This window comes from Pinus tabuliformis, chromosome 7 (genome assembly GCF_031772625.1).
Source record: "Pinus tabuliformis cultivar Carrire ecotype Pingquan chromosome 7, CPIR1, whole genome shotgun sequence".
NCBI lineage: Eukaryota > Viridiplantae > Streptophyta > Pinopsida > Pinales > Pinaceae > Pinus > Pinus tabuliformis.
Window position 1 is genome coordinate 1046205814 of NC_142293.1, and position 144179 is coordinate 1046349992.

At 38.2% G+C, this 144179-nt stretch overlaps 1 pseudogene; it reads left to right on the forward strand.

The window, feature by feature from the left end:
* Positions 1–7536: 7536 nt before the first annotated feature.
* On the forward strand, positions 7537–105249 carry LOC149251261 (BTB/POZ domain-containing protein At1g21780-like; annotated as a pseudogene).
* Positions 105250–144179: the final 38930 nt, after the last annotated feature.

Below are 144179 nucleotides of genomic sequence, written 5' to 3' on the forward strand. Positions count from 1 at the left end.
TTTCATCTTATACAATGCAGAAAGTGATAAAAAGGAAATCACAACCAAAGACCTCAAGTACAGAACAACTGACAGTGAGAACATATTCCATGAGTCACTTTGGCATTTAGACTTTGATGGGCCTGTCAATAGGTTAGGGGTTGGTGTAGGAGTGTGGATCCATAATATGGAGAATAATCATGCTGAGGGAAATGCTTTCAGATTGAACTTCAAATGTACCAATAACATGGCTGAACATGAAGCCTTGATTCTAGGGTTACAATTGGTTAGGAAATTGGGAGCCAAAAGAGTTTCCATCATGGGAGACTCAGAGCTGATTATCAAACAGATTAGTGGTGAATACTCTGTCAACAACCCTAGGCTTGGTAGGTATAGGGATACCGTTTTAGACTTGATCAAAGACCTCTTGGAATCAAACTTTTTTGCCATTCCTAGAAAATAAAACATGCAGGCCCAAAATCTGGCTACCTTTGCTAGTACTTGTAAATTTCCATTTCAACCAAACCACCAGTACACTACAGAAGTTAGACATAGGCCTGTTATACTAGACAACCTCAAGTATTGGCAGATTTTCTCCCAAGACTCTCAGATCTACGATTTCATGAACAATGAAGGTGAATTTTAGAATTGTAAGATAGATACTGACTGTACAATAGGCAGTAATGTAGAAAGCAGTTTAGATGTAAATGTTTTTGATATAACTAAACCAACTAAATTTACTAGAGTAGAAATAGATAGTTTAGAAAATGTAGAGATAGATGAAATAATGGATGATGATCATGAGATTCTTCATTTGAAAAATAATTTTTTGCCTAAAGGATTAGTACCTTTAGAGGATTTGTTTGACTCTAATTATGTAGCTAGGAAAGCCAAGATGGAACCTCTGAGAGCTGACATAGAAGAGGTTAATATAGGAACTTAAGATAATCCAAAACTCATTAAGATATATAAAGACTTACCCCTAGAGGAAACTGTTAAATATATCAATCTGTTTAAGGAGTTCCAGGATGTATTTTCCTGGAGTTATGAAGACTTAAAATCTTATGACACCAGCATAATCCAACACAAAATACCTCTAAAAGAAGATCATAAACCTTTCAAATAGAAACTTAGGAGGATAAATATAGTTCTTATGTCATCCATAGAGAAAGAGGTTAAAATAATGTTTCATGCGCAAATAATAGCCCCCATTAGATACTCATACTGGATTTCAAACTTAGTTACAACTAGGAAAAAGACAGGTGAAATTAGACTTTGTGTAGATTTTAGAAACTTAAACAAGGTCTCTTTAAAAGACAACTACCCCTTACCAAAAATAGACCATATATTGCAAAGGGTAGTGATCTCATCTAGGATTTCACTGTTAGATGGATTCTCTGGGTATAACTAGATCTTAGTCTAACCTGAGGACCAAGACAAAACTGCGTTTACTACTCCTTGGGGTACCTTCATGTATTTGAAGATGCCCTTTGGATCAATGAATGCAGGTGCCACATTTCAAAGAGCTATGGATGTAGATTTTGCCAAGGAAATCCATGATCTCTTAGTAGTATACCAGGATGGCATCACAGTCTTCTCTAAATCTGACAATGAACACTTAGACTACCTCAAAAGAGTATTTATCAGATACAAGAAATTTGGGATTTCTTTAAATCCTAAAAAGACAGTTTTTAGTCTAGAAGAAGGAAAGCTGTTAGGACACATCATATATAAATATGGGATTAGGATAGACCCTACTAGAGTAGAATCCATTTTGACCATTTCCCATCCCTGAAACATTAAAGAGCTACAATCATTTCTAGGCAAGATTAATTTTCTTAGGAGATTTATCTCAAATCTAGCATAATTAATTAGGGAATTAAATAACATGCTAAGAAAGGACTCAAAAGTTAAATGGACATTGGAGGCCAAACAATCCTTTGAAGCTATCAACGAAGCTTTAATCAAGACTCCAATCCTAATTAGCCTGAATTTAGCAAAGATTTTATTATTTTTTCTTTTGCTTCAGAACACACCATTGCAACAGTCTTGCTGCAAAAGAACAATCAAGGATATGAAAAACCAATATCATTCTTTGGTAAATCCTTAAGAGATGCCACACTCAAATACAATATCATGGAAAAATAGGCATTAGCTTTAGTTAAGGCTATCAAAGACTTCAGAGTATACATTTTTTACTCTCACATTATTGCTTATGTTCCAAACTCTGTAGTTAAGGACATTTTGACTCAAAATGGGCCTGAAGGAAAAAGAGGCAAATGGATTGCCACAATATTGGAATATGATATAGAGATAAAGCCCACCAAGCTCATCAAAGGCCAAGGTTTAACCAAACTCATGGCTAAATCGAAATGTCAGGCCCTTGATATCAACTTCATTAGTGCCCTTGATGATCAGGAGGAGATGGCGACTCCACAAATCAGTGAACCTTTTATTGACTCACCATGGTATGAAAATATTACATTTGTATTACTAAACTTACAAGTTCCTCTTGGATTGACAAGAACTAAAACTAGATTCTTAAAAATGAAGTCATTAAGATATTGTGTTATAGATAATTGTTTTGGAAGGAAAATAATGGTATTATTCTAACCTGTTTATTGAAAGATGAAGCTGACAAGATTTTACGAGAGTTTCATGCAGGGGATTATGGAGGAAACTTGTACTGGGAGAGTAGGGCTAACAAGATTCTGAGGGCTAGTTTCTATTGGCCTACTTTGTTTGCAGATGTTAAAAAACATGTGACCTCCTGTCATAAATGCCATATTTTTTAGGGAAAGAGAAAACTTTTACCCTTGCCTCTTAAACCAATTTCCACTGAGATGCCATTTCAACAATGGGGGTTAGAATTCATTGGAGAAATACACCTAGCCTCCTCAGCTCAGCACAAGTGGATTCTCACAGCCACAGACTATTTTACCAAATGGATAGAGGCCATACCTTCTAGGCAAGCCACAGACACTGTCATAATCACCTTCCTAGAGAGTAATATCCTTTCAAGATTTGGATGTCCCCAGAAGCTCATTACTGATAATGTAGCAACCTTTAAATCAAAAAGAATGGTAGATATATGTAACAAATACCACATCACCCTTAGTCATTCCACAACCTATTACCCTCAAGGAAATGGAATAGCAGAGTCGTCCAACAAAAGTATGGTCAATATTATCAAAAAATTAGTGGAAGATAACAAGAAAACTTGGAACAAGAAGTTAGTAAATGCCTTATGGGTAGATAGATTGACTACTAAGAAGTCTATTGGAACATCACCTTATCAGCTGGTTTATGGGATGGATGCAGTTTTCCCGTCATCCTTGGGAGTGCCAATCATGAAGATCCTCTAAGAATTACAGGTGGAACCAAATGACATTCAGAGAAGAATAAATCAGACCATACACCTAAAATAGACTAGAGAAGAAGTATATGTAAAATCACAGGTAATCCAGGAAAAGATAAAAAATTTCTATGATAAAAAGACTAAAGCAGATGATTTTAAAATAGGAGACAAAATATTGAAGTGGGATTCAAGGAGAGAAGACAAAGGCAAGCATGGAAAATTTGATTTTCTGTGGCAGGGGCCTTATGTCATTTATGGCTACAGAGGCAACAATGCCTTTTTCTTGACAAACATAGATGGATCAGATCTACCAGGAGGACCTGTTAATGGTAGGACGTTGAAGCAATATTTTTCCATTGATTCACAATAGTACTTTACTTTGCATCATTGTATATAACATTGCAAAGTGTAGATTGGATTGGATGGTAATCCTTTGAAGTTGAAGCCCGGAGAGAAGGCCCTGAGCTTTGGAGGATTTATTGTCATAAGTATCAATAAAGCAAGAATCACAGAAGCACAGTTCACAAGGTAACTACAATCACAATTCAAAGGCTACTGATCTTCATAGTTCTTGACATTTCACCCAAAAATTCCATCCCCATGTGGAGCCACTATTAGAGTCCTATAGTGATAGGATTCATAATTTTGAATTGGCTGTGGTTAACTCTTGTAATATTGTACATACCTTTTCTTTCTACAAATGTTTCAAAAATTAAAATTAAAAAAATGTAAAGAGGGTATGTCCTAATAGAAATATCAAAGGACAAGAAAAATAAGAAAAGGTCAAAAAATAAACAAAAATTGAAAAAATATATATATGAACCCCAAAATAAAAACATACCATGGAAGTGTACAAATCCACGTGCCACTACTCTTTGCTTTACTGTCTTAAATAATGGTTGTGTGCAGCTTGTCATACATGCCACAACCCATGGTAGTCAAACTGCTTAATCTTGACTATTTCATGCTTTAAATTTTATGTTTATAGTTAGAGAATAAAATCTGACCAAACATCTTAATCTTGGCAGATCATTAGATAGGTAGAGAAAATAAAAGGAGCTCATCAGTGTAATCTGAGCCCTTGGAAGATATAAGGTTAGAAGTAAATAGTTTGTTTTATAAAAGAAAAGGAAAGAAAAGGGTTTGCTAGCTTAAGTGCACCCAACTAAGTGAAGAAAAAATGTTAGGGTATGTAAAAGGGTAGGTGAAGAAAGGTTGTAGAAATACAAGTCACTTGGAGCATAAGCACTACTATCATGCTTAACTATTTGTTTCAAGTGTGCAGGAGTGGTTCTCAATGGAAAAAGCATGCTCATAAGATGAGTTTAACTAACTCCCCCTACTTTCACAAACTTCTCGTTCTCATGCTTATTAATTTCCCCATCGTCTTTTAAAATACCCCTTTTTCCCTCCATTTTTACCCTTATTTCATTATCCCATGTTTCCCCTAGAAATTTCCTTTAAAATCCCTTCCCCTTTGCTAAACCATCATTATGTTCCATAAATCCTTTTTCTTAGGGTAAAAACCCTTTTCCCCCCTTTGTGAAAAGTTATTTTTCCCTTTCTCTAATCTAAAAACCCATAAATCAACTTATCCTAAGTTGAAAAACCCTTTCGCCTTGAAAAAACTCGCCCGATGGATCATTTGAGTTAATCCGCGAATTAAAGTTAATTAAACATGCTTAAGTATGTTTGATTAGGCAGGACCCTCCCTAACCTTTCCCCTAATCCCCTCCACGCATCTTTTCAGCGTGATCACCGTCCGATCAACACCCATCTAATCTAATAGTTATCGCTCCATTTCACACACATTCAACTTCTGAGATTTAACAGCCTGATAGCGCCCAAAATGGGTGGTTTTTCTCGGACCCAGTTTGGTGACATGTCACCATCACAACATTTCACATCCCCTCTGAGTTTTACCACTCTTCCCCCAAAAGAGGTGCGATGAGGGGAAAACCACCCTCTTGATACCAGTCACTATTCATAACCATTTTTTCCTGCTTTTCTCATTTTTCGCCCAATAAAGCCCTGTAAACGACATTTTCACAATTTTTTCAATCATCTGTACATTAAAAGCCTGATATTTCTTGCATGCCTGAAGTCTACAAACTGCCAAACAACTACCAGACGCCATATTGCCTTCTACACTCGTCCAGAGCCACTATCTGTCGCCTGCAACCTAAGACCCTTAACTAAATTCATAACACCAACCTCTGGTTTCAGGTATTCTTCAAAAATACACCACATTTACCCTTGTTAATATAAAAAAGTTCAATTAATTTAACATTGAATGAACTCAACTTAGCTATCCTACCCATGAATTAGGCAATTTGCATCAAGATCCTTAAAAAACCTGCAAAACCTAGACCACTGGTCGAATGCTGCCAATTCAATTTCTGAATTTTACCCCCGTTTTCCACACAATGACTACCCACATTTCCTTGAATGTTAAGCCTATTTCAACCCCGCACCTTGACCTAGATCACCTACCCTTGGCTGATAGGGATTTCCAAATTAAAGATACATCTTCAGCCTCTAAAAGAATGAAGCTCCACTTCTAGAGCAAAGACAAATTTTTAAACCATGTTGATGACATTCACCGTTGGGAGTCAAATCTCCCCCTCTACTCATTCCCAGAAGTCCATGCTCTCCCAGAAATTATCCATTATTGTCAAACCTGCTACATCCCCAGCCACAGAGCTGTAGTATCCCCCAATCAACAACTGCTCTTCACTATCACTCTAGAATCCATCAATCAGATGTTACAGCTCCAGCCCAACCCAAATTTAACTCCTTTGTCCATTGGAGGACTACTAGAACTGTATAATTCTATTGATGATGGAAAATCTAAGCAAGTTTTCAAACATTTCATAGTTGCAGAAAGGCTTATACCAAAATTTACCCCTCCATACTGCACCCTTATGTTTTCACAAACTCCCAGGCATATTATTACCATGATATCTTCCATTCTTGGATACAGGACAGATGAACATGTTGATGAAGTCACTTTTGCATTCTTGTCCCTCTTTACCCCTGGTAAACCCCCTGCCATCAAGTTTGACTATGCTTAGCTCATTATAAACAAAATGCATGAACAACTCATTAGATTTCCCACTGAAAGGGTGTTTAAGTTCTCTGCAGTATTGTATTATTTGTTTCTGTACTACCAAACTGATAAATTCCCCATGAAGATCATAAAAGGTGACAGTAGAGGAAAAGAGAGGTATGTACTCTATTGGACACCTATTGTCCAAAAATATTCCATTGTTTCTGATTATAAGGACTTCACAGATTCCTTTGTCCACCCAGTGATGAATATGATGACAGGAACTTTGCAACCTAGGATTAGTCCTCAGATCAAAAGGGTACTTCAACTGGCCAAAAATAGTAAGATAGGAGACTAGTACTTGTACCAGAATCACACAGAGATCAGAGTCTATGGCTGCCAACTAGCTCCATATAAATTGCCAAAGTATCTTCCCTTAAGAATTTTTGCCTTGGAGTATTTTAGGAAAATCATCAATTCATATGATGTCCACTTCGTGGCTGCAAAGAAGAAGGCCCAATTCAAAGTCAAAAGTGAATTGGGCCCCTTTATTTGCAATAATAGACAAGCTGGACCAGAGGTAGAGAGTATGTTACAGGAGATGATATTTGCCAAGAGTTTTATGTGGCAGTATGACCCTCATGGAGTAATAACAAAAATGAGAACCAGGGTTAAACTAGCTCCTTATGCACATTATTCATTGCTTGAAATTGAAAGAAATGCCAACCAAACTAAATGGTTGGAAAACACTTTGGTAGATAAAGATAGCATAATTTTTGATGTTGAAAATGCTCTGTATGATATTGAGCAACAAATTGACTTGAGTGAGTTCCTGCAGGTCCCAGGTCAGGGCCAAAGGATGGATGCTCCCTCTACATTGCAAACACCTTTGAATCAAGAAAAGAACCCCAAAAACAGAGAAGAGACCTCCAGTTCCAAAATGGAAACAGTGGATGAGCAAGAAAAACAAAGGAAAAGGAGAAAATTGAATCCTGTATCTGAACAAGAAGAATAGAGTGAGGTGGAAGGAACAGAGTCAAAACCACAATCAGAACCACAGTCAGAATCTTGGCTCGACATAACAGGTCAGAAAGGGAAAGAGGTAGAGGAAACAAATGAACCCACAACCTCTAACACTCAGTTGATAGAAATGCAGAAGTCAGTAGAGGTTTCTTCCTTTGTTAGACCAGTTGACAAAGAAAAAACCATTAAGGATAGATATAAGGAGATTAAAATGAGGAATGAAAAATTGAAAGCTAAGACATATGCTCAGTATTTCAAACATTTAGCTCCTAACCAGATCAGACTAATGTCTACATTTGATATTGAGGAGGGAAAGATGAAAATGTCATATATGCATCCAACAGTGCCACAACCCAAGTCTGCAATAGATTATAAGAAGGTCACATTTGAAGTATTGGCAAAGGAAATCCATCCTGTGGACCAAATAGAGTTTCATAAACAAGCTGGAGAGATGATATACTCCACCTTTACTGGTAAGGCCATGGATGCATACAGATTACAGGAATCTTTGAATAATACCATTGCACAGTTTAAGCTCGAGAAGGCCTCCTCCAGTGATAAAGACACAAGGATTAAATTCTTGGAAGACCTAATCATTGAGCTAGGCCATGACCAAAAGGACATAAAGGCTACTAAGAAATTGATAAAAAATAATAATGAAGACATTGCAGCACTGAAAAACAACTCAAACTGCCTTAGTCTCAACACCCTCAAGCAAAACAAGTCCCAGAGAGCCAAAATTCCCAGTAGGAAATGCTTGACTTAATGTTTTAGTTGAACACCTAGTTGAAAGAAATGGAAAAGGAAATGGACAAGTTGACCAAGTAGGCCATCCTCCAAGAAAATGTAGCCACAATCACCCCAACTGTCACAACAACAGTACCATCAACATTGGCTGAGAAATTGTCTCCTATAGCTCCATTTGCCACTGCATAGCCTGCAACAACACCATCTACTTCAGCAACAAAGTCGATTGTAGTAGATTCTATAGGTGAAGAAGCCAATAAGTTAGCTAAAGCCATGGAAGAGATGTCCCTCAAAGCTAATGAAATCAGGAAACTAGAATAGAAAGTAAACAGTCTAGAGACAGACTGTAAACTTGGTCAAATTATGAATGAGGAAGAACAACACAAGGTAGCAAGATTAACTGAGAGGATAAAGAATCTAGAGAAAGAAATGACTCTAGGTGAGCCATTGGCACAGGCAAAAGAAAAACTGTGGGCCAATATCATTGACTCTGTCAATGATATTTGGCCATCAATTTAGGTAATTTTTGAGCAGATTGATCTAGTTAAAAAGGCTATAGAGGCAATCCAAAAGGTCAAAACAAAGCTAGAAGGGATGCTAGAAGAGGCAACCAGGCTCATCGAATTTTTGAATTCCATGAACAAATATGAACTGGAAGAATTGGATATTAGTGGCAAGACAGGGACAATCCTTGAAGTAAGAAGAGTTCTTACTAAAAGGAATTTGATGCATAACTTGGAAGGCAAGTGTCAGACTATGCAAATTTCTATTGATAGATTTAAATTCATATTTGACACTTTGATGCAGAAAGGTTTACCAAGTCCTTTGGTAATTAATGATAAATTTATGACACAAGGGGAGTATAAAAAAAATCTTAGGAAGTCGCTAGAACTCAAGTCAACAATGCAACCATCCATAACACAACAAAATAAGGAATGCCCTCTGGTAAAGTCCTTTACCAAGCTTTGGAAAACTTGTTTTACCTCTAGCATGAGGTAAAACACTTGTTTGTAAATATGCCTACATTTGCTAAGTACACAGAGGTTGACAACGTCTTCAGGAAGTTGAAGAACATTCAGTTACCAACTGAAGAAAGATGCGAGCAGCTAACTGACTTACTTTAATTCAAAGTAAGCTAAAAAATTAACACAGTTTGGTAAAGACATAATGTAGAAAGTAAATGGGTAGTTGTCCCAGTCAAAGAGTATCCAAGTCAAAGAGTATCCAAGTCAAAGAGTATCAGTAAGAGAACATAAGTCGAAGAGCGTCATATGACAACAAAAAGATCAATCAACTAAATACAAAAGGAAATTAGATATAATAGTGCCAGAAAGCAATCAGTTAGAAAGGTGGCATTACTTTTTTATAATTATATATTTTTTCCTAAAATAAATCCCAAATTAGTTTGAGATATTTTGTAAATAATTCTGTATAAATACTTCATAATTCGAAGTATGTAGGGTGGATTCTATTAGACATTTCTATAGACTTTTTGACCAGAAGACCCAGAGGGTTATTGTATCATTTGCTGACCCAACAAGCTAGATTGATAAATAAAGATTAGATATTTCCAAGGATTCATGTGTTGAGCGAATTTCAGACAAGTATTTTCATGTGTTATTGTTATTCTTCTCAAGTTATTCATAATCTTTAATGTGTTTCTGAATCTAAATGTTATAACTGGAATAATACTTTAGAATTTGTTTAATTACACTCTGTCTTAACAGTTATATATTTAAGTGTTTTCTGCTGATATCTATGTTAAGGAATCCTTAATTTCTCCTTGTTTTAGATTGATTTCATGAATATCCAGGTTAAAGGATTCTTAATTTTCCTTTGATTTTGATTACCCCTTCATTCCTCATTCATTATCCAGGTTTGAGAACCCTTAATTTCTCTTTCACCCTGAGTGAAACCCTTTCACCCCTCTGTCTCAAAGATCTAAAAAGCACTCTGCTATCTTGCCCTTGGAACATTCCCTTTAGTGAGTTAATCTAGTTTTTGTTCCTTATTGTTTGACTCCATAGCCCAATGGTCTAAAAGACATCATTTTATCCCTCTGTCTAAGCAGATCCTGCCACCCAATCTCAAATACAAATAAAAAACCGCTAGAAGAATCATAAGTAGCCCAAAAACATCTTAACTAAAACAAAGTTAAATTCTAAAGAGAGAGCTCTCTCTGAGTATCAGGAATGCTAGGTCCTGATCGCCAAAAGCGATTTGTGGTTACCTTTGGTTTTTCTTACTTTTTACTTCAAAAGAATTATCGGAGTGATAACACATTTATGTTGAATTTTTTTCCTCTTCGTCTCCTTGAAAGTGCCATGATTTTCAAGAATTCATATAGTGCACAAACATTTGGTCCATGGTTGTTTGAAAACCATAAAAATCAATACACGATCTTTTTGTTTTTTGTTTTTTGTGTAAGGAGAAAATGGAAGATTACCTTCATTCTGGTACTATAGGGAAAAATGTTTGTTACTTCAGATTTAGCTGTCCAGATCTTGATTCTCATAAGGTTGATTGTTTGCGTGGACAAAACCTTTTGCAGGGTAGATGTTGCCTAAACATTGATGTTGTAAATATAATAAACAAAATGAGCCATTGTTGAAATCGGTAGAGAAATCTGTGTTTCTCGATGGGTAACTTGGTCTGTTTAAATTTGAACACTAGGTCACAATCACAAGCCAACAATGCTCTATCATGCAACGAACTTTGGTAGACATTGGCATTTTTGTTAAATATAACCTATATCTAATATAGTCAGATATTTGAGTTTGTTATAGAACTAGAACAAGAATCATGTTGTGGTTATTACAACTATACCATAAATCATAAATTATTGCAGTTAAGTTAAAATAATCGGGAACCATGTCATGGTTATTGCAATTATACTAAAAATTATTACATAATTTTTTGGATACAATTATCCACATAACATTATATTATTCAAAGGATGCAATAATACTATTAAATTATAATCCAATTTTTGAAAATTATTATTTTTAAACATATTGAAAAATAAATATATCTTTTTCAAAGTTCAATATTATAATCTATATTGATCAATAGGCAAATCAAATGCTAAAGTCTAGCCTTGACAAAGACTAATAAAAAGAGCCTAACATAACTTACTGAAGAAAAAATCAATCCTCCATAAACAACAAAACCAACAAAACACCACCATTAGAGCAGATCATTGTAGAATTAAAAGCCACAATTGAAATATATAATATAGACCTTCCAACCCCGTTAAGACATATCTTGTTGGGAATAAAAGGTTAATCCACACTAAAAGTCATATCATTATATGATTTTATCATTAGGAGGGTAAGCCATTAAAAAGCATTACTAAGTTATTCATTAAAATCTTAAGTATAGTTATAATTAGTACCGTTATAGAAGTTAAACAATTAAACTAGTATCACTAAAATTAAATATTTTTTATATGAATTTTTTTTATTCTTATTATTTACAATAATGGTTATAACGTGAATATACGTTATTGCTAACATAATTAAAATAAAATAGAATAATAAAAAAACTGATTAAATACTAAGATTAAGGTTAGAGTTTGATCTAATCCTGTGAAGATGACATAAAATATATCCTTTTACTAAATCTCACCCATTCACATAATTTTTTTGCCAGCCTTATTTTAAAATAAATACAATAATTGGAGTAATTACAAAATAAAGAAAATCAAGCTTTCAAAGAATCAAACATAAATTTATTAAGGAGATATCATCAAAAGCTTATGAATTAAAAGAGAAAAAACTTCCATATGGATTTTTAGTTGTAGTTGAATTATTGTATATTACTTCGATTTTAGTTCTAGTTGTATTATTGTATATTATTTTTTGTGGTATTTAGTATGTCCATTATATATAAAATATTGATTAAAAGGTTATTGCCCTCTCAAGGAAATGGATTTGACATTTGAAGATGTTCATTGTTTCGTAGGTAAAATGGCCTTGAGTTATAAAGCTTGGATCCATGGCCATTGTAATAAGAATGGTGAACTTATTACAATGCTTGAAATGAAAAAATGGAAATTGGAGGAGTTTGAGAGGGTATGTATTAAATAATAAAAATAAGAAGGTGGTCTTCCAAGGCATTATTCCTTCATTGGGGCTACTCATCATTGTATGTTTAATATAGAGTAATTAAGATTTTTAGTAATTCAACAAGATTTTTAGGTTCTCCATGTTATTAGCAAGGGTGATCAGTGATTTTCTATTGAAATGAAATATATAGTTTACTTCAATTTGTAGGTTTTGAAAAAGAATGACATCAAATTTATGAGAAGGAAAATATTTTTTTCAAATAAAGTTAATCATTTAACACAATATATGACAAACCATAAGGAGGAAAATTGAGATCCAAGTAACGGAAAGAAAAAATATTGAAAATGAGAAAAATGTCTTTCAACTTGAAGCACATATCCTACATTGTAAATTAGATGAGTAGGTTAACAATACTAAAGAGATTAAAAATAATTACAAGCTTCATAAAAAAATAATTGACTTGATCAAGTATTGATTCAGCAAGATGTTGTAGTTCAATATGATTGAGAATTAAAAGAGAAGAAGGATGCTAAGAAACATTTCAACAATATATATTTAGATAAAAATAGGGAAATTAATTGTTTGAAGAATTATACTCAAATTTTGCTTATAGAATTAAAAAAAAAAATGTAAGGATACATCATTCTTAAAAGTGAACAAAGAAGGGGTGGTAGGTACGAGTGTTGTGAGGGTAGGGCGGCGCGGGGAGGGGATTGATTTTTGACCTAAGAGGAAATATTATAATTACATACTCTTGGAACGTTGGCATTGCCAGTAATAATCAAGTCGAAGTTAAAGCTTTAGATTTGGGGATTAAATTGGTCTCCTCTCTCAGCTTCCAAAATATGAATATCGTGGGTGATTCTAAAAGCACCATTCACCATATGTGTTTGAACACTTTCCCCTACTAATTGGTCCTTGAAATCCATCTTCTTTCAGACCCACTTATTCGTCTTTTCCTTTTCAAAACTTTCCTTCTTGCACACCCCCGATCCAATAACTCCTTTGTAGATTTGTGAGTAAATAAAGGCCTTCCTAAAAATGTTACGGTTCAAGTTATTAATGGGAAACATTGTACGAACCCAATTCCATGATAAGGCTCTCATCTAATCCTTCTCACAAACCCACAAAATAATTGTTTGATAGTTATCCTTTCAATTTCATGTAGAGGTCATTCTTTTTTCACCCCATATAACCTCATCATTGCACATCCCTCATCATAAATATCCCTTGCTAGCACCCATTATTAAGGTAGGATGTTGTACAGAGGTTTGGTAATGGTTGTCTGATCAAACATTCTTGGTGTTATAAGGGCTCTACCCTAGAAGGTAAAAGCCATTACCTGCTCTAGTTTAAGTCCTTTGGGACTTGTTATTGGACATTTTGTCACATCTAGTCAATATGCCTTCAAATGAGATCATTCACATCCTTTTAAGACTTTGTCATCCTCCCTACACAAAGCCTTAAGCATGAATATCTCATATCCCTGAGTTTCTGCCTGAAATTGCTTCATTTAAGTAATTTTTAGGTTTAACACACTCTGGCTCCTCAAAGACCAGCGTTCACCAGTAGGTTGTCCCTCTCTAAACCTGCTTTGATCACCAACAGGTTTCCCTTTTCTGGGGGTGAGTTGATTCTATGAAATTAGGAAAAACAAAAAGAATCCCGATGCTTCCTCTTCCAGAAGCTTCTAGGAGTTGTTAAAATTATTTACGTTGGATGAAAGTCTCAAAACCTATCGTATCCTATCTTAGAGTTTTCATCCCTTATCCCTTGAGCTCATCCTCCCATCAAAAGTGGATCTAAGCCTATATTGGTAAATGGATAAGAACTCTCAACTTACTATCCTCTTCTATATATTTGTGACCATCCACAAGCTAGGGGTTGGCTTTTGGAGATATATTCTACCCTCATACTGCTACTGTGAGAGTCATTATTCCATGTATTAGGGCGGGATAGAGGTACACATTATGGGAAGGAGGGAAAAGTACTTGGAGGAGCTCTTCTACAATATCAACTCCTGTATTTGGTTGTAAATCACTCCATTTCTATTAATGCAAAGAGTTTTTTATTTTCCTATATATGATGTTATGATTTCATGTATTTAGATGCCATGTTGATCCATTGAATAAATAAATTAGTTGATGCAACATAGATGTCGTAGATTGTTGGCTTGTGTTGTTTAATTGTGTAGGTTCTAATTATAGTGATCAGAGTGAGGATTGGAGCATAAAAGCCAAGAGAGGAGTGAAGCATATAAGGGATTCCAGGTAGGATTCATCCCATTGTCTATTTAATTTAAGGGAAACATTAGCTTCTTTGTTCTCTTGTTGTTCTAGGCTAGGCCGCCTAGTCTAGGAAAGATAATTCTGTCTGCAATCATAGATTCCGTATAACAAATTGGAGACCATATTGGGGAATGATGTATTCCCTTGGTGGTTTCTTTGTCCTTAGTGCTTGTTCTACCTCCTCTTCAGACCTTCACTGTCTTAATCAGTCAAGAACAGACCTAGGAAGACCTTTAATTGAGTTTCAATTGCAATGTTTGTGTTATAACTTTGCATTTCTTGACCAATGTCATCTCCGGTCTAAATACAAAGCATTTCACCACTCCTGAGCCTTCTCTATGCTTGCATTGCATATAAATGGTGTCTCTTTAACATTGCATTAGCCCCTGTTCATGCACAAATTTTCTTTTGTTTTGATTTTTTCTCTGTCCAAATTTGTTCCAGCTGCTCTTCCTTGAGTCTTTGAGTGTCTTGTGGTCTCTTTGAAGCCTCCACTTGGTTTTATTTTGTTTTTGAGTGCCTTTGATAAGGATTTGTTTATACTTTCCTTTGTTATTATCATTAGGTCATTAGTAAATCAATTTTGTTTGATCTCTAAGTGCTTGAGTGAATTGGTGTTTTAGTTATCGTTCTGAAAATTCTATTTTAGTTAGTGATTAGACATTCATCTTAGTTTTCTTAATATTTGAAAATTAAGTGGGATTTAAAAGAAAAATATTTGCAATGGAATATAGGGTTTTGTGTGTGCATCAACATTAGAAAAATTGCATTAAAAGGGAATTTTACTTTGCATATTATTTGTTTCATTTTGTATGTTGCATACTATTTGTCTCTTCCCTTATTTAGATAGATTTTAATTGAAATTGAAAGATTTCATTTCCTCATGCTAGTTTTTATTTTAGGATATTTAGGTGAAATTCGCGATGAGCCTTGAAACTGAAACTTAATTGAAGATAAACATTAAAATATACTAAATCAAACTAAGGAGCATTTGTAACATTAATAGAAACACTTAGAGGTCTAGTCTAGAGATGTGTTCCAACGTCGTTAAACATAGGAGTTGTCATTGTTTCCCAGCATTGTATCCCGGGGGTGAAATCTTGTTCCATGTATGTAAGTGTATAAGATTGTTCTCCACGTACCTTTGGGTATATTGGACAATGCTCCATGCATGAAAATCATATGGGAACGCTCTCATCAAATGGTTATGCATTAGACAACACTACTATGGATTGCACTTCCATGTACTATCGAGTATATTTTGGAAGTCCCCTATAGGTTTCTATCCTCACCATAGGTAACATAGTAGGTCACATTATATACCATGATACATCGAACACAAAATTCAAGGAGATTTCCTGCACATATGTTATGTCCTTAATTTGCTAAGGTGTATATTGTAGTTCATGGTTTCTTGGTAAAACTTTATGCCTACTTTTACCCCTTTTTGATTTATTTCTGTGTTACTTTGTAACATTTATTAATTCAACATTGGAAAAACAAGATCTGCCACTCCGTCATTCATGTAGAATGTAAAATAAGCTTCGACTTCCACCATAGTCTACTCCTGGTTATAGTCATAAGCATAAGAAGACATTGAATCAAGAACTTCGGGAACTACTTGAGGTCCTCCTCCTGAAATTGATCAACCTGAATCATATTTCTATTTGAGTACTGAGCTTGAGACTACATTCACTTTTGCTGGTGAATTTGACACAATCAAAACATAAGCACTTGAAACCTTATTGCATGAGGTTATTGAGCCTGACTTTCCTAAATCAAAGACTTTATTACCTGAGGTTATTCAACCTGAGGTACCTCAATCGTCTTCACCTGTTACTTCAGGACCTTCCCCTTCTCTTCCTTTGTCTCTGACACAACCACAAACCATATATCTTGGACACGACGGTGAACCTCTTCCACCTAGTCTTATGAGTATTGAGGAGATCCCACAGGAGGAACTTCATCCCTCTTATCTTATTCATTTGAGAGGAGTTCATCTTTATCAATATTATCCTCTTCCTCCTCCTTAAACTCCTTCACAAACTCCTTTACCTAATTCTTTTCCTTTCAGTTCACCCATGAGCTTTTCATGGAAATCATATTTGGGATTGTTAACCATTATTGAACCCACTATGTATTCCCAACCTGTGTCCACCACTATGGTTGAGACACCAAATATTTCTTCCTCATATATGTTTGCAACATCACTAGAGACACATCTATATGGTGGCCCATCCATCCCACCTGGTTATGAATCTATGTCTGGTACCTTCACTGGTGTAGCTTCTAGTCCATGGACCTCTCCCATGTCATATGCTTATGCAATTCCATCTGGAACTTCTCTTATGAGTGCTACTCAGCCTGCTCCTTCTCCTCCGCCTACACCTACGGTTGAACAATAGACTGACCCTTATGTTAGTGGACAAGGATATCTTCAACAACCTAAATCTCCTTATGTTGGGTACCCTGCACCTGGGGGAAATTGCATCCATCATCGCCTCCTCCTTTGGTAGGGGGAAACATGTTGTTGGCATACCTCAAATTTGTGCTCAAACCTTATTATAATCCTCCATATCCTGGGATGGATGCTAATGTTTGGAAACCTACTTTTCCTGTCCAACCTAATTCAATTTTGGAGTCGTCTTTGAATTCTCAACCTGTGCCATCTTCATCTCAAATTCCTACCTATCAATTTGTGAGTCAACCTTTACAGGTTGTGACTACATCTCAACTTATTCCATAGTTATCTAGCACCCCTTTGGTTCCACTTACCAAGACTTTACAAGGTACCTTATAGTCTCAATCACTTGGACAAGGTATTCCTCAATTTCTAGTAGGATAGACTGTGTATTGTATGGTACAGCCTCAACTGAATCAACTTTATGCTAGGATGATGCAAAATCCTACGGGGCAACAACATTGACCTTATTAGGGTATTCCTCAAGTACCTTTTCAAGGCCAACAAATCTAAACCCAACCATTCCATCATTTACACGGTTATCCTGGAGTTGGGAAACAAGGTTATGTGTATGCTGGTTATCAATATCCTCCTTATTCTGGCGCTTAGGTTCCTCTTTATCAAAACCCTCACAATCCTGGAACATGAGTACCTATTTCTCAGGCTATTCCTTCTTATCTAGGTTGTCTTCCAATGGATTTTAACCAACCATTTCCTTTTGTGGTGACCCTTGAATTGCTAGAATTGACTTGACACACTAATGATCCTATCTCTCACTCACCTTGGTGGCTGATCATTTCTACCAAATTGCCTTCTGATATCCCAAAATTCAATGGGAATCCTGGAGAATACCCATCGACACATGTCATGAATTATCATCTTTGGTGTTCTTAGAACTCCCTTAATGATGATTCCATCCGATTACATATTTTCCAATGTACACTTACAGGTACCGCAACTAAATGGTATATTGAATTACCTAGAGATTCGTTTCACAATTTTAGTTTCTTAGACACTACATTCCTCACACATTTCCAGTTACCCGTCCGAGATGAGACAAGAATTTTTTTTTTGACCAATTTCAAAAAAATTGATTCCACTCACATCTTAGACCATATTCATGAGTGGCATCATCATCATCGGTTGTTTAAAACATATGTTCTCGATCAATCGTTAGAGTAATGTTTGACTAAGTATCTATTATCACCTATAATAGAATATGTGGCTAAAGGTGGAGTCGTGACGAAAGAGAAAGTGATTACTCGTGCATAACATTTGGATCACATTTATACCCAATCAGGAACTCTTTATAATAAGATACCAAATGCTCCAAGACCTTCAAACACTATTCCTCAACCTCCTGGTAAAGAATCTCATGTTGTTTATGACGTGATTAGTTCTGCTAGTTCATAGTCGGTGAGTAAACCATATGGTATTGCTCTAACCACATCTGCTCAAAACCCTCCATCCAATCCTCCTGCGAATTCTACTTTTGAGATAAATGTTGTTCATTCTGATAAAGGTAAATATTAGCAGCAACCAGGGCGTAAGAAGAAAGGTAAATGCAATAAGAATAAATATTCTTCGCCACAGGATAAACAAACACGTCAGTCCTTTGATGAGAAATGAAAGCCTCGCTACCCATGTTTGATTTGTAATGAGGAGAAATTTACTTGTGAATTTCCTCACCGTGCAGAAGTGAACCAGTTTCTAAAATCCTACACTTCACCCACTGTGTTGACCAACCTGTTTCCTAATCAGGAGAATCATAGGGTTGCTCGAGACCCTACTTCCCCTAACACAATTTTAATGCTTTCCTCCACAAACCCTAAATCTGATATTATGGTGGCTACCCGAAATAAGGATTAAGGTAATGTGAATCCTTCAAATGGTTAGACTACTGATCAACCTACCAGCTCGACACCACCTCCATCAGATCCCACTCTAATTACAATTCCTATTGAATTAACCATTAAGCCTCCAAAGAGTGTTATTCATAAATCTACTTTCAACCCTCGTGCGAGAGTTGCTCAAAATTATAGTGTAGTTGAAGACTTGACTCAGTCTCCATCAACTATGTCAACTATTGAGGTGTTACAAAATTGTCCTACCTAGAAGAAGGATTTTCTTTTTTCTATCAGATGTGTTGATCCTTCGGATTCCAACCTAGTCATTTTCAATCATGAGAACCATTCCCCTCGAATTCTGGCTCAATTGGATTTTATGATCCAAGTTGTCATCCGTGGTAAGAACATCCATCGTTTTATTGTGGACAAGGAATCTTCAACTTGTATTATGTCCATGTCTTGCTAGAGGGCCATTGGTTCTCCTCAACTCAGTCAGTCACCAACCACATTGAAATATTTTGATGGACAAACATATAAACCTTATGGTATTTTGAATTCCTTGCAAGTAGAATTAGGGGGGGAAATGTATCCATAGAAGGTAAATTTATTGGTGAACCTTTTGATTATAATATTATATTGGGTTGCACGTGGGTTTACACCATGGCTTCTTTCTTTTCAACCAATTTTTGTATGATCTCCTTTCCTTATAAGGGCGATATTTTGGCCATCAACCAAGTCACCTTCTTTGCCTTTGATTGTCATGTTACAGGAATTGTCCCTCTCTTACGGGAAAATCTACACCCTTATCAGCATGTTGAGGTTAGATTGCTTAAGGATTCCTCACTTATGGGGACCTTTTAGCTTCCTCCTCCTCTGCTTCCTAATAGTGCACCTTTGGTTGCTTATGTTAATATGATATCATATTCTACTATTATTATCAATTGGTCCATGGATTGTACCAAATAAAACTACCCTCAATAGTTTTGGTGACTGAATGCTACTTAGCCCCATTGAGCTTGATTATGAAAACATCTATTCGGCTTGTGTGTTTTGTTCTGATTCATCCTCTTCAATTTATTAGGTCAATCATTCATTGGATTACGGCATGTCTTTTGATCTATTCTCTCACAAGTTCCTTATTGATGAGAGGACCATGGAAATCAAGATGCGAGACGATGCACCATGGGACAATCATCACCATCGATCCTCCTTACTAGATTCCATTGAGGATAATCTCAGTGACCTATATCTTCCCAATATCATCAAGTCTTTTATGAGTTCCATTTCTATTCACATAGTTGATTCTGAAAGGAACCTCTCGAATATTGAAGATACGATACCTATTGATATCTCTGTTAAACCAGGTATTGTCAAAAATCAAACACATTGGCGCATCTTGTTCTCCAATTGAGATTAGTACCTATAAAGCCCTATTTCAGGAGTTTCGAGATGTCTTTGCCTGGAATTATGAAGAAATTCTAGGTATCAACCCAAATATAGTGGTTCATGAGATTAAAATGTATCTTGATGCTAAACCAGTCCGACAATGCCTCTGTCCGATCGATCCCAAGAAGGCTATCACAATAAAGGCTGAAGTTGAAAAACGTCTTCATGCTGGTTTCATCTACCCTATTCCTTTGACCAATTAGGTGTCAAATGTCATTCCTGTCATGAAGAAGTAGGGGACAATTTGTGTATGCATCAATTATTGAGATATAAATCGCACTTGTCTAAAGGAAAATTATCCGAACCCGTTCATCGACTATATTATTGATGACTCTAATGGTTGTGAGATATTCATTCAAGGATGGTTTCTCCGACTATAAATAAATCAACATTCTCCCAGGGGATTAACCTAAAACCGCATTTATCTTTCCCTGGGGTACAGTTTCCTATTGGAAACTCCCTTTTGGTTTAAAGAATGTTGTGGTTACATTTCAATGAGCAATAGGTTACGTTACATAACATTAAACATATCATGCAACCTTATTTGAATGATCTCCCTACTCATTCTAAACATCGAGCTAATCAATCAATGCATCTTAGGGACATTTTGTCATGGTGTAGACACTATAATATTCAAATTAAGCCTCACAAATGTGTGTTCTACGTTAGTTCTGGTCAAATTCTTGTTTTTTTCATTTCAAAACATGGAATTCATATTTTTCCTTGTCAGAATAGGCAGTAACTCCTCAAAGAAAAATTGATTCGTATGTTTATTCCTTCAGGTTGGTCTTCATTATATACATGAGGGAGAGACTATTCACTTCATCTCCCAATGACTGTTCACATTACTTATTTATTTATTTACATTATGTTCACCCAATCCTGATGATTAGGTGTCAACATTCCCCCCCTTAATCTGAAGGGATGTTGGTGAGTCCAAGCATCATTCTGAATCGTTCAAGTTTTTCTCTTCCAAGCGCTTTGGTGAAGATGTCTGCAATTTTCTCATTAGTGGAACAATGATCGAGATGGATTGTTTTGGCCAAAACATCATGTCAAATTAGATGATATTTAGTATTGATGTGCTTCGTTCGATCATGGAACTTTGGGTTCTTGGCCAACTTTATTACAGAGGTATTGTCAATCATGAGTGGAGTTCATTGTACTTGTTTTACCTGCAAATCTTCAAGAATTTTCCTGAGCCACACAATTTCTTTTGTTGCTTCAGCTGCTGCCACGTATTCTGCTTCTGTTGTGGAATCTACTGGAACTTATTGTTTGCATGATCTCTAGGAGACAGCTCCTGATCCAAGACTCATAGCATGTCTTGAAGTAGATACTCCAGTTTCGTTGTCTCCATTGATGTCTAAATCAGAGTATCCAATCAAGTTGAAGTCGTCTACCTGTGTATACTTGATTCCAAAGTCTTAAGTTCCCTTCAAGTACCTTAGAACTCTTTTTGTAGCAGACCAATGTCCCTCACAAGGCTTTTGCATAAACCTGGAGAGGATTCCAACAACAGACGAAATGTTTGGTCTGGTAGTAGTTAGGTAGTTGAGACTTCCTACAAGCTGTCTATACTTTGTTTCATCCTCAAATTCTTTTCCTTCAATAGATGTGAGCTTTAATTTTTGTTCTATTGGAGTAGTAAGAGGATTGCATTCTGTCATTCCAAACCTGTTCAACAGATCTCCAATGTATTTCTTTTGAGAAAGAAATATGGACTTTGGATGTTGGGTTACTTCAATACCAAGATAGTAATGAACATAGCCCAAATCAGTCATTTAAAAACTTTTCCCCAGTTCCTTCTTTATGGATGAAATGTAGCTTTCATTGTTCCCTGTTATTAAAAGATCATCTACATATAACACAAGATATACAATTGTTTTTCCAACTTTCTTGACAAATAAAGTTGCATCATCAAGATCATAATGTTTGAAATTGAGTTTCAGAAGTTGCTCAGTTAGTTTTTCATACTAGGATCGCGGTGTTTTTTTGAGGCCATACAAGGACTTCACGAGTTTCCATACTTTATGTTCATGTCCTTTCACAGAAAATCCTTCAGGCTGGGACATAAAAACATTCTCTTTTAGATCTTCATTCAAGAAAGTAGTTTTTACATCCATTTGATGGACTTTCCAACCGTTCTGAGCTACTAGGGCAAAGAGTGTCAGGATGGTAGCCCATTTTGCTATGGGGGCAAAAGTCTCCTCATAATCGACCCCTTCCTTCTGTGTAAAACCTTATGCCACAAGCCTAGCTTTGTGCTTGTCAAGTGAGCCATCAGCTTTATACTTGTTCTTGTAGACCCACTTGCAACCAATTGGTTTGATTCCTAATGGAGGATCAACCAGCTTCCAAGTGTCGTTCTTTATGAGGGCATCATACTCCTTTTGCATCGCTTCTTTCCATTCATCATGAGAAGCAGCTTCTTTGAAGGAATTTGGTTCAAAATCCGTAGACAAGTTCAATTCACAATCATAAGAAACATCCATATCAATAGGTGAATTAGAGTCATCTACATCACCTCCATTTTGCCGGTTTGAATTTCTAGTTCTTGCCTTTCCAATCTCATCAGGATGAACACTTTTAAGTGTCTTTGTCAGCCACTTTGGGGGACCTTTCTTAGATGGTCCAGGCTGCTCCGTTGATTGAGTTGGGATTGAATCAAGATTGAGTCTCCCAATTCTATCAATCACATCACTTAAAGCATCATTCGTTGTTGGAGTTTCATGCGGGGGAGAGTGCTCTTCAGAAGAAGATTCCACATGTTGATCTAGTATAGGAATCCCCCCTTCAAGATGTGGAATTTGATTATCAGATTCTTGAAATGATTTTTCTTTTGCAAATCTATCCAAGCCATCAAGTTTCCGCTCAACAACATTGTCAGTTTTGGATGATTCAAGAAAAATTACATCTCTAGATACAACAAACTTTTTATTTACTTCATCATAGAGACGGTATGCTTTGGAGGTGTTTGAATACCCCAGGAAGATACACTTACGTCTTCTTGCACCAAGTTTTTTTCTATGTACCTTTGGTATAAAGGCATAACAAGTGGAACCAAAGACCCCGAGATGCTTTACCGGAGGAACATGTCCATACCAAATTTCATATGGAGTCTTGTTTCTAATAGCATTATATGGACATCTATTCTTTATATATGCATCACATAGAACAACATCAGCCCAAAACATTATCTTTACATTTTTGAAGAAGAGCATGGATCGTACCATAATTAAGATTATCCTATTCATTCTTTCAGCTACACCATTCTGTTGGGGATTATAAGATACAGTTGTTTGATGTTTGATCCCATGTTTGCGAAGATAGTTTTCAAATTAATTTGATGTGTATTCTTTTCCATTATCAGTGCGAATAGATCCAATATGAGATTGTGCATCATTTTCAATCCAATTATGAAAGTTCTTGAATGTTTGAAAAGCATTAGATTTGTTCTTCAATAAATAAACCAAACACATTCTGGTGTAGTCATCAATAAATGTCATCATACATTTATTTCCATTTGCATAAGGAACAGGCATTGGACCACACAAATTTGAATAGATGAGTTCAAGTTTTCTATGTGCTCTTGAATGTGAATCATGAAAACACTGTTTGCTATTCTTTCCTAGAATGCAAGCATCACATTGCTTAAGTTTCCTAGGAATTGTAGGAAAACCAGCAACACCATTTTTCTTCAACAAGCGGAGGTTGTCATAGTTCAAATGTCCAAATCTTGCATGCCATAATAAACTTGATGGAAGTGTACCTTCTTCATAATGAGAATTGTATGAGAAATGTTGTGCATGAGCAAAGGTTCCTTGCAGCTTGAGAAGTATTTCTTCTTCTATTCCCCTCATGACAAGTTAGTGGTCCGATGCTTTTCTTACCTCAAGCTTGCCATCAAACATATGAATGAAGTGACCTTGCTGGCGGATGTGGACCAAGGACAACAAGTTTCTCTTGAGTTGTGGGAGATATAGAACATGATGCAGAAGAAAGTCTGGAAGACCAGGCAGTTTAAGCCTGATTGTGCCAAGCCCTGACGACTTGATTTTTGATTGGTCTGCAAAGTATACTGCTCCATCAACATTCTTAGTAAATTCTTCAAAAAAATATTTTCTATGAGTCATGTGGCAGGTTTCTCCTGAATCAAGCAACCAATCATTTTTCCAAGAAGCAAGTGAAGCATTAAATAAATCTTCATTTACTCCAATATTACATTGTGCCACAACATAGTGAGCGGATTCAGGTGCTTTACCTTTGTCTGTATCATTAGATTTACCTTTCTGTTGGTTTCTTTGCTGCTCAATTTTGTCCCATGGTAACTTGATTGTAGAGGCATCATGTGATCCATTTCTTTTGCAGTGTATGTAGTGCAAATCTGCTGTTTCTCCTTGAGGGTGTCTACCCCCATGCCTCTGAAATATCTTCCTCTTCCTCTTCGACCACCTCTTCCTCTTGAAGAATCTTGAGCAAGATGCTTTTCTTTATGAGCAAGGCACACAACCTCTTCAGAAGATTCAGGGGCTGTCTTCTTTCCAAAAGCTTTCTCTCTTTCAGCAAACTTTTTCACAAGAGAGTCAAAGGTGATATCTTTGAGGTTTCTATTTGCTTGCAATGACTCAAGATAATTGGAGTAAGTAGGATGACATGCCTTGAGAAAAGTGATAAGAGGAATATCCAATTCAACCTTAGTGGATTTGATATCATGCATTATAGACTTTACTTCAGATGCAAGAGCAAGAGGATCATTATTTTGCAGTTCAAGAGTGAAGAGTTTAATCATGAGTTGAACAACTTCAAGTGTAGAATGTGCGTCATAGAGTTCTTTTAGCTTTTGTAAGGCTTCAAAAGCAGTTGAAAATGGAGAAATGTGGTGACTCACCTCTTCATTTACAGATGCTGCAATTAATGCATAAGCTTTGTTGTTCTTGTTTTCCCAAATGACGAGCTCTTTGTCTGAGGTAGGTTGTTCTGGCTCTTTGTCTCTGTCTCCGACACACACTCCTTTCCACAACTCATTGAAACTGAGGGTGTGTTTTATCATCTGGGACCACTCAGGATAGTTCTCCCTACCAGTGAGAACTATTCCCACAATAGATATGATTGAATGCATACTATAAAAAATACTTCTGCCAATATACAGTAAAATTGTACTTCTAGTGGTAATTTAAAAAAAAAAATTACAATTCAAAGGGGCATTCTTTCCATAAAGGGCTTTGTACTATCTTTGTCTTTAATGTTAAGGATGAAACCCAACAATAATAAATGAAAATTGATTATTATAAAACATTTCCCCAAAAAAATATTCAGATCAACTATATGCTCTCAAAAAATTTCAAATCTCTTCCTCATCAATTTTTTTTTTTTTTTTTGCAAGTTATAACAGATAGTAATCAACACCAAAGTATGGAAAAAATTGCTTCATAATGCTACATGAATCATTTCTTGAAACTTGAACCTTTGGGAGGCTCCAATGATGCCCAGCCACCGGGATATTATTACATTCTGTAGGTTGTACTGCGTTGATGGGGGAGAGTGTATGTAGCGTATGGAATTTGATTATCAAAGTGTATGGAGCGTGTTAGTGTCAGTATTTGCAACCTTCCTCCAGTGATCAAACATACTCTTACGAAGTGATTTTTAGGTGTCAAGGTCAAATTTTGTCATTTCAGTGAGTCTTCAAGAAAAATTTGGTCACTAGGTATTAGGTCTAGGGTTTGCTTTTACTCCTTTCAAAGTTGCCCAAATGTCGGTCCATGTCACCATTCAGCTGAGTGTACCATCATTCAAAGGGTTTTCATCATCATGCCAAGTTCCACTGGGTCATTTTATGCCTTGTTCATGCTTCAATTGTGCCTAGGTAAGGTCATTTCCCTCTCTTAGGGTTTTGAAGGAAATTTCTCTTGGATGGTCAAATCACTGGAAAAACTTGTATCCTGATGTTCATACACATTCCCCTATCCTTAATGTACCTTATTAAACACTTCCCATCACTGAGATCCCCAAAATTCCTTATTTTTGCACAAACCCTAGTTTCTTGCTACAACTTGGCAATTTCCTAGGTTGGGCCTATGTTTTGCCCTTTTGGACCCATTCCCCTCACTCAATATTTGAATTACACTTTCCCCTACTTCCTAGCATCCCTCCCTACTTCCAAAAATTTTGTCAAGAATTTAGAAGCCCTTTATCCCCTTCATTTCACTACATTTCGACAAATCCCCTGTTCCACACATTGGGGTAGGTTTTACTCAAATGATGCTTCTGAGAAAGGAAAGATGAATTTGGAAAAACTGAGAGAGTTTTTTGTCCAAAATAGGCCAAGGAATAAAAACCTCCTTCATGTTTTACACAGGTGTCATGGTTTTATATAAAAGTCAAAAATACAGTCGCCTTGGGAGAATTGATGCACCTCTAAAGTGACCTTGGGAAAATCAAGTTTTCTCCTAGCATGGTTGGCCAAATGACTTGCTTGTTGTGTAAAATGTTAAGTAGACACAAATATATTTCCAATGAACTAGCATGAGCTCAATTTGGAGTTGAGGAAGATCTTCAAAAGTTGACTGCAACAGCACTCTTCCCTGAGGCAGCCTCATTTGGCACATTTTGACCAGTCTTGGGAGATTTGATTTTTGATAGGGAAACTGAACTCCAAATTGAAAAATTCTAGTTGGGTTGGAAATTAGACTCAAATATATTTCCAACAAGCTATCCCGCGCCCAATTTGGACATCGGGAAGGCCTCCAATTCTAGTTTGCAAAAAGGCATGGTGCACTTGGGTAGTGGCGCGGCGCACTCAGTGGTCCGCATCTTTACCACATAGAAAGTGTGGTCAGGTCTGCTGGGTACATGACCAATGGGTGCAGGACCGTAGGCAATACTGAGAGAAAGTGTGGGCCTATAAATTTTTGAGCAAAAACAGGCTTTTCTGCCCAATTACTTGGCGCGCGCTTATGATTGGGACATCTTCTGGAGGAAAACTTGATATTTTTGGATTTGTCATGATAAATTATGGTTTCTTGTGTATGGCCAAGAAATTTGGGCAGGTTTTGAGTCCTCAAGAGGCTAAAAACACTCAAAAAAAGACCTCACTACCCCTATTTTGACACACAAGAAGCAGTCTTGGGAGATTGAAGTTTTGGAGGGGCGAATGACATCCAAATTCAGAAATTCCACTTGGGTTGGAAAGTAGACAGGTAGGGCTTTCCAACAAGCACACTTGGGATCAGTTTGAACTTCAGGAAGTGCCTCAAATTCAGCTCCAAGGTGGCGTGACACATAGAGAATCAGGCGCGATGCATAGAGGAATTTTGCCTATTTTTCACTGTTCAGCTCAGAAATTCACCCAGTTTTGACTAGTTTTGCTTTTTGATGTTACACTTGACCTTTCATGATGTAATTTGATAACCATGATGTAATATTGGTACATTTTTACTTGTTCTAGAGGATTCATTCACTAAAAAGTGAAAGTTAAATGAATGAATCGGTTTCCTAGCATATATGGGTAAGTTGTTTGACTACCTAGATTTCAGTTCCTTGTTTAGAATTGGTTCAAACAACACCTAGAATGATGAGCTCGACCCCTAGAGGCATGGGAAGGGATTATGCTTGTCTATATCATGTAATTTCTCAGTCATTTTCAGGGTTGGATACTTGGGATTTCTTGGCACTCTATTGTACATTTTATTTCTGCAATTTTGGCAAAGGAAAGACCAAGGTTTTGCAGCACTTGTTGGGATCCATGTGGCTTTGTGTTTTGATGGTGTTTTTCTCTATGTATTTGTAAGTTCACTGATGTTTATGTGTATCATTTTCCCTTCTCTTGTCTTCCGCAATTAAACAAATGAGTGATTAAGGTAGAATTCATTGGACTGCTATGCTCTTCCTTGATATGTTGTTTAATTTTACATGTTTTCATCTGTTTGAGGAGGACTCTTGAGAATTTCTTGCCCTCCTTAGCCCCTCACTGGTCTGATATATCCATTCATTTAATCTCAAGCATCAAAACTACTGCCTATCTTGCCCCTACCTGAACTCTGCAAAAATCTGGCCTCATCCTCGGACCCAAAATTTGCCTTTCCCTTTTTCCAACAAAACCGCCAAAAAACTCAAAAAACATCCTTGTACTTCATACCTAGCATAAAATTATTTTATAAATCACTCATCTCAAGCCCCATCGATTATATTTCGCTTAGATTGACCCAGAGAGAGCCCTCTCTTATCCTTGTAGGGCTAGCTACGAGGCTGAGCATGGTTTGATGTGGACCTAGAACCTTGTCTTTTCAGCCTGAGGCAAATCTAGGCTCTAACAGAGCGTATGGAGCATATGGAGCTTATGGCAGCATATGGCATGGAATATGGACTGAGCATATGTATTACCACAATGGATAGAACAACATAGGCAATGCGGTATTAAGATGAACATCATATGAATCAGCTGGCAATGAATCATGAACTAAATAGACGTTGCAGTATAAACTAGTAGTCATGGCCGTAAAGCATATAACTAAATACAACTTACAAACCAGTGAGGAGGGCCAGAGACTTCCAAAGTGTGACTCAGAGCCATGACAACACGGATAATGGGGACAGGTGTGGTATTACATGTTAATGAACAACATATTAACCACACATATTAACCAGGCAACTTATTAACCAGAGGCAGTGTATTGACCACACATATGGTAGCGTTCAACGTTGCAGAGCCTCACAATATCCATTCCTTGCTGCTGCGCAGTTCCCTCAATGTAAAAATTGGAAGTGTTGGAGCCACACAGGGTGAAAGGTGTGCGTTCATATCCCATAGCTGTCACTACGATTGAAGCAGGTGACTGTTCAGGGGAATATAAAAACGCATATGACACTGAATGGAGGGCGGACAATTCAAAAACATATATGACACTTGAGTTCCTTTGAAATTTTAGGCAATCTTCGATATACCTGCGCCTTCTTCCCTCGTTTAGCTTCAACGATTCCAAGGGAAGGCCAACATTCTATGGAGGTTTGTCCCTAATTACGCTACGTTGACCAAAGGATTCACTCATCTACTTAAAAAAGGGGTTTCCTTCCATTAGGAAAACATGGCTCAAAAGGTGTTTGATGCCCTGAAATATGTACTGGTTCGGGAATCTCTATTATACCCCCTGATTACAAGTGCGACTATTTCTTGTATCTCACTGCTTCTATTGCTACTATAGAAATGGTATTGGTCCAGGAAGACAATGTAGGGATTGAACATCCCATCCATTATTTGAGTCAGAATCTCAATGATACCGAAATCAAGTATACCCACGTAGAAAAGTTAGTTTTGGATGTTGTTCAAGCCGTCTAAAGGTTCCATTATTATATATTTCTTTGGAAAATTACAGTTGTTTCAAATTGCAACCTTATGAAATATATTTTGTCATGTCAATTTCTTGAGGGAAAATAATCTAAATGGATCATTATCTTGTAGGATTTTAATTTGGAATTAATCAAATCCAAGTCAAAGAAATCCTTAGTTTTTGTTGAGCTAATATGCGACATTCCCTCTGCTAGTTTTGAATCAACGTTTGAGGATTCTATCCCATATGAGTCGGTTTTCTGATTTCTTCATCTGACCCATGTTATGGAGACATTCTTATATATCTTCAAACCCATACTTTCTGGTTTGATACCTATCACTATGAACAATGATGTATTTGATACCAAGCTAAAAATTACATCATTGACAACACCATTTATCGCCGTGGTATTGATACAATTTTCTGAAGGTGCCTCACACATGAGGAGGCCATGAAAGTACTCAATGAATGCCACTCAGGGGCATTTGGCAGTCATTTGTTTGGTTATGCCAAAACAACTGGGTCAATGCTACCAACTCCATTGAGGGTCGATGTTGTGTTCAAGATAATTCATTCAATTAATATCTGCTATAATACTCTTAAGGCTTCATTTCATGTCTGTTGTTCCTGATCTGGTTCTGTATCAATATCATTTTTTCTCAAATCATGACACCCATTTCATGTTGTTGATGGGGGATACATTAAGGCCCTCCTGTTATGGGTTGCTTCTTGTCATCATCAACTCATTATCCAGGAAGTTTACTTAGGAAATCCCTTTGGTACCTTGATGCTTGCATACGTCAACGAAAAGTTTCCTTGCTCTCAATGACAGGTTTACATCATTGACCTTCGACTGAAATATTTTGGGTATTCGACTTCAAATAATTTATTCACACCATACAAAAATTGTTCTACATTACCTTGAGAGAAATTAACATCATCGATGGTTTCTCTCGCGTCTATTAACAACTCACACAATTTGTTGGTAATTAGATGGTGTCTACATGTTTGAATTCAGCGCATTGATCATATGGTTGGACTCGTACATTGAACGATTGAGTGAATGAGATAGAAGACCCCAGATCTAGGCTATGATTTTAGGATTAATACAAGATTATGATGTATGATGGCTATGATCATATAAACAATCATCTAGTCATGGGTCTACCATTTTTCATCAATGGACATGCCTTTTGATTAGTGTATTGTAATGTTAGCTTATGTGCTGAGTATGGGTATGTCTCCCTCTGCAAAGATGTCATGATGTAAATGTATTGTAATAGAATATGATCTCAACAGTTGTTCTTGATCCTGACTTGTCACAAGATAAATAAATTCAATCATCAGTTTTCATTTCTGACTTTTTTCTTTAGGGGGAAATCTATTATAGGCCATTTTGTCACATATGGTCAATAGAGATTCAAACAAGATCATTCACATCCTTTTAACACTTTTTCATCCTCCCTACACAAATCCCTAAGCATGACTCTCTCATATCCATGAGTTTCTGCATGAAACTACTTCATTTCAGTAATTTTTAGGTCCAATGCACTCTGGCTCCTCAAAGACAAACAACATTCACCAGCAGGCTAGACCACCCTCGATCTACGTTGATCACCAAAAGGTTGCCCCTTGCTGGGGGTGAGTTGATTCTAGAAATTTAGGAAAAATAAGAAGAATCCCGAAGCTTCCAGGAGTTGTTATAACTATTTACCTTGGATGAAAGTATTGAATCCTATCTTATCCTATCTTGGAGTTTTCATCCCTCATCCCTTGTGCTCATCCTCCCATCAATATTGGATCTCAAGCCTATATTGGTAAATGGATAAGAGCTCTCAACTTACCATCATCTTCTATATATTTGTGACCTTCCACAAGCTAGGGGTTGGCTTTTGGAGATAGATTTTACCCTCATGTTGCTAATGTGAGAGTCATTGTTCCATGCATTAAGGTGAGATAGAGGTACACTTTGTGGAAAGGAAGGACAATTAAACTTGGAGGACATCTTCTACAAGATCAACTCCTATATTTGGTTGTAACTCACTCAATTTCTATTAATAAAAAGAGTTCTTTGTTTTCCTATATATGGTTTTATGATTTCATGTATTTTGATGCCATGTTGATCCATTGAATAAAGAAATTAGATGATGCTACATATATGTAATATATCATTGGCTTGTGTTGTTTGATTGTGCAGGTTATAACTATAGCGATCAGAGCTAGGATTTGAGCATACAAGACAACAGAGGAGTTAAGCATAGGAAAAATTCTAGGTAGGCTTCATCCTATTGTATATTTACTATAAGGAAAACATTAGCTTATTTGTCCTTATGTTGTTCTAGTCTAGGTCACACAGTCTAGGGAAGATACTTATGTCCGCAGTCATAGATTATGTATAATAAGACCCTTATTTTTTCATATTTTCACTTTGTCACCACCCCTATCTTATCTCCCCTCTCCGCTTTCAACATCTACAGGATCTTTCCCTCAACAACTTTGTTCCTCTACATATTTTATATTTGTCATGGCTATTCATAACATCTCTGTCTTCAAGTTAGCTTTGGGTCTAGCTAAAAGGAGATATTGTTGGACTTCACTCCTCCTCCCTCACCCAACAAATTGAATTGGACAACATTGTAGTTAGACCAAAAATTATGATGGAATTTGTTAACCATAGGTATATTATCCACCAAATTCAAGATGAAATTGATGTAATGTAAAGTCAAGTTTCATATGCCAACACAATTCTGTAACAACCCTAGTGAAAATTCCATGTAAAAATATATAAGGCCATGGTGATGGGACACCTATTCCAAGCTCAATGGTGGGGGAAACATCCTAATGGTGTTGATCTAGTTTATTATGGCTAAGGAAACTGGCAAAGGCAATGGCTAAGGTTTTGGAAAGGCATGAGGCATTAATTAGAATTTTATTTATGAAAATAATGGAGATTAGGAGAAAAATGAGGTGAAAGGTCACATGTTGCATGTGAGGAGGAAAATTAAGGAAAACAATGGAAAATGAAGAAAATAGAGCCCTCATTAATAAGAAGGCTTCTGAGGATTAGTGGGCAAGACTTGGTAAGTTTAGTGTTAGATCTCTCTTCTATTCTCTCTCTCTCATACTCTTGGATACTTAGAGTTTTATTGGAGCACTCTTGGAGGGTGTGGCATACTTGGATTTTTGGAGCAAGAAGGAAAATGAAGAGAAGGAAAGTGCAAGAGGGAATCAAGATTAGCAACTACATCATATTTTCTTGTAGGTACCGAGTTGCATGTATGTTTTCCTCACTAGTTTTGGCATGCATGGCACATACATGTGGTTTCCTGGTCATGATCTGTCACTGGCATGGAGGATTGCCTCGACTGATAGTGGATTTTCCTAGATTTTCCATTTATTGGATAACCATAGTGTTGTGGGTTTATTTTCTTTGTTTTGGGTTGGTTCTCATGTTTCCTTAGCTTGGGTTGAGCTATTAGTTCCAAGAGCCTTGGTTGGAAAAATGCTCTAGAGCCCTGTAATGGCTTGGGTGTAGTTACTAGTCCTAGAGCTTGGTTGGAAAAATGCTATAGAGCCCTGTAACAACTTGAGTTGAGTTATTAGTCCTAGAGCCTTGGTTGGAAAAAAACTCTGGAGCCCTTGGTGGGTTGAGTTACTAGTCTTGGAGCCCTCGTTGGACAAATGCTCTGGAGCCCGCCCTAGAGCCTTGGTTGGAAAAATGCTCTGGAGCTTGGTATAAGTTGTGGGTTGAGTTACTAGTCCTGGAAGCTGGGTTGGAACAAACGCTCTAGAGCCCTGAAAGGCTTGGGTAGATACCAATCTGATGATGGTTTTGTAATGGCCGACTAAGAGGTGGAATCATTGTTTGATGGGTTGAGGTGGATGGCCTTTGGAAGCCCTAAATGAGTTTTTATTGATGTGTTCTATGAGATCCCACATTCATGCTTGGTGTTATCACAAAACCTTCTCTTGATAGGCTGCTAACTAGGAATACCTTGAGTAACTGTTTCCAACCAACTTTTGGCTGAGGCTTAGCCTCCTCAACCTGAGAGGGCTCTCTCACTAGGTTAAAGATTTCAATTAAAGATTAGATGGCTAACTCTATGAAAAATAAGTGAAGAAATATAATTTGTTGAACACAATCAATAAACATCCATTGGCTTATGGAGTCATAAAATGTTTCAGTATCAAAACAAAATTAGCTCTACATGGAAGTCAGGGCATCAAGAGTTCAATATATCAGTAACACATAACAATATGTAGGAAACACAGTCTACAAATACATGAAGGAAGTTAGAGCATTGTAAATGAGTTCTAAGTAACATGCATTCATACCACTGTAAGTGAGGAAATGAGGACAACCTTAAGACAATCAAACATAAAACTCTCTTCTGAATCCTGAGTAATAAAGCCAAATCACTGTATTACATAAAAAACATAGTCTTTCACAATAACACAGTATGAGTGTTCTTTTGAAAAATTTCCAACCCCTGGTGCATTACACCTCTTGTCCTTTATAGAGTTAATTACAATCTTGGATTCCTTCCTCAAACCTGAGGGGAATTCAAATTTACTTGACATTGACACCTATTCAGACTTAAAACAAACTATTAATTACAACTAGCTGTTAACTGACAGTCCTAGAATCCTAATACAACTAGGAGTGTAACTCCTTATCATGCTAGCAACAACCTAGACTATGGAATAAATTTGGTCTTTGAAATTTGACCCTCCTCAACTTTGGCTTTGGTGATGACTTTAAACTCCATGCTAGCCTTCGATTACCTGTCCTTTGACTATCCTGGAAACTAGGAAACTGCCCCCTGTATTGCTGCTTTGGTTTTCAAGAAGATTCTTTGAAGTCTCTTTTAACCATGTTGTCTCTTTTAATCACATGACATGCATTAAATTAACCATAGACCCTGCTCCTACACTTGTGCCAAGACAAAAACTCTTTAAGGTTGCTGAAGCATGACAAACTGATTAAGCTACGAAATAACTGATATTTTCATAGCGCATGATTTGGTGTTTGTATATGTCTTTCATTTCTTGAATCTACCTTTTCTTAGGGTTCAAACCTTCTTAAGTGGTCTTTTAATATCTCTGAAGTAGCACCCTTTTCAAAATAATCTCCTTTTCCTTTCAAGATAGATCCACAAAAAACAAAACTGGCAACTACAGTAGTTTCGTAGCGCGCTACGAAACTGTTGCGCAATACATGTCACCTACAACAGTTTTGTAGCACGCTAGAAAATTGTTCTGTGAGTAAAAAACACACAATTTTTTTCTCAAAAATTGCCTTCCTTGGGATTTCTTCACAACTTCACCTTATGCTATTAGGCCCCATATATTTGACATTATCCATCCATAAACAACTTCAAACAGTAATGTCCTAATCAAAATTGTGTCAAAACTTCTTCACTTATTGTCTGGTTCATTTATGCTGAGGCTGACCTCCAGACTTGTTCAGCTGAATCTCCAAGTCTTCAATTTGTCTTTTCATCATCCTAATTTTAGTTCTTAATTTACCATTGATCCTTCTAATATATCTTGCCTCCTTTATTGCAAGGATAGTCCAAGTGAAATATTGAGCATGACTGTCAACTACTTCATGTCTTGGAACTTTTCCATCTTCCCAAATGGCTTTTACTCTTTTGAAATTGGCTTTTTCAATTGCATGTTTCCTTGCCCTTTTCTTAAGTTGAGAAATCTCAAGATTGGCAAACTTCAATTTCTTTTTGACTCCTCAACGCTACAATCTTCTTCTTGAGTACCAACTGCCTTATTTCTATCATCTTCATGCATTGGTGATGATTGCACTATCGAAATCACAGGCTCTTCAAGGAACTCTGTGTTGAGAATGCAACAAGATGATGGAGCTTAGTGGAAAGAAGTCGCCTTCACTAAGTGGGCCCACAGGGTATTTTTGGCGCAAAGTTTATTTTTAGACTATGTCTATTTTTAGACATATGGATCATGGTCTATGAGTTGCAGGATGCTGTTTATGGATGATTGGTCATGTTGGGAAAAATAGATGGACTTCTATTTCTGGTTCACAGTGGAGTGATCAGAGTCTATTTTTAGACTGCCAGGCTAAAAATAGAAAAGTCAAATATTATTGTCTCATAATAATATTTATACTATAAACATTATCTTATCCTCTTGGAGCACTTCAGTTTGAGCTACAAATGTGGCACATTTAGCTGTCAGAAGGAAATATGCTTTTCTTGTGAGTCAGTTGAGCTATTGCATGCAGGACTTCAGTTAGAACTCATGTGGTTGAGTTTGGTGGAGTTGATGGAGCTGTGTTCAGTTTGACTTGGTTAAACTAGTTGTAATTAGTCTAACTACAAATAGACTAGTGATGAGTGATGTGAATTAATTGATTAAATTAATTCACTAATTATTAACTCATAATGCAACTGAAGAATACATCAGTTAACTCGGTGCATGTACAGTTCATTGGAGAGAGGTGTTAGAGGTTGAGATTGCTATCAGTTGTGACTATAGTTGTGCATGAGATCTTGCACAATCAATGGATTGAGTATGCCCATGAGGGTTGCGCAGTATATGCCCAGTGAAATAGCCTGTGCTTACATGATTTTCACTTGGTATTGTGCAATAGAGGCAGGCAAAGTAGTGGAGAAGATTTGAACTTGTGACTTGTTCGGATTTGAGCTATTTTTGTGTGTAACAGGTGGAGATAGTGTTGGATACTTGTGAGGAGTATTGTACTATGTATTGTTACATGTTCTCAATCATTAATATACAGATAGTGTGGGGTTTTTAGCTGTAAGATTTCCCCGGGTTACATACTGTGTTAATGTGTGCATGCAATTGATGTTTCATTGTTTTTAATGCTGCTCAATTGATGATCAACGTAAAGGAGATTATGTATTGTGCATGTATTCCACAATGGTGTATAATAGGGATAATCTCTGTGAATAAGTGTTTATTATTCAAAATTTATACATGGTATCAGAGCTGTTGATCATCAGATCTATTATTCAGAAAGTGTTTACATCTTATTTCTTCAAGCAAAGTCTGTAATCGGGCTAGGTAGCCTTTGGATTCATCCTTTCTTTGGAAGGTGAGATATCCAGTAAAAGCCCATACATTCAATCTCTGTACGAGAAATACTTTGTTCTCATGAATCTTAGATCAGAGGTGGTTGAGTTTGGAGCTGGTGGAATTCGAAGTTGCAGCAGTGTTTTCTTGGTGTCAACGTTGCAATGTCTTTTAATGGATTGCGATTGGAGTATGCTCTTGAGGACAGCTCGAACTATATTGCATGGAAGGACAGGATGGAGGTGGTGTTGGATGATAATGGGCTAAAGGAGTTCATAGAGGCTGAGATCCCAAAGCCTACTAATGCTGCCGAAGCTCAGGTTTGGCAAAAGAAGACATCAAAGTGTCGAAGGATTCTGTTGGAGGGTGTGAAGGATCACATTGTGTCCAGCCTGCAAGGAAAGGCTTCTCCATACTTGATGTGGAAAGCGTTGACAGATCTATTCCAAAACAAGAGCTATCAGAGGAAGCTGGCGCTCAAGGATAAACTTAGAGACATCAAATGTGAGAAGGGAGACAGTATGCCCAAGTATCTCACGAAGTTCACTCAGTGCAGGGATGAGCTGGGAAGTGTGGGGGTGACTGTCGATGATGAGGACTTGGTGAGCTTGGCTCTCCTTGGTCTTCTGAAGAGTTGGCATTCCTATCAGGACTTCGTCAATGGTCAGGAGAAATTGCCAGGATGGGAGAGACTTTGGTCAGATCTTGTGCAGGAGGAGATCAGGCGGAATACCAGGGACGGATCTTCATCAAAGGTACCTGATGAAGAAAATTGCGCTTTGGCTACCAAAGCAAAGAAGTGGAAGAACAAGAAGACTTCTCATTCCGGTGTGAAAGGAAAGAAGCAGGATATGTCCAAGGTGAAGTGCTTTCACTGTCACCAGCATGGACACTATGCCACTAATTGTCCGCAGAAGAAGAAGAACAAGCAAGCTACTGGATCTGCAGTAGGAGAGGTTCTAGCCTTGCAATTTGAGCTTGATTTTTCATTGATCGCATGCTTGGTTTCAAGTGTGATGGGATCGGTGTGGTTCTTGGACAATGGTGGGTCTTTTCACATGACATGAGATTGAGATTTGTTTTCTGATCTGGAGGACAAAGATCTTGGAGTGCACATCGAGATAGGTGATGATGGTAGATACAGTGCGACCAGTATCGGTACCATTTCCTTTGAGAGGGAGTCTGGTAAACCCTTCGTATTGAAGGAAGTGATGCATGTTCCAGGATTGAAGAAGAATCTTATCTCTGTGGTGATGTTAGAAGACAAGCGATATGATGTTGTTTTCAGCGAGGGAAAGGCTTTCTTGCGCAGTAAGACAACTGGAGAAACCAGGAAGATAGGGTTTCGAGTGAGGAACCTTTATCAGTTGCATGTAGACAGATGCATAGCAATGGCATGCAAGGCAGAAGGATTGGTGAGCCGGGATGATGGCAAGCTGTGGCACAGGAGATTGGGTCACCTTCACCATGGAGCCTTGAAGATACTGCAGCAGATCACTATAGGGCTTCCTAAAGGCACTCTTGCGCAGTCAGATCAGTGCAAGGGGTGTACTTTGGGAAAGTTTGTGAAAGCCACCTTTCACGAGAAGGATAGTCACGCCACGACGATCCTTGAGAGAATTCCAACAGACATGTGTGGACCTTTCTTAGTAGCTTTGACAACAAAGCACAGGTATTATGTGATTTTTGTTGATGATTTCTCTCGTAAGTGCTGGATCTTCTTCATGCAGAAGAAGAACGAGACATACTCAAAGTTCTATGAGTTCAAAGCACTGGTCGAGAAGGAGTTGGGGAAGAAGGTGAAGGCTCTTAGGAGTGACAATGGTGGTGAATAAATCTCTGGCGAGTTCAAAGACTTTTGCAGTGCAGAAGGGATTCGAAGAGAGCTCATAGCTCCCCATAAGCCACATCAGAACGTGGTTACTGAGTGGAAGAACAGAATGATCGTGGGTATTTCACGGGCGATGTTGCATGATCAGGGCCTACCCCTTCACTTGTGGGTAGAAGCATGCAATACAGTAGTTTTATGTGTAGAACCATTGTCTTCACAGGATACTTGGCATGAGTACACCCGAGGAGGCTTATTCTGGTAAGAAGCCTGATCTTTCTCATTTGAGGATTTTTGGTGCTAACATTTACATGCATGTGACGAAGGATGCCAGGAAGAAGTTGGAGCCAACCGCAGAGGTTGGGATATTTGTGGGTACATTGATACGCCCCACACATGTGTATTTTCCAGACAGTGGTAAGACTGTTGTGCGAAGGGATATAAAATTTCAGGAGGAGAAAGCCATGAAGTGTTTTCTTGAGAGGGATCCACACTTGCATGCAGATGAGGAGCTATTAGTTCCTAAGGATGAGCTTCAGGACGTGGATCAGCCATAGGATGAAGTTCATGGAGTGGAAGAGACCACTCATGCAGCGCCAACCATCAGAGGGCGAAAGCGCTTGACAGAAGCTGAGCGACTGGCTCAAGATGCAGAGAAAGTTGTAGGACCTCCTACAGCCCAACGTAGGCAAAGACAGTCACCCAATCAGTACACTGGATACATGGCTCTTATGAGCAAATGTGTTGTGACTGAGCCATCCTCTTTCGAGGAAGCTGTGGAGGATCTCACATGGGTAGATGCCATGGTGGAAGAGTATGATTCGATTGTTAGAAACAATGCATGGGATATTGTTCCTAGATCGGAAGGGAAATCAGTGGTGGGTTCGAGATGGGTCTACAAAGTTAAGCAGGCAGCTGACGAGAGTGTGGAGAAGTACAAGGCAAGATTTGTTGCCGAGACTTTTCACAGATAGAGGGGATCAATTATGAGGAGACCTTTGCACCTGTCGCAAGGTATTCTTCCATACGGACGATTCTTGCTCTCTCAGCGCAGATGGGATGGCACATTCATCAGATGGATGTGAAGACTACGTTCCTTAATGGAGTCATTGAGGAAGAGGTGTACATAGAACAACCCGAAGGTTTTGAGATCTTCAGCAGTGAGTCGCATGTGTGTAGGCTCAAGAGAGCGCTGTATGGGTTGAAATAAGCACCACGTGCTTGGTACACATGGATAGACAGTTATTTCACCGGACTTGGATTCTCCAAGAGTGAGGCGGATCCTAACCTATGCCAGATTGTGGTGGAGGGTAAGTTGCTTATCATTATACTTTATGTAGATGATTTGATTCTAACGGGTGATGAGTTGTTGATACTTTCATGCAAGGATGATCTTGCTAAGGAGTTTGAGATGAAGGATTTGGGCCTCCTTCATTATTTCCTGGGATTGGAAATTTGGCAGCGCAGTGATGGACTATTTGTTTCTCAGGGTAAGTATGCTCGGGAGATACTGGAGAAGTTCAATATGCATGGCTGCAAGCCTGTTGATACTCCTCTTCCTGGAGGTTCGAGGAAGGAGGATGCCACTTCGGCAGAAGAAGTGGATGCCACTGCTTATCGACAGTTGGTGGGGTCGCTTATGTATCCGGTCAATACATGACCCGATATATGCTATGCTATTAACCAGCTTTCACAAGCTATGGTTAAGCCAAACAAGCTCTTCTGGAAGGCAGGCAAGCATGTATTGCGTTATTTGAGAGGCACATTAGGATATGGTTTGTGGTAAAGAAAGGAGGACAAGGTGAAGCTATGTGGCTTCACGGATGCAGATTGGGCAGGGAGCCCAATGGACAGAAAGAGCACATCAAGAGGGGTCTTTAGTATCGGGTCGACAACAGTTTCTTGGTACAGCAGGAAGCAGAGATCTGTGGCACTCAGTTCAGCAGAGGCCGAGTATATGGCAGCAAGTTTGGCTGCATGCGAGGCTATATGGATGAGGAAGATCCTCGTCGGTTTGTTCGGTTCTTAATTGGAGCCTACTGTGATTTACTATGATAACCAGAGTTGCATTAAACTCTCGGCTAATCCTGTATTTCATGATATATCTAAGCAAATTGACATCAAGTACCATCATATCAGAGATTGTGTGTAGCAGAGAATCATGTTACTTTCATACATTCCAACGGAGGATCAGGATGCTGATATCTTGACGAAGGCGCTCACCAGGAGAAAATTCGAATACCACCGAGGCAGGATAGGGGTTGATGATAATCCATATCTTGTTGAGAGGGAGTGTTGAGAATGCAACAAGATGATGGAGCTTAGTGGAAAGAAGTCGCCTTCACTAAGTGGGCCCAGAGGGTATTTTTGGCACAAAGTCTATTTTTAGACTATGTCTATTTTTAGACATATGGATCATGGTCTATGAGTTGCAGGATGTTGTTTATGGATGATTGGTCATGTTGGGAAAAATAGATGGACTTCTATTTCTGGTTCAAAGCGGAGTTATCAGAGTTTATTTTTAGACTGCCAGGCTAAAAATAGAAAAGTCAAATATTATTGTCTCATAATAATATTTAGACTATAAACATTATCTTATCCTCTTGGAGCACTTCAGTTTGAGCTACATATGTGGCACATGCAGCTGTCAGAAGGAAATACGCTTTTCTTGTGAGTCAGTTGAGCTATTGCATGCAGGACTTCAGTTAGAACTCATGTGGTTGAGTTTGGTGGAGTTGATTGTGGAGTTGATGGAGCTGTGTTCAGTTTGACTTAGTTAAAATAGTTGTAATTAGTCTAACTGCAAATAGACTAGTGATGAGTGATGTGAATTAATTGATTAAATTAATTCACTAATTATTAACTCATAATGCAACTGAATAATACATCAGTTAACTCAGTGCATGTACAGTTCAGTGGAGACAGGTGTTAGAGGTTGAGATTGCTATCAGTTGTGACTATAGTTGTGCATGAGATCTTGCACAATCAACGGATTGAGTATGCCCATGAGGATTGCGCAGTATATGCCCAGTGAAATAGCCTGTGCTCATGTGATTTTCACTTGGTATTGTGCAATAGAGGCAGGCAAAGCAGTGGAGAAGATTTGAACCTATGACTTGTTCGGATCTGAGCTAGTTTTGTGTGTAACAGGTGGAGATAGTGTTGGATACTTGTGAGGAGTATTGTACTATGTATTGTTACATGTTCTCAATCATTAATATACAGATAGTGTGGGGTTTTCAACTGTAAGATTTCCCTGGGTTACATACTGTGTTAATGTGTGCATGCGATTGATGTTTCATTGTTTTTAATGCTGCTCAATTGATGATCAACGTAGAGGAGATTATGTATTGTGCATGTATTCCGCAATAGTGTATAATCGGGATAATCTCTGTGAATAAGTGTTTATTATTCAAAATTTCTACATGGTATCAGAGCTGTTGATCATCAAATCTATTATTCAGAAAGTGTTTACATCTTATTTCTTCAGGCAGAGTCTGTAATCAGGCCAGGTAGCCTCTAGATTCATCCTTCCTTTGGAAGGTGAGATATCCGGTAAAAGCCCATACAGTCAATATCTGTACAAGAAATAATTTGTTCTCATGAATCTTAGATCAGAGGCGGTTGAGTTTGGAGCTGGTGGAATTCGAATTTGCAGCAGTGTTTTCTTGGTGTCAACGTTGTAATGTCTTTCAACGGATTGCGATTGGAGTATGCTCTTGAGGGCAGCTCGAACTATATTCCATGGAAGGACAGGATGGAGGCGTTGTTGGATGATAATGGGCTGAAGGAGTTCATAGAGGCTGAGGTCCCAAAGCCTACTGATGCAGTCAAAGATGAGGTTTGGCAAAAGAAGACAGCAAAGTGTCGAATGATTCTGTTGGAGGGCGTGAAGGATCACATTGTGTCCAGCCTACATGGAAAGGCTTCTCCATACTTGATGTGGAAAGCATTGGCAGATCTATTCCAAAGCAAGAGTGATCAAAGGAAGTTGGCGCTCAAGGATAAACTCAGAAACATCAAATGTGAGAAGGGAGACAGTATGCCCAAGTATCTCACGAAGTTCACTCAGTGCAGGGATGAGCTGGGAAGTGTGGGGGTGACTGTCGATGATGAGGACTTGGTGAGCTTGGCTCTCCTTGGTCTTTCAAAGTGTTGGCATTCCTATCAGGACTCTGTCAATGGTCGGGAGAAATTGCCAGGATGGGAGAGACTTTGGTCAAATCTTGTGCAGGAGGAGATCAAGTGGAATACCAGGGATGGATCTTCATCTAAGGTACCTGATGAACGTACAGATCTTCATCTATGGTTCTTCTTTTATTCAGACATTTCTGTGAAATCCTTGTAAAGGAGACTTGTAAAATATTGCCCTGTTTTAGTTTAAACACTGCCTCGCTTGAGTTGAAATGGAGAACTGCCTCGCTTGAGCCTTCAAAGAACTCTGATGTATGCTGACCCTAAGCTTGCCAAGTGCTTCTTATGCATGAAAGGAACATGAAAATGACTAGGACCAATTCACCCTTACCTTTTCTTTTTGAAATTTTAAAAGAGTGTGTACAAAGACCCCTAGTGAATCTAATGATGAGAGTGAATGGATGCATGTGATGGGTAAGGTTCATGGACTGACACCTAATGATGAAACATTAACAAATTCAGGTTGATTTGACAACTAGACTCGATTTGACACGAATCCCCGATTTTGTAGCGCATCTAGTGCAAATTATGGGTTTGCGCTACGAAAACTCGTAACTACGAATCCCCGATTTGGTAGCGCATATAGTGCATTTTCTGAGTTTTGCTCTACGAAAACACCTAGGCAATTTTGTAGTGCATGTCAATTTTAAAATGACCAAATACATGACACTTTTGGAATGATGTGGGATCCATAATGGGTAAAACCAGGTTGTTGACCTTTATTTGATAATGGAAACGAGACTCTGACTCTATGACTTAGACTCTAAACAGAAAATAAAAATGAATTGACTATGACTAACATAAAAACTTTGGAACCATACTAGTTTTCCAAAATTTTAGAACTTTTTACAGTGATAACACTTGGATTATGGCACGTAGTGAATGACTAAAGAGAGATTTGGCTCAACCATTCTACGGTTGGGTGGAATGTGGAAGTCCCATCCTGATTTTGGATTTTTCATCATGAATGAAAGGTTATTTCTCCTTGTATCTCTATGATAATTATAATGGATTATATGTGGTTTATATGGTTATGATATCATTGGTATTTCTATCCCAATTATGCTGGTTATTTACATGTTTTATGACAACAACCATGAGTGGCTTTCATCATGTTCTCACTTGTTATTGAATGATCAATGTATCTATGACCTGATGGATGAAATGAAAACTAATGTGATAAGGAAACAATTCTTCATGGTGAATCTTAGATAGTATGAGACCCCTATGCTTAGATGTGTTACTTACACCTGTAGGTTGCATATTTACTAAGTGTTTGACAAAATTACTGTCATGGCTAGTAGGGGTCTGGTTAAGGTCATGTTGAGCGTATTTCTTTTGCATCATTGTTTCCCTATACTTGATTCTGAGCTTTCATTCCATTATGGGCGTGAAAAGGTGGCTTAAATCCCTGGGTCACTAGCACAAAATTGGAAAGTTTGGTCCACAGTAACTGACATGGAGGCCTATGAGAGTGACTTTGGGTCTCTGGTCGCTCCCTTGCCCATAGCATGAGAGCAACTATGGCCTAAGAGGTCCAGAACAATAGTGGGACCCAGGGACAAGCTGTCATAGTGGCTGACTTGTCTCATGAGGGTTCTGTTGATGAGGTTGGATGACTGTATGTGATGTTCCATCGATTCTACTTCCTTAAGGTCACATAGGAGGTCAAATCTGATCATAGTAGCCTCTCGTCACATGTTTACGCTGGCTAGCCGGTTGCTTGGGTATATGAGGGAGGAGGGTCTTGTAGAGTGGTATCAGAGCATGATTGTGCTCTCCTTGGGTGGTGTGTTGATCATGCTTTCATGTTTGTTGCATATGTGGTTCTTATGCTTGCAGTGCATGTGCTTTTTTCATTTTTATGGTGTTGATCATGGTTGTAGTGATGTCACCATGTGAAGGTCGAAGATGTTGTTGTTGTGTATGTATTCATGCGTGTATGGTTGATTATGAATTTATTTCATGCCAGTGTTCACATATTATCAAGTGCACGTGATGTGCTTGTTGTTTTCATGCATGAAGTCATGGTTTGTGTAGTTGATATGGACATGCATTGGCGACTGGACTCTAGCTAGAATGATGTGTATATAGTTTTGTACTCATTTGTTATATGTCTATATACAGTGGTTATGCATGTATGGTCTTGGTTATAGTTATGCATGAATAGTAGGTCAAACATGCCTTGTAAAGTCATGGTATGATATTTAGGTCATCATGGTTCTGTTGGCTTGTTATGATGCTAATGTTTTGAATGAAGTAAAGTAGGAGATGTAGATCATCAAATTGAACTTGCAGCATTGGACCTCGAAATGAGAGCATGTCATCATACAGATTTGTATGTTGGGCATGTAGGTATGTAGGTTAAGGATTGTTATATATATTAGGGTTATATACATTAGGTTTATGTACATGCCTTTTGATGTTATGGTTACATACATGATAGATGATAGTTGATTAGCATAGTCATATGCACATGAGTCAAATAGTCAATAATGATAGTAACATGTGGTGTAAGCATTGTTATTGTTGGTTAGGTTAGATAACTTGATGATTATGTTATATGATATGTTATTGATGAGCATGATATATAGCTTATTGTTGTTATGTGTTACTGACTTGATGATTAGGGCTATTTCATTGAGATCTTGATGTTGTAATTTGGATTGGTCATATGCGTGATGGTTATGTTCATTACATGGAAGATATTGATGTTATATGTATTGTGTTAACTTGGTTTGACCTATGCAGATGGTTATGGTTGCGATATTCAGGTATGAGTTGGCATATTTGCGATATGGTGCCATAATAATCTAGATTGATTGTACATATGTGATTGTTATGCATGAACGTCAAATGATTATGAGCTTATGATGTGAACATATTACTTAGTTACTGCTATGGATATCATGATTTAGGTTTGAGCTGATACATTGTGAAGTTGTATCACACTAATCTAGATTGATTGTGCAAACAAGATAACCTCCCCTGAAATTCACTGTATGAGTTCCCTTATGTCGTATATTTGGTGTTCGATTATTGATTATGTTGTTTATTTGGTGTTTAATTGTTGATTATGTTGTATATTTGGTGTTTGAGTGTTTGGTGTTTATTATATGATCTAGTTGATTTATTTAACATGGTAAGTTTGCAAGTTGGTTGAATGTTTGATGAATTTCATAGTACGAGTATGTGTTTATAAGGTTCCTTTCCGAAATGATCTTGTTCTAAGAGGATTGTACTAACACATATGTGTTGAGACAATTGATATGTACTTGAGTACAATAGGTGATAGTTGTAGCATTATGTCTAATGACTAAGAGTTAACTATGGATTATGACATGATTGTTAGTCTTGGTAAAGGTTGATTTCAAATTGATACATATGATTGTCTTGATGTTTGGAACATATGGTTGACATGTGTGAGTAGTTGCAAGGTAACATGCTTGGTATTAGCATGACAAGGTAATAGTTGATGTGTTTATATAACTAACAGTAGGATGATGTGATAGCGCATAGTAAGACTCAATTGTAGCAAGGCAAAAAGGGTAAAAGAAAGGAATTGGACAAGAATTCCTTTGGCTATTTTTGGAAACCCTAATTATGAATGAATGAGTTCTTTGCATACAAAAAGTCTTCCTAAACTTGATTTTGTTTGACATTATGTGGATGCATGCTATATTCATGAACATGTACTTGACAGGTATATTAGTCAGTCTCTAGTCATAGGTGGATCTGTCAAGTGAATTGGTCCCTTTAGAGATGGCTCAGATGTGCTCAATTGAAAGCAACGTGCTTGGCATAGTGAGATAAGGTAACAAGTGTATTGTTATGTTTATTTATGCATTAACGATTACGTGTTGATAGTAGTATGATGCAGGGGATTGCACGACAAAAGAAATTTCCATGAAATCTTGAAGAAGGTCTAGTTCAGTTCCCCCAAGAACCATGGGGATTGAGTCATATTGTTTATTTTCAGTATTGTGCTTTTCGTCTTTCATGATTTGTTGTGCTTGAGTTGTGGCTTTGTTTAGGTCTAGTGTATGGCCATACCACTTTGGTTGCAAAGTCGTGTTGTTATTGGTTTTCATGGTTTTTCTTCTTGTTTGTTTCTTGTGCTTGCATTTTATGTTTTGAGTCTTGGGAATTGGTTGGGAAAGAGGAAAGTTGATGGAGCTTAGGAGAGCTATGTGGTACTTGAGAGGTAATGTAAGATTCAGTTGAATATTTATGCATGAGTAAGTGCAGTAGAAGGTATGACTATGACACTCGGTTGGACTGGTTGGGTTCATTGCAGTAAATGGACGATGACAAAACAATCATGAGGAAGGTAACCCTAAAAGGTAAAGTAAATGGATCTGAGGTGTCAAATGAATTGGCTATGTTGGGAACCGTTGTTCTCAATGTCATGCATGAATAAAGGAAGTTATCTTAACCTTGACCTTGATATCTGGTAATTATGTTATGATCATGATTATGTCGATGTTTATAAGTATACATGTATGTGTGTATGCATGTGGTTGTCTAAAAGGATGATGATTGTTTTATGCTAATGATTATATATATATATATATATATATATATATATATATATATATATATATATATATATATATATATATATATATATGTATGTATGCAACTATGTCACTGTCTGATAGGGTTGTCAAGGATTGTTCATGTGGAGGAATGATTTCTTATGCATGTGAATGGCATGAAGAGATTCCTGGTTCATGTGGACTTAAGTGGAAGAGTAATCACGACAAATGTATGAGGTCAATATCATGTGGTTATGAGTTGATATTATGTGATTATATTATGCCTATGTTTATGCTATGACAGGTAATGTGGAAGGATACATCCATGAAATGAAAGTTGGGTGGTCTGCGACATGCTAGGATAAGTATGGATAAGACATTGGAAGAAAGGTTCCTTGGTAGAGACAATGTGCTTTCAGATGTGAGGTATTATTATTGTGCATATTTTGTACATGTTGTATATGTTGCATATGTGATGATTGTGTGCATGCAATATTGTGCATATGTAGTGTGTGTACATGTTGTTTGTGCAATATTATATACAGGGTGTTAGTACAGATAGTGTTGTATGAATGTTGCATATTCAGTGCTGGGTATAGATGGTGGTATGTACATGTTGGATATGCTATGTTGTGTACATGATGGATATGCGGTGTTGTGTGCATATGGTGATATGCACATGTTTGATACGTGGTCTTATGTACATGTTGGATATGCAGTGATCTGCACATCTGGTGTTGTGTGCATGTTGTACATGTGGTGCTATGTATATATGGTGTGGTGTGCATGATTGTACAAGTGGTGTTATCTACATGTAGTTTCATGTAAATGTTGTACAAGTGGCACTATGTGCAGGTAGTGTTGTGTACATGTCATGGATGTGGCACTGTGTACATGTAGTGTTGTGTACATGTTGTGCATGTGGTACTTTGTACATGTGGTATTGTGTACACATTGTACAGGTGGTGCAATGTACATGTGGCGTTGTGTACACATTGTGCAGGTGGTGCCGTGTACATGTGATGCTATACATACATTGTGCAGGTGGTGGTTTGTATAGGTGGTACTGTGTACATGTTGTACATATGGTACTAGTGTACATGTGGTATTACGTGCATGTCATACATGATGTGTTGCGGGCATTCGGTACTATGTACGTGAATTGTGTAGTCGTGGTATCGTAACATGTGTATTCCTTGTGTTGTACTCTGTGTAGTACATATAGTTTTTTGTGTTGTATGCTAGGTGTAGATTTATGCATTTGTGGTGTCGAACGTTGTGTACATTGTAGATGCATGTCTTGTGATGTATATTGTGTACGTATACGTGTTGTGTTGTGTTGTACAATGGGTGTAAGTGTATGTGTTGTATGTCAGGTGTAGATGCATGTATTGCATGGAGTTGTATGTCGTGTGTGGGTGTATGTGTGTGATGCAAAATATGTATATGTGCACCTAGTTGAGGAGAAGGCACTGGGTGTTTGTTAGGTGTGGAAACCAATTTGGTGTGCATACGAAATAAAGACAAAGGTAGAAGTAATGATCGATGAAGGATAAGTATCGATATTTTAGTTTATCTTTATTATACATGTGGTTTATGATTATGGTTTATGATGATTATGGGTGATCTATGATTTTGATGGTTATGATTTGACCTAACCTGATGTCATATTTTTATACATGTTGATTTGGTTAAATATGCTAGTTTGACTTGTTTTGACAAGAAGCGAACAAGAGTGCAAATGTACCTTATTGATGAGATACCAATGAGGTATGATGTGAATTTATTTGAATTTATTTTAAATCTAATGGAATTTATGTGCTTGGTACAAGAATGCATGAAATTCCCAGTTGGGTGATTGAAATTGACTGCATGAGTTTGCAACAACAAAAGGAATTGGAACATGCAATAGTATGTTGGTAGAGCACTTTAGGAGTAGGGCCATTGTGCGGCACTGGTACCCAATAATGTCCATTGATTTCCATGAGCATGCTTTGACTGATATGATGGTTTTAAGGTAGGGATATGCCTTGGTTTTTGTATCTTTCAATGTGAGGAAGCCTTGCCAAGGGATGGAATACCCGAGATGGTGGTGCAAGCGGAACTTGGAAGGTGAATGACTACACGAAAGGGATTGACCGGATTGCTCAACGGACTGTGTAGCAAAGAATTGAAGGCCAGGGATGGATTTATTTTGGTCATGAGCATTGCTAGATAGAAATAGATGCACATTGGGAGTGCACCCTAGAACAATGAGGCAGTAACTGTTCACTAACAGGACAAGTGGTGCGAGATTATAGCGTTGGACATTGGATGCAGTTTGACTATAGCAGTGGATTCTAGACTTCCTAGGAAGGAGTTGAATTGTGGTATTACTTGAGGGTTGAGGTGTGAGCCTCTAGATTCTATTATTGTGGATGCAAACATCATATATTTTTATTTGATAGTTTAGAAAATGTACATATGTGTGTAGTATTGTAAATATTGTATTGATCTGGATTTATAAAGATCCATAGACAATATGGTTATTTGCTGGTTGAAGCAAATGTGTATGTGTATATGTGGTTATTGTAAATACCGTAATGAGCTATGTTATAAATCTCCAGTGAATAGTATGATTGTCATGTTTCAGCAGTGGTCATTGTAAATACTGCAACGAGCTATCTTATAAATATCCATGGGCAAAATGTTTTGTTTTCAGTGGTATTGTTGATTATAGGTGTCATCGAGCACTGAGGATGGTGTTCCCCCAAGGGGGAGGGTTTTGTAACAGCCCTGGTGAAAATTCCATGTAAAAATATACAAGGCCACGGTGCTGGGACACATATTCCAAGCTGAATGGTGGGGGTAACATCCTAATGGGCATTGATTTGGTTTATTATGTCTAAGGATATTGGAAAATGCAATGGCTAAGGTTTTGGAAAGGCATGAGGTATTAATTTGCATTTTATTTATGAAAATAATGGAAATTAGGAGAAAAAGGAGGTGAAAGGTCACAAGTTTCATGCGAGGAGGAAAATGAAGGAAAATAATGGAAATTAGGAGAAAAAGGAGGTGAAAGGTCACAAGTTTCACGCGAGGAGGAAAATAAAGGAAAATAATGAAAAATGAATAAAATAGAGGCCTCATTAATAAAAAGGCTTCCAAGGATCAATGGGTAGGACTTGGTCAGTTTAGTGTTGGAGCTCTCTTCTATTCTCTCTCTCTCTCTCATACTCTTGGATAGTTAGAGTTTTCTTGGAGCACTCTTGCAGGGTGTGGCATACTTGTATTTTTGGAGCAAGAAGGCAAAGGAAGAGAAGGAAAGTGCAAGAGGGCATCGAGATCAACAACTGCATCATATTTTCTTATAGGTATCGAGTTGCATGTGTGTTTTCCTCACTAGTTTTGGCATGCATGGCATATGCATGTGGTTTCTTGGTCATGATCTGTCACTGGAAAGGAGGATTGCCTAGATTGACAATGGATTTTCCTAGCCTTGCCATTTCATGAATAGTCATGGTGTTGTGGGTTTTTTTTATTTGTTTCTGGTTGGTTCTCATATTTTCTTAGCTTGGGTTAAGCTATTAGTTCCTGGAGCCTTGGTTGGAGAAATGCTTTGGATCCCTATAACAAATTGGGTTGAGTTACTAGTCCTAGAGCCTTGGTTGGAAAAACGCTATGGAGCCCTGTAACAACTTGGGTTGAGTTATTAGTCCTAGAGCCTTGGTTGGAAAAATTCTCTGGAGCCCTTGGTGGGTTGAGTTACTAGTCCTAGAGCCCTGGTTGGAAAAACAGTCTGGAGCCTGGTAAAAGCTGTGGGTTGAGTTACTAGTCCTGGATCCTTGGTTGGACAAACGATACGAATACCAATATAAGCTATGCGTTGAGTTACTAGTCCTGGAAGAAGAGTTAGAACAAACACTCTAGAGCTTTGAAAGGCTTGGGTAGAGACCAATCTGATGATTGTTTTGTGATGTCCAACCATGAGGTGGAATCACTATTTGACGGGTTGAGGTGGATGGCCTTTGGAATACTTAGATGAGTTTTGATTGATGTGTTCTATGATATCCCACATTCATGCTTGGAATATGGCACGAGGGTGAATGGCTAAAGAGAGATTTGGCTCAACCATTCTACAGTCGGGTGGAATGTGGAAGTCCCATCCCTGGTTCTGATTTTGCATCATGAATGAAAGGTTATCTCTCCTTGTATCTCTATGAGAATTATAATGGATTATATGCGGTTTATATGGCTATGGTTTCATTGGTATTTATGTCCCTATTATGCTGGTTATTTACATGTTTTATGACAACAACCATGAGTGGCTCTCATCATGTTCTCACTTGTTATTGAATGATCTATGTATCTATGACCTAATGGATGAAATGGTAGCTAATGTGATAAGGAGACGATGCTTCATGGTGAATCTCAAATAAGTATGAGATCCCTATGCTCAGATCTGTTACTTACACTTGTAGGTTGCATATTGACTAAGTGTTTGACAAAATGCTTGTCATGGCTAGTAGGGGTCTTATTAAGGTCTTGTTGAGATTATTGGTTTTGCATCATTATTTCCCTATACTTTACTTGATTCTGATATTTCATTCCATTATGGGCAGTGGCCTGGGCTCTAGGCCTAGAAAATTGGCTTAAATACCAGGGTCAATTGCATAGAACTGGAAAGTTTGGTCCACAATCGTTGACATGAAGGCCTATGAGAGTGACTTTGGGTCTTTTGTCACTCCCTTGCCCATAGCATGAGAGCAAAGATGACCTAAGAGGTCCATAAAAATAGTGGGACCGAGGGACAAGAAGTCACAGTGGCTGAATTGTCTCTTAAGGGTTCTATTGATGAGGTTGGATGGATTTATGTGATGTTCCATCGATTCCACTTCCTTAAGGTCACATAGGAGGTTTAATATGATCATAGTAGCCTCTTGTCGCATGTTTACTCCAACTGGCCGGTTGCTTAGGTAGATGTGGGAGGAGGGTGATACAAATTCAACATCAAAATTTCATGGTGTATTCTTCCTTTGGTAATCCTAGTTCATCTTCTTCACTGAAGGTGCACTCCTTTTTATAGGATCTCAATATTACGGCTCCTATAAAATATTTAGCAACTCTAGAACCTATGGACACTCTTCCATCCACATGATTAACTTGATGTTTCTCACTTGTACCTATGTTCTTGGAGGATATCTTTTGATCTACACTATAAGGTTTTTTGTTGAACTACAAAATTTCTACTACTTAGAACTGCTTGATTGATTTTTAGATCCCACTATCAATTTTTGGCTCATTTAAAAACATATTCCTACTAATGTATATTTGTAGCATTCACCAGGATGCATTTTTGCTAATACAAATCTATCATTTCTTCTGAACAAAATGAAGAAATTGAACAAGAAGAAATCCATGGATACAAGTTAATCAAGGAATATTTTAGAGGTTGAAATAGATAAAAAATCCTTAATTAATTAGAATGAACCAAGAATTTTTTTAGAAGTTGAAAATATAGATAAAGAGACCTTAACAAATTTGATTGAAAAAGATCAAAGTATTATTACTAATGAAGTCCTATTAGTGAAAGAGCATCCAAAAATTCAATAAGAAACAATTCAACGTCAAGTCAACATATGTAGATTCAATGATGGTTGGCATTCCATTGATCGCCACCATTAACACCAATGAATACAAAATATTGAATATCAACATAAAACTATAGTATGTCACAAAAATATTGAACCATCTATTATGTTGGGTGTGCATTATATTCTTTCCACGACTAGTCACACACGTGGGGGGTCACATGGGGGGCGTTAGCACCCCCTGTTCGTTGTGTTGGGTGCAGCCCCCACTATCGGAGGGTTTCAAGGGGGCAGTAGCCCCCTGTATGAGGTCCACCCAAGTTAGGATTATGAGAGTGTTGCTTTATCTCTAGATTTGTATGTGTCACAACAAGCATTGGCCACTAGATGAAGGAATAATCCAACTCAGATGACAGTAACTCAATTTTTCCTGTCGAAAAGTGTATACAAGTATGTATGAAGGTGAACTTCAGTAGCAACATAATCACATCTCTAGGCGAGGGTGAACCAAAGTCTGGATAGGTAGACCTAAAGCATATATAGGTAGACATATGGCACCATTAGGGGTATATACTGATGCCCCTAGGATAGCATTGATATTTTTTTTGACCCTATATTAGGAAGGTAGACCTACCTATGGTTTTGTGCATGGGTTTTGCACATGGTTTTGGGCATGATGTTTTTCTACCCATGGTATTTTGTAGATCTGGTCAAGGAAACTAAATTTATGTTCTAATCCAAGGTTAATGGATTGGGATTTATGAATGCTTTAACATGTGTATATATGCATTGTCAAATTGAAAGGAACATAATGAAAAATCAATCTGATAGTCCCAGTTTTGTGATCCAGGGGAAAATATCTGTGTATTTGTTTTGTGTTTCTCACCATGTATATTTTATATTTTTTAAGAATTAGTTTGCAGGTAATTCATGTACAAGTTTGAAACCTACGTTAAGAAGGATCAATATATTAGGGTATCATATCAACACCAAAACTACATAAAATATTAGAACACAAGAATCACTCTACCAGTGCCAATATTGTTCTTACATATTGAAGCATCCAAAAACTTATAAATCCTAAAGGAAATAAGAAAGAAGATTAAATCCACACTTTAATCATTAAAAAGTTTTGGAATTTGAATCCATTTAGGTTGAATTGATTCTTTTTCAACATGACACTTTTGTTTAAGGATCTATAATTCACATTGCCTCATATCATCAATATTATTAAGTAGGTGGAATTTAAGAAACAATAAACCATTATATGAAAAACATTGTTCTCTACCCATTGTTTAAGGAAAATTCATTTTTTGTTTGTTTGGATTTAGGGTAGGGGGAGCGGGGTTTGCTCGGGTGTCAAATGTTGTTCCTGTCATGAAGAAACAGGGGAAAATTCGTGAATGCGTTGATTATCAGGATATAAATCACGATTGTCCAAAGGAAAATTTCCTGAACTCGTTCATCGACCAGATTGCTGATAACTTTTCTGATCACTGTGAGATATATTCATTCATGGATGGTTTCTTCAACTATAATCAAATCAACATTCTCATAGCAGATCAACCTAAAAATGCATTTATTTGTTCTTGGGTACATTCACCTATTGAAAAATTCCTTTTGGTTTAAATAATGTTGGGCTACATTTCAACGGGAAATGGATTACATTTTCCATGACATTAAACATATCATGCAACCTTATTTGGACGATCTCCCTACTCATTCTAAACATCGGGTCGATCACCTGATGTATCTTCGGGCAATTTTATTATGGTGTAGACGCTATAATATTTGACTTAATCTTCACAAATGTGTGTTCTGCAATAGTTCTGGTTGACTTCTTGGTTTTTTAATTTCAAAACATGGAATTCGTATTGATCCTCTGAAAGTTCATGCAATCATCGATCTGCCTGTTCTTTCTTCCCTCGCCCAGCTTCAACGACTCTAAGGGAAGGATATCTTTTTGCGAAGGTTTGTCCATAATTATGTTGAGTTGACTAAAGGATTCACTCGCCTGATTAAAAAAAAAAATCCATTCCAGTGGGACAATGCTGCTCAAAAGGCGTTTGATTCCCTGAAAGATGTACTTGTTCAGGCATCTCTATCATATCCCCCAGATTACTAGCGTGACTATTTCCTGTACCTTGCTGCTGCCATTACTACTATAACAATGGTATTGGTCCAGGAAGACGATGTAGGGACTGAACATCCCATCCATTATTTGAGTAAAAGTCTCAATGATACCGAAATCAAGTACAGTAACGTAGAAAAGTTAGCTTTGGTGTCTATTCAAGACATCTAATGGTTTCATCATTATATATTTCTCTAGAAAACTACGGGTTTTTCAGATTGCAACCCTATGACATATATTTTTTCACATCAAGTTCTAGGGGGAAAATACTCTAAATGGATCGTTATCCTGTAGGAGTTTGATTTGCAATTCATCAAATCTAAGTCAAAGAAATCCTTACTTTTTGGTGAGCTAATATGTGACCTTCCCTCTGCTAGTTCTAAATCAATGTCTGAGGATTATATCCCAAACGATTCATTGTTAATGATTCCATCATTTGACCCATGGTATGGAGACATTATTATATATCTCTAAACCCATGCTTCCTGGTTTGATATCTATCGCTCTGAACAATGACTTATTCGATACCAAGCCAAAAATTACATCATCATTGGCGACACCCTTTATTGTCGTGGTATTAATATGGTTTTCCAAAGGTTCCGCACACATTAGGAGGCCGAGAAGATCCTCAATGAATGCTACTTGGGGGCATGTGCGGTCATTTTTCTGGCTATGCCACTGCACAAAAGATCTACAGGCAAGTTACTTTTGGCCTACCATATTTCGTGATTGGATTCTCACTATCCAAAAGTGTGATACATGCCAGATTTATGATCGTAAGACCTGTGCTCCGCTCGCTCCATTCATCTTGTTATCACTGTAGGTATTTTTGTGAAATGGGGTATCAACTTCATGACATGTAACCCTCACTCGGCAGGGGGCATGGCTATATCATTGTAGCAGTGGATTCTTTTACTAAATGGGCCGAGGTTGTTATAGACATTTTTGTGCCTAACATCATGAAGCATGAAATGTCAATAATCTAAGGGATCCAAAGTCCCTAAACATGTCGTTCCTACCCCTAGAGGAATAAGGTTAGCAAACCACAGCACTAAATATCAGTTCTCCACCTGAAAACACTCAAAAACAAGCTAATTCTGGATCATGTCAACTGCTCCACTGAGCATCTGCGCTGAATGTCAACTGCTCCACTCTGTACCTGCGCTGAATGTCAACTGCAATGAAGGCTACCTGCGCTGGGCGAGTTTGGCCAAGTGGCACAGTCATTCCTCAAGGTGTTAATGCCCAGGAAGCTTCCAAAATGACACTTGGATCAGAGAATTTGCCTAGTGATGAGTAAGAGGGTCTAGATCTCCAAGTGGAAGCAAGAACCTCCAAGTGGACTTAAGAACTGAAGAATAACTGAAGTGAGAGAGGACACTAGTCAGCTTCATGCCAAGCTCAAGCTGACTCATCCTTTCTCCAAAACTCCTATATATAGAGCTCTCTCATGAGGTCTAGGGAGGCTGGAATCTTGTGAATGTAAGGAAGTGCTGTTGGTTTGAGTATAGAACTATTGGGTGATTTGCTTGAAGGAGGTGAAGAGGAGATTTCTTTCTACTGGGAGGTGATGCTAGATTGGGCCTTTTATGGTTGTATCACTTCCTGAACTTTACTTCTTCCATTAATAAAGCATTTGAGGTTCTTCTATATGCATGTGTCTCAATGGTGTATTGTTATACTTGTATATTTGATTTATTCTAATCCTTGAATCAATTATGAATGTATGCTTCTTGTAGTTTCCCTCTCTTGCCATTTTGCAGGATCTTGGCATAGCTGGGCCAGTGAAAGAGCAAGGAGCTGGGAGCAAGCAGCAAAGAGAGAAGATTGGATCAAGAACTAGCGGAAGACATCGGTTAGTGGATCTCTTCCTCCTCTCTCTTACATCTCATAAAGAAGTAATCTTGAATAGCTTTGCTTTGATTGTTGCTGAGGTACTATCACCCTTAGAGTGGGATAGGGTCATTCCGTATTGGATACTTTTCCCAACAACAAATTGGCGACTTCGTTGGGGATCGTATCTTGTTGGTTGTTTGTGTTTTTGCTATTCATTTCATAAACACAGGGAGTACTGAATTGAACTGCATTTGGAGCTTTCAAATGCAAAGTAGAGGGCAGCTACTCTAGCTCAGTTTCTGGGCATGTTTATGATTTGAAGAGCTGATCCACAAGGACTCTAAATAGCTCTTAGTGATAGCTTTTCATCCTCCTTTTCATCCCTTAGTGTGTACTTGATTGATAGCTTCTGATTTGGCCAAAAACTGTGAATTTTTTAGCAATCTGTGACCCGGAAACTGAGAAAAACGAAAGTTTATCTCTTCTGTGCAGGCACTGTGAAGGCAGTCTGCATTTCAGCGCAGTTCCCGAAGGGGCTACTGTTGTGGGGGAAAGTATCCAACTCGGAATGACCCTAACCCACTCTAAGGGTGACAGTTCCTTAGCAACAGCTGAAAGCAAAGATATCTAAAGTTTCTTCTTTATGACATGCAAGAGATAAAAGGGAGAGATCCACTTACCGATGTCTTGCGCAAATGGTCGATCCAATCTCCTTTGTTTGCCACTTGCTCCTAGCTCCAAGTCTTTTCACGGGCCCATCTACACGAGATCCTGCAAATAAGACAAGAAAAGGAAACTACAAGAAGCATGCATTCATAATCGATTCAAGGATTAGCATAAATCAAAGACGCAAGTAAGACAATACACCATTGAAACACATGCGAATAGAAGAACCTCAAATGATTTATTAATATATGGAAGTAAGGTTCAGGCGGTGATACAACCATAAGAGGTCCAATCCAGCATCACCTTCCCGACGGAGAGAAATCTCTTCTTCACCTCCCTCAAGCAATCACCCAATGCTCACAACTGTAAACCAACAGCAATTCTTCGCACTAAATTCCGCCCTCCAGATCCCATGGGATGAGATCCTTATATAGAGTTTTGGAGTGAAGATAAGTCAGCTTGATGTGTGACTTGTTGTCCTCTTCAACTCCAGTTGTTCTTCAGTTCTTCACTCGGAGTTTCTACTTTCCACTTGGAGTTTTAGAAGCTCTTAACTCATCATTAGGCGAATCTTATGATCAAGTGTCTTTTTGGAAGCTTCCTGGGCACTGGCACATTGAGAAAAAGATTCCTCCACATGTCAAAGTACGCCCAGCGCAGGTAGCCTTTGTTGCACTTGCTATGCAGCGCAGGTACACCATAGAGCTTTTGACATTCAACGCAGATGCTTAGTGGAGCAGCTGCTTTGATCCAAAACTGACCTGTTTTTGAGTGTTTTTTAGTGGAGAACTGATTTGCAGTGCTGTGGTTTGCTGACCTTGTTCCTCTAAGGGTAAGAACAACATGTTTAGGGACTTTGGATCCCTTAGATTATTGACATTTCATGCTCTATGCTGTAAGGCACAAAAATGTCTATAACAGTTGCCCCCTAAAGTATGAGGTCGTTTATCGGGTGAAATGCTTTATTAGGAGGATCCGAAGTTCATTCAATCGTCGGGAGGTGACCTGTAACAAAATACAATACAATACATTATCTTTTCATACTTTCTTTTCATGATCTAGCTGATGCGGGCATTTCCCATGCTCAGCTTTATAAATACATTTGCTGTACATAAACAGACGATCGTCTGATAATAGACTGATAATTCTCTGCTTTTAATTATCATCCTTTTAGTAGGATGATCATCTGCTGCACATGTCTATGCTTTTATCTCTTGAATATATATCGCAGCCCGGATGGATGAAACTAGATCCGGGGTCTTCAAACTTGTCCGATATTTACTCTAGTACAAGTCGATCCATGTGAGAATTTCTTGAAGTCGAACATGGAAAGACATCGCTTGATTACCAGTCAATAATGTAAACTGTTAACAAGCGCGAGAGGAATCACCGATAATGATGATGACCCTCAAGGTACTGCAGCACAATTCACGTGGTGTGAATATAGGATCTGACGTCGAACACCACGCAAAGTCTCCTGGTCGAAGGTCATTAATGTATACCTATCGCCGGGAGTGAGAAACTTGCCATTGAGGCATGCAAGCTTCAAAGTACTGACGGGGTGTTCCTAGATCATCTTCTTGGATAATGAGCTGATGTCGACAAGAAGTGATCCGTCAAAGGAGGGCCTTAATGAATCCCACATCAGTGACACGGAACGGAGCTAGTGATGATGGTGAAAACGATCTGTGAAATATGATTCAGGGTGGCGGTCATGGAAGGATGAAAGATGATGTACGGTAGTGGATGGGATCCGGTTGACACTTTCTGAATGACATCTCTTGAACATATAACGACACTGATGTGATGGATCGGTAGCATTACCCCATGTATGGATGGTATGGCGAGACCATGGTGAAGGGACCGGTGAATGATAATAACCCAACCCGATATTTACGGAGGCAAAAGTGTCATGTTCAAGAGCGACTTGCTACCATTAAGCTTTGAGGTTCTCCCAATTTTTCCCCAGTCATTTCTGACCAGTACCTCTTTATTTTTGTCAAGCTTGAGGAGGATAACATATGCTTGTTTTATAACCTACCCTTCGGGCAAGCCCATCGCTATGTTTTAACGAGCTTAATGATAGGGAAACTCGTTCTTGTCTAAAGACAAGTTTGTCGCTATCTAATATTTTTAACGAGCCCAGCGACAAAGACAACTCGGTCCTTTTCATTTTTAGAGAGTCTGAAAAGGGTACATAAAGTGGACTCCAGGGGTCCTTTTTCGTCATCTAATCCCTTAAGTCCGAAAAAGTATAAAACAACACAGAAGGGATGAATGTTCGATAGCTTTATCGAGCCGAACTAGACAAGCGCTCGATCTTTTTGTGCAATAATCCCTCAGGTCCAAAAAGATTAAAATCTAGAGGAGGGATAGCTCTTCCGGTCCTTTTAACGAGCTGGAAGGCCAAAACTCGGCAAACTTTTCATTTTTTACGAGTCAGTGAAAAGAGCTCAAAGAAGACTCGTATTTTGAGGAACGAGTGATAAACAAGGATAGCAGCAGATTCCAGGTACAGGTTGGAATTTTCCAATCACGGCAGTATTACAAGGATGGCTAGGTGGGATCACTCTTCGCAGCTGTTCCTCAAAATAGGTAAACAATCAAGTGGATGTGAATGATCGGCCAAATGAAAAGTGGAGGTGATGGTGCACAAACACGACCAAGGCTTTTATGGCTGATGAATTTACGGTCTCAAATGGTTATTTACCGGTTCATTTTTCTGAATGAGCTTGAACTCTGGAGGAAGCCTGCTCACTTGCTTATGTTTATTTTTTAACGAGCATGAATTCCGCGTTAAAACTGCTCGGATCTTGTGTTTATTTTTTAACAAGCATGAACTTTGCCAAAACTGCTCGTTTGATAAGGTCAAATTCATATTTTACCATGACTAGTTTTTCTTTTCCAGAGATAGTACTGTTTTCATCAATTGCTGCAACAAACTTGTTAGAAATGGATAACATGAAGTAAAAATACTAATATTTCACTTTGAACTACGTAAAAGCAATTAAAAGATGTTTTTACCTCTCATTTTACCATTTCATGTGCATTTGGTTTGTTGGAGCTTTGGAGGTGCCTCTTCCTCTCGATTTTTCACCAGTTGATTTCGGGAGATTCTGTGGACGATTTTCAGCGCTGTTTCCACCAGGTAGGAGCTAAACCTTAGCTCCATCCTTTCATGGTCTTATTTCTCAGTTTTATGCTTGTTTTCCTGCCCCCATGAGCCCCTGGGGTTTCTCTAGGGCGCTCTGCCATCAGCGCAGTGCCCTATATCGAAACCTGCGTTGGGGTTGTCATTTTCAAAGGCAGTTTGTCTCCCAACGCAGGTGAGACCCTTCCCTACCTGCGTTGGGCGCAGAAAACATCTTGGTTGCACAATTTTTCATGAGATTTTTGCCATTTTCTTTACTCAGTCAGGGATCTTACTCCTCCTCTTATTGGTTTTGCAGAGTTTATTGGAGCATAATGACTCTTACGTGGCGAGAACGAGAGCATGAAGAGGAGGACATGATTGCCCTCCATGATCCTGTTACCGTGAGCGCGTTGCGGAACTGTGGCTTGCTAAAATTCTTCCGCATATCTAGCATGAGGGCACAGATACGTTTACTGCAGTACCTGCTTGATGCTTGGGATCCTGTTAACCAAGTGTTCCAGATTGGGGGCAAGTCCATTCCTTTGACCATAGTGGACATTTACTTCTTGACTGGGTTGTCAAGGCGGGGTGCCCCCATTTCCTTGTCTGGTTCGGCCCGAGGGAGTGATTCCGTGAAAGATTATATCTGTCAGTATTGCAGGGAGGGATCCCAGCCGAGCAGAGACGGCAAGATTTCCATCTGTGATGTCACTGATAGGTCTCTCAGGTCTATTCTGTACACGATTTGTAGGATGGCCGGTAGTGCATCCCCTCATGTTGCCAACAGGTCATATGTGCAGCACGCCCTGGAGTGTCTTCAGCCGAAAGTTTTTAACTGGTGTGATGCAGTACTGGTTCAGATGAAAAACCAGTTGACCAAAGTAAAGGACAGGAGACTGAAGAATTTTGGCTTTGATTCAGTTTTGACTGCCTTCGCTTTGGAGAAGATACCCCTGATGCAACCTCAGTACATTGTCCTCGACTTGCCATCTCCTACTGAGCCACGCATGCAGAGGTGGGTTGACCACATGGCTAGACATGCAGGTCAATCTCGGATTACTTTTACTGATGCCTTCTTTAGGTGGTTCGAGCGGCAGGATATGGCTTTTTCCGAGTATCCATATATTGGCATGGATTTCCGAGGTGATCCGGATTTGGTACTACCGGATGGCGAGCAGTGGGGTGATCTTGGTAAATATTTTGACCTTATCACTGTTTACTGTTTTTTATTTATAATGTCCTTGTGCTTTACTCTATCAAGACTCTAATCAAACTCATGTGTGCATGCAGATGTGGGCCCCGTCCGTCCAGCAGTTCGTCCGGGAGTTCCGGCTGCTGCCCCAGCAGGGGAGGCTCCAGGGAGGGCTATTCTCCGTGACCTTGACTTGGCCAAGACTCTTGCTGCTGTGCAGGAACAGGTCGAGGGTCTTACCTTCGGGATTCCGGATGTACGGATTGACGAGTTGCCTCTGCGATTGCAGCGACATACTGCTGGTGTTCCTAGACGATGGTCTCGTCTTCTGCGCATGATCGCACAGGCCGTGGCATGTTATCATGAGCATCACTAGGCTAGGGTGCCCCCTAGCCATTTTTGAGTTTTGGGGTCGTATGACCGATTTTGTCTTGGTTACAGAACATTATGTGTAAACCGTAAACAGTTATATATATTTTTGTTTTTCGGGGTTTATCCCAGTTTTTATGTGATCCATGTATGAAACATCGATGATGCTTCTCTTTTTATCAAATTTGCAAATGTCTATCTAACACATAGTTTGCTAATGAGTCGGTTAATGTGTTTAAGTTTCTGGAAATGTGTTGATATTGGATAAAATCAAACTGTCTTTCCAAGATTTTAACTCTTAGGAACTTGCGATAAATAGCTGGATTTCGGACAGAGTAGGTACCTTTGAGCTGTAGTACCACGAGCTGTGAGTCTAGCCTGACGACTAGCCGGCGTATGCCATGGGTAATGGCATCAGAGAGGAGCTCTATCAACGCGCTATACTCAGCGATATTATTTGTTGATTGACCAATACATAACCCCCTGAAACTCCTTAACTCGCCGCTTGGGTTAAAAATGGCCCATGCTGCCGAGGATAGGTTCCTCGAACTACGACTCGCTCCGTCAGCATATCCAACCCATGGTTCCAATGGATTTGACATCTGCAATAAGTGTAAAAAGCGGATTACTTAAACCGGAACAAACGCTTTAGCGAAAACAAAAATGTAACAAAAGCATACAGGTTACTATTAGGCATAGTAACGCTTAAGGTACAACCCGTTGCGGGGTTGCGCCAGTGGAATTCCGTCATAATCTACCAACTCGTAGGCACCTTTTGCTAACACCCTTTTAACAATATAGGGGCCCATCCATAAGGACTTGAATTTCCCAGCTCCCAATTTATCGGATTCTTGGTCATAAAGCAAGACCAAATCACCTTCCGAGAAGACACGGGGTTTGACATTTTTGTCGAACTGCGCTTTGACTCGTTTCTTATGGGCTTCGTTGGCCAAGGCGGCATCACGACGGGTTTCATCCAACTGGATTAATTCCAAGAAATGAGCTTCTTCTTCTGAGGTTCCGGGGAGGAGATCAATTGCGAGTTTAAGGGACGAAATTTCACACTGGATTGGTAGGATCGCTTCCAGGCCATACACCAGTTGAAACGGTGTGAACCCAGTGGCATTCCTTACCGACGTTCGGTAGGCCCACAAAGCCGAGTACAGGATCAAATGCCATCTTCTTTTGTGAACCCCCACCATCCTTTGCAGCATGCGCTTCAGGACTTTGTTGATCGCTTCAACTTGTCCGTTAGCTTGCGGATAGTACGGAGTAGAGCTGTCGTGAGACAATCCTAGTTTGGCAGTTAATTCAACCATCATGTGATTGCGAAAATGTGATCCATGATCTGTTACTATGGCTGGTGGCACGCCGAATCTAGCGACCACATGATTAAAAAAGAATAGGGCTGCTGTTTCACCAGTGTTATCCAATGTAGGCATCGCCTCGGCCCATTTGGTAAAATAGTCAACTGCGACTATAATATACCCATGCCCCCCGGTCGAGGTGGGGTTACATTGCATGAAATCGATGCCCCACTTGGCGAAAGGCCCCACAGCTATTATTGGCTGTAAAGGAGCGGGGGGTCTTCTGGTTTTGCTATCAAAAATCTGACATGCATGGCAACTTCTAACTGCGGTTATGCAATCTTTGAACATGGTTGGCCAGAAGTATCCTGCTCGTAAGATTCTTTGTGTTGTAGCATATCCAGATTGATGCCCCCCACAGGTGCCTGAATGACATTCATTTAGGGCTTTTTCGGCCTCCTCATGGGTTAGACACCTTCTCAGGACCGTATCGACACCACGACGGTAAAGCGTATCACCGACGATCATGTAGTCTTTTGCTTGGTATCGAATGCGTTTTTGTTCTGAGTGAGAGGTGTCTGGCCGAAACTTTTGGGTTTGGAGATAAACTATTATATCTCCATACCACTCATCACTTGCTGATATCAGAAACAAACTTTCGTCCACGATCGATTCTTTGGACGTTTCATCGTTGTACGATGACGGGAGATCGCATAATAATTCTGCGAAAACTAAGGCTTTCTTTGATTTGGATTTCACAAATTCCAGATCAAACTCTTGAAGGATAGCTATCCACTTTAAATATTTGCCCCCAAGCAATTGTCGTGACAGTATATAAGTCATGGGGTTGCAATCTGACAATACGGTGGTTTTCCTAAAGAGGACATAGTGCCGAAATCTTTGTATCGCTTGAACAGCCGCCAATGCTAGCTTTTCAACATGAGAATATCTACTTTCTGTATCATTTAAGTTTTTACTTAAATAATATATAGGGTGTTCAATTCCATCGACTTCTTGAACTAAAACCATTGCAATGGTCGTATCTGCTGCAGCCAGATACAGGTTAAAGTCCCTTAGATAGTCTGGGGCGTACATTAATGATGCTTTGACTAGCGCTTTTTTCAAAGCATCAAAGGAAGCTTGTGCAACCTGGTCCCAGACGAAAGGTACATCCTTTTTCAGGAGACGGGTATAACCTTTAGCAAGTTCTGCGTAATTTGGAATGAACCTCCTCAGAAAGTTTGCTTTCCCTTGGAGTTTCTGAATCTGAAGCAAGTTCGAAGGTGGAGGCAAATTAATGATTGCCTGCACCTTGCAAGGGTCGAGACGAATTCCATCCTTGGAGACTATAAAGCCAAGTAAACGACCAGAACCGACGCAAAACACACATTTGTGCGGATTGAGTCTTATCTTGTAGTGTCGGCAACGTAGAAATATTGCTCTTAAATGATGCGGATGATCAGTCCGCTTTTGCGAATGAGCCGGAAGATCGTCGAGATAAGGTTGAACGATGTTCTTGATGTCATGGAAAGCATAATTCATTGCTCTCTGAAACGTCGCCCCTGCGTTCTTTAAACCAAAGGGTAATTTTCGATAAGCGAAGGTGCCCCACGGACAAATAAATGCAGTCTTTGACTGGTCCTGTGGGCGGATATTAATTTGATTATACCCGGAAAATCCGTCCATAAACGAAAAGATTTCACATCCGGCGCATTCATCAATTATCTGGTCGATGAAGGGTGTAGGGTAGTTGTCCTTTGGACAAGCTTGATTTACATCCCTATAATCGACGCACACTCGTATTGTTCCTTGTTTCTTCATAACAGGGACAATATTCGATACCCAATCGGTTAGAGGAACCGGGTAGATGAAACCAGCATGGAGGAGTTTTTCAACTTCTGCCTTAATGGCAGCGGCTTTCTTGGGGTGCACCTGCCGAAGCCGTTGTCTTACTGGTTTGACATCAGGATACATCTTAATTTCATGTTCAACGATACTCGAGTCAATGCCTGGCATTTCATCATATGACCAAGCAAAGACATCTCTAAATTCGCGGAAAAGAGCTTTATATATTTCTTGTTCTGAAGGGGAACAACCTTTGCCGACATAAATATTCTCTACAATGTCTGTTTTTGTCGAGATATCTATGGCTATAGTCTCTTCTATATTGGATAGGTTTCTCTCGGAGTCCACCGTATTTACAGTATTTGTTAGGAATTCAAATACTGAAGGGTGATACAGGTCGCCTTGAGTATCTTCCTTTGGAAGGGAACGATGGTGGTTATCATCCCATGGTGCCCCCTCAATCCACATTGATTGCAGGATTCCTTCGTCACTTGCATGCACTCGTGACCAAGGATCCAAAGGGGTTCCACATTCTCCTGACCTATCTACCCAAATGCTTGACGAGCGTTGATTTGGGCTCGCCTCCCATGCCTGAAACATTGATTGCTACAATATTTCGATTGGGCTCGGGTGCAACACCATTGCCCGATCCATGACGACTTTGTCTTTTGCGACCTTCGTGGAAGATATCATGTTGCAGGTAGCCACCAATGGTACATTTCCTATGTACATATGATTTGGTAGCGAGAAAGTCCCCATCATCGTGGGGTCTTTCAACAGCCCTACTCCTATATCTTGAATTGAATGGTCGCTTTCATGGATCATGGGAATGCTTCCCGTAACTTGTGAACCATTAAGGAGGAAGTTCTGTTGGTCGACGACCGTAATCCCTCCTTCAAACGGGAAAGCGATCTTCCTAAAATAAGTCGACACGACAGCTGCCATGGCATAAATCCATGGTCTTCCCAGTAGGATGTTGTAATCCAGATTTCCATCTATGACTTCAACATCAATCTCTACTGTTTTTCCACCTAGTTCAACTTTCAAGTTACTTAGGATACCGTAAGGGGTATATGTCCTACCGTCGAAAGCCTTTAGTGTTGTCGAAGATCTCGACAAGGTTGGTGACCCTAGCGTTTTCCAGCAGCTCATTGACATAATACATGTCGATGCCCCCTCGTCAATAATTGTTCTGTGAACAGTTTTGTTGAGGGCCTTCACTTGAATAAGGAAAGCTAGTTGAGCTGGTAACTGAGGGTCATACCCTTTGTGATCAAAGGACACAAGATTGGAATCCTTAGGATCAACCCCCCCTATTGCCGATAACAATGCCTGCCTTTGGGATGGACAATTTTGTAGTACTTCTAGAGTCGACATAGCGGATGGCGATTGAGCCAAATCTTCCACTATGTTATAATGCTGCGCCGCTCTGGCACGAGGATTAAAAGTCGACTTGTGTACTACACCCTTAGGTGGTTTTATCGTTAATTCTGGCATTATGGGTGGGACAACTTCTGTCGAAGTTGTTGTTGAACTACTAGGTTGATCTTTACCTTTTTCGTTTGACAGTTGCGGATTCCCGTAATCTTTGCTCCTTGTCGAAATCAAAGCATCATTTTGCTGCTTAGAGATCGACAACATCAGCACTTGCGACGGGGAAGCATTTCCACTATCAACCATATTTTGACCTGGATTGGGAAATGGATCAGTCAACACAGCTGGGTTCTTTGGACTTTTAAAGAATCTCTTGAGCTCAGCTTTGTATGGACAATCTGTTGTCTTGTGATCTTCGTCACATATCATACAGGGCCATTTCTTTTTCCCTTTCTCAGGAGAGTTCGAAGAAGTTTTTTCAGGTGACGGATCATCCTGTTGCTTCTTCTTCCCTTTGTTTTGCTTCTTCTTGCTTCCTGGTTGATTGGTTTCTTTGCCTTTATCTGCTGATATGGCATTTACTTCCGAAGCAAGAATCTCTTCATGGGCATTTCGATCTGAAGTCTTACGGGCTTTCTGAGGTGAAGCCTTTTTCGACTTCGCGCTTGCAGTGCCAATCACGCCATCTCCGGCATGAGAGTCAATATTCGATTTAGGAGGGGGAGGAATTGAAAATTCAGGTCTGGGGGCATCAGGTATTTTGTCATAGAGCGTGCCAGACTGAGTATATACCAAGTCTAAATATTGAGCACGAGCAATGACTTGCTCCTCTGTTACGACTCCCCCTTTGGCCACATCTTCCGTTATAGCTGGAAGTAATGACTTTATAAACCATTCGGCTAATAGCTGATCAGGAACGTATGTTTTCACCATCCTACGACGGCGACGCCACTCATGTATATGATCTGATATGTGAGTAGCTGTCGTCTGTTTGAAGTTGGTTAGTATCTCGGTTCCTGTTTCATACCTGATAGGTAATTGAAAATGGGTTAAGAAAGTCGTGGCTAAGGAGCTGAAATTGTCGAAAGAGGCTCTTGGCAATTCTATATACCATTTGGCCGCCGGACCTGTCAATGTCCTCTGGAAGAGGCGAAGTCTTATCGAATCATCGTTCAGAGTGTTCGATGAACACCATAGATGAAAGGTCATGACGTGATTCGACGGGTCTTCGCCCGGATTTCCATTGAATTTAGGAATGTCGGAGGGAAGTTTGTGAGGAATCACTGGCCACCAAGGGGCGTAAGCAATCGGATCGTTCGTCAACCGATGTAAAACGGGTAACTCTAGAGTTGCCACGAATGGCAGCTGTTGACTCAGGTTAGGTGAAGCGTACCCAGGGTACGACGGAATCGCCTGAGCAGTTGGTCTTTGCATACCAGCATAATGTAATTGATGCTGATATGATTGATACGGTTGATGGACTACTCCACCATAGAGTGGTTGGTTTTGACCGTATTGTAGGTACGGTTGTCCATTGTTCGCAAAAATTTGCTGCTCGGTACCTTGGTACACTTGCTGGAACTGCGGTTGTTGATACTGCACCAACCATGGTTGTGATACCATTGGTTGTTGTGCGATGCTTACCACTGGGCCAAGATGAGGGGTAAGGGTACCCGTTTGTGCTTGTGTCGCCCCACCAGTCGGCGATTGTGGTTGGGTTGCAGGGTCAAAGGGTTGTTGCATTACAACCTGAGAAAACTGAGGTTGACATGCAACAGGTATCGTTTGAACTTGCGACACAGTCACAATTGCTGGTGTCGTCGGGATGTTCGTCACAGGCATCTGTTGTTGCATAGAATACACAACTCTTGGTTGCTGGGGTAGCATAGGTATCCAACCACTTGTAGTTATTCCAGTATAACCTGAGTATGGTTGTGATCTCCCGTATGGGTAACCTCCCGGAGGGGGTAACAAAAAAGCATATTTCCCCCCATACGGTGGTGGTCTGGAACTGAGAGGATTTATTACACCTCGAGGACCGGATTGCCCAAACTGATTTCCGAAAGGATCAATCTGTTGAGTTCCAACATAGGAGTTACCGGGTATTATCCCAGGAGAACAAACAGGAACAGACCATACTGTCGTCATGGCCCCCGAAGGGACCCCCTCCAGCTGTTGAGAGTTAGGGACAGATGGTATGCCGGCGAACATTGTCGGAATGACTGCAGGGAGTTCTGCTGTCGCTGTGTCATTTGGCACAGTCCTAGATGTTGACGGTTGTTCAGACATTTTGAGTCTATCCAGTAGATTGCCTAGTGATTCTTCAGGAACTTCTCTGGGTGATAGGCTAGCTTCTGATGCAGTAGGAGGAAGAGTGATCCCTGCTCCAAAATGTGTTGGAGTAGTTGCTTGCGGATCTTCTACAATTTCTTCTATTGCGATCAGACCGGGTGGAAGAGGAAGACCGTCAGGTCCGTAGAATATTTCTGGTGCCGAAGAAGGGGTTGTTTCGACAGCGACAGTTGTTTGAGGAGCAAGACTCTCTGAACCGATCACTGATGGAACTGATTCAGTAACACAAGTATTTGCTCTCAGACTAGGATCAGTGTTACTGTCCTTCTGGGGCTGTTGAACTTCTTCAATAGGGGCAGGGTTTCCAGAAATGTTTGGAGTAACCGGAACCTCAGATGTCGTCGGAACACTTGTTCTAACTTTGACAGGAGATTTGGAACCAGTTGAACGAGATCGCTTTGCCCGGGTTGTTTTCGATTCCGGAGACAAAGACGGTTGACTCGTACGCCTCCGCGAACGACGGTTCATCGATTGACTTTCTTCCACGGTTCCGGATTACTTGATCAACCAACAATGCACAGGGTAAAATGTGTTTTCGAAATGAATTAATTTTAGACGCTTTTTAAGACACAACTTGTTTTTTCACTTTTTAAGAGTCGAGAAAAAGCTAAAGATGACTCTAGTCTCCTTCGATGTATTAACGAGCCCGAAGTGACAAATGCTCGGATGGACTTTTTCAGTTATAGAGTTTGAAAAAGGCCAAAAGAAACTACTCTGGAGTTCTAGGCAGAGGGTGTGCCAAACCTTTCGCGAAACCACAGAATACGTTTTACGGTACGAGTGGTCGATCTTCGTGAATGCTGTGTTCACTGCATCGCGATCAGTAGGGCGGCCGACACGGATTCCTATGGATAAAGGCTTTGTTCCTATAGGGGTCCCCCAATATACGCGACGGTACGCGGGGTCACAAGTCCGTATTAGTGCTATCGTCCCTCAGGAGGAATCACCCACCTTCGTAGAGATCGACAGTCACTATGTTTAACGACGCCGGTTCACGTCTCTACCTAGACCTCTACTGTGTTTCGTTATGTTTCAAAGCGTTGTTAGATAAATTCAGTTCTTTTTAGGTTGATCTTGCTTAGCAGTTTTCCTTTATGGATCACCACGTGATGTATGATACAACTCCTAAATGCAGTCTAAGAATGATAAGCAAGCTTTTTCAATTCTTTCAACTTATGAAAACCTTAACTACTGAAGGAAAAGAAAGACATCATCTTTTCAAACAGATCATAGAGCACACACTGATGCACTTTTCCTAAATCGACATGCAAACTGTCAAAATGCACATGCACAATGCAAGTATTTCTTTTCTTCTTCCTTAATGTTGATGTATTACAAAAGGAAAGCTGTTGTATAATTTCGAATCCAATTTCAAGCGAAGGCAAACAAGTTTTGTCCAATAATCAAAAGAACACCTTAAGATTCACTCGTTTCAACACAAGAAATACTGAAATTCGAACCATATAACGAAAGCAAATGCTCAAGCAGCTATGAACAGCAATAAACTAGCTCTTAGAATCACAATGACACTTTCTCATAGGTCTAGATCCAAGAGGTCATAGCAAGACTAGTTCACTTTCGCTATGGGAAACTGTGAATGACAGCAAGAAATACAATAAGAACAATCACGGTTTCTTCATACAACTGAGGCGGAATGAAGGCAAAGAAAGGTAGTTTCAGCTGGGTATACAGGTTGACAACAGGCTGCAAAAACAATACTGAAAACTGGGCAACAGACAGTGGGGAATCCCAGTTGCACAAGGCAAAACTGGATCAGCGCAGGTGCTGCACTGTCAATCTGAGATGCAACGCAGGTAGCCCCTTCGGGACCTGCGTTGCAGTGCAGGTAGCCTTTGCTGCAGCTGCACTGATGAGACAACTCTCGTCTCTCTCAGATTCCGGGTCACAGTTTGCTCAAAAATCAATGGTTTTTGGCCAAATCAGAGGCTATCAGTCAAGTATACACTAGAGGATGATTAAAGGAAGATGAACACTATCACAAAGAGCTAAAAAGAGTCCTTGTGGATCAGCTCTTCAGATCATAAACATGCCCAGCACTGGGCTAGAGTAGCTGCCCTCTACTTTGCATTCGAAGGACTCGAATGCAGTTCGATTCGGTACTCCCTTTGTTTAAGAAATGAATAGCAAGAAACACAAGCTACCAACAAGACACGGTCCCCAGCGGAGTCGCCAGTCTGTTGTGGGGGAAAGTATCCAACTCGGAATGACCCTAACCCACTCTAAGGGTGACAGTTCCTTAGCAACAGCTGAAAGCAAAGCTATCTAAAGTTTCTTCTTTATGACATGCAAGAGATAAAATGGAGAGATCCACTTACCGATGTCTTGCACAAATGGTCGATCCAATCTCCTTTGTTTGCCGCTTGCTCCCAGCTCCAAGTCTTTTCAAGGGCCCAGCTACACGAGATCCTGCAAATAAGACAAGAAAAGGAAACTACAAGAAGCATGCATTCATAATCGATTCAAGGATTAGCATAAATCAAAGACGCAAGTAAGACAATACACCATTGAAACACATGCGAATAGAAGAACCTCAAATGCTTTATTAATATATGGAAGTAAGGTTCAGGCGGTGATACAACCATAAGAGGTCCAATCCAGCATCACCTTCCCGACGGAGAGAAATCTCTTCTTCACCTCCCTCAAGCAATCACCCAATGCTCACAACTGTAAACCAATAGCAATTCTTCGCACTAAATTCCGCCCTCCAGATCCCATGGGATGAGATCCTTATATAGAGTTTTGGAGTGAAGATAAGTCAGCTTGATGTGTGACTTGTTGTCCTCTTCAACTCCAGTTGTTCTTCAGTTCTTCACTCGGAGTTTCTACTTTCCACTTGGAGTTTTAGAAGCTCTTAACTCATCATTAGGCGAATCTTATGATCAAGTGTCTTTTTGGAAGCTTCCTGGGCACTAGCACATTGAGAAAAAGATTCCTCCACATGTCAAAGTACGCCCAGCGCAGGTAGCCTTTGTTGCACTTGCTATGCAGCGCAGGTACACCATAGAGCTTTTGACATTCAGCGCAGATGCTTAGTGGAGCAGCTGCTTTGATCCAAAACTGACCTGTTTTTGAGTGTTTTTCAGTGGAGAACTGATTTGCAGTGCTGTGGTTTGCTGACCTTGTTCCTCTAAGGGTAAGAACAACATGTTTAGGGACTTTGGATCCCTTAGATTATTGACATTTCATGCTCTATGCTGTAAGGCACAAAAATGTCTATAATAGCTACCTGCGCTGAAGGTCAAACTGCCAGTGTACTACTTGCGCTGAACCAGTTTTGCCTAGTGCTACTGGGGTTCCCTCCTGTTTATTGCCCTATTTTCACCCTTGTTTTTGCAGCCTGTTATCAGTCAATGTACCTATCTGAAACCAACTTTCCTTGCCACTATTCCGCCTCGGTTGTATAAAGAAACTGTGTTTTTTCTTTGTGTATTTCTTGTATCATTTTCAGTTTCCCATAACGAAAGTGAACTAGTCTTGTTGTGGCCTCTTAGATCTAGACCTGTGATAAAGTGTCGTTTTGATCTTAAGAGTTAGTTTGTTTGTTGTTCATAGCTGATTGAGCTTTTGCTTTCGTCATATGGTTTGAATTTATATATTTCTAGTGTTGAAACAAGTAAATCTTAAGGTGTCTTTTGATTTTGGACAAGCTTGTTTGCTTTCACTTGAAATTGAATTCAAAGTTATACAACAGCTTTCTTTTTGTAGTACACCAACATTAAGAAAGAGAAAAGAAATACCTGCATTGTGCATGTGCATTTTGACAGCTTGCATGTTGATTTAGGGAAAAAGTGCATTAGTGTGTGCTCTATGATCTGTGTGAAAAGATGATGTCTTTCTTTTCCCTCAGTAGTTAAGATTTTCAAAGTTGAAAGATTGAAAAGCTTGCTTATCATCTTAGACTGCATTTAGGAGTGTTACTATACATCTCGTGGTGATCCATAAAGGCAAACTGCTAAACAAGATCAACCTTAAAATAAATTGAATTTACATAACAACACATTGAAACATAACGCAAACACATAGAGGTCTAAGCTAGAGACGTGTTCCGGCGTCGTTAAACGTGATATCTTAGCGTTGAGTGGTTGGGTGATTCCTCCACGGTGAAGCGATAAGTATCAATACGGACTTGTGCTCCCACATACCGTTGCGTATATATTGGGAGACCCCTATAGGAACAAAGCCTTTATCAATAGGAAGCCGTGTCGGCCGCCCTACTGATCGCAATGCAGTGAACACAGCATTCACGAAGATCGACCACCCGTACCGTAAAACGTATTCTGTGGTTTTGCGAAAGGTTTGGCACACCCTCTACCTAGATCTCCAGAGCAGTTTCTTTTGGCCTTTTTCAAACTCTATAACTGAAAAAGTCCATCCGAGCATTTGTCACTTCAGGCTCGTTAAAACATCGAAGGAGACTAGAGTCATCTTTAGCTTTTTCTCGACTCTTAAAAAGTGAAAAAGAAAGTTGTGTCTGAAGCGTCGTTATAAAATTTATTTTAAAACGGAACATAATCACCTCCTATTCCTGCGTTGATCTGTAGGTTGAGAACATGGAACGCCCCAACCAAGGAATTCCACATGATGGAAATCCTAGTCCTTTCTCCTCTTGGGGAGAAGTTGGTGCGCCCCACATGGCCACATTGTCGCTTCCAGGATTGACAATTGGCCTGCCAATTTGGATATTCTCAACCAATGTAGTTCAGAACACCATGGTTCCTGAACAGTCGAGTCAACAGTTATATCAGTCTAGAGCTGCCCACCAGCCTTCTACTTCCTATAACTCTTCCTCCAATCCTTCATCTTCACAAGGTAGAGCTGGCAAAAGCCAAGCTCCCATGGAGAAGAAGGAGAAGAAGAAGAGAGAGAAGAAGAAGAAGGAGCCTAAGGCGACTGGGGGCAAGCAAAAGACATCTGACAAAAATCCACACACAGCACAGACCGGGCCTAAATCGCCATGTGTCATATGTAAAGGAGACCACTTCCATAGAGATTGTCCCTGTATTCCCCGGATACTAAGGGACTGGTCCCCTCGTTTGCACAATTCGGGAGCATCAACCTCTGATAGCCATGTTGAATGCTTGCCGTCAACCAGCGAAAGTGAAGGTTCAAGACAAAGGGGGGGAGCAAGATCCCCCTGCAGACTATGTGAAGGCAATCACGCCATCCACCGTTGTCCCTTCTTAGACGAAGCGAAGAGAATTTTGGAAGATCGCCCGGTTTCACCATTGAGACTTCCTCCTGGATACAAAAAACTCGTGCCAAGTCCTTCGTTGGTTGAAAATACAGCTGGCCCGCTCAAGTGGTCAGCTGAAGCGTCAGTCATTGAAAATGAACCTACTGAATCCAGACCAGACGAAAGTCTAAAGGTCGATACGGCAGTTGACCCGGTTCTTCCTTCTGAAGATTCATCTTCAAATGACACCCTCACTGAAGAGAATAAGGATGACACCATCCAGATTCTTTTCATCAACATAGATTCTGATGAGCATAAGGGCAATGCGCCCATTCCTTTATCGCAGGAAGGAACATCGTCAGGGTCATATTCGGCCGTGTATTCGGTCCCACCGCCAAGCAACCTGGTTGTGTCCTTTGATTGGAACCAACTAGGCAGACCCCGGTTGCCAGCCAGTATACCATTCAGAATCATAGTCCAAATTTATAGAATGGTAATGGCTGGCACTATCATTGATGAAGGGGCATCTGTGAGTATCCTTTCCTCTGTTGCTTGGAAAGCACTGGGTTCCCCGGCGCTTTTGCCTGAGATAAGAAATCTCTCGGGTTTTGATAAAGGAACCAGTCAACCATTAGGGATCCTCCCCAATGTACCTGTTACATTGAAAGGGAAGACCGTTCAAATGAACGTGATGGTCGTTCAAGGACCCTTGGACTATAACCTACTCCTTGGATGAGACTATATATATTGCATGGGAGCTATAGTCTCCTCACTCTTTAGAGTAATGTGTTTTTCACACGAAGGAAGAATGGTCAAGCTCGTAGACCAACTTTCATTTCTGGGATCACGCATCGCAAATAGTCACATACCAACCCTCAATGGTCTATTCACTCAAGAAATGTCTCCACCCCCAGTCCTCCTTCCCGATGAGTGCGAGTGATTCAGAAAGATGGGACTGGAACCCAGGGGGCATGCATCCTGGTCTGCTTCGGGCAGAGGAAACCTTGGGTATAAGGTAGAATTTCCGCGAAAGAATATGACTAGTCCGTACCCCGTCCGTTGTTGGAAGAGGGGTTGTTCTAGAATAGGATTCTTTTGTCAAGGTTACTTGTTTGACAAAGGTCATTCACCATTGTCTACTTCGGTAGACAGTGCCGAGGAAATGTTTTCGTTTGATGGTGTTAACAAAACAATCTTTGGGTAACCAGAAAGAGGCAAGCCTCCCTCAATAACACCAATGTTTTGTCTTTGAGTAGTGTTCTTCTCTTGTCACAAGTAGCTGTTCTCTTGCGATCTTGCAAAAGATCTGTTAAAAGTTGGGCTGACGGGAAGACAAGTACCGCATAAGACCCGTTAAGAATAACGAGAAGACAAGTATCGTTAACATTAGACTAGCAAGACGACAAGTAGCTGTGAACACCCAAAGAAAAATAGAGGTGGGGGAGAGGAGGGGCAGCCTTGAAATTGTATTTTATACCTGGGGGCATGCAAACCTTTTGGAGTGCAAGCTAGGAGCGGTTATTTATCTGTTTTTGGGATTAGCCGTTTCCAAACTTGCATAAAGAAAGGGTGAGAGGGAGCATAGCTTATGTGAGGCGCAAGCTCTATAAAAAATGGAGTCTTACAGGAGACATTTGTTATCTTATGACTGGTATATCAAGCAGTTTTACCGTGGAATTTATGCTCGTTAAAAAATAGAAAAGCGAGACCCGAGCCGTTTTAGCACATAGTTCATGCTCGTTAAAAAATAAACATAAGATTGAGCAAGAGTTTCCTCCAGAGTTTAAGCTCATTAAAAAATGAACCTATTCTGGTAAATAACCATTATGATCGTAAATTTATTAGCCATAAAAGCCTTGGTCGTGTTTGCACCTGCCACCTCCATTCCATTTGGTCGATCGTTCACCCCCATATGATTGTTTACCCATTTTGAGGAACAGCTGCGAAGAGTGATTTCACCTAGCCATCCTTGTGACACTGCCGTGATTGGAAAATTCCAACCTGTACCTGGAATCTGCTGCTATCCCTGTTCATCACTCGTTCCTCAAAAGACGAGTCTTCTTTGAGCTCTTTTCATCTGACTCGTAAAATATGAAAAGTTTGCCGAGTTTTGGCCTTCCATCTCGTTAAAGTGACCGGAAGAGCTATCCCTCCTCTAGATTTTAATCTTTTTGGACCTGAGGGATTATTACAGAAAAAGGTCGAGCGCTTGTTTTATTCGGCTCGTTAAAGTTATCGAAAACTCATCCCTTCTGTATTGTTTTATACTTTTTCGGACTTAAGGGATTAGATGACGAAAAAGGAATTTTAGAGTTGACTTTCTGTACCTTTTCGGACTCTCTAAAAATGAAAAGGACCGAGTTTTCCTTGTCGTTAAACTCGTTAAAATGATTAAATAGCGACAAACTTGTCTTTAGACGAGAACGAGTTTCCCTATCGCTAGGCTCGTTAAAACATAGCGATGGGCTTACCCGAAGGGCAGGTTATAGAACAAGCATATGTTATCCTCCTCAAGCTTGACAAAAATAAAGAGGTACTGGTCAGAAATGACTGGGGAAAAATTGGGAGAACCTCAAAGCTTTAATGGTAGCAAGTCGCTCTTGAACATGACACTTTTCCTCCGTATCACATCGGGTTGGGTTGTTTCATTCACCGGTCTCATCACCATGGTCTTCGCCAAACCATCCGCATTTGGGGTAATGCTACCGATCCATCGCATCAGTGTCGTTATATGTTCAAGAGATGTTGTTCAGAAAGAGTCAACCGTGTCCCATCCACTGCCATACATTATCCTTCATCCACCCATGATCGCTACCCTGAATCATATTTCACAGATTGTTTTCACCTCCACTAAAATCATTAGCTCCGTTCCGTGTCACTGATGTGGGATTCATTAAGGCCCTCCTTTGACGGATCGCTTCTTGTCGACTTCAGCTCATTATCCAAGAAGTTGATCTAGGAACAACCCCCTCAGTACTTTGAAGCTTGCATGCCTCAATGGCAAGTTTCTCACTTCCGGCGACAGGTATACATCAATGACCTTCGACCAGAAGATTTTGCGTGGTGTTCAACGCCAAGTCCTATATTCACACCACGTGAATTGTACTGCAGTACCTTGAGGGTCATTATCAGTATCGGTGATTCCTCTCGCGCTTGTTAACGGTTTACATCATTGACCGGTAATCAAGCGATGTCTTTCCATGTTCGACTTCAGCGCAATTCTCACATGGATCGACTTGTACTTAGAGTGAAGATCAAACGAGTTTGAAGACCCCCGATCTAGTTTCATCCATCCGGGCTGCGATATATATTCAGGAAACATAAAGACATTTGACATGTACATCATTGCAGCGGATGGTCATCCTACTCAAAGGATGATAATTTCAGCAGAGAATTATCAGTCTACCATCAGACGGTCGTCTGTTCTATGTACCAAAATGAATTTATAAAGCTGAGCATGGGAATGCCCGCCTCAGCTAGATCATGAAAGCAGAATGAAAAAATAATGTATTGTATTGTATTTTATTACAGGTCACCTCTCAGCGATTGAATGAACTTCGGATCCTCCTGATAAAGCACTTCACCCGATAAACGACCTGATACTTTAGGGAGCAACTGTTATAGACATTTTTGTGCCTAACAGCATGAAGCATGAAATGTCAATAATCTAAGGGATCCAAAGTCCCTAAACATGTTGTTCCTACCCCTAGAGGAACAAGGTCAGCAAACCACAGCACTAAATATCAGTTCTCCACCTGAAAACACTCAAAAACAAGCTAATTCTAGATCATGTCAACTGCTCCACTGAGCATCTGCGCTGAATGTCAACTGCTCCACTCTGTACCTGCGCTGAATGTCAACTGCAATGAAGGCTACCTGCGCTGGGCGAGTTTGGCCAAGTGGCACAGTCATTCCTCAAGGTGTCAATGCCCAGGAAGCTTCCAAAATGACACTTGGATCAGAGAATTCGCCTAGTGATGAGTAAGAGGGTCTAGATCGCCAAGTGGAAGAAAGAACCTCCAAGTGGACTCAAGAACTGAAGAATAACTGAAGTGAGAGAGGACACTAGTCAGCTTCATGCCAAGCTCAAGCTGACTCATCCTTTATCCAAAACTCCTATATATAGAGCTCTCTCATGAGGTCTAGGGAGGCTGGAATCTTGTGAATGTAAGGAAGTGCTGTTGGTTTGAGTATAGAACTATTGGGTGATTTGCTTGAAGGAGGTGAAGAGGAGATTTCTTTCTGCTGGGAGGTGATGCTGGATTGGGCCTTTTATGGTTGTATCACTTCCTGAACTTTACTTCTTCCATTAATAAAGCATTTGAGGTTCTTCTATATGCATGTGTCTCAATGGTGTATTTTTATAGTTGTATATTTGATTTATTCTAATCCTTGAATCAATTATGAATGTATGCTTCTTGTAGTTTCCCTCTCTTGCCATTTTGCAGGATCTTGGCGTAGCTGGGCCAGTGAAAGAGCAAGGAGCTGGGAGCAAGCAACAAAGAGAGAAGATTGGATCAAGCACTAGCGGAAGACATCGGTTAGTGGATCTCTTCCTCCTCTCTCTTACATCTCATAAAGAAGTAATCTTGAATAGCTTTGCTTTGATTGTTGCTGAGGTAATATCACCCTTAGAGTGGGATAGGGTCATTCTGTATTGGATACTTTTCCCAACAACAAAGGTGATACCTAAATTTAATAATACTAGTGAAACAACTACATATTTTTTCTTTAATCATGTCATCGCATGGTTTGGTGTTCCGCGAGCCATAGTTATGGATCATGGGAAACACTTTTTCAATCACATGATGTAGAAATTGGCTACTAAGTTGGGAGTTTCCCATGAAAATTCCACTCCCTACTATCCTCAGGCGAATGACAAAGTTGAGGCTATCAATAAAGTTCTCAAAACTATGCTTCAACGTATGTTAGGGGTCCATAAATTAGATTGGCATTTTCTTCTTTATGCTGCTTTGTGGGAGTACCGAAACTATGTCAAGATTGCTATTGTATTTACACCTTTCCAATTGGTTTATGGTATTGAAGAAATCCTTCCAATCGAATGTGACATTCCGTCACTAAAACTAGTTGTAGAACTTCCCCCTACCACTTTCGTAGAAGAAGAATGTCTCTTACATCTAACCCATTTAGATGAGGCTCGGTGAGATAATGCCATGACTGATGAAGCATATAATAAACATGTCAAGGCGCAATATGACAAAAGTGTCAAGCCTCGTGACTTATTGGAAGGAGACCTTGTCCTTCTATATGATCAAGAGTTTGATAAATTAGGACCAAGAAAGTTCCAACATATGTGGCTAGGTCCATATATTTTCAAACATGTTCTTGCTAAAGGGGCCTATGAGCTAGTTTATTTTGATGGCATTCTGCTAGTGCAACCTAGAAACGGGATGTAGCTTAAGAAATACTATGCTTGATATTATGTGTGGTAAATTGTGTACATACTGTATATATGTGTGTTGAGTGTGTTTGCAGTGTGTCTCTTCAGAGTTTTCTACGGTTTCTGTTGATCCATTTTATGTTTGGTTTACAGATGTCGACATCCCTTGAACCCTATGTTGGTTATGATGATGGTGCTAGTCGTAGTACTTAGAACCTATCCTCCATAGTGTGGGATACATTTTCTCCAAATGGTGAGTTAATGAGTTTATGATGGATTTGTATCAGGTGCTCTACCAACAATATCGTTGAGTATAGTGCAGTGGCTGAGTTGTTGTCTGATGCTATTTCACATGGTATCCACCATTTAGTCATCAGACTTGACTCAAAACTTTTGATACTACAAATGACTAATGTCTATTTGGTTAGAAGTCCCACCATCCTTTCCACGTTCTTAAGGGTTTGCTTCTAGAAAGACACTTTGATTTCATCCAATATCAACATATTTCTAGAAATCTAAATACATTGATAGATGCACTAGTTAATCATGTTTTAGATAGACATTTGCAAAGAATGTAAATAATTTTTAATTCACATCATATCCATTGAAAGCATAATAGGAACAAAGAAACATTGAAGATATCTATATCTATATAAATACATACATACATACATACATACATACATACATATATACATACATACATATATATATATATATATATATATATATATATATATAGAAAGTTTGGTTTTACAAAATTTCTGCCCAAGACATATATGGCCACACATCCCATATCACAAACTACATGCAAATACGAATATAAGATTCCACATAGACTAATCATAGTGCTCATGATAACATGCTACTACACGAGCCATCTACGTAGTGCATGGGAATCTATCGTTGAAGTCGAATGGGAATCTAGTTGATCATGGTATCATCTATCCCATGTGTCAACCCCTCCATGTGGCACTCCACCTTTGCTAGGATCTCGACTATATTGATATCCCATAGTGCATCCCGTCCTACTACAAAAACTTGTATTATTGCTACTCCCTGTTGTGGATCTTCTACACGTCGAAGATATGAAGCACCTATAGGTCAAACATGCCCAATATCTGCATGAACAAATCAATAATTTAGTCTCGGAAACATCAAAAACACAAAAAATTGTAAAATTTTAGAAACTAAAAATGATTGAAATATCTTACTTGTAGCATCCCATTGCTCACCCGCAGGGAGCACAATCTCAGGGTCACCACAAAAATTCATCCCTATGTATGGATAATCATCTGTCATAATGAATTGTCTAAGCAACCATCTAAAGAAGGCTAGTGAGAAACTGATTGTCGATGGACCTGCATGTCGGGACATAAGATCTACCCACCTCCTCATCTATGGAACTCTCAGATCATTGGGCTCAAATATGATATGTTGAGGTTGTAGTAATGGAATCTTCTCTAAGGCAAAAGAGACGAAGATTAAACCATATCCAAAATTGATCAATTTTCCCTCTCTTGTTTTAGACAATTGTTCTTTCATATTGACCAACACTCCCTCACTCTAGTTGAAGATTGTTGGATCCAAACACTCCAAACTGTATTGCATGTATGATCTATTGGCTACATGAGATGTTGAGCTACCAACCAATATGGAAATAATGAATAGGATCGTTCTTAAAGTAAAACAAGTCACATATTTTATGTTATTTTTTCCATCCCTAGTTGGCTAGGCTTGAGGTCTACAATGAGTGGAAATGTAGTCTTTCACTATTTCTCCACCCCTTCTCCCACCTAGGAGAGAGATGGGGGCACCTGTCATGGATAAAATCATCAAAAAATATATGTCCTCTACCTTTATCTCCAACATATGTTTCCATAATCTGAATGCATGTGCTTGAACATCCCATGAATGAATAAGGTGTTCTGGTAATTCCATTTGTTGCCTTGTACCAGGAAACCAATGAAATTTTAATAATCCATAGCTTTTCAGTGTCTGGATTTAAGGATTAATACAATATTATGATATATGATGGCTATGATCATACAAGCAATCATCCGGTCATGGGTCCACCATTTTTCATTAGTGGACATGTATTTTTATCATTGTACATTTAATGTTAGCTTATGTGTTGAGTATGGGTATGCCTCCCTCAACAAAGATGTAATGATGAAAATGTATTCTAATATAAGATGATCTCGATGGTTTTTCTTGATCCTGACTTATTACAAGGTAAAGCACTTTAGTCATCAATTATCATTTCTAACTTTGCACTTTAGGGGCAATTTGTTATAGGCCATTTTGTCACATATGCTCATAGACCTTCAAACAAGATCATTCACATCCTTTTAACACTTTGTCATCCTCCCTACACAAAGTCCTAAGATTCTCTCATATCCCTGAGTTTCTGCCTAAAACTGCTTCATTTTAGTATTTTTTAGGTCCAACGCACTCCGGCTGCTCAAAGACCAATGTTCACTAGTAGGTTGTCCCTCTTAGTACATGCGTCGATCACCAATAGGTTTACGTTCGTTGGGGGTGTGTTGATTCTAGAAGTTCAGGAAAAATGAAAAGAATCCCAAAGCTTCCTCTTCGAGAATCTTCCAGGAGTCGTTATAACTATTTACCTTGGATGAAAGTCTCGAACCCTATCCTCTCCTATCTTGGAGTTTTCATCCCTTATCCCTTGAGCTCATCCTCCCATCAAGAGTGAATCTAAAGCTTGGATTGCTAAATGGATAAGAAATATCAACTTACCATCCTCTTCTATATATTTGTGAGCATCCACAAGCTAGGGGATGGATTTTGGAGATAGATTCTACCCTCATGATGCTACTATGAGAGTCATTATTCCAAGCATCAGGTTGAGATATATTTACACTCTGTGGAAAGGAAGGACAATTCAAGTTGGAGGATTTCTTGTACAAGATCAACTTCTATATTTGTTTGTAACTCACTCCATTTATATTAATATTTTTTTTTTTGTTTTTCTATATATGATGTTATGATTTCATGTATTTCGATGCCATTTTGATCCATTGAATAAAGAAATTAGATGATCGAAGCTAGGATTGGAGCATACAAGCCAAGAGAGGAGTGAAGCATACGACGGATTCCAGGTAGGCTTCATCCCATTGTCTATTTACTTTAAGGAAAATTTGTCTTTGTGTATTTCTAAGATAGGTCACCCAGTCTAGGGAAGATACTTTTGTCTGCAATCATAAATTTCGTATAACAAGACCCCTATTTTTCCATTTTTCTCTTTGTCACCACCCCTATCTTATTGCCCCTCTTCTCTCTCAACACCTCTAGGATATTACCCTCAACAACTTTGTTCCTCTTCATCTTGTATATTTGTCATGGCTATTCATAACTTCCCTACCTTCAAGTTAGCTTTGGGTCTAGTTAAAAGGAGATATTTTTGGCTTTCACTCCTCCTCCCTCACCCAACAAATTCATATGGACAACCTTGCAGTTAGACTAAAAACTATGATGGAATTTTTTCAACTTAGGTATCTTATCCACCAAATTCAATATGGAATTGATGTAATGTAGAGTCATCTTTCATATGTCAACACAATTCAACCTCAAAATTTCATGTCACATTCTTCCTTCAGTAATCCTAGTTCATCTTCTTCACCTAAGGTGCACTCCTTTCTTTAGGATCTAAATATTACGACTCTTATGAAATATTTAGCAACTCTAGAACCTACTGGCGCTCCTCTATCCACATGCTTAACTGAATGTTTCTCGTTTGTACCCATGTTCTTGGAGAATATCTTTGGATCTACACTATAAAAGGTTTTGTTGAACTACAAAATCTCTACTACTTAGAACTGCTTGATTAATTTTTAGATGACACCATCAATTTCTAGCTCATCTAAAAGGCCATTCCTACCAATTTATATTTTTAGCATCCACCAGGATGCAATTTTTCTAATATAATATAAATCTACCATTTCTTCTGAAAAAAATGAAGAAAGTGAACAAGAAGAAATCCATGGATATAAGTTAATCAAGGAATATTTTAGAGGTTGAAATAGTTAAAAAAGACATAATTAATTAGAATGAACCAATATATTTTTTAGAATTTGAAAATATAGATAAAGAGTCCTTAACAAATTTGATTGAAAAAATCAAAGTATTATTAATAATGAAGTTTTGTTAGTGAAAGACCGTCCAAAATGCAATAAGAAACAATTCAATGTCATGTCAACATATTTAGATTCAATGATGGTTGACATTCCATTTATCACCACCATTAACACACCACTGAATACAAAATATTGAATATCAACATGACAAATATAATATGTCATGAAAATATTAAACCATAGATTACGAAGGATCAATTTATTAGGGTACCATATCAACAAAAAAGCTACATAGAATATTAGCACACAAGAATCAATGTACCAATGACAATATTGTTCTTACATATTGAAGCATCCAAAAATTTATAAATCCTAAAGGCAACAAGAAATAAGATTAAATCCACATTTTAAACATCAAAGATTTTGTGAATTTGAATCCATTTAGGTTGAACTTATTCTTTTTTCAACATAACACTTTTGTTTAAGGCTCTATAATTAATATTGCCTCATATCATCAATCTTATTAAGTAGATGGAATTTAAGAAACAATCTACCATTATATGAAAAACAATGTTCTCTACCCATTGTTTAAGGACAAATCATTTTTTTGGTTTGGATGTGGGGTAGCTAGAGTGGGGTTTGCTTGCAATATACATAGGGTGAATATTATATTAATATTGTATCTTAATATATTGCATCTTGAGGGATTTGATGCTTCTAAGTGCTTGATATATTTTGAGTTAAACTGGATTTAGGTTGGTAAAGAAATACTGTTTGATATGGATATAGGGGATTTCTCTATGTTTTCACAATGATTTGGCATGAAGTAAACTGTTGTGTTTGATTCAACTATTGTTATTGTTATATTTCTAAATGTGAGAGGGATATAAGGTGCCCATAAAAATTTATCCCTAGGTTATTTGTAAATATAAGTTAGATAATATCTTGATCCAAGAGACTATGTATGAAGGGAAGAAGGCTATGGAAATTTTGTTTGTTGTCTTGAAATAATGATTTTTTTTTTCTATTTATGTCGAGTGTAGATTGAGGGGTTTGACGGCAGGCTAGAATATTATCATATAAGCAGTGTCTACATTCTTCTTTTTATAAAAAAACCATAATCAAGATATTTTTATATTAATAAAAACTATAACCAACCTCACAACAAAGTTACATCAAAAGTTTGTTTTGGAGTGTTTAAAGAAAACTAAAAAAAGAACTGATTTCCAACATATAGTTATGCCCAAAGATTTAACTAGTACACCCTAGGATTTCTTAGTAGTATAGGTGCTATAAAATAAGCCTAATATCCTAACAAATTTGTAATACATTAAACTTAATATAAGGTGTTACAGTTGGTTTCTTCCTTCATTATCACATTCATTAGATCCAAGCCTTGCTTAACCATTTTCCATATCATCTATTAGTTGGTGCACTATTTCCTCTTTCTTCATTCTCTCACAATTGGAATTGACTAAATTTCACTTGATTGAAAGCTTTATTGTGGTCCCCCTTCCTCATATTAATGGCCATATTTCTAATCATATTACATTTTTATTTTTGAACAATTATGTTTTTGTTGGACCAAAGTGCCTATGACTATTTCAATTTGGGTGGTGACTGATGATCATTTCATACATTTTTGTTGTGGGAAGTGAAGATTGACATTCTATTTCCTTGAATAAAATCCTCATGATTCCTTACTAGGCACTTGATCTCTTGAAAGTCACATAAATCCATAAAAAATGTAAGGCAATCCAAGCTCTATATATCCTCTATATTATTCAAGCATTCCCCCTACCATGTTAAGGCTATATGAACTAAAATAAAGTTTGAACATAGGATATATAGGGATAAATATTGGTCTCCTGTGACTGAGAACAAATAAGTGCAAATGAAAGCCAATCTCTTTGAATAAGGAAGAAACAAATTCTCCTTTCCCCCTAGATGGCCCATGATTTTTCCAAAAAAAAGAAATTGAATGACTTGAAACCTAATAGGAGACCTTTTGATCGAAAAAGATCTGTTAATTGAGAAAGCAAAATCCCCCAACGAGAAGAGACAAAAACACTCACAGAATCATGAATAAATATTTGAAATAAACTCGACCACTACTTGCATTATAGATTAGGAATGAAACCATAAAAGATGCTCCCCTAATTTCCAAATGATATGGGATACCAAACATGCCAACTAAACCAATAGAACATGACACACACTTATGTTGCTTGGACCCATAACCTACATTCTCCATTGGTAAATTTCCAAACACAAAGCATCATAATTCCACTATATTTGGGGATACTTCCATCCATCGGTTCAAAAACATGTGAAGCTAAGTGCCAATGCATGCAAGAGGATGGGTAAGTCTATTATCATTACATGTTATACTACATAATGAGACTTCCTTAAAATATGATGTTTATTTAAATGCTTAAACATGCCTTAATATTCGTTAGACTTATCATGGTATGGATTGATTATGGGCCCTTCTATTCATGAAAATATCCCGCACTTTTAATAGTGTGGCTTGGTTGGAAAAATATCTACTATATACATGAAAAATATTTAATGCCAATGAGTTTATGTGCTTCTTGTTTTCCCTAGATATTGATAATGCCCCTAAGTTATCATTAAGGGGAATAATTATTTACCATGCGACTTATTTGAATCCCCCACCATAGTCAATATTTAAAATGGTGCAACATTAAACACCTCTTAAAATCAAATTTGGGTTTTCCCTCATTGATCCCTGCTACTGTCTTTCGTAGCTCAAGGGATTAGATCAATCACAAGTTTAGCACAAATAACACACCTCATGAGTTGAATAAAACTCAATTCAGAGTCAAAGTGGAAGTCCCCCAATCTCTCTTAATTTGAGTGCACAAACAACTTTTAGTTAGCCCCGTAGCAGCTGGGCCTGACTCAAAATATTCCATGTGACTGTGATCAAGACCGAAGGATTAACACCAAAGGAAGTTATGCCTATAATCCTTGTTTATTGGCATTTCCCATCATAATTAAATTTCAAAATATCCACCTCTTGTGTGATTCAAGGTTCAGGAGGATCCAAGTGTTGTATATTTTCTCAAAGCTCAGATAGCTTTAGGTTTGGATTGAACTTCTAATAATTGGTGATCCAGGTGTTAGAGTTGTATGTGGCAAGGCCCGAATGTTACAAGGATGGATTTAATTAAAGGTAGTTAAAATAAAACTTAATAAAATGATTACTACACAGACACAAATGATTATGAACACAAACTATTACTACACAATCACTCTCCAAAGAAATAAAAATGCATGTAACTTATCAAAACGAGAACGTTACAGAGTTTGACTGGTACCCTCAAAGAAATTTCCCTAGCTCTAGCTCATGCCTTGTGGGGACTGCAGATTACATGTTTTTGAGCCTAGAGGCTCATTCTACAGTGGAGTGTGAAAGCAATGTAAGTAGGTCAATCCTTTTTGAAATAAAAATAAAATATTCTCTAAATAGAAAAGAAATGAATTTCAGTTTAATGTGTGTTGATAAAATGGATCAATAAACATATTATGTAATTTCTATGACATTCAAAAATACAATTTAAACAAAAAAATATTCAAAAAAATTACACATTGTTTTTTCCACTCTAAAATAAGTTTTCACCTAAATAAATTTGATTCCTCTCGCCTCATGTTAGATCCATGCTTAAGATGGATCTATGTTGGTTATTTATAAAGGAAGAAGATATATCTTATAATAGAATGGGGGGTCGCTTGCTAGTAGCACCTCCCCTGAAGTTACATCTGAGCTTTCTGAAGAACCCCTCTACTAACTAATTAGGTGCAACTATACCATAAGGGAAACATAAGAAAAATGGAACATATATATTCATAGAAAATATCTTCAAGGAATTTCCTGGATGGGGAAAAATAAAAGTTTACTAGGATTCTCCTATATCAAACCCTCGCAAAACAAAATGTTTTTCATGGACTCCTGTCCATGAGATATTTCACAGCTTCATCATGCTTCTAGATCTCTATAACATTCATCCAAGTTGCATCTTGTCTTGGGAGTCCTTTCCATTTGAACAAATATTCATAATGATCCTTCTTCCTGGTCCTTTTGACAAGCTTCTAGTCAAGGATCATCTCCATCTATAACTTCTAGGTTGTAGGTAACTGGTTCTTCCACTGAATCCTCTTTGGAATTTATCCATCTTTTGCTTTAGGGTTTCTATAGGTATACAAGTTTACAACATTAGATATATGATAAATTCCAATATTAGGTGGCAATTCAATCCCATAAGCATTGGCTGAAAACTTCCTCAAGATTTTACAAGGTCCTATCTTTTTCAACTTCAATTTGTTATTATTCAATTATTGGAAATCTCTCTTTCCTTAAATGTGCTAGTACGATATCCCCAACTTCAAAATTTAATTTTGTTTTCTTAAGGTCCACCTTCTGCTTATAATTGTGGATACTATTATGAAACTATTCCTTAACTTGTTCATGTAAATCTTGCATTATTGTGGTAAATTCCTCTGCATCAACACTTCTCAATTCCTCTTGCCCCAAGTTCCTAAGTTCAGTAATGCCTCTAGGGTGCACACCATATACAATTTGGAATGGGGTCCTTCCTATTCTCTTGTTAGGAGAATCATTGCAAGAAAATTCAAGCCATGGGAGAACTTGTTCCCACTAACTTGTATGTTCATTTACCAAGCTCCTCAAAAAATTTCCAAGCTTCTGTTAACTACTTCAGTTTGTTCATCTGTTTGAGGATGATATGCTGAGCTATATAATAGGTTGACACCAAGCTTCTTCCAAAAATTCCTTCAAAAGTGCCCAATGAATTTTGTGTCTCAATATGAAACTATAGTTCTAAGTAGCCCATGCAATCTCATGATTTCTCTGAAAATTAAGTTTTCAATGTGGGTGGCATCATTGGTTTTTGAACATGATATAAAGTGTGCCATCTTTGAGAATTGGTCCATTACTAAAAAACGGAATCATTCTTTCTTTGAGTTTTAGAAAAACCTAGAAAAAAATCCATTCTAATGGTTTCCCATGGTTTGTTTGCTATAGACAATGGCTGATATAACCCAACATTATGTTTTCTTTCTTCCCTTAGCATATTGACAAATTCTACATTTTTCTACAAATTTCTGAACATCAATACTCATACCTGACTGATAATAAAAATAACTTAGATGAACATATGTTTTATCATGGCCAAAGTGGCAAACTAAGCCTCCATTGTGTTTTTCCTTTAGCAGATTGTCTCTCATTAAACCCTTAAGAATGCACAATTGGCTTCCCTTAAACAACAGTCCCTCTTGAATCATATATTCAATCCAAGGAGTTTTATCTCTAAAAGCTGGGTTCTTGCATGCTTCATAGGATTCTATAAAGTACTTTTCCTCCTTGTACATTTCTTTGAGATGTTCAAATCCCAAAATACCCACTTGGAATTCTTGCAAAATCAAACACCTCCTGTTCAAAGCATATGCAAACTTGTCAAAATTCCCGCTAATATGTTTAATAAAAAAAGTAAGACTTTGCATGAACTCAACCCACTTGGCATGATTATGGTTTAACTTGTCATGTCTGGTTATAAACTGCAAATCATGTTTGTCATTATATAAAATAAACTCCCTAGGCACGAGATAATGCCTCCATTTTTTTAGTGCTAGTGTCACTATAGAAATTTATTTAACGTAAGTGGAGAATTTCTATTTGGTTTCACTCAAATTCTCATTAAAATAAGCAATAATGTTATCCTCTTGACTTAGAACAACACTAATGGCCATTCTACTTGCTAATCTAAAATCAGTTGCTCTGTTATCTTTTCCTTTAATAATTCAAATGCTCTATTAGTTGTAACAATCCATTTAAATGGTTGTTGTTCCCTTTTAATGTTCTCAACGATAGGTGCAAATATATGGCTGAAATTTCGAATAAAGTTCTATAAAAGATAACCAACCCATGAAAGATTCTTACCTCATGAACATTCCTTGGGGTAGGCCATTCTTGGTATCTTTCACCTTTTTTGGTTCCATATTTAGTCTTTCTAGAGATATTATAAGACCCAGGTAGATTAACTCTATTTTCATGAAGGAAAATTTCTTTAATTTTATCCAAAGTTTTTCATGCTACAACCTCTTCAACACCAACTTCAAGAACCTCAAATGTTATTCCCTAGTTTTACTAAACATAGTACTATTATCCAAACATACAATTACAAAATTTCCAATAAAATCCTTAATGACTTCATACATGAGTCTCATGAATTTACTGAGTGCATTGGTCAAGCCAAAATGCATAACCGACCACTCATCTAAACCATCATTAGTCTTGAAGGCAGTGTTCCATTCATCTCCCTCTCTCATCCTAATTTGATGATATCCACTTTTTAAATCCATTTAAAAAAATAAATTTTCACCACTCAAACAATCCATTAGATTGAATAAAATATGTACCTTAATGTTATCTTGTTTATTGCTATAGAGTGTGTACATATTCTCCAACCTCCATCCTTATTTGGACTCAATACTATTGGTACAATGCAAGGGCTTAGACTCTCGCTAATCATTCCTTTATTAAACAATTCCTGAGCCATCTCTTCATTGTCCTTGGATGTCATCCTATAGGTTGCTTTATTTGGTAGCCTTGCACATGAAATCAAGTCTATGTGGTGATTGATGCTCCTTATAGGTGGTAAGGAATTTGGAAACTCATCCACAATGATGTCAACAAACTCATCTAATAATGCTTGAATTTCAGTAAGGAATTATTCAAAATTGTGTTTTGTAAGGACAAATCTAGGATTACCAATTAAAACAAAATGTACCTCTTCTTTCTTCTTGACTTCTTGAAGCAATTCTTTCCCACTTATCATCAACACACTTGGGCTTGCTTCCTCTTTGACTCCCTTTTATTCTAGAGGAAGCAACAAATGTCTGCAATTGTTAGTTTCAAAGGTGTAAGTATTTCTCCTTCCATCATGAACAATTCCCATGTCATATTGCCATGATATTCCTAACAAGAAATGATAGATATCCATATGCATATTTTCACACAAAATTTCATCTTTGTAGCTACCAATCTAGAATTTGACTTTACTTTGTTCACTTACCAAAAAATGATGCCCTTTATGCAGCTAAGACACTTGGTATGCAATAGGATGCACCATTCTATGCTAGCCTAACTTCTACACCATATCCATAGAGACTAGTTTGTTAGTGCTACCACTCTCAATTACCATTTTGCAACATTTCCCTTTAGACTTACATATTGTCTTAAACATACTTTTCCTCTGCGTTGGTCCATGGGGTTCCTTCTTGGCTTTAATTAAGATTCTCTTCAACATAAATGGCTCACCCATTTTAGGAGTATTTCTTTTACCTATGTCTTTGTTGTCTCATCCTTAGATTCTGCAATATTTTCTCCTCTTTGATTTGCTGACTTGTTCTCAGGGTAGGCCATGACATATGCCATGTTTTTCAACTTATATAACACCTAATTTCTCTTCCTTTGCCTCTGCTCTTGAGAAAAATCCTCTACCCCTTTCTTCTCCTCCTTTAGGAGATTGGCTACTGGATCTCCCTATGTCTTCTCTTGGAGCCTGAAATCTTCCTCTGCTAGAAGGCCCTCTTCCTCTGACGAGACTCCTTCCTCTACTCCTTTGGCTTTGTTTTCTAACCAATTTTTCTTCTACTCTTAATGCTACTTGATAGGAATCCTCCACTGTATTCAAAGGAAAGAGACCAATTTCATCTTGGATATCATAACTCAGGCCATTTATATACCTGTCCACCTTCTCAACATCTTCCTCTATGTGGCCTACTGTAGTATTTAGCCTATAAAATTCTTCAAAATACTCTTTCACTTGTCATGGATTTATGCCTTAGGTTTTTTAGCTATTTGAACAAATTAAATTAATGATCCTTGGGCATTAATTTTATCTTAAACTTGGCCACCATTTTGCTGCAACTCTTAATCTTTTCCTTTTCCTTCCTCCTTTGATCTTCTTATACCTCATCCCACCATAATACTATGTGTCCCCTTTGTCGGCTCACTACATATTTGACCTTTTGGTCATCCTCCACATCTTCATAGTTGAAATACTTATCTAATGAGTTGATCTAATTGAGCAACTCTTCAAAATTTAGATTTTCATCATACAATGACATCTCCATTTTTCAACCTGGACCCTAATTCAGTGACCATCTTTATCAGTTGTTCCTTTGTTTGTTCTCTTCCCGAAGATCCTTCCATATACTCTTATGAACTTGTATCTTTGCTATCGTTGATGTCTCCCAAATGAGGTTTTGTTCACTGGGCTATCTCTAAGGCTCCAATTCTTGCATGGATGTGCCTTAGTTCCTGCATTAAGTCCTCATCCATCCTACTTCTTTTTTTGCATCCTATCTTGGGTGGCATACTCATAATAGCTACTTGGAAAGTCTTCTCTAAATTTTTCTTATCAACTCTAAGGAAATATAGAGATTTTACTACTATGATACCACATGATGTAGTGTTAAATGCCTCTTTCTATCAAATTTGGGTTTTCCTTCACTGGTCCTCGAAATTTCCTTCTGTAGCAATCAGGAGCTTATCTAAATCTCAATTTTAGCGTAAATAATGCTCCTCATGAGTTGAATAAAACTTGTTCACAATCAAAGTATAAGTCCCCCCAATTGATCTTAATTTAGGCACACAAACTTAGCTTTTAGTTAGCCCTATGGCACCTGGGCTTGACTTGAATTTTCCATGTGACTATGGTAAGGACTGAAGCCTTAACGGCAAAGGAACTTATGCCTATATCCCTTGTTTGTTGATATCTGCATGTTATAATTAATTTTCCAAAGATCTACCTCGCGTGTGATGTAGGCTCTGGGAGGATATGGATGTTGCAAATTTTCTCAAATATGGGATATGTCGAAGTCCATATTGACCTACCAACGATTGGTGTATCCAGGTGTTAGAGACACATGCTACAAGGCTAGATTTCCTTAAGGAACTTAAAATACAACTTAATAAAATATGAGTCACACCTTGAACTCTATGCTCCGCTAGGGCCTGTTATCACTCAAATTTTCCTTGAAGTTGTTGGGAAGAGGAAAGGGGTCTGAGGTATCCACAAACCAACTTTTAGGTATAGAATCTAGCCAATCTATACCCAGAGAGGGCTCTCTCTTTAAGTTTTATCTTTGTTTTGAAAGATATTATGCTAGTTATGAAGTTTAGGGGTTTTGATTGAGTTTGGGTGGTGGAATTCAATAGTAGAGGGGTAAAACTAAGTAGTTTAGGCCATTGGGCTAATGGAGTCAAAGAAGATAGCATAACTGGATTTGGTTTCTTAACAAGGGATGGTTTCACAGGGCAAGATAGTAAAGCAGGGAACAAATAAAGACTTTAAAAAGATGGAATGGACTCAAAGGGGATGAAGGGAAATTAAGAATCCTTCATCATGTTTGAAAGGGGGAACTTGAATGATTATCAATAAAGAGCAATTAAGTATTCTTTACTAAATAATAAAAATGAATAAACTAGGAAGCAGGAGCAATTAAGAATTCATTGTTTATGCCAGTTATAGAGGAAAACATTAAGAACAACAACGATTGAAAACATATTGCACTCAAGCAATTTCTGAATTATTCTTTTTCGTTTATCATTCAGATATGAAACACAGATGATATAATAAACAAGAAAAATTTAAAACATGAGATAATAGAAGACTTATTGATCTGGTGTCTGACTCAGGAATCCTGTGAAAAGTCCTCTGCATCAATTCTTCATCCAGCTAACCATACAAAATTTTGTCCAACAACACTTTATTCCAAGATAATCAGTATTACAACAATGTCTAAGAATCCACCCTCAATACTCCAATTGAGGGAGTATTTATACAAAATATTTACAAAAAATATCTCATAATAGAGTGAGATATATTCTAGGATGACTATGAATAAGTTACAAGAAAATATAGACAAATGGTCTCGTAGATAGGAGAAAAGGTAAGCTGATGTTGAGCTATTCCTATTCTTGTGAGTGTGTTGGAGGCAGGCCCTATGATTTGGCTTGCTGCTGTCTTCTTTGGTAATTTTGTGTTGGCTGCCCTATTTTTACTGATACTCTTTACCTATTTTGATACTCTTCGACTTTTTTGACCTCTGTTTATCCTTTTACTATTACTTACTATAGTAAATAACCAAAATTTACATTTTACCAAGGATAATTTTACAAAATTTCTAACATTTCTTGCCACCATTGTGCTTCTGGTATTCTGGTTCTTTGAAGATTTCTCAAGGTCTCATCAATTTCTATGTACTTGAAAAAGGTAGGCTGAATTGGAAACAAGTGCTTTATCTCATGCTCGACATAGAATAAGTTCTCTAGACTGTCATAGAGAACTCTACCTATAGGTAATGCTTTTTCTACTGATGCACTTGTTGATGGACCTGCCTGGTTGCCTACATATTGATTCAATTTCTCCACATAGTCTATATGCCTCATTAGTTTATCATTGATAACTAAAGGACTTGGAAACCCTTTACTCTACAAAATATCAAATCTCATCATGAAAGAATTAATTTCTTCCTGCATGTCATGGCACCTTCTTTCTAAATTTTGCATGAGAGTCCTTTTAGTAAAAACTCTTTTGACTTCTAAAATTGTTCTTGTCCTATCTGAAATGCCTAGCTCTTCAAGCTGGTACTTATTTTTGGTATTCAAAAATTGTATGAGCCTGCTAGCTTCCTCAGGCATATTTCCTAACTCTGCCCTTGCATTTTGAACTTCTTCTTGAGCTAGATTTACTAAATCAATTTGCTAAAAAAATATTTGGATTGATGGCCAAACATCATTTATTGATTGAGTGATGTTGGCCCAAAGAATTTTCTTAATTTCTGTCAGAGGTCTCTCAAATGTGAGATCCTTTTCTAATGATTTCACTTTGTTGTCTGGCCCTTTAATCTCTCTTGTCTTTTATGCAACATTTATCTTTGAGAGATCATACCTCTGTTCTAAGTTGGCATACTGTTCATACCTTTTTAAGCTCTGAAACTTGCAGTTTCATGTCCTCCATTGATTTTATTAGTTCCTCTGTGCTCAAATTGACAGTATTATCCTGTGCTACTCCTGCTGTTGTTGTACCTGTAACCACCTCTGTTGTAACTGCTGGAATGTTTGGTGCCAGAGCTGCTCCAAGAGTTGAAGGGACTGCACTTGAGACTACGGGTATCACATTGGGAGGTTGAGAGGTCGACTCTCCCTGCTTGTCCTTCAATGCTTTTTCAAGTTCTTGCTCAGTCTCATTCAATCGTTCAGTAAGTTTTAAGAGAAAATCCATCAGCTCTTCTTCAGATTTTTGCTTTATGATCTCAACAGTCTGTGGATGCCTTGAAGGGGGAAGCTTTAGCTGCTTCCTCAAGGCAACAATATCTTCATCTTTCTTTTTTATTAATGCTTCTGTAGCCTTTACATATTTGGGATCATGACCCAATCCAATAATTATTTCTTCTAAAGACTTTATTCTGTTATCTTTGGCCTGGGAAGAAGCTTTTTCCAAATGTAGTTGGGTAGTTGTGTTATCCAAAGAATTTTCTAGCCTTTGGGCTATCATAGCCTTGCTAGTCAATGTGGAATAAATCATTTCTCCAGTTTGTTTGTGCAGTTCAATCTGAACCAAAGGATGAATATCCTTTGCCATGACTTCAAAATTGGTTCTAAGATAGTCTGCTGCTATTTGAGGCTATTGCACTTTAGGCTTGAAATAACTCATGATCATCTTACCTTCCTTGATTTCATAGGCTGACATCAATCTATTTTGATTTGAGGGAGCCATTTTCAAATATTGATTATAGACCTGAAGCCTAATGGACCATTTCTGGCTTTTATATCTATAGATGTCTTTTTTATTTCTAAAGTGTCATTCATTGGTGGTCTAAAGGATGATACCTCTGCACTTTGTTGTCTCTCTATCTCCTTTCTTTTTGAGCTAGTAGATGTCCCACATACTAGGAAAGTTTGATGGATATCTACTTCTTCTCTCCTCTGACTATTTGTAGTCTCTTCAACATATTCTTTCTCTGAAAGTGGATTTAGCCTTTACCTTTTGGTACCAGGCTGTCCTAAAGGTCTATTGGCAAGGGTAGTTGTTTCCCTATCTCTCTTTTTATTTCTTTCCTCATTTAGAGGAGTTTGAAAGATTGGAGGTTCCCCCGCATTGCCCTGAGTGGGAGGAGTCTGCATTTGGGCCTATTCTTTGGAAGTTTCAAGCTGCTTAGACATTGTAGATTGATTTGTGGCCTGTGTACTGGTTTCTAGTTCCTTGCCTTTGGATGTTCCTGTGGTTGGTGTGTTGGTTTCCTGTGAATGTTGCTGAGAGGTTCTAGCTGAGGAGGGACTAATCCCCGATCTTTGTACCTACCCAAAAGAATCCAGGTCAAGTCTTTTCTCAAGATCTCTCATAACATTTTCAATATTGACCTATTCACTATCTTTTTCTACTAGGGTCCCTTCCACCCATTCATCCATATTTGCAAATTGTTCAATCTCTGGAATCCTATGATAAATGTATGGTGACAACCTGTTATTAATTCTTCTATCACTATCACATATAAAGCTATTAGGGTCATATGGTACCAACCCAAAACTCTTTTTTAACTTAAGGTGATCTTATAAAATTCTTTCTGCTTCTTCCCATGCACCCCTATTGTTACAGACAAAAGGGCCTAACTAATTCTTAATTCTAAGCTGAGCTTTCTTCTTAGCATTATAAAATTGGACCAGGTCTGAATTTATCATTTTCCTGAAATATTCCAATGCAAAGAGCCCCATTGGAACATACTTTGGTAGCTTAAAAGGGCAGAGTTCACACCCATATATCCTGATTTCTGTATGGTTCTTGTATAGGTACCAATCACCTATTTTGTATTGCTTGGAGAGCTGAAGGATATTCTTCATATCACCATTGATCCTTGGATGGGAAACTCCTATCAATAAGGTGGTTGCTGGGTGAACAAATAGGTTAATGAATTCATTGTAGGAGTAAGGGGTTTCAAAGGAACTATGGAAGACTGCAGACCAGAAGATTACAGACCTTGAATTTCTTCTGGTGTCAAGTTTCATGACAGGGAAGGGGAAGTTCTCTGACTAATAATATAGCATAAGATTATATATGAAAGTGGTGTATTTGAAAACTCCTTCATTGTCCAGTCTTAAGAACTGGTCATGAATCTTATTAGCAATGTAGGAAGCATAGTCATATTTGATGGCAAGGGGCTGTCCAGGAGTGAAAATTGACAACAACACTAGGGTTATCTCATCAAAAAACTCACTAGTGTTGAATCCCGTAATCAAAGATATCATATCAATTATGAGTTGGCCCATATCTGTAAAGAAGGTTTGCATGTAAGGAGGTGGGCCATCAGGCTGATGCTTTGGTGACATGAAAGTCTGACAGATGCGTTTTAGTTCTAATTGAGACAATTGAGTGGATTTCTCAAGTAAATATCCCATGGAAATGGGAGTGAGAGCTTGACTAGAGTGGAATTGCGACATTTCATTGATGGATTGAGCAGTTATTGGAAAGAGGACTATTTGACTTGGAGACATAACTTCTCTGAGGTTAGGGTCATAACTGGCCTAGCAATGGTGGATTATATCAGGGAAAACATGGACTAAGGGGAGAAAATACATGGGAAGGTTAGATTCCCATAGTCCTAGGATGTCAAATCCATTCAGATAGTTATCCCTACTTTGGAAAAAGACTTTAAGGTGGTTTTTATCAGTGGATAAGTCTTTTATCTGAAAGTCTTTATCCGCAAGAGGTAGATAGTTCAAATCTTTATGAGGGGCATTCATGGGTGCAACAGACAAAGCCACAGGGGTTTCCATTTCTGGTTCTTGTGGATTCAGAAAGGAATTTGGGTTTTCAGTGAAAAATGGACAAATTCACAGGTTTGGGAACTTATATGGTGAGACAAAGACTGAATCTGCAGTAAATTTTGGCCTTTTATGTGGAATTGCAGTGTAAAACATGAATTTGCAGGGTTTTGGTGGAAATTGGATAAATCCCTATGTTTGGGGAGAGAACAATGTAAAAACGGGTACAGGCAGTAGCTAACAGGTTCTGGGTTGCGTCGGCTGCAAATTTCTTAGCAAGGTGGCGGTTGGAAATCTTTGACAGTTGACCTCGACGTTCTTTGCATGGGAACACTAGTATATGGTAAAAACAATGAAAATGACATTCATTTGTTTTATTAACAAAGTCAAGGTTGGCGAGGTTTTTGGTTTTCGGGCGGATGACGTGCGCCGGGAAAGAAATGACGTTTTGTCGTATATGGAAAGCGGTAAGTGGTTTCATCACACCGCTTTTGGGGACGGGTGGTATTTAGCCGGGAGCTAGCGATTCCATAGATCGCTTGACGCATGGCAGAGGTACGAGGAGAAAACCACTTAGTGATCATCCACTAACGCACGATCACTAAGGGGTGTGTGATATTGATTAAGGCTGTCAGATCTGGAGAGTGCGATTGGACGGCTGACGGGAGGCGCGATACAGCGAGGTTTAACAGCGGCGGACCCAACATAATTAAGTATTAGTTAATTATATCGGGGGCAGTATGATAGGTCAGGGAGAGTTATTAATTAGTCCTGATGACTAATTAATCCTCATTAAATGGTGGTTGGGTCGGGTTCTTAATTAACTACAGGTTAGTTAATTAATCCCAGTTTAAAACATATTATGGTTATAATTAACCATCAGGGCGAGATATATAGACTTTTTGGGTTTTTTTAATATATTTAAATAATACGGGAAAAGGGTAATTTTCTTTTATTTGGGAATTATATAATAAAAGTTAAAAGTTAATATGATCAAATGAATGGAAAAAGCGCTAAGTACAATGTTTCCGAATATATTTCATCATATAACATATTGACTTAGGCTAAAGTGTATAAAAGGGTTTTTATGAAGATTTATTTCAATTTACCTAAGTAAAATAGGATTTTACTTAGGAAAATACTTATGAAAGTAAATGAATGACTTTATGGATGATTTTAAGTACTTAAGCTTTTAAATTATTGGGCCGAGGGTCTGGTCCCTCCAGAAGTCAAAGAAATGCTCTGAGCCCCTCTAATTTTCAAATGCCTTAGTACTTAGGGGGAATTAGTGAAAATTTAGGGAAAGATGAGAAGGGGAGTTAATAATTTGACCTTGTCTTTCTTGAAATGCTTCCAGTGTAATGTCTGCCTTGCACTTGTGATGAAAGTGAAAATTAACACATTTAGAGTCACTATCCATCACATGTAATTCTACAACATCATCTACCTACCCTACCTACTTTAACCTAACATTTTTTCTTCTTTATTTGGGTGCACTTACACTAGCAAAACCTTATAAAAACTTTTCTTTTCTTTTACATGTAGATATCTATCTAAGTCTAACCTTATTACATCCAAGGGCTTAGATTAAACTATTGAGCTCCTTATATTCACTCTACCTATTTACTTATCTGGCAAGATTAAATAGTTTGGTAAGATTTTATTCTCTATCTATAAAACATGAAATTGAAAATATGAACTAGCCAAGCTTAAGCTGTTTGACTGTTCATCAATTGTGGCATAGGTGACAAGTTGCACACAATTTATTTATTACATAGGAGTAAAAAGTAGTGGCATTTAGACTTGCACACTTTCCTTGGTCTTTCTTTTGGTGGGGTTCATTTTCTTTCACTTTTTTTACCATCTTGTTCTTTTCACCCTTTGATTTTTCTTTTAGGGTATACCCTCTTTACATTTTTTTAATTTTTTGATTTTTTGACAATATGGAAAACCTTTGCAACAAGTAAAGGTATGAACATATTACATAGCCCATCAAGTTAATCATGAAATATGACACCTATTGGTATAGGAGCAATATTGTTTCTACCATCATAACTTCAACAATATTGTTTCTCTTTTGCTCTTTTGTAGAAACAATATTGTTGAAGTTATGATGGTAGTACCAATTTTCACTAGGTTGATAGATGAGAAATAGAATGAGGACTTAGGGATTGTAGTTTCCAAGGAAGAATTAAAAATAGCCTGAAATTATTTAAAAGGGCCAAAAGTTATGGTGTAGATTGTTAGATAGTTGACATGTCGAAGGGGGATTTTTTGAGAGTAATAGAAGAATATGAGATTTAATGAAAAGATTTGGGGTCTCCTAATGCAACCTTTATTACAACATTTACAAATAAGAATTCCCTAGAATCCTTTGATTAATATCGACCATTTCTTTGTGTAACTCAATCTATAAATTTATCACATCGATTTTGGAAAACAAGGTTGAAGAAAGTATTATAAGGGTTTATTTTTTAGGAATAACTTGGATTCCTCTTCAACATACAAATTCTTTAAATTTTTTGGTTCACATCAAGAAGGTATGCATTTCATAAAAGTAGTTAAGATACTTGCAATGGTTTAATTTTTTTTTTTAGTAAAAGCTTATGTTAAAGTGTTATGGATGTATTTAAGGTTGTTGCAAACTCATATTTGGTTGACAGTTCATTAGTAAATTGGATTAAGGGATGTTTATCCTCAACATATTTTGTTGTCTTTATTAATGATTCTCCCTCAAAGATTTATTATGCATCTAGAGAACTTATGCAATGTTGTCTCATCTCTCCTTCTCTATCTCTTTTGGTAGTAGAAGGGTTGAGTAGACCAATATCAAAACAAAAGAGGGATGGGTCTATAAAAGGTATAAAAGTATGAGGATACATTAGTTTGAGTCATCTCCTTATTGGATAGAAAAATTAACGTGTTTTACATTGTCAATTGGTCTCCTTTTTATCTTATCCTTGCATTCGTTTACCATACCGATTACCACATTCACCCATACTTATGTGCTTAACAAGATTAATGAGTAAAATGTTGTTAATAGTTATAATTTATTTTATTTTTAATGATTTAGGAAGGATTTAGACTAATATTTCTGATGATAGATGTTCTTAGTTCAGTTCAATTCACTTTCAACAATGATATTCCCACACGATTTCTTAGATATTGGAGATGAATTTAGAAAATCTAAGACATAGGTTTTGATGAAAATACCCCCAAAATGTTTTTGTGTTTATTTTTTCATGGCTAGGTCACACATATGGACCTATAGATTAGGAACACTATTTCAACATGAAAGTAGCAAGAGTTTTAGATAGTCAGTCAACTTCTGCCTCAATTTGCATGCAAATGAAGGCGAATCTCAAAATTCTAGAACATGGGTTTTTTGAAAAACACACCCATTTAACTGAAAATCTGTGGTTTTCTAAAATATTGAAGGATCTGGGATATACGCATGCTTTTATAATATGGATTTGCCTAGATTTATAATTGCGGCCCTCTTATTAAATGTTATAGACAAACATGTGCGCCCATCCAATAAAGGAGACTAAATCAACCTATTCTCAACATTTTTATGTTATTTGAAATCAATTGTAATGATATATTGGTTTATTTATGCAACAAATATCCATTAAACACGAGAAATCAAATATCTTATAAACAATTATGCCTAGACAATGCTGATTTGAAGGATTAGTTTTGATTCACTCCATTTCTCTCCTCTATATATATACAAACATAGAAGAGAGGAGAAGTTTGGGAATCAAGGTGTAAGATGATTATTGTAAGAGGGAGTGGAATCCATGCTTGGATATTTGTAATCTCCCATTTTCATCTCATAATATTCTATTAGTGATATTATGTCTCTAGCTTGAAGTACTCACTTAGTTTGTAAGCTTTCTTAGAGTATGTGCTAGGTTTGGCAGAGCCCCCATCATTTAACATGCATTGTGATATTTTCATTTGTTCTTAGTTAGAAAGTTCAAATGTAGTTCAAAATTTCCTTGTATCAATAATTCTTTTTATGCATTCATCCTCTATAGAGGTAGTCCCCCCATTGAAGGTCATTAAGCAAGGCAATACTCTCTCTTGAATTGAAATAAATCTTATAGTTGATCTTAGTGAAAGAATGCAATTGGCACTATAAGAGTATCCCTGCCATTAGCCCAATTTACAAGACACCTGTGTGGATTTTATAACAAATTGTTTTTCTTCCTTGCATTAATTCCTTAGTGTTCATTTCCTATAGTTTGTGTTTAAGAATAGTTTTATGCCATTATTTATTAGCAGAGGCTAGAATAGGATCTAATCCTGTATTTCCTGTACTTGCATATCGAATATCACGAGCCCCCGGTTGATGATTTAATGTTTGGGATTTATGCATATAATTTAACTATCATTTTTGGCGTCGTTTATAGGGAGATGCTAAAAGGGGATTAGAGAATTGGTATTTTTCTTGTTTTTCCAACACTTGTGACTTGGGGGAGGAGAAACTGTAAGACACAAAGATGCCCTTGTTTCAAAATATTTGAAAATGGGCCCTAGCTTGCAATGTCCACTTTAGTTGGGGTTTCACCAAAGCGTCGCCATGTTGGATTATTGTCTTTATGAAAGTATGTTTTCTTTAGAGTGCTACATGAAAAGGGTAACATTTCTCCTATCAATAGACAACTTGGTGACAACAAGGCCTTAGTAGCATGATTTTCAAAAATACATGCTTTGCTTCAGAATTTGTTTTGTATGGCGTGAAATATTTCATCTATTTTCTTAGAATAGTTATTCTAGTTTGTAAATACCCCATGTGCAAGACATGGATTAGTAGACCAACCAAAAAACTGTAAATATGCTTAAGCACTTGCTGAGAAAAAGAGGAGATATGCTTTCAAGGATATTTTCCAATCCCTATCCACACTCTAGAATAGTCACCAAGGGTGAGTCCGTAGAAGATAAAACAATCCATGTACCACAAGAGGATAACTTATAAGACTTTTATAATTGTCCCAATCAACATTTAGAGCAGATCCAAGAATCATGGAACACATCCAATGAGTAGAAACCACTTGAGCCATAAATTGAATAATTTTGGCATGTTTGTTCCCAAATCCTTTGTGCATTCCTGGATGTGATGATCAAATTTTGAAAGAAATTCATGGCATGATAATTAAGGAGAGGCAAAGAGATAGAGGTTGCATCAAAACTTGGTTCCAAACTATCATCCAACAACAATATCACTCCATCCTTGGACAATTCTTAACATCATGTCTACAAGATCTCCTGGCCTCTCATGTTTGGAAAACCATTGAGGTACATATTTCATGTTTGGATATGAGTATGCTTATAAATTTCTTACACACATGGCTTCATTGGAAATACTCCTATACTTGAAAAATATCTCATTTCTCAAGTAGGGTAGGATGGTAGAACAATAAAATGCAATAAATGTTGCATGTAGTTATTGACTCAACTTAACGTATAGTGCAACAACTTTTTTATATTTTTCTTGAATAAGTTGGGAATACCAATACTTGGAAAAGCAACTAGAGGGAGATCTTTGTTCTTATAGTAGCATAAGTGAAAATATGCAGACAATTTATAGCCAACAAACATCTCAAAGGTAGTAGACGACCTTGCTAGCAACAACATTTTCTATTATCGACTCCAAGCAGTTCAAAAGTATGTTTTGATTCAAATTCGCTTGCACATGCCTAGATCTAGCCTTCATATATGTAAGTATCGAATCCAAAAAAGTAAGGTAACTTGAGGTAAATTTTTTTCTAATCTTTTTAATTTATTTAAAGATAAAGTAAGTTTATTATAAAAACAACAATTTAAGCTTGTTATTTTATATTATATACTATCTACCACGACAACAGAAATCTATAAATGTAGTCCTTGCATTTACCCATCCTATCTTATAAACCCATCATTTCCCACTACTACTCCCATTCCTTACATGGATTCAGTTGTTGCACCATTACTTTAGTTTCCTTTTCCCAAGGATTCCACACAAGTACATCAACAAGACCATCTTTTTTTCAAAACAAATATCCTCTTCTTCTCATGTCCAGTGATCAAACATTAAAGTGGCTCAAGGAGCCATTGAGGGATATGGTTGCCCTAGTCTATCTATTATTGGGATTTCTCTGGAAATGATTAAACTTGCAAGGGTAGATGTTAGATGTTTTAAATTTATGATGGTGCATACATGCTTGGCGATGCTTACAATTTCAATGTGTGGAAGTGAGGATCAAAAGGAAACATACCTATAAGATTTAGTTAGAATTGATATTATGGCATGTTGGGTTTTGAATGAAATCAACTATGGTAGGGATGCAAGCTCTTTGAATACAACAACAACATAGGTGAAGGTGGTTGGATGTTAGATGGCCAAAAACAATAGATTGGGAACAATACAGTTACAAACATACTTATAGTTTTTCTAAGAATACAACCACAAATCAAATCAATGAGTTTATTGTGAGAAAGGGTGCTCCTAGGCTGAGGCATGTTCAAAATGGGGACATTCTTTTGGTAGGCGTTATTTTTTATAAATACATATTTCTAGATATCAATTCCTTTTCAGATACGAACATGGTGCATGTTGTTCCATAGCATGTTTTGGCTTTGTCAAATGCATTTAACCATAGAAGAACTAGCCAGATAAATATTTGCATTTAATCTATTATATAATTTGATTGTAGGTGGAAAATTGGTATAAATCTACAGAGCTTAGAATTTCTTAGTGAACTTCAAGAAATGGCACTTTGAAGGTTAAAATTTAATTTTGTGGATTTTGGTCACATAGAAAATCTTGTAAATATATATATATATATCCAAAGGTTTGTTGAATCTTAAAAATTATATGGAGACTTTCTCATAGAGGATTGAAAGCTTGGGCTCCCTCTCTTACTGAAGGTCTGATGCCTTCAAAGTTTGAATATGGAATTGTCACTTTTCAATAGAGAAAAACATGTATCTACATATTCATATTTTTCTAAAGCCTGGTCTCATTTATATAAAAAAACCTTTAATTGCAACATTTGTGCTTTGCATATTCAATGCAGGAGTAAGTGAATGACCTTGGACATCACCAATCCATGATAAATTTCTCCTCATCAATGAGATTTTGTGTGGCCTATTGATTCTAGCTTTCATGGATGGTTTATAATTGATGTGGAGTTTTTGGACGAGAAAATTGCTACAATGAATGATGTAAAAGCTTGTTCAATATGGAAATGAAGGAGCAATGCAATGTCAATCAATTAAGGGTGCATTAAAATTCCTTTCTCGTATGTTAGTTGATGGTATTTACACATATGAAACTATTAATATTTATAATGGTACTCTTAGAGCTCATCGGGTTGTTTTAGTAGCACAATCCCCTGTTTTTTAGAGCATGTTCTTACATGATGTCAAAGAGAAATAATCGTCAATGATTAATACTGAATACATATTTGTGGAAGCTTGCATGGCCCTTATAAGCTACATCTATGGAGGTATTAAACATGATGACTTTTGGAACCATAGGATAGCTTTATTGAGAGCTGCTGATAAATATGACATTAGTTACTTGAAAGAATTATGTGAAGAAAGCCTTTTGGAGGATGTTCTTTATTCTAGAGTACATACAACAAGAGTTGCAAGAATACTATTCAGTCCGTTTGGTGTCATGAGAGACAAATGGTGAAAAATCTGTCTACCCTTGATCCCAACAGGGATTTAAAAATCTGGGCTCATGGAGATATTTAAATAGCTACACATCAACGCCAATTATTTCACAATCATCAAGCCCCGATAACACTTTAATTGACTCCAAGAACATGAAGTAGGTTTCATTTCCTTGAATATTTACTAAGCCAACAAATGCATCAATGCCACATATGATAGCCATTAATATGATAATAATAATGGTCTTCCTTTCCTTAGGATTATTCTAATAGAATAATTGTTGGGATAACAACTGAACTATAAAATGCTTTGTCAACGTTATGCAGAATCCCATGCAAAGTCGTGTCAATGTTCTTCGGTCCATCTATATTATATCCATCTTTGCTCAAATCCTACTTGTCTTCATTCGAAACTTAAGACTCGAGAGCAGTAAAATAGTCCCAAAGTGTAAATTCTTCAAATTATCATTTAATGCTAGCAACCTCACAATATACTAGATCCAAATGTCGACATTGATATTCTAACAACTACTTATAATCTTGTTTTAGTGGTGTATGCTGACCTTCCACATTGAAACAACCAGTCCAAGGCGATCGGTGACAATGGAATACATGGTGAATGTTATAGGCTTTATGATGTTGGTTTCCAGAGAAACGAAAGGCAAAAATGGATCCATCTATTTGAATGGGTCACTGTTGTAATTTTTTGTGCAACTATTACTGAGTACGACCAGATATACTATTTGAGGGAGAAACCCATACTTGATAAAGTTGCATGATTGGGGTTGATGATTTACGAGGAATAAGCTACAATATTGTATCCATAACAGTTGGAAGAGAATCATTTTTAAGTGACCCTATACCTATTTAGAGTAGGTATTGGAAGGCTATAGCTACATTTTTTGTTTTAAAAAAATTATAGAGTAGATATGGAAGAAATATAAAAAAAATTATGTGAGGAAAATAAGTATGAAAAAGGTGATCTTTCCATTTGGAAAAAGAGAACTAATACTCATTGTTTTCCTAGAAGCCATGATACTATTAATTCACCTCTTTCCTGTGAATTAGTTAATCTAGATGATTCTTGGTATAAGAGAATGGAAAGATGCACTATGTGAATGCCTAAAGTAAATGATGCTAGTAAAATGGCTGGAGGGATTTTGGAAAAGTTCCCAAAGTGCCTTAATGTTGTTCCTCCTAAATTTCTCAATGGTTCATTATTAAGTGTTATAACTAAGTCATATAATTCTGATACATAGTTGTGGAAGAAGCACATGAAGGCCTACAAAAGAATCAACAAATATATTGGAGTGATTAGATATCATAATGTTATGGACATGAATGTAGGTCTTAGTGGATTCACAACAACACTTACGCCAAAGAAAGCTTGGGTTATGAATGTTTTCCCAATCATTACAAAAGAAAACACACTTTGTGTGATATATAAGAGAGGCTTTATTGGAATTTATCATGACGGCTGTGAAGATTTCTCAACATATCCAAGGACATATGATCTAATTCTTGCAAATGGAGTCTTCAACATGTACCAAGATAGGTGTAACATAGAAGGCATTATTTTAGAGATGGATTATATTTTTTGAAGTCATACTTTGAGACAATATTGATGTTTTGAGGAGGGTGAAAAAGGTGTTAGATGGTATTATATGGGATGGTAATATGGTGTATCATGAAGACGAACCTCATATTCCTGAAAAAAAATATTAATAGCAGTGAAAAAGTATTGGGTGGTTGATGGGAACCAGATTGCAAACTCTTGAGCAAAAGTAATGAGAAAAGTATGATAAAAATGTTGTATGATATTCCAGTAAGGTCAACCACATCCTCCATTCCACAAGAAAAAAACCTAATGAAGTTACAACATCAGAGGTATGTGGCAGTGGTACATAAGAATCAGGCACTGATAATAAAATATTGGAAAATGTATGTGAAGATGCTTATCAATGTTATGAACATTCTCAGAGTGCTGGTAAAATCAATTAATAAGGAGCATAAGTGTGTTTTGATGAAGCATAATGATTATAAATATGACTATTCTATTAAAGAGCATTCTAATGATGGAATTGTGATTTCTATAGCTAGTGAAAGCGTTGATTCCAATGAATATGTTGTTGAGTGGAGTGGTGATCTTGAACCATATGGGGAAAATTTTGCCATGGATTATGATGATCAAGAATTTGATGACCAATATTATGAAGACTCTGAATATAGTGAATATTCTAAAATTGGATCACATGATGAACAAGGAGAATCTATTAGGATTAGAAATGAGTGTCAAATGATGGTTGGTGAAGAGGATGATTGTTGGAAATAATACTGAGAGGGGGGGGTGAATCAGTATTATCAGATCAATCAAACCTTTTCAATGCTCAGAAACATATACGCTACTTCAGTTAAGTAAAACAGCGTGTACACGCTACTGTGACTAAATAAAACAGCGTATAAGCAGAAAACTCATAACTTAGTTAGTTTATTCTTCAGTTAAGTTCATCAGGACATTATTCAGCACATTAACAGTAAGCAGATGCAGTATAACAGAACGGATCAAAAGCCACACACATGAACACCAAGATATAAGGTGGAAACCCAATGTGGGTGAAAACCACCTGCTGCAAGTTATCTCTATCTTTCTTTAAGAAACTTCAGTTTACAATCTTTTGTACTGGTGCAGCCTTATACCAGTACGCAGGCTACAACCTGCAGAAGGCTACAACCTTCTCTCGTTCTCCAAACTTCCTTGGAAGGGAGCTCCAACCCCCTTTGTTCTTGTACTAGCCAAGATACTAGTACGTAGGTGCTGACCTACAATCTTCTTTTCTTCAGGTATCACCTTTCATACATTTTCAGACTTGAATATTCCTGAAGCACAACATTACAATCTGAAGACCACAATTCATTCAATTTCCATAACAGATCATTGAAGCATAAAACAACCAAACTCTGAATCACTGAACCACTGAACCCTGTCAATCACCAGTTACCAGAACACAGAGCAGACTACAGAACTCTGCAATAACTGTCAGACCCCACTGTAAACCCAAAAACAAGCTTCAAAAGATATACGCTACTTCAAGGAGCCAAACCCGCGTATACACGCACTTTTACCGAAGCCAACCTGCGTACAGATCTAAAAATAAACTTTCTCAATTTGCAGCTGTACCAGACATTAGTTAGACCCAGAACATAGCATTGCGACAATATGCAGATCTAGAAATAAGCATAATCAACCATATCATGATAGTGCATTTCAAACCATTAGATCCCGATCTATCCTTAGATCTAGTCTTCCATCAACCAATGTGATCTCTCCTTGGCTTAGATCAAGCAACCCAGCACCTGCAAATCAGATCTCTTTCACTCTTAGATATTCAAGCCCTTGTCAAAAGATGATTTTGCCTAATGATCTTCTTCTCCTTATATAGTCTTAGGCCTAGCTCAATACCAAGAGCCAAAACCATAGTAACACAATACCATCAACTTCAAAACTAGGGATCGACACGCCCGTCGAGACACAATGGTCCGAAATCATAGGCACAACTTCCAAGGACTAACCACCATGGACCAAAGGAACCTTTCCACATACACGCGCTTTTTATGAATCGAACTAGGCTTTTTATGAATCGAACTAGCGTGTACACGCGACTTGGGCTTAACGAAATGGCGTGTATGAGCTTCCTTGGCATGCTGTACTGAGATCTGTCTTCTGATTAAGATGTCATCACTTGTACCAACCTCTGAGCACCTGTACCATCCTCTGAGTGAGTTGCCATCAAAGACAACACTTGAATCATAATGCCAACAATCTCCCCCTTTGGACTTGATGGCAACCACCACACCAAGTCACTCTCCCCCTTTGACATCAAGAGCAAAGGGCTGTGCTCCCCCTGAGGACATGCTGATACCTCTGCTTGGCTGTGCTGACTCGTGCTCCCCCTGATAGTAGGCCAGATCTGAAAAAGATGTTTTTCAACAAGAACCAAGATTTATACACCATAAGGGACCTTCCTATCACCAAAAGACTCAATACATATATCCATACTCCCTACCAAGAGGGGACATATCAGAAACAACCAATTATATTACAGCATTCATCCCAGGCATAGTGGGGAAACCAACATAGGCCGTTACATGACCTTGACACCATAAAAGAGATATGACAAGAGAGATACATGACATAGAGACAACAGATCTAGACCAAGACTTAGGAAAGACACCAGCAGCATCAGATAAACAGCTTGTTAGATCAGCAACCAGAATTTCTTTCTGAGCTCCTTCTCCTGAAACCAACAACCAAAACATCTGAATGCCAACAATGCTTTATGAGACTTTTGAGCTGCTCCCCCTGAACCTGTGCCTGTTGCACTCCCTGAAACTGTGCGTGAAGAATTCTGACATTCCTATTGCTGTTCAGAACTTCAGAGTTTTCCCTTGCTGTTCAGAACTTCATATACGCGTTTTATCCTGTATAAAACAGCGTATGTACGCGGATATTCTTTCTGCAACAAGCGTCCAGAATACACGCGACTTACCCGACATGAATCCGCGTGTATACACTCATATCCCTTCCGTAACCTGCGTATACCAATTTTTCTGTAGAACAAACAATCTTCAACAACAGGATGAAGCATCAACTACTCCCAGCTTTTGTCTGAGATATTCAAAAGTTTCCCTGGGCAGTGGTTTTGTGAGAATATCAGCAACTTGCTCCTTAGAAGGAACATACTCCAATTTGACCTTCTGCTCAAGCACTTGTTCCCGAAGAAAATGGTACTTGATTGGTATGTGCTTGGTCTTTGAGTGCATGACAGGATTCTTTGAAATGCTGATTGCACTTGTATTATCACATAAGATAGAGACAGGTGGAGTGCAAGTGATTTGAAAGTCCTGCAAGGTCTGCATCATCCAAAGAAGTTGTGTGCAACAAGATGCTGCAGCCACATATTCTGCTTCAGCTGTAGATAAGGCAATCGAACTTTGTTTCTTGCTGAACCAAGATACTAATCTGGAACCCATGAAGAAAGCACCTCCACTTGTGCTTTTCCTATCATCCACACTTCCAGCCCAATCTGCATCTGTGTAAGCATGAAGAGTGAGATCAGTATTTCTAGGATACCATAAGCCATAGTTTTGGGTCCCTTGAAGATATTTGAAGATTCTTTTGACTGCCTGAAGATGAGTTTCCTTTGGGTTGGCTTGAAATCTTCCAACCATTCCTACTGCATGTGTAATATCTGGTCGGGTACCTGTCAAATAAAGCAAACTCCCAATCATGGATCTATAAGTGGGTTGGTGAACTGCTGCTGATTCATCATTTGCACTGAGGCTGCATCCTGTAACCATGGGTGTACATACTGGCTTTGACTCTTCCATGCCATACTTCTTCAAGATCTGCTTGAGGTATTTGGTTTGAGACAAGAAGATACCTCCTTCATTTTGTTGGATTTGCAATCCAAGAAAATATGTCAATTCTCCAAGAAGTGACATTTCGAATTCTTTCTGCATAACCAAGGCAAAGTTTTGACTCATGGTCTCTTCATTGCTGCCAAAAATAATATCATCTACATAAACAACAAGGATTAGCAATTTGTTATTTTCAACTTTTATATAGAGATTGCTATCTGCTGATCCTTTTGAAAAGCCTTGTTGGTGAAGATATTTGTCCAACCGATAGTACCAAGCCCTTGGAGCTTGTTTGAGCCCATAGAGTGCCTTTTTCAATCTGCATACAAGGTTTGGATCATTTCCAAGAATGAACCCATCTGGCTGCTCAATATATACTTCTTCTTCTAAGTCTCCATTTAGGAAGGCTGATTTCACGTCCATTTGAAATACCTTGAAGTTTTGAAAGCTTGAGAGAGCAAGGAACATTCGGATGGCCTCTAGTCTTGCCACAGGAGCAAAGGTCTCTTCAAAATCTATTCCTTCTTGCTGTGCATACCCTTTACAAACAAGTCTGGCCTTGTTTCTAATTACTTCTCCATTTTCATTTAACTTATTCTTGAAGACCCATTTTGTTCCTATTACATTCTTATCTTTTGGTCTAGGAACTAATTCCCAAGTGTTGTTCCTTTCGATTTGCTCAAGTTCTTCATCCATTGCTTTGACCCAACATTCATCTTTGCATGCTTCTTTCACATTTTGTGGTTCAATGGAGGAGAGTAGAGCCAAGTAGCTTGAAGCTTCTGCAAGTGTCCTTCTTGTTTGTACTCCTGCTTCTTTCTGCCCCACAATCTGAGTTTCTGGATGATTCTTTTGGACATATCTGGATGGAGTCTTCTCTTCTATTCTTGTTTGCTCCTCTGGTTCTTCTTGAGATTCTTCTTCTTCTTGAGGTTCTTCTTCTTCATCATTTCGCCTTTGAGAGTAACCTTCATCTTCTTCAATGTCTTCATGATGAACTTGCCTAGGAATATATCCCTTCTCATCAACCACTATATCAATACTGTCAACAATTCTGCCAAGTCTTTTATTGTAGCACTTGTATGCTTTGCTATGTGGAGAATAACCAAGAAGAATGCCCTCATCTGCTCTAGGTTCAAGTTTGCCAAGTTGCTCATCAGTATTCTTAATATAACATTTGCTCCCAAAGATTTTGAAATGCTTCACGGAAGGAGTTTTACCACTCCAAAGCTCATGAGGTGTTTGAGTGCTGTTTACTCGGACATTTGTTTTGTTAAGAATGATAACAGCAGCATGTGCAGCTTCACCCCAGAAGGTTGCAGGAGTACCTGATTCATCGAGCATAGCACGAGCCATTTGTTGGATAGTTCTGTTCATTCTTTCCACAACCCCATTTTGCTGAGGAGTTCTAGCTGTAGAGAATTCTCTTCTTATCCCATGTTCATCGCAGAAATCGAAAAATTCATTTGATGTGAACTCCCCACCTCTGTCAGATCTGAGGCACTTAATTTTGTGTCCTGATTCATTTTCAGCCAATGCTTTGAAGGATTTGAATTTTTCGAATGCTTCATCTTTGTGCTTCATAAGCCCTAACCAAACAAACCTTGAGAAATCATCAATGAATAATATCAGATATTCTTCTCCTCGAGGTGTCCTTTTCCTAAATGGACCACATACATCTGTATGGACTAGCTCAAGAGGCAAGCTAGCTGATCCTTCCTTTTCTGGAAAGTTAGTTCTGGTTTGCTTTCCAAACTGACAAGATTTGCATATAGTGTTGTCTGGAATTTTGATATCTGGAAGATCGCGAACTGCCTGATATTTGCATGCTTTTCTTATTTGTGAGAAGCTTAGATGTCCCAACCTTCGATGCCATAGCCAGTGCTCTTCATCCTTGCTAAGATAGCATTGTTGTTGTCCTTCTTCAAATATGTACAGATTATTTGGAGTTCTTTTGCCTTTGAGAACTGTTTTACCTGTATCAAGATCACGAACAAGACATCCATTCGATCTGAAAATAACCTCGGTTTTTTGATCACACATCTGACTGACACTTAGAAGATTATGCTTCAATCCATCAACATACAAAACATTTCCAGCCTTGACCTTTTCTTTCAAAGGAGCAATACCTTTTCCTTTTATAGTTGCAGGAGTATCATTTCCAAAAGAAACTTTCTTTCCCTTTTCTAAAGTAGAATAAGATTCAAGTTTTTCTTTATCACCTGTCATATGTTTCGAACATCCACTGTCAATGTACCATAGATTTTCCTGTCCTTCTGCATAAAACGCTATCCCACATCTTTCTGTCTGAGGTTCTTTTATTCTCCATTTTTTGGTGCTCGTGGCTTGTTCCTTTTTCTCCTGAAACCTGCTCCTGCATTCAGATTCTTTATGACCAAAATTATTGCAAATAGAACATTCAACTTCATTTTCAAGAACCGAAAAGTTGTTATAGGTCCTCTTTGTAATCCCTGTCATACTTCTTTGTTTTTGAGCTTCCCTAGTCATGATTGTTTTATATGCAACACATTGAGCTGCTTTGTGACCAAAGTTATGGCAAGAAAAGCATTGTCCATTGAAGAAGCTTCTGCGGTTATTGAATCTACCAGCCAACTGATTGTAATTTCTATTTTCATCTATTCTTGTGCCAAACTGAGAAGATTTTACCTGTGGTTGGTTGTAGCTTTTGTTCACCCTTAAGAAGGATTGTCCCTGATAGTTTCTGTTTGTAATTCGTCCCTGCTTTACCTGATTATCTTCATTGTTCTTCTGCTCATTTCTTCTTGCTGCATCAAGATAACTCTTTGAGGTGGATGCTTTAGAGGTTTCTCCATTATAGCCCAAACCTGTCTTGTTTAGAGGAGACCGCTGCACATTGATAATCTCATCCAAAGTTTCAGATCCTTTGACAAACTTAAGATTAATAGCTTTTGTTTTCTCAATTTCTTTTCTGAGACCAACAATTTCACCTTCTAGTTTTTCAAGATGTTTTTCCTTTTCATCAATTTGAAATTGCAAAGTATCAATGATCACACTCTTTTCTTCTATGCATCTCTTGAGTCTAGTAATTTCATTATAGAGATTATCCACATCTACAGCATCCTCATAATCATCATCTTCAAATGCCATTAATAGCTTATATTTATTACCTTGTTCATCTTCATCACTGTTTGATAAGCCATCACTATCTTCATGGGTGTAGTAGCTTTTCTTATTTGCACTTTGTTTCTTATTCCATCTAGCAGGTTCTTTTCCTTTATCTTTATTAGGACATTTTGCAGCATAATGACCTACTCTTCCACAAGCAAAGCATTTGAAAGGTAGCTTACCTCTGAACCTTCCAGCACCCCTTTGAAGATTTCTGACAAAATTTGATTCTTCTTCCTCTTCTTCTGGAACATGGCTTGCCTCATAGTAATCTTCTTTTCCTGATGCCTTAAAAGCAGCTTCCCTTCTGTCTGATGGACCTCCCTTTCTCATTTCATAAGCAGTTAGAATTCCATGTAACTGAGACATAGTGAGAACTTTGAGATTTTCCTTTTCTTCTATTGCAGATACTTTAGATTCAAACTTGGGGGATAATGATCTTAGAATCTTTGAAACTACTATAGTCTCTTTTATTTCTTCACCCAAATTTTTCATACAATTAACAATCTCGTCTACCCGAAGAAAATAATTTGCCACACTTTCATCATTATACATCTTGAGAGTCTCATATTGAATCCTGAGAGTTTGAAGTTTAGCTTCCTTTACCTGTTCATCTCCTTCATAGCTAGTGATCATTTTGTCCCATATCTCTTTTGCTGATTTGAAGTGCATGACCTTCATGAATTCTGTTTGGGATATACTTCCTAATAGAGTACTGACTGCTTTTGCATTTGTTTCATATGTCTTTTTCTCAGCTGGATCTGTAGGAGTAGCTGAAGGAAAAGCATAGCCTGTTTCTACAATGTTCCAAACTTCTGTACCAAGAGATTGAAGATATGCAGTAACTCTTACCTTCCAATAATTGAAATTTGTTCCATCAAAAACCGGTGGCCTGATTGATGCTTCTTTCTCGTAGTTGCTCATGATGAATGATCTACCTTCAAGCGATCAAGCTTCCCTGAAGGACCCGCTCCGATACCAATTGTTGGAAATAATACTGAGAGGGGGGGGTGAATCAGTATTATCAGATCAATCAAACCTTTTCAATGCTCAGAAACATATACGCTACTTCAGTTAAGTAAAACAGCGTGTACACGCTACTGTGACTAAATAAAACAGCGTATAAGCAGAAAACTCATAACTTAGTTAGTTTATTCTTCAGTTAAGTTCATCAGGACATTATTCAGCACATTAACAGTAAGCAGATGCAGTATAACAGAACGGATCAAAAGCCACACACATGAACACCAAGATATAAGGTGGAAACCCAATGTGGGTGAAAACCACCTGCTGCAAGTTATCTCTATCTTTCTTTAAGAAACTTCAGTTTACAATCTTTTGTACTGGTGCAGCCTTATACCAGTACGCAGGCTACAACCTGCAGAAGGCTACAACCTTCTCTCGTTCTCCAAACTTCCTTGGAAGGGAGCTCCAACCCCCTTTGTTCTTGTACTAGCCAAGATACTAGTACGTAGGTGCTGACCTACAATCTTCTTTTCTTCAGGTATCACCTTTCATACATTTTCAGACTTGAATATTCCTGAAGCACAACATTACAATCTGAAGACCACAATTCATTCAATTTCCATAACAGATCATTGAAGCATAAAACAACCAAACTCTGAATCACTGAACCACTGAACCCTGTCAATCACCAGTTACCAGAACACAGAGCAGACTACAGAACTCTGCAATAACTGTCAGACCCCACTGTAAACCCAAAAACAAGCTTCAAAAGATATACGCTACTTCAAGGAGCCAAACCCGCGTATACACGCACTTTTACCGAAGCCAACCTGCGTACAGATCTAAAAATAAACTTTCTCAATTTGCAGCTGTACCAGACATTAGTTAGACCCAGAACATAGCATTGCGACAATATGCAGATCTAGAAATAAGCATAATCAACCATATCATGATAGTGCATTTCAAACCATTAGATCCCGATCTATCCTTAGATCTAGTCTTCCATCAACCAATGTGATCTCTCCTTAGCTTAGATCAAGCAACCCAGCACCTGCAAATCAGATCTCTTTCACTCTTAGATATTCAAGCCCTTGTCAAAAGATGATTTTGCCTAATGATCTTCTTCTCCTTATATAGTCTTAGGCCTAGCTCAATACCAAGAGCCAAAACCATAGTAACACAATACCATCAACTTCAAAACTAGGGATCGACACGCCCGTCGAGACACAATGGTCCGAAATCATAGGCACAACTTCCAAGGACTAACCACCATGGACCAAAGGAACCTTTCCACATACACGCGCTTTTTATGAATCAAACTAGGCTTTTTATGAATCGAACTAGCGTGTACACGCGACTTGGGCTTAACGAAACGGCGTGTATGAGCTTCCTTGGCATGCTGTACTGAGATCTGTCTTCTGATTAAGATGTCATCACTTGTACCAACCTCTGAGCACCTGTACCATCCTCTGAGTGAGTTGCCATCAAAGACAACACTTGAATCATAATGCCAACAATGATTAGGGTGCGGAGAAACTAAGGCTCATAAGAGGTCGAGAGCTGCCTGTCAAAGAGAAATATTGTGATTTCATGAGAAGAAGATTTAGAAGAGGAAGAAACATTTGACTAGACTGTTTCAAATCCACATCTAGAGAATGTTGTTATAAGGCACCCGGATGTATAAGGAAGGAAGGTATTATAAGAGTTTATGTTGAATCATGTTATAGAAGAAACAATGAATAAGTTGGGCTCTACTATAAGCATATGGAATTACTTCCGTAATCAATGGATTTATTTGCACAATAAAACATGGTAGGAAATAGATTTCTGTTGTGGGTTTGTTCAATTTCCTACTCCATTTGGCATGAGGTCATGCCAACCTTTAGGCGTTGAGGAGATGTTGGATAGAAAAATTAATGTATTTTACATTGTTAGTTGGTCTCCTTCCATACTTATGTGCTTAACAAGCTTAATGAGTAAAAAATTATTAATATTTGTAATTTCCTTTGCTTTAAATGGTTTAGGAAGAATTCAGACTAATCTTTCTAATGTCACATGTTCTTAGTTTAGTTCAATTCACTTTCCACAATGATCTTCCCAACTGATTTATAAGCTGATGGAGATGAATTTAGAAAATATAAAACATGGGTTTTGATGAAAATATCCCAATATGTTTTTTTTTATTAGTTCATGCTAGGTTACACATGTGGAAATCCAACTAAGGAACAATAGTTTAAACCAAAATTAGCAAGAGTTCTAGACAAATATTCAAATTCCGCCTCAATTTTCATGCAAATTAAGGAAAAACTCAAAATTATGGAACATGGTTTTTTTTAGAATACGCCCATTTAACTCACTGGAAGTTTTCGAAAATATTGAAGGATCTAGGAGATATGTATGCTCTTCTTATATGGGTTTTTCCAAATTTATAGTTGTGACCCTCTTCTTCAATGTTTTAGACAAACATGTGTGCCCAACCAACAAAGGAAACTAAATCAACCTATTCTCAACATTTTCATACTATGTGAAATAAATTGTATTAAGATCCCAGGTTACTTCTACAATCAAGAGCCATTAAACTTGAAAAATCAAATACCTTGTAAATTAGTTATGCCTAGATAGCATTGATTTGAATGAATCAATTTTGATTCACTCCATTTCTCTCCTATGTATATATACAACAATATAAGAGAGGAGAAGTTTGGAAATGAAAGTGCACGAGGGATTATTGTAAGATGGAGTGGAATCCATGCTTGGATATTTGTAATCTCCCATTTTCATCTCATAATATTCAATTGGTGATATTCTGTTTCTAGCTTGAAATACTCAGTTTGTAAGCTTTCTCACAGTGTGTGCTAGGTTTGGGTTCCCATCCTCTAACATGTGTTGTGCTATTTTCATTTGTACTTAATTATCTAGTTCAACTATAGATATAAATTTCCTTGTATTGATATTTTTTTTAATGCATTCGTCCTCTATAGAGGAAATCCCCCCCACTAAAGGTCACTAGGAAAGACAATACTCTCTCTTGAATTGTAGGAACAATTATAGTTGATCTCATTGAAAGAATGTGATTGGAACTATACAAGTAGCCTTGTCATCAACCCAATGTACAAGACATCTCCATGGAATTTACAACAAATTATTTTCCTTCCTATCATTCTTTCCTTAGTGTTCATTTCCCATAATTTTTGTTTAAGAATAGTTTAATGGCACTAGTTGTTAGCATAGGGTAAAGTAGGCTCTCATCCTACATTTCATTTACTTGCATCTTGAAGCTTATAAGCCCCAGGGTTGATGATTTAATGTCTGGGATTTATGCATATAATTTACCCAACACTAATGTTTGTAAAGGACGTAATTAGTTTTCATGCAGGCTTGGTAAAGGAGGTCAATAAGCTCAATGATATTTGGACATATATTGTAAAGCAATTGGGATGGAAGTCATTTTCCACAAATCCTTCATGTTTTTTAATTGATTGGAGGAGGAAATGTAAAGGGATATTTCTCAATTAATGGTTCACTCCTATGCTCCTTTAGATAAAAGGATCAAATCCTTCGGGTTTCATCTAAATCAAAATGACTACAAGTTCATTGACTAGATGTGTTTATACAAGAAAATTGAAGACAATGTTATATATTGGTGCTATAGGTTGTTATATTGAGGTGGAAAGTTGGCATTGGTAAAATTAGTCTATAAAATTATTCCTATCTATTAGATGTATTTAACACATATTCCAAAAAAGATATTGAAAAATATTAGAAATAAATAATTTATCTCCTTATTGACAAGGGAGAGGGAAAACGATAGGTTTGTATAGTTAAGTGGAGTACAATTAGTAGAACGAAGGAAAATGATGAATTGTAGCTCAAGAACATCTATATGCTTGGGAAGGCTTTAGCAATTAAGAGCATTCAAAGGTTGTTCCATAATGAGGGGTTGTTTGGAAGAGTAATGAAGGTCAAATCATTATATTTTGAACCTATTGAGGACTACATTGGAAGATAAAGAATGAAATTTAGTGGTGTGCTATGAAAGCATCAATAAGAGTCTTTGATTTGATTGACAAGTAGATAGCATGGAAAGTGGGTAGAGGGAACCAAAGAGGAATTGGGGAAAACCCCTTGGTGGTTTAGTATACAAATTATAGGTTTTTTTGAACATATAATAGAATCCCTTCATAACCAAAATATTTTTAAGCTAGTAGATGCAAGTGTTCTAGACATGAATTTGTGTGGAGCCAAGGATGGAAATCTAGAATCTAGCTAAATATACAATCAATGCAAGCTATATAATGGAAACAATTCATTCATAGTTTGAAACATAATTCCATAAAAATAAAGAATGATGATGATGAATTAAAATTGATAAAGAATAAAAATTTAGGGGTATATATAGATAACTTAGGATATGAAACATAAATGGACAAGGAAGATGTAGGTAATAAGAAATGGTTGTGGGAAAATATAAGTTAGGATGCCTTGTCAAAACTACAATATTCCTTTGGCTAGCAATGCCTATTAAAATCCTTACCTAAGATAATGGTCTCAAAAGAAATTTGCATGGGCCAACTTGGTGTATTAAGTGTAAGAAACATGAAGATAGTGTAAAACATTTATTTGTGTATTGTCCTTATGCAAATAGGTAGGGAATGAAGTAGTAAAACTAATATGTGTATGTGTAAAAAGGAGAGGTGACACTTTGGATGCATGCTATAAAAGATGATATAAAGAAAAGTTAGTAGTAGATCATAAAGCACTTCCTCGCTATGTTTGGTGGGGACTGTGGTTAGTAAGAAACTCCATGAGATTTCAAGGAAAGGGAATTCCTTCCATAGAGTTCATCCAACAAATCAATTTTTCTTATGAAGGTTGTCATAAACTAGTAGAAGTAAAAACAACAATGAATCTTAAATGAAAATGAATATTCCAAATACGTGGCATCGAGTTTCTTTGACGAATCTTATCAAGGGACGTTGGATAAATGTGGAGTAGGTGGAATACCATTCAGATATGAAAATATATTTACAAATTTCATAGTTGTAGTAGGAGAAGGGTCCAATATCAGATTAGAGATATATTCCTTATGCTTTCTCTTGAAATTTTCTTTGTATTCAAGGATAAGAAGACTCCAAGTATAGGTGGATTTCAAAGTGATATATCCAAGATAAAGAATGTGGCACTTAACACAGTCATGGATAAGATTAAAGAATGAATTTATAATTTTTCTTAAGCTTTCATTCACTCATGTACACATGGAATTTAGTGAAAAATATCATAAGTTGTCTAAAGAAGCCTTTTATTTGCAAGGAGTCCTAGAAGCTCAAGAATTCAAGGGGGAGGGTGTCTCCCTAAGCATGTTTACTTTATTTTTTGATAATATGTTTATGAAAACCTCTAAGATAGTGGGAAAAAAATGTTGGAGATAAAGCCTATTAAGGAAAGAACATGTTTTTTGTCTTTTTGAATGGCGTATAGCTCAATTGGGGGTTGTCATAACTCAAAAAATTGTATTTAAGTATTTTGTCTAGGTTCATATTGATAGGAGGTTGAAAACATTGGGAACTTTGAGAGAGGTTTTGTAGACCAACCAATTTTATATTATGATTAATTTCTCAAAAACTATAAAAAATAGAGTTTTTTTATTTGAGAATATATGTATGTTGTTGCGTCGTACCTAGAAATATTGTCAAAGGAGGCATCATAAATTATAGGAAGAGGGACATGCCCAATTGATCCGTGAAGGATAAGATATTATCAATTGACATGAAAGTGATGATTACAACAAATAAATGTGATTTTTTATATAGCATTAAATGGGAGGCACACAATGAATAGTCATGCCTATAAGGAATAGTGCCTATTAATATATTAATTATCGAGGGTTTGATAATAAATACATATATCATTTTTAGTCCTGAGGGTTAGCTCAATTGGTCGAGTACCCATCGCTAAAGAACCTTGATAATGGGAGGTCATGCGGTAAATTATCCTTGACGCACTCAGGGTTAGGTTATGCTAATAAGCTGATATGATGTGATCCCTTTAGTTGGATTTTCTTGGATAGTTTCTGAGAAGAAAAAATAAAAAGTAATGCATTTATCATTTTTACTAGGAACTAATATACATTGAATATATATTTAGGCATTCTACAAGTCAACCCGCTTGAAATTTTGTGTCTCTTAAGTAGTAACGAGAACACATGTTAAGAGTTTAATTTACACCGTGAATTAAGAAGAGATTGTATTATTTTTTTGTTACATGAAGGTGTTTATTCACCAATAATATTGCTAATGCTAGTGCCACAAAAATTAAAAGATAGATGTTAGAATATAAACAAGGAAGAGGCAAGAGGATTATTTGATGGCTCAAATCAAGGTAGTTAAGGTACTTGTAGTGCTATATGTTCTCTTCACTTTTCATAATCTCATGTAATCAAGATGAAGACAACCCTTAGGGCCAATTTTAATAACTATGTTGATCTAATGGCCTTGAGATTGAGAAATAGTGGGAAAAAGACTTCTCTCATACATATTTTGGGAGATTTCAATTTGAAAATCCAATGGATGAAAGGAATTGGTCAAAATTTGAATATTCACTTAAAAAAAATGGGTGATCAACACAAATTGATAGCAAGCAGGTTCAAGAAAATTTGATCCAATCATGTCTATAGAGAATAGAGCACAGAGGTGATCAAAATTTTTAAATAAGGATATCAAGTGTTCGAAGGTGAGGTGTTTCCTGAGGAAATTCATGATGGGGTTTCATCCCCTTTTGAAGAAGTTTATTTCTGTTGTAGATCTATGCTCCCTCTTTTATTTTCTTTTTTAATTTACTGAAGTGTTAATTTTTTCACAAATCTTTAGTTTTTATTATTATAAAGTGGAAAAAACATCATATAAAACCTTGTTTACCATATCGTGATTAAAATTTTAATCACAATAGGTTCATGACTATTCTTCTACATATGGAGATGGACTTTTTGGTCATGTATTGTGGAGAGATTGAAAATAATACTTTTTTTTTCAATTGTAAGTAGGGAGTTAGTATTGAACATAATCTACAAAATCATTATGGGGTACATAAAAAATTCCATCTTCCTAAAATTGTGAGGCAAGTGGGTATAACTTAGATATCATCAACCAAGATAAGAATAATGTAGTTGACTTAGTTTCCAAATACTTAAAAGAGCTACATTCTAACATTTCTAACATGAATATATTCTTGTGAACTGGTTATACAATAATAAATAAAAATAAATCATGATTAGTTTGGTTTTTAGATGTGACTTCTTATGTCCATTGGCTTGGATTCTATTGGAGTTTTCTTCCTCTTCTTCCATACTTTTGTCCAAAACTTTGTTAAATTAGGTGGAGTGCTTGCTAGTTCATTAAGACCTGGAGTGTCTTATGTTGAGGAATCTTCTTTTTTATCGAGATTCATCTTCATTGGCTTGATCTTCCAAAATTTCCATTGTCCAAAGGATTGAATTACCATGGGAGTCATGCCCAAAGTCCTGTGCTACAAGATCTAATTTCAATGGACATTGAGAGACTTGATATTTTTTTTCTTTCTTGAGAAAATGGAATCACTAGACATGAAGGAGGAGTCGGAGGATATTTATGTCACCTAATAATTGATGATTCTCAACGGAACCTACCCACAAAGTTGATTTTTATTTTTATTTATTTTTAATATTTTTTTACCCTTTTGGACAATGAGAAACTATATTCCATATATTAAAACAAGCCCTACATTTCAAGGAGACATGCTCATTGTCTAATTTTTGAATCTAGGAAAAACTTTTTCCAGTCAAATTGATTTCAACTAGGAACCCTAGATTTAGATCCATTTCCACACATATTTTATACAAGTAGCAATCCTTATCCATTGAGTTTCATGTGAAACAAAATGGAACTTTTCTAAATTAGACCTAATGGCCCGTAGAGAGGAAAACCCCAATAGATGCAACGATAGATTTAGAAGCTGCACCTAAATAGCAGTAGAGTATAGAAATATATAAATGGATTGATGGAGGGAAAACAAGGATTCAAGCACAAATCAAAATTTCCCCAAAAGAATAGACCTAAGTTAAATATTAGATCCTTGTCTTCAAAATTGTCAAACTCAATAACAAAAAAGCCCTTTGCATAAGGGTGCATGAAAATAATTTTCTTGATCAACAATAGCCACTTTTTCACCATCCAGACTTAAATATTTACAAGATACAAACAAACCCAAAGAAATGGAAAATCAAACTACCATATCTAAGGAATATACTTCCTCGTTAACCTCCAAGCTAATGGGAATGTAAATGGAGGGAGCTTAATGATCTAGAATCTTGGAAGAATGGGTATAATATTCTTGAATCATGACATTTTTGAAAGAGAAAACTCTAGGAGAGCTAATAAAACTACCATATATAATGAAATATACTTCCTCATTAGCCTCCAAGAAAATGGGAATGGAAATGGAGGGATATTCATGAACCAGAATACAAGAAGAATGGACATAAGACTATTAAATCATACCATTTTTGAAAGATACAACTCTAGGAAAGTCAATGACTTGATCAAAAGTTTATAAATTGTGGGGAGACATGCGAACAGATACCAGCATAGCATGAGGAAGCATACTATAGGGAGGCATGTGAAAATTCTTTAAAATGCAGCAACTGGAATTAATTCTCCTAACTAATTAACAATTTATTAATTTTTTGAATTAATATCGAATTAATCACATGACAATTTCTTCACCAAATAAAAATACTATGGAAGAAAAAATATGAATTGAGAAAATCTAGCACACACACAAAAAATGTCACAATTATTTTTGGACAAATGTCCCTAGAAAATCCCAATGTGGGAAAAGCGGTGCAACAACTGAGGGTTTTATTATTATGCAATAGTGAATTTTGAGTACAAGAAATTTGGATGCCCAACTGGCTATCAAATCTGAGAGAAATATTGGAAAAAACATCTAAGGTAATTTACCCTCATCTCCAAGCAATCTTGGCTCAAATTGACAACTGAAAAGTCAGTTGAACAAACCCTCTGTGCAGGCCTTGCGTCACCTTTGCACAACTTGCCACATGCTCATCTTGGAACTGATGCTAATAAAGATATCTTGCCTACTTCTGACTTGGAAAGTGTCTCTCCTACCTCCTGGAGAATCCTCCCGACGTCTAGAAACTGAAACGACCTCCTCTCCAGCAAAATCAAACTACTCACTGAAGCAACTAAATAGGCCCTATGTTGCTTCCATGAGAAATAATTCAGCCTCGTCTCTTGCATCTTTGGAACTGCAAAACCTTCTTCTGAATCACTGTCTATGCTGCTATTTAATCTTGCGTCATCTCTCTGGCTCAGACTCTGCTTCTAGATATCTCAAAATACCCAAGGAACTCACACTGTTGGCTATCACTCACTGTGATGTGTGTTTCTCCATCTACCCATCAACCTCTTCTTGTTATCTCCATTTGGGACTCCAATGACCCAGATTTAAACTTAGTCAATGGCTAAGATCATATCTAAGTCAGTCCATGTGAGTTTCTAGAGAATTTTCACTTTTCTCAATAAATTACTATTAATTAACCAGTTTTCCTAAGTTCGACTTAGGGAAAATTTAAATGATGGTCAATTAATTTAATTTCGCTATCTCTAGGAGGAATTTCTAGAAACAATTTATGGGTTTTCGATAACTCCCATGTTTTAGCCTCTCAACAAATTTTTGAGACTAGAGCACCTATGATTCTAAAACAAATAACACACCTTCTTAGTGAGGAAGGTGTTCTCTCTAGTGCTACACAATCTGTCACAACACCCTGTCTCTGCATCATCCTCCCATACACATCGCTAATGTTTGACAATTGTAGCTTCCTACTACTATCCATCAACTACTGTGCTAACTATGATTCATATTCCACTATCTGTAATTGAACCATGATGCATTTGTTCTATTGTTTCCACTGCACTATACATCTTGTACTACTGCCAATGCAACTCTACTAACACTCATGATTAAATGTTTATGCTATTACTACAACTATTGCAACTCAAAAGCATACAAAATACTGAATCAACTATGTCTTTGTCCCACAAATTTCTCCCAAGTCTTTGACTACTACTAGCCTCTACAATGTCTACTAGGAAATCTACGTTGTTGTTGAATCTTCACTGTGCCTCCTACACTGTTGTCAATACTTCTCTACGCTCTTCAATAACTGACTGCAACTAGTCTGCAACTATCACTTTGGAACTAATTGCATCATCTGATCCTGATCCTCATGCTACTAAATGCTGTGGGCCCCTATAGAAAGGGTAATCATCCACAAGGAAACAACATTTGGTGTCACCTCAATGGACCCTACCTAAATCGTTGTGCAAATCTGGGACTAAAACTCCATGTCGCTCCACCTCTCTCATAGAGGTATAGATTTATACATGGAAAAAATTTCCTCTAATCTAGATGAAAGTTTATCAATCTCTTCAGATGTTGTTTCCTGGTCCTGCTTCCCCATATTGTCCTTCTTCCTTTGAGGACACTGAGTACTATAGTCGCCAAACTCACCACACCTGAAGCACTTGATATTGGAAAAATCCTTCTTCTTCTTATTTTTGACTTGCGAACCTTGTCCTTGTCCAGGACCTCTTTCTTTCCCCTTTGATGCAAGGTCCACATCATCTTCCTCCTTCACACCATTCGATCCCTTGTTTTTGCTGCCACCTATGGAGCTCTTTACTAGAGATCACCTCATCTCTTCCTGCTACAGTTCTGACCACATGCTACCCCATCGTAGTAATTTGTCTTGTCCCAAAATTATTTGGAAGAAGATTTCCCATTCCTCAGAGACACTATTCAAGGCCAAATGTACAAGCTCTATACCTTGAGGTGCTTCTTCTACAATTGAAAGTTGATCCTCGATATCTTTAATTCTAGTGAGAAAGGGATCTATTCCTTCATCCTTCTGCATCCTAGCATTCCACAACTTTTCCTTCAAGAACACCTTCTGCTACTCGAAAGGATTCTGATATAGCTTTGCAAGAGCATCCCACATTTCCTTGGCTATTTTCTTTCTAGATATGTGTGAGACTATATCGTCTTGGACTCCATCTAATATCATATGCTTCTCTTTGACCATATCTTTCCTTAAAGTCATTAGTTGTTGCTGGTCTATAGGTTCTTCCACAACATATCTACATAGGTCTTCAAACCTTTCTTATTTAGGAGAAAGGATATTCTGGATTTCCAGATGATATAGTTGGAAGCACCATCCAATCTATCCTGATATCTAAGACCAACTATGGCCATTTATGAAAAAACTCGACCTGTAATGGAAATATACATCTTTCTCCTCCTCGGATGCAAGCTTTTCTATTCGCACTCCCTTCTAGAGTGAAAAAATTTACCTTTTTCTACAGGAAATATTGGATTTATGAACTAGAAAGCCTCTAAGAGAAATCTCCCTCGTGTGCTTTATCTTCCACCCAACACTGATTCTTTTCTAGTGAACTGCTATAAAACCCTTTTGTGCCCAAACAAGAAATATTCTCTACGAAAATACTGAGATGCTGCTCCCTCTACTTGTTGGAATCACTCTTTTGGAAAAGTCGAATTTTTCTACCATCCTGCAACTAAAAATCAAAACCTTTGTCCAGAAATTCGTATTGCCTAGCTAGGCACTATGCAACCCTAAAAAACTTCAGCCTATTGCTCCCTCTAAACAACATAATTTTCTCTCTTCTTCCACTGAGCTTCCTATTTGCCAAATATGCTCTTATACCATGTGAGAATTCCTTGAAATGCAACAACTGGAAATAAGTCTCTAATTGATTAATAGTTTCTTAATTTCTGAATTAATATCAAATTAATCACACTGCAATTTATTCACCAAATAAAATAATGCAGAAGAAAAAGTAGGAATTGAGAAATGTTAGCACACACATAAAAAATGACACAATTATTTTTGGACCAATGTCCCTGGAAAAACCCAATGTGGGAAAATGAGTGCAACAATCACGGGTTTTATTATTATGCAGCAGTGAATTTTGAGTACAAAAATATTGGATGACAAACTGGCTATCCAATCTAAGAGAAATACTGGAAAATAACCTGAGGGAATTTAGCCTCATCTCTAAGCAATCATGTCTCAAATTGACAACTAAAAAGAAAGTTGTCCAAACCCTTTGCACAAGGTCTGAGTCACCTCTGTGTAGGCCCTGCATCACCTCTACGCAACCTGCCACACGCTCAATCCATCATTGATGCTAATAAAGATGTCTTTCTTGGTGCTGACTGTGAAAGTGTCTCTCCTACCTCTTGGAATGTCCTCTTGGCCTCGGGAAACTAAAATGACCTCCTCTTCAGCAAAATCAAATTTATCATTGAAGCAACTGTGTAGGCCCTATGATGTTTCTAGGAGAAATAATTTGACCTCCTCTCTTGCCTCTCTAGAACTAGAAAATCTTCTTGAGGATCACTGTCTCTACCCCTCTCTATCCCTGCGTCCTCTCTCTAGCTTGAACTTTGCTGCTGGCTAGATCAAACTGCCCAAGGAACTCACATTGTTGGCTCTCACTCACTATTATGTGTGTTTCTCCATCTACCCCTTGAACTATTCTTATAATCTCCAGTTGGTACTCCAATGACCAAGATTAAAACTTAATTGATGGTTGAGATCATCTCCAAGTCAATCCATGTGAGTTTCTAAAGAATTATCACCTTTCTCAATAAATTATTATTAATTAACCAATTTTCCTAAGTTAGACTTAGGAATTTTTTAATGATGGTCAATTAATTTAATTGAGTTATATCTAGGAAGAATTTCTAGAAACGATTTCTGTGTTTTGGAGAACTCCAGTGCTTTAGCCTCTTCACAAAGTTTTGAGACTAGAACACCTCTGATGCTACAAAAGCTATCAATACACAAGCCTAATGGGGCCATAAAGGCTAGGGGACCTAAGAGAAACTGCAATAGAGAGGATGATTGTTGAATGAAAAGGAACAAGAGGAGGGGTGTCGTCATTAGGCGTGACAACTGACAGGATGCTAAGGGAGGAGGTGCATAGGCAACTAGGGTCAAACCTAGCTACTATAGACTAGAGCACGATTTTCATTATTCTCAAAGCATCTAACCCATAGATTAAAATGATTATTTTACAAAGGGATACATGATTGATTACTTTTGGGCTCATGGAGATATTAAAATAGCTACACATCAATGCCAATTATTTCACAATCATCAATCCCTAATAACACTTTAATTGAATCCAAGAACATGAAGTAGGTTTTATTTCCTTGAATATTTACTAAGCCAAAAAATGCATCAATGCCACATACGAGAGCCATTAATATGATAATAATAATGGTCTTCCTTTCCTTAGGATTATTCCAATAGAATAAGTGTTGGGATAACAAATGAACTATAAAATGAATTTTTAATGTTATGCAGAATCCTATGCAAAGTCGTGTCAATGTTCTTCGGTCCATCTACATTATATCCATCTTTGCTCAACTCCAAATTGTCTTCATTCGAAGCTTAAGACTCTAGAGCGGTAAAACAGTCTCAAAGTGTAAATTCTTCAAACTATCATTTAATGCCAGCAACCTCACAATATACTAGATCCAAATGTTAGCATTGATATTCTAGTACAACTACTTACAATCTTGTTTTAGTGGTGTACATTGACCTTACACATTCAAACAACCATTCCAAGGTGATCGGTGACAATGGGATAAATGGTGAATGTTACAGGATTTATGATGTTGGTTTCTAGAGAAACGAAAGGCAAAAATGGATTCATCTATTTGAATGGGTCACCGTTGTAATTTTTTGTGCAACTATTAGTGAGTACGACCAGATATACTATTTGAGGGAGAAACCCATACTTGATAAAGTTGCATGATTTGGGGTTGATGATTTACAAGGAAGAAGCTACAATATTGTATCCATAACAGTGTGGAAGAGCATCATTTTTAAGCAGTCATGTACCTACTTAGAGTAGGTATTGGAAGGCTATAGCTACATTTTTTGTTTTAAAAAAAAATTATAGAGTAGATATTGAAGAAATATAAAAAAAATTATGCGAGGAAAATAAGTATGAAAAAGGTGATCTTTCCATTTGGAAAAATAGAACTAATACTCATTATTGTCTTAGAAGCCATGTTACACTAAAAAATGTCACCATGACTATTTACAGTTAGGATGACTCTGTCAACAGTCATACTACCCTCTTAGGCAAGTCTTATGCCTCTGCTCTCCATGTCAAACTCCAAAAAAGAGAGAAAGTCTTTCAAAATGTATTTATCTCTGGGGACGCAGGTTCTCTCAACCTTACCTGCGGGGATGCACCCAAGGTTCACAAAAGCTGCGTCTTTGGACGCTCTGTATATAAAGGTGCAGGTGCGTCCCCCTGAAAAGGTTAAAATGCGCAAGTTTCATCTTTAAAAAGTCACTTGTGGTTATTTCTAGAGCATTCTAGAAGGTTGTTCGACGTGTATTGAGCGCCTCCAGATGGTTCATGCACTCCTACTAAAGAGGAACTTATCCCATCAATAGGGGAGCTATCCCATCCAAAGAGGGGATTATCCCATTGATGGTGGACCTGATTAACTTCCTCTTGAGCACTATAAATGCAGGCATTGGGCCAGAAGGAGAGAAGGTTGAAAGCTATACATTTCTAAGGGTAAATGCTGCAGGAATTAGGACTCCCATTTAGAAGCTTGTGAGGAGAGATTGCCATCTTTGCTTGTTCTATTTGGAAGTGGGTGAGCTTTGTCAAAGTAAAGGAAGACTCTTGTGGACCCTGGAAGGAGCTTGCACAACACCAAGGCTCAGGTTGTAATGGTTCCTTTTGATTACCTTTAATGCAAATTGGTCCATTCTTCTCAATAACTTGTTGTTTGTGAGTTATTTCATGTACTCCTTGGTCTATATGTTGAATATGCTTTGTTTTATGTTATAATCAGGTGCTATTTAATTGTTTGACTGTTGGTGATTGCAGGTTTTGGAGAAAAGGAGGAGCTCATCCAGATCAACAAAGCTTGGACTTCTACAACAACGTTTGGACAAAGGTAAGAACAAAACACTTGATTTCTCATATCATAATGCATGTTTAGAGAAGGATAGCTCTAGTTTGTTTTGTTTGTCATTAGAATGTCTTAGACTTCTAGGAAGGTCGGTTGTGTCCGCACTTTTGACTGATTCCGTGTGACAAATTGGCGACTCCACTAGGGATCGAACCCAGAATCTCTTATGTATTTTTTTTTGTTTTTTATATATATCGTCTCAAAACTGACAGCAAAATTTTCAAAATGCAGATGTTGGTCCACAACGCCCAGCCAACCTCTGGCCTTTTGAGAGAAGACTTCCAGTTGCACCGGTACCGGCCCCACAGGACGCGGCGGCTGCAGAGGTACTAGCTGAGTTGGAGCAAGATCTAGAGCGTCTGACGGCGGATATGCCTGAGACCACTATGGATGATATTCCTATCAGACTTCAGCGCTATGTAGTCGCGGTCCCTGGACCGTTTAGGAGATTTTTGCGCAAGGTAGCCCGTGCAGTGGTATCGTACAGGGAGAAAATCCAAGTGAGTCTAGTCGACGTCTGCTCCAGGTACAGTGGGATCTTACCTCCACCGTCACCTCGGTAGAATCCTAAAGATAATGGTCACTAAGGTTACCAACCGCAACAAATGCACCTGGGGGAACAGTCTAAACTCCGACAGCACGCAAGGGCAGAGTAGCAAGCTCAATCCCCTTGCCGGCTCCTTGACAATAATCCAAGGTTTACCGACAAGTGACCCCTGGCTCCTCGACAATGGTTAATCCGAGGTTTACCGTTTGTAATACGTGCGTGTCTGGCGTCGTTCCCAACGAGGGGGGATTGATCCTCTCACTGGTTCGGACACGAGCTCGTGCTTCTCCTTTAAGAGGATCTTTCCCAGAGTACAAGTGAGACAATTGGATTTATTCTATCACAAGATAAGCTACTTGTTTGGTTTTGTTGTCTTGGAGAGTTAATTACTCACCTACTCCAAGACACTAGCCTGATCTAAATTGGTGTTTCAGAGCCCTAGTAAATAAAAGTTACTACTTCGATTTTACTTTAAGCGTTACTTTTATGGTTTTTCTTTAAAGACAAAAGGTAGTGGAAGTGAAACCAATGGTGTGTAGACTCGACTCAAACCACTACAAAGATGCACCTAAGATGATTTACACTACTTTGCTTTTTCAATGAAATTCTTAACTAAGAGAGTTGAGAGAATGCAAATTTTAGAGAAACAACTTTCTTAATTAAGACAACTTTCTTTATCTTTTCAAACACACAAACATGACCACTCTTTACTTGCACGAAAAACTCTTTTTCTTTCAAAACTTTTCAAAGCTACTTGAAACAAAACTTTTCAAAGGAGATGTTTTTGTATTTTCTCTTTTTAATAAAGCATATAAACCTATCTTAACAAAAAACAATCTCAAAAGCTACAAAAACTATGAAAACTTGACTCACAAGCAAATCAAAAGAGAAATTACTCTAAGCAAACCTAACAAGGCAAAAGCTCACAAAGATGATTCTAGGTTGTTTACTTGATCAAAATAAAATCAAGGACCAGCTAATGCAGAATCAAAAGACTAGTCAAAACAAAACTCAAATCTTTTTGTTCTTTTTGTAAAATGGAATTCAAGACTTAAACAACAAGCACTTCGAAATTGGCCCAAGAGACAACTCAATGGTAAGTTGCTCTCACAGGTAGACTTTATGACAGGTCTAACTTCTTAGAATGCTGACAAAACCAGAGAGATCTAAGGCTTGACAACTTCTATCGCCAAAGTCACTACAAGACCTACTCAAAATCAAACCCTAGGGCTTATACTTCGATGAAATCCACTAAAACACTCAATGCTATCGAAACAAGTTCAGGTGAAGATCTTTGACAAGGGACTAATGAATCTGGGCAGTAAAAACTAAGAAAAAACAAAATCTAAGAGCAAAAAAACAAAAAATGGAATTTTTCCAAATTTTAGCAGGGAAAGCGAACTTTTTACGCCGATTCATCCCAAACTACGCCGAGGTCACTAAAGGTTTTACACGGTTGTTGAAACAGAACGTTCAATTCTTTTGGGACGAGATTGCCCAACAATCTTTTGATGCACTTAAACACGCGTTGACCCATGCACCGTTGTTGCATCCTCCCAACTACAACCAGGACTACTTCTTATACCTCGCAGCTTCGCATTCCACCATTGGAATGGTGTTAGTTCAAGAAGATGAATTCGGAGCGGAGCATGTGATATATTATCTCAGTAGGACCTTAAATCCCACTGAGCTAAAATATTCGCATGTGGAGAAATTGGCCCTGGCAGCCGTTCAAGCTGTCCAGCGTTTTCGTCACTACATTCTTCTCCGTAAAACTACAGTTATTTCGGATTGCAACCCTATGATTTACATTTTGACAAAACAACTGCTAGGGGGCAAGTACTCTAAATGGATCGTTATCCTGCAAGAGTTCGACTTGGAGTTCGAGAAGTCCAAGTCTAAGAAATCCTTAGTTTTTGCGGAATTGATGTGTGACTTCCCGCGTACTGACACAGAGACTGTGGCAGAGGAGTCCATTGCGGACGAATCTTTGTTTCTTATAAGTACTTTAGATCCGTGGTACGGGGATATAATCATCTATCTCCAAACCCAAACCTTTCGCCCTGAAGCTTCAAAGGCGGAACGTCGAAAAATTCGGTTTCAATCCCAGCAATACAAAATTATTGAAGATACACTTTATCGCCGGGGGGCAGACTTAGTTTTTCGACGTTGTCTAACTCACGAAGAGGCTGAGAGAGTTTTGAATGATTGTCACTCTGGAGCATGTGGCGGTCATATGTCTGGGTATGCCACAGCTCAGAAGGTGTTGCGCGCTGGTTACTTCTAGCCATCTATGTTTAAGGATTGTATCATTGCAGTCCGGAAGTGCCACAACTGCCAAGTTTTTTATCGAAAGATGCGCGCACCACCTGCTCCTCTCCACCCTATAATTGCCGTTGGTCCATTCGCCAAATGGGGTATCAACTTTATTACTTGTAACCCTCACTCGGCCGGGGGGCATGCGTATATCATCCTCGCGGTTGATTATTTCATTAAATGGGCCGAGGCGATGCCTACATTCGACGCAAGTGGCAAAACAGCTACAGTTTTCGTATTCAATCATATTATAACTAGGTTTGGTGTCCCACAAGCAATCATTACTGACCATGGGAGCCATTTTCGAAACATCATGATGACTAAGCTTACAAGCCAGCTTGGTTTGTGCCACGATAGCTCCACTCCTTATTATCCGCAAGCCAACGGTTTGGTTGAGTCTATCAACAAAGTTCTGGTTATCATGATCCGACGAACCATTGGTATTCATCGGTCGAATTGGCACAACATGTTATTTTCGGCGCTATGGGCATACCAAACCTCAGTGAAAACCTCAACAGGGTTCACTCCTTTCCAGCTAGTTTATGGCTTGGAAGCTGTGTTACCCATTGAATGTGAAATCTCATCACTTCAAATGGCTGTCGAATTACTCCCAGCTACTTCCGAAGAGGAGAAACGTTTATTGTACTTAGCTAAATTAGATGAGACTCGATGTGACGCTGCATTGGCAATCGAGACTCACACGAACCGAATGAAAGCTCAGTATGATAGAAATGTGACCCCTCGAAGTTTTTCGGAGGGAGACCTAGTGCTATTATATGATTAAGCTAATGATAAACTAGGTGCTGGAAAATTCGTTCCTATGTGGCATGGACCCTATATTGTAAAGCGAAAGCTAGCAAAAGGGGCTTATGAGCTGGTAGATTTTGATGGGGACTCTTTGGGTAAACCCAGAAATGGACTTTACCTAAAGAGGTATTATGCTTAAATGGTGGGTATGGAGAAATTTTTAGTTAGGTTAGGTTTTCTTTCTAGCTAGTATGATTGTTAGTTAGTCAGTGTGCTTAGCTTAGCGAGTGTGTTTTTCGTCGTTATTCTGGCTTATCTTGGTTTTACTCTTGATATTGCAGATGTCGACGCCTCTCCAAACATACATTGGATTTGCTGATGGTGCTTGTCGTAGTACACGGAATATCTCTTCCGCAGCTTGGGTTATCTATTCACCCTCTGACGAGTTAGTTTCTATGCATGGGGTAAGCCTCGGTCAAACAACAAACAACATTGCAGAATACAGTGCAGTGGTTGAATTATTATCCGAATCTATTTCATTTGGAATTCGACGTTTGATAGTGAGGTTAGATTCTGAACTTGTTGTATTACAGCTTAATAGAGTTTATGCCATTAGAAATCCTGTGTTATTAAGGTTGTTTTTGAGAGTGCGTCTCTTGGAACGTGAATTTGATTACATTGAATATCAGCATATTCCAAGGTCTTTAAATACATTAGCAGATGCAATTGCTTCTCGAGTGTTGGACAGACATTTACGATAATCATGCAAGTAAATTTAAAAACATTTCATCACATATGTTAAACAAGATAAGCCGGTAATAGTGATATATATATAGATAGGAGTGTGTCAAAAAATATACATCGTCTTCGATCATAGGTTGAAAAACACCTTATGATCGGCAAAAATGATAGAGTACAAAAAGGTCAAAAATGTCGCATGTGTCTACAAAGTGACTAGCCAATCACTGGTGGTGCTCCCTGTATGACACCACTGCACGGGCTACCTTGCGCAAAAATCTCCTAAACGGTCCAGGGACCGCGACTACATAGCGCTGAAGTCTGATAGGAATATCATCCATAGTGGTCTCAGGCATATCCGCCGTCAGATGCTCTAGATCTTGCTCCAACTCAGCTAGTACCTCTGCAGCCGCCGCGTCCTGTGGGGCCGGTACCGGTGCAACTGGAAGTCTTCTCTCAAAAGGCCGGAGGTTGGCTGGGCACTGTGGACCAACATCTGCATTTTGAAAATTTTGCTGTCAGTTTTGAGACGATATATATAAAAAACAAAAAAAATACATAATTTGAAAACTTGTGAAAAATAAAGTACCTCTGTCATCCCATTGTTCTCCCTGTGGAAGAACCATGTCCGGATCACCTCGAAAATCTACTCCGGCATACGGAAAGTCCTGGATCGAGAAAACCTGGTCCTCCAACCAGTGAAAGTAACTATCAGAAAACCGAACAACTGCCGCACCCTTGTCAGGATGCCGGGCCATCACCGCAACCCATCGTACCAGCTTTGGCTCCCGAGGACCCAAGATATCAACAGTGAGTTGCTGAGGGATCAACATCGGAACTCTCTCTAAAGCAAAGCTCACGACTAAGGGCCCATATCCAAAAGTTTTTAGTCGACCGTTCTTTGCCTTAGTCAGTTGGCTCTTCACGTTAGCCGACACAGCATCACACCAGTTGAAAATGGTGCCTTGGTAACAGTCAATTGCCATCCGCATTTGGGACCCGGAAGCAATGTGTAAAGCGGCCGCGCCGCAAATTCTGGTAACCGTGAACGCTATGACTTTGAGTTCACGCAGAGAGATGTGTTTGATCTCCACGCCTTTCGAATGGTGTGCACCAGGTGTGCACCAATCTTCCCGGAGACTAACAAGGGATTGGCCACCCGGCCTAGTCCCGGCTAGATTGAGTTGCTCGCCTCTGTTTGGCAAGCCAGTGAGAAAGTATACATCCGAGGGCTCTATCTCGAGCTGGTGCCCTCCTATGTAAAAGCATTGCTCTTGAACGTTCCATCTCTCAACCAGCCATTCTAAGAATCTTACCTGAGCCCTCATGCCAGGTATGGCCCAGTATTTATATAGCCCGCATTCTTTTAGGGCATCAATGGAAGGTTGATGTTCAATTGCAGCTAAATCAACGTCTTCATGCTCTCTTTCTCTCCAATCCAACATGGTGAGTGCCCTATAGACCAAGAAACAATGATTAGAATTGGTTTGAGGAAATTTGAATGGTTATTTGTGGAGATTGGGGTTTTAAAATCCGCCTTTCACGGAGGACGCACCCCGCGTTTACAACACAGGGCGTCCGGACATAGCTGGCCTGAAGGTGGGCTGCGTCCCCCGACCATTTTCCTGTATAGGAAAAAGTCGGGGGACGCAGGTCACCCGAAGGGCACCTGCGTCCACCAAGGGGCGCATTCTAAAACCTAAACCCCCCCAAAAAACAAAACTAAAACCTAAAAATCAACTTTAATCGGATGAAATTGAAGAGTAGGATGTTGTAAAATACCTGGAAGAGACCGCGTTCGATTCTGACGGTCGGATTTTCCGCAGCAACCACGGGAAGTTTCTTGCCAAAAGCTCCTTTTTCAACCTCAACAGTCAAACGGTAAAAATGACATGGTAAAAAGTCTTTTTATAGGTTTTTTGGATGAATTTGTTCATTTTTCACCATGGAAAGATGTTTTTCGATGTATTTTTGCCTATGTTAAACAGGTATGAGTAATGTGTCGCTTTTGTGCAGGACAAAGGGACTTAGAGGGAAAATTGTCATTTTTCACAAACCAAAATATCAGAGTCATCTTTTAAGCCCTTTTCTGACTCCTAAAAAATGAAAAGATTGCCGAGCGTTTCTTTTACACTCGTTAAAATGGAATTAAAAGACGGTCCCCTTATAGCTCTTTTCTGACTGCAAAATCAGGAAAAGATTGCCGGGTTTTTGTCGTTTCAAACTCGATACGGAAATAAAACGATGTGTCTTTGATCACTTTTTACTTTTCAGGTCAGTGACACTAATTATGAAAGTACTCCTTGGTTGCAAGATCAAGCGGTTCCCCCAGGTATTATTTTATACTTTTTCGGGCTTGAGGGACACAAATCTACGAAAAAGTTCAACTTGGAGTCTTCTTAAGTTTTTCAGACTCTCTAAAATTGAAAAACGCTGAGTTTCTCCTATACTGGGCTCGTTAAACATTTCACAGTAAAGGACCTGTTCAATTACAAACAGGAACGAACCACTCCTTCCTAGGGTTCGAATCAAAACTAGGTTGGACTCATCCGAAGGATGAGCTTATAATCAAGCATATGTTATCCTCCTCAAGCTTGTTAAAAATAAAGAGGTACTTGCCAGAAATGGTGGGGGAAAAGAGAGAAGAATGAGCCTATTTGTTACCTTTTGTCTCAGAAGAAGCTTTATTACCACTCTTGAACACGACACTTTTCATTCACCTGGGTTGGGAAATCCTTTACCTCACAGTTGATCAAACCACTTTGAAAGTCTTCAGCCGGGTTCCGGGGATTAACTTTGAGTCGTTTATCACCAAGCCATCTGTCGTGTCGTTATGTGTTCAAGAGGTCTGCAAGAAAAACTTTCATCTGCAAAATACTTGTCATCCATTTGACCATCCCTGAGTCAGTCCTTACAGCAACATTTCTTCAACTTGAACAATGATTTCGTGTTGTGGGCTTGCCTGCAACGGGTCACTTTCTATCGACATTAGCACATTATCTAGAGAGATGACTTAGAAATCGTCAGTACCTTGAAGTCTGCATGCATCAATGGCAGGTTTCCCACCTTTGACGTCAGTTTACATCATTGACTTTCGATCGAAGGATTCCGTGAAATGTTCGACGTCAACTCATTCATTCACATCTCATGGATTGTACTGGGTACTTTGAGAACCATTGATATTACTGGTGGTCTCTCTCATGCTTGTTAACAGTTCACATCATCGACTGGTAATCAAGTGGTTTCTACCATGTTCGACATCGACTCATTTATTCGCATGGCTAGAATCGTACCAATTCGAGAAGTAGAAATGAAGACCCTGGATCGAGTCTTTACCATCCAGGCTGCGAGGAGTTTTGTATTCATTATCTAAGTAGACTAATCATAAACAGATGGCTGCGTCCATACTGTGTCTACAAAAGTCTATGATTATGATGTACTGCAAAATCATTCATGTATCAGAGTAGTTAGTCTGTTAGTTAAAGTTTTAATCTGAGTATGGGAATGCCTACCTCAGTGATGATATAATCTTATACATGTATTTTGTGTTGAAAATTGCAGGTTCTGACCAGGCTCTCCACGAGATAATCCTTGAAATGATAAAGCGCTTCACCCTTCCTAGATAATACAAAACCCTAATCTATTCCAGGCTTCGCACTTTAGGGGGCAATCTGTTACACTAAAAAATGTCACCATGACTATTTACAGTTAGGATGACTCTATCAACAGTCATACTACCCTCTTAGGCAAGTCTTATGCCTCTGCTCTCCATGTCAAACTCCAAAAAAGAGAGAAAGTCTTTCAAAATGTATTTATCTCTGGGGACGCAGGTTCTCTCAACCTTACCTGCGGGGACGCACCCAAGGTTCACAAAAGCTGCGTCTTTGGACGATCTGTATATAAAGGTGCAGGTGCGTCCCCCTGAAAAGGTTAAAATGCGCAAGTTTCATCTTTAAAAAGTCACTTGTGGTTATTTCTAGAGCATTCTAGAAGGTTGTTCGACGTGGATTGAGCGCCTCCAGATGGTTCATGCACTCCTACTAAAGAGGAACTTATCCCATCAATAGGGGAGCTATCCCATCCAAAGAGGGGATTATCCCATTGATGGTGGACCTGATTAACTTCCTCTTGAGCACTATAAATGCAGGCATTGGGCCAGAAGGAGAGAAGGTTGAAAGCTATACATTTCTAAGGGTAAATGCTACAGGAATTAGGACTCCCATTTAGAAGCTTGTGAGGAGAGATTGCCATCTTTGCTTGTTCTATTTGGAAGTGGGTGAGCTTTGTCAAAGTAAAGGAAGACTCTTGTGGACCCTGGAAGGAGCTTGCACAACACCAAGGCTCAGGTTGTAATGGTTCCTTTTGATTACCTTTAATGCAAATTGGTCCATTCTTCTCAATAACTTGTTGTTTGTGAGTTATTTCATGTACTCCTTGGTCTATATGTTGAATATGCTTTGTTTTATGTTATAATCAGGTGCTATTTAATTGTTTGACTGTTGGTGATTGCAGGTTTTGGAGAAAAGGAGGAGCTCATCCAGATCAACAAAGCTTGGACTTCTACAACAACGTTTGGACAAAGGTAAGAACAAAACACTTGATTTCTCATATCATAATGCATGTTTAGAGAAGGATAGCTCTAGTTTGTTTTGTTTGTCATTAGAATGTCTTAGACTTCTAGGAAGGTCGGTTGTGTCCGCACTTTTGACTGATTCCGTGTGACAAATTGGCGACTCCACTGGGGATCGAACCCAGAATCTCTTATGTATTTTTTTTTGTTTTTTATATATATAGTCTCAAAACTGACAGCAAAATTTTCAAAATGCAGATGTTGGTCCACAGCGCCCAGCCAACCTCTGGCCTTTTGAGAGAAGACTTCCAGTTGCACCGGTACCGGCCCCACAGGACGCGGCGGCTGCAGAGGTACTAGCTGAGTTGGAGCAAGATCTAGAGCGTCTGACAGCGGATATGCCTGAGACCACTATGGATGATATTCCTATCAGACTTCAGTGCTATGTAGTCGCGGTCCCTGGACCGTTTAGGAGATTTTTGCGCAAGGTAGCCCGTGCAGTGGTATCGTACAGGGAGAAAATCCAAGTGAGTCTAGCCGACGTCTGCTCCAGGTACAGTGGGATCTTACCTCCACCGTCACCTCGGTAGAATCCTAAAGATAATGGTCACTAAGGTTACCAACCGCAACAAATGCACCTGGGGGAACAGTCTAAACTCTGACAGCACGCAAGGGCAGAGTAGCAAGCTCAATCCCCTTGCCGGCTCCTTGACAATAATCCAAGGTTTACCGACAAGTGACCCCTGGCTCCTCGACAATGGTTAATCCGAGGTTTACCGTTTGTAATACGTGCGTGTCTGGCGTCGTTCCCAACGAGGGGGGATTGATCCTCTCACTGGTTCGGACACGAGCTCATGCTTCTCCTTTAAGAGGAGCTTTCCCAGAGTACAAGTGAGACAATTGGATTTATTCTCTTGAACATATTAGTGACCACTACTATAACACTACTATAACATGTGCTCATGACCTTTTTATGCAGGCTAGAAACAACCGAGCTACGAGGTTAAAGGGTTTAGAACCTACAAACTAAGAAAATCAAAGGTCGCTTTTTACTTGCATACAAAGGTTTGCATGCCCCTAAGTGTTTGAATAAAAGGAGAGTTTCTAGGTTACCAAATGGAAGTCCCTGCGGTTAGGCAGGATTGTTTCTGTCGGCAGAGAAAAAACTCTTCCTTTGCTTTGTCTATCGAAATAGATGAAGGTGATTGTTGTGAGCTTCCAATCACATAACGTACGAAGGTGAATGGTGTGAGCTTCCAATCACAGTCGTACAAAGGAAATAAGTGTGTCAGACTGATCACATAACCTATACAGGAATTTTATTCGGTCCAAGTACTATGACCTTTCAAGAAAATCTCTCTTTTCCTCTAGGTTCGCCTGCCGAAGCAGACTAGGGTGCATGCCCCCTAACCTTCATCACACTCACCGAACTACTTGTGGTAATTAGGTGTATGGAATGAAGGTTGAAGAGACATTGTTGACCCAAAGAGACCATTTAGGGATGATGGTTTATTCATAGTTGTGTTTGAACCAGGAAATGAAAGCTGGTCGACAAGTTGCACCATTCTGCCTTCATGTGGAAAACACATCACTCGAAAGAATGTGGAAACAATAGCTTCCATGCTATATATATAGTCACGTCTAAGGAGTAGATTGTAATCTAGTGGACCTTGGACTACCATCATGTTTAAATGAATGGTTTTCTTTCTCAAAGTTATCGGTAACTTTGGAAGGATCCCTAACAGTCGACTGGCTCCTTTGTTGAAGCCTGGCAATTTTTTTTTCAGGAAAAAGCGATGGCGAACCAAGCACTTTCAAATCAGTTGAGGAAAGGATACTCACCGAAGCCCCTTCATCTATGATAGTGCTAGACACAATCATTTTTTAAACTTGTACTATGATTTGGAATGGTACATTAGATGGAAGGCGGGGTTTTGCTAGCTGATTCCAATCAAAGAAAGACTAAACTGCTTGGAGGAGGTACCAGATAAATGTCTGGATAAGTTTCATGAACTGGGGGGGTCTCTTCCTGTTGTAAAGGAATGGGTGGATTGTCCCCAAGTTCATTAGACTCTATATTGACAAAAAGAATTTGAACGGTGTTGTTCTCATTCTATTTGGGAACTGTATCATCTGAAGGTGGGCCTTCTGAAGGCAAGACTGGTTCGACTGCCATCTCGACCAGCTGAATTTGGTTCGGTGTGGACTCAGGAGGTTCACTTTCAATGATAGTTGATTCGATCGACAATTGAGTTATGTCAACCGAGTTTTCAACTAGCGAAGGACTTGGCAAGAGTTTCCTGTATCCATGTGGAAGTTGCTGCGGTGAAGTAGGACGGTTATCCAAAATGATTTTGGCTTCATTCAGGAAAGGACAACAGTGAAGAGTATGATCACCTTCACATAACCTACATGGAACTCTGACTTTTCCTTTTTGTCTATTGACTTCATTTTCACTAGTTGATGGTGTGCTGTCAATCTGACTATCAGAGGTTGATGACACCGAATGGTGCAACCGGGGAGACCATACTCTCAAGATCCATGGGATGCAAGGCAATCTCGATGGTAATGTCTCTCCTTGCAAATTGTGCATGGAGTTTTTGGGTTGGAGAGTTTAGTGTGCGGATTTTCGCCAGATGATGCATTATTGTTCCCTTGTTTAGCTGGCTTCCTCTTCTTCTCCTTCCCTTTATTTTTCTTCTTAACTACTTGGTTTTTAGTGTCACTAGTTTCACCAAGTGAAGAGGAAGAAGGGGAAGGAGAAAAAACGAAGTAGAGGGTGAAGGGGTAACTTCAGTATTATCTGGTTGCTAATTAGATTGTTGAGGAATTACGGTGTTTTGAATGACAGAGTTCGAGAAAAGCCATACTGGCAGGCCGATTGTGATTCCTGGAAGGGACAATGTAGCCATATATGAAGAACTAATATCTCCCCAAGAGGAGAAAGGACTAGGATTCCCTCCAAGAGGGATTCCTTGATTGGTAGACTCCATTATCTCAACCTCAGACCAATGACGGAATAGGGATGTTATTCCGATTAAAATAAATTTTAAGGACACTTTGACGCAACTTTCTTTTTCAATTTTTAAGAGTCGAGAAAAAGCTAAAGGTGACTCTAGTCGCCTTCAATTTTTAATGAGCCTGAAGTGACAAGTGCTCAGATGGACCTTTTCTTTTAAGGAGTCAAAAAGGAACAAAAGTGACTACTCTAGAGATATAGATAGAGGGATTACCAAACCGATCACAAAACTGAAAAATACACCTTGGTGATAAAATTACCAAGGACTTATGTATGATAGTCAATCTTCCCGAATGCTGTGTTTAGTGCATTGCGATCGATAGGGCAGCAGACATGACTTCCTAAGGATAAAGGATATCAACCTATTGTGGTCTCCCAATATATACTCGACAATACAGGGAGCATACTTCCATACTGGAACTTGTCCTATCAAAGAGAATGAATCACCCAACCTTCAATGAAAACGATAGTTACCAGGTTTTACGATGCCGGAACACGTCTCTAGCCTAGACTTCTAGATGTTTTGCATTAGGTTCCAAAGCATTTTTATGTTCATTGAGGTTTATTTTAGAGTTGATGTTGCTTAGAAGTTTGTCTTTCAAGGTTCACCGCGTGATGTAGATGTAAAATTCCTAAATATGCAATCTAAAATGATAAATTGTCATTTATGTTATTTTAGCAAAGAAAATCCTAGCTATAAAGGAAAGAAGATAATGATTTTTCTTTCAACAGAGAGCATAGAGCACACACTAAATGCACTTTCCTAAATCAAATTTCACGTGCAGTCAAAATGCAGATGCACATGCATGTATATGTTTTCCACTTTCTTAATGTGTGAATGCCAAAAAGGAAAGCTAAGTACAGATCTGAACTATTTTCTTTCAAAGCGACATTTCAAACAATTTTATTTTCAAAACAAAAGGAAGACTAAGACGACACTTTTCGATTTTGAATTTTAAACTAATTTCGACACTTCAAATACTAATAATTTCAAAATCAAGTACAATGACGAAAGTACAATCAACTATCTAGAAGAGGAAGACTTTACGACACTCTTCTTTTTTATTCAAAATGACAATTACGACAATGAGGTTCTGAGCTACCACAAGGGCACTTAGAATGCTTTGTAAGTCAGATGTTTAGTTCATAAACCAACCCAGAGATTGATTGAAGTAGCATTCATCTACTTCGCAATTGCATAGCAAAGGCGTTTCGAAGGCTAGCTGGCTAACTTCAGGCTCCGTCTGTAGTTTATAAAGCAAACAATAAATAAACAAAACAAACTATTCGTTCCCCAGTGGAGTCGCCATTTTGTTTCAGGGAAAACTAGTGCCGATTCTAACTGCTAGTCCCACTAAGATGGGTAGCTATCTTAGAAACAAACAATGAAATCCTTTAGAGAGTTCCTTTAAGTGTGATAGATGAGAGGGAAGAAAAGAGGACAAACCTGGATCTCTCGCTTTGATCCTAGCTTGATTTTTCCTTTCCTTGATAGAATTTTCCACTCTTCTCCTTCTTTTCCCGCTTCAAAGAGTGCCTGTAGAGTCAAAGTAACAACAAACCATCAAAGCATCTCCATCTAAAACATCATAAGAAATGCGGAATCAGAAACACATTGACCATACAATTGCATTCATAAACAATAAGATTCACAAATACACGATTATATGGAGGAAAACTCAAAGAAATTTATTAATAGTATTGTAAGAGAGGATTACAACCCAACTGTCTGATCCAGCATCATCCTCCCAGTTGTAGAAGCCCTCTTCACCTCATGGACAAGAAAATCACCCAACATTCAATGTCTTTTCTCACCAACAAACCAACAGCACTTCCTTACAAAATACAAAATTTCAGCCTCTAGATTTCTCAGATGAGGGATCCATTTATAGATGTCTTGCAAGGGTGTGAGTCAGCTCCGGGTTTTTGATTAGTGTCATTTCACTGATAGTTCTTGGTTCCACTTGGAGATTTCATTGATCTCTTACTCATCCCTAAGCAAATTCAGAGAGGCAAGTGTCACAGGATAAGTTTCTGGAAGATTCCATGATCATCCACCTAGCAAATTGTTTCTTCCATTTGTCTATTCTCGCTCATCACACCCCATAGAAGGCCATTTCAGTATGCATCGCATCTGGCCAATTTGGCAGTCAATATGCATCACACCTTGCCCATGGAGCAGTCTGTATGTTCATATTTTGGCTGGTTCTGAGTATTTTTTTAGGTGGAACTTCTGGAAAATGATGTAATCAATTGACCATGATCCTTTAGGGTACGAAACAAAACTTTTAGGGACTTAAGGAGCCCTTAGTTTATGGACATATGAGTTTGGGATTGCAGTGCCCAAATATGTCTATAACAAGTTGATCTCATTCAAAGAATCTGATTGGAACTA